The 133,098-nt window shown below is 31.6% G+C and overlaps 7 protein-coding genes, 1 long non-coding RNA gene and 4 pseudogenes across 10 annotated transcripts; 6 read left to right on the top strand and 6 right to left on the bottom strand.

Moving 5' to 3' along the window:
- The first annotated feature begins 9,028 nt into the window (after window positions 1-9,028).
- LOC149881004 (uncharacterized) lies at window positions 9,029-10,172 on the top strand (annotated as a pseudogene).
- A 7,049-nt stretch (window positions 10,173-17,221) lies between these two features.
- On the bottom strand, window positions 17,222-18,230 carry LOC149881003 (uncharacterized; annotated as a pseudogene).
- Window positions 18,231-23,076: 4,846 nt separating this feature from the next.
- LOC149881002 (uncharacterized) lies at window positions 23,077-25,372 on the top strand. Its single transcript, XM_090069338.1, has 2 exons — window positions 23,077-24,073; window positions 24,125-25,372. Exons 1-2 carry the CDS (start codon window positions 23,977-23,979, stop codon window positions 25,234-25,236), a joined length of 1,209 nt encoding a protein of 402 aa, XP_089925464.1. The 5' UTR covers window positions 23,077-23,976; the 3' UTR covers window positions 25,237-25,372.
- Window positions 25,373-30,770: 5,398 nt separating this feature from the next.
- Window positions 30,771-33,791, bottom strand: LOC149881001 (uncharacterized). Its single transcript, XM_090069317.1, has 2 exons — window positions 33,724-33,791; window positions 30,771-32,109 (listed from the first exon to the last, which is right to left on the bottom strand). Exon 2 carries the CDS (start codon window positions 32,095-32,097, stop codon window positions 31,120-31,122), a length of 978 nt encoding a protein of 325 aa, XP_089925443.1. The 5' UTR covers window positions 32,098-32,109; window positions 33,724-33,791; the 3' UTR covers window positions 30,771-31,119.
- A 2,055-nt stretch (window positions 33,792-35,846) lies between these two features.
- LOC149881000 (uncharacterized) lies at window positions 35,847-40,692 on the bottom strand. 2 transcript variants are annotated; one of them, XR_016445789.1, is made up of 3 exons: window positions 40,581-40,692; window positions 36,272-36,421; window positions 35,847-36,089 (listed from the first exon to the last, which is right to left on the bottom strand). It is a non-coding gene; the product is annotated as an uncharacterized LOC149881000 (long non-coding RNA). The 2 variants fall into 2 exon arrangements; XR_016445790.1 differs by lacking the exons at window positions 35,847-36,089; window positions 36,272-36,421 and adding an exon at window positions 38,081-38,286.
- Window positions 40,693-42,563: 1,871 nt separating this feature from the next.
- On the top strand, window positions 42,564-54,997 carry LOC145193705 (guanine nucleotide-binding protein G(o) subunit alpha-like). Its single transcript, XM_090069054.1, has 8 exons — window positions 42,564-42,946; window positions 47,849-47,891; window positions 50,900-51,041; window positions 51,256-51,416; window positions 51,777-51,905; window positions 52,162-52,291; window positions 53,880-54,033; window positions 54,516-54,997. The coding sequence occupies exons 1-8, from the start codon at window positions 42,823-42,825 to the stop codon at window positions 54,701-54,703; spliced, it is 1,071 nt and encodes a 356-aa protein (XP_089925180.1). The 5' UTR covers window positions 42,564-42,822; the 3' UTR covers window positions 54,704-54,997.
- Window positions 54,998-56,577: 1,580 nt separating this feature from the next.
- Window positions 56,578-58,967, top strand: LOC149880999 (uncharacterized; annotated as a pseudogene). The gene is made up of 2 exons (XR_016445834.1): window positions 56,578-58,246; window positions 58,358-58,967. The product of XR_016445834.1 is annotated as an uncharacterized LOC149880999 (transcript).
- A 12,477-nt stretch (window positions 58,968-71,444) lies between these two features.
- On the bottom strand, window positions 71,445-72,904 carry LOC149880998 (zinc finger MYM-type protein 1-like; annotated as a pseudogene).
- A 12,873-nt stretch (window positions 72,905-85,777) lies between these two features.
- LOC149880997 (uncharacterized) lies at window positions 85,778-87,961 on the top strand. The gene is made up of 2 exons (XM_090069731.1): window positions 85,778-87,151; window positions 87,744-87,961. Exon 1 carries the CDS (start codon window positions 85,803-85,805, stop codon window positions 86,325-86,327), a length of 525 nt encoding a protein of 174 aa, XP_089925857.1. The 5' UTR covers window positions 85,778-85,802; the 3' UTR covers window positions 86,328-87,151; window positions 87,744-87,961.
- A 15,030-nt stretch (window positions 87,962-102,991) lies between these two features.
- On the bottom strand, window positions 102,992-103,774 carry LOC149880996 (uncharacterized). The gene has a single exon (XM_090068217.1). It carries the CDS (start codon window positions 103,772-103,774, stop codon window positions 102,992-102,994), a length of 783 nt encoding a protein of 260 aa, XP_089924343.1.
- Window positions 103,775-110,928: 7,154 nt separating this feature from the next.
- On the top strand, window positions 110,929-111,960 carry LOC149880995 (uncharacterized). The gene has a single exon (XM_090067914.1). It carries the CDS (start codon window positions 110,929-110,931, stop codon window positions 111,958-111,960), a length of 1,032 nt encoding a protein of 343 aa, XP_089924040.1.
- Window positions 111,961-122,590: 10,630 nt separating this feature from the next.
- LOC149880994 (uncharacterized) lies at window positions 122,591-123,838 on the bottom strand. Its single transcript, XM_090067913.1, has one exon. The coding sequence runs from the start codon at window positions 123,836-123,838 to the stop codon at window positions 122,591-122,593; it is 1,248 nt and encodes a 415-aa protein (XP_089924039.1).
- Window positions 123,839-133,098: the final 9,260 nt, after the last annotated feature.

The raw sequence follows: 133,098 nt of genomic DNA, 5'->3' as shown, positions 1-133,098 counted from the left end.
TCCGCTATATTACAGACAATTCAATTCCGCTATATTACAGATGATTCAAAACCGTTTTTTTTTTTTTTTGATAAACAGTACACAGGCGGTTTTGTAAAAAGTTAATTTTAGTCGTCAGAACTACAAGAAAAGTTTCCCTAAAAGAAAGCAAGAATTCATGCAAATTGCTTGAAAAAAAACCTCGTCTATCTTAAAGGAATATTTTGGACCGTGTTGTCTTCTGTCAGAAATACATCGACTGGTAAATATTAGAAAAGAGGGATGTAATGTTTAGGGGCGAATCATTAATCGAAGAGTTTGGTTTACGTTTTAGAACTTTTAGACGTTCGCCTTGCGACGATACAATCCCCAATATGTGCTCAAGACTCTAAAAGATACCCAAAAATCATGATTTGGGTGCTATTAAAACCAATCGAGTTTGTAGTTTATGATTTATGTTTCCCAACACCGCAATAAATGGTCGTGTTAACCTTTGAGTACTTTAAGAAAAACCTGAAGCTTTAATGTTTATCTTCAATAACTATAAATTTCAGTCTGTCGTTGTCCCCTGGTATAGGACAAAATTTGTAAAAAGTTTGTTGCATACTAATGAGAATAAGGTTCAGGGCTTTTTAGGTAATTTGTCCTCCTTTGATCCCAATAAAAACTGCTGAGACCATCTAAAAAAGAAAGTCCAGAAATCTGGTAAAACCGGGTAAAACGGGTTAAACTTAATCAGGTAAAACCTGAAATTTGAACAGGTAACCTAAAACCAAAACCGGTTAAACAACTTTTTAGCCCATTTTAAAATATAAGTGAGGCTAGGTTATAAGAGAGTTCTAAGTAATACAAAAAAACTGATGTCAAGCTTTCTCATCTAAAAGTAGATAAGACTTAACTGCATTTGTTTAAAATGTTTTCACAACATTTTTTGTTGCGATATCGCACTTTGAAATACTTTCTTTTACACCTACATTGTAGCTAAAGGTACTCAATAATAAATTTCTTTCTCAACTTAGTTAAGAGTTTAAATTACTACTTTACTAGAAAACTTTAAATATCAGGTAAAAAAGTAAATCAATAAAATAAAACTTTTGCAGATATCAAAAAATATTACTTTACTGCAAGATCAATAGACAAAGTGCAAAATTTTCAGCTTGAACGTTTCTTTGAACTCGATGGGTACTTCTTACTAACTTTTACATAGTTCCAACTGAAAAGACAGTTAACACAAGAAAAACTACCGTAAAGGCAGATTTCCACGGAGCGAATTATTTCGTGCTGCGCGATTTTTTTTGCCGCGAATGTTTCTTAACATGCGCACAAAAATATTTTTATTGCCTGGCGATTTTTTTCGTTTCGCAAAAAAGTTGGATATTTTTCAACTTTATTTGTGACGAATTTATTCGCGTAAATAAAGAACCAATCAGATCCTTTAAAGTATGCAAACTCTGCAATTGTGTTGAAAAACAATAACATCGAAATTGTTGAAAAGAAATTTAATTTTAAAATGGCCAAGAAAGTTATGTAAATATAAATGAATTGCACAAATTCACATTTGAGTCACAATCTAAACGTCTTTTGTTTTTTATTAAGAGTAACAATATTTTTACATTAACTTCAGAAACTTTACAGAAGTAATAATTTAGAAGTTTTTACTTTCTAATTGAAATAGTAACTGATTGGTTGACATTTTTTCAAATTTAATAGTTTCTATTTACTAAATCTAATTGCCCAGTTCTCCTTCTCGTCTCTAACCTGTTTTGCATCTTTTGAGTTGTTAGAATCTGATTGTGTCAGTGATTGGAGTGCAGCGGAACATAAATTATCTTTCCTCCAATCACCTGGTCTAAACCCAGCAGGACCTTCAATATCAGTGTAATTTGTAGGACAGTAGTGATAATTATTTGCTGATCTTTTTTTTTCATAAAAAAGTTGTGCAAAGCTACAATCGCTTGTGTAATTAAAATAACTTTATCGAGATTAGCAATAATTGGCTTGCGAAACATACGAAAGCGTGTTGTTCCAATACCAAAGGTATTTTTCTATAACCTTTCTAGCTCTTGAAAGTCTTTCATTAAATATTCTTTGATCTAAAGGAATATTTTTATTACGATACGGTTTCATCATGTGCTTTTTTTAAACCAAAAGCATCATCAGCAACTAAAATACATGGTAATAATTTTTCAGAATGACCAATATTTTTGGGATCAGGAAAATTTAATTTATTATTTTCAATTGCATAACCAAGACTGCAGTTGTTAAAAACACTACAATCGCTCTGTCTTCCCGAGCCACCAATATCCACCACAGTGAATTCGTATTTAGCAATACAAACTGCTAGAAGGACAATTGTATGCTTTTTTTTATAGTTAAAATATTCTGACCCTCCATTATGTGGAGCTTGCATAATAATGTGCTTGCCATCTATTGCACCTATAGCATACGGGAAATCCCAAATATTTTCAAGTTCTTTTGCAATAGACTTCCATTCATGTTTTTCTGATGGGACGTGTAGAAAAGTTCTCTCTTTCAATGAATTCCAAACGGCTGCATACGTTTCATTAACAATTCTACTGATAGTGGAAGCACTGATTCTATAACTTGCAGCAATAGTACACTGAGCACCTCCTGTTACAAAGAATCTAAGTGTTACGGCCAACCTCTCACTTAGACAGACAGTATCTCTCATTATAGTTTTTTGTTTCACAATTATAGGCGCTACAAACGCAAGCAACTCTTCGTAAGTTGTTGGAGACATACGAAAATACTTTAAAAGGTGTTCCTGGTCGTGTAAACGTAAATCTTGTACTAATAAATGAAACTCTCCTTTTTTGTAGGAGTTCTGCATAGAGTTTCCTAGCCCAAAATCGTTTCTTTAATTTTTCTCGTTTCATTTGCAGTATCTTTAAAATAATTATTTTTCTACTAATCACTAACATTTTTTTTCTTATTAATGACATGTTTCCTAGCAAAAAAAAGCCTGCCAACTTTATGGTGGAATGTAAATTCTGATTCGGCGAAAGACGAGCCGCGAAAAAAATTGCGTCGCACGAAATAATTCGCTTCGTGGAAATCCGCTTTTAAACTCGCACTGTCAATCTAGAAAATGAACTTTTGATACAAGTTTGAAGTTGCAAAGATAAATCCGTATGTAGAACAAATACTAAGTCGCGTAAAGACATGTAGAATAAGAACTGTAAATACAAGTTTGAAGTCGCATAGATAAAACCGAAGGAAATCGCAACATAAAACAGGGTTAAGTGCAATACATGTACAGCATACAACTAAGCTGCCATGTATCATCTTTTAATTGTTGTTCTCTTCTCAATATTAGTTTTCACATAATGTTTATTTAAATATAATTTATATGGTAATGCCCTTCAAGTATCAAATGCAACACTGTTAAAAAATGATATTTTTCAATTATGGAAAATGCTGAAACTATATAAAAAGCTGCAATATTATCAATAGTAAAATATGTGACACCAGCACATGATATGTAAACTATTTGCTCAATAATTTAGTTTTAAAAGTACGCAGCGTAACTACTTTCTTTTATTCCTAAACTTAAAAACACTTAAGATAGCAATTTTGAAAATTGTTGTTATTTTTTCTTTTATCGTTAAGTCAAAAATAAACTTGCAATCGTTGTTTTGACAAAACAATTTGTTTTCAATATGTGCTCTTTGTGTAATTTTACTATACTTCAATCTTTAGAATTTTGTGAAATTACATTTTTCTTTAACTCGAAAAAACAATTTTATTGTTTCTTTTGGTTGAGAAAATTTTTAGAATACTGTCAATCACTAAATTTCCTTCTTGCAACTGTGTGGAGAAATAATCACTAATTTTCCTTCTTTCAACTGTGTGGAGAAATAATCACTAAATTTCCTTCTTGCAACTGTGTGGAGAAATAATCACTAAATTTCCTACTTTCAACTGTGTGGAGAAATAATCACTAAATTTCCTTCTTACAATTGTGTGGAGAAATAATCACTAATTTTCCTTCTTGCAACTGTGTGGAGAAGTAACGTTTTAGAAGTGGCAGGGTCAAACCCCTAGTATCCGTACAGTCACTCTAGACCTTGACAATTTGGAAAAAAGTTTTTCTACCCAAATTTTCTGTTCACAAATCGTCAGGTTAAAATTATTTTGTTCTATCTCCAATTTTAAACGTTGGGAGAAAATGATTGTTGATTTTACTAAGTTGTGATTACTTTTAAAAAATTTTTTTTTCTAAATAATTTCTTTAAATATAAATTATTTAAAGAATAAGTTATTATTTCTTAAAAAAGTAAAAGTAAAATTTTAAGTAATTTTTACTTATAGAAAAATTTAAAAACTCTCTTTCAACGTTTATAATGGAAGATAGAACAAAATAATTCTAACCTGACGAAATGACTACAACTTTGATTGGTATTTTAATCAGAATAGATTTTGTATTTTGCAACTTAAGAAAGATTAATGAGTTTTTATGAGTCTGAACCTAACGCAATTGTTCTTTACGTAAAAGTGTGTTTCGATGCTTTTTTCGATGCAAATCAAAGAATTTTTTAAATGATGATAAAGTTCAAAATGCTGTATTAATTTTTTCAGGATTCTAAGTAAGTCGTTCACTTCCTACAAAAGTATCTTTAGTTTAATTGCTCATAAAACTTTCGGTGAGTTTTTTTTAAAACTAAAACACCATTTAACAAATCCTTTTTTTTTTCTAACTTTTTGTCGAATTCAGCAATTTTTTTAAATTCCTAAGACATCCCTATTTTTTAAGAATGTGTTTCTCCTCGTAGATTTACACCTTAAAAAGCGTTGTCGTTGAGTTTCATTTTAAAGGTATGCATCTTTAGAATCACTTTTGTAAGTTACTATTAAACTTTTATGTTACAAAAGTTGAAAAGCCTCATGGTTAAGATTTTCTTTTATATTTCTATCTTAATTTTAAATTTTAGTAGCTGTTTTACTGATTTTTTCAAATAAATGATCAGTTAAAATTACTTTCTGGATGGTTCTTAGTCAATTTAGCTAAGTCATCACGTAGTTAAGAGTTATTTGATTTTTAAAATTCTAAAAAATCTGAAAATTTGAACATCATATTTCATATTGTTTATTAAAGTTTATCATATAACTGTCTCGACCCCCTCTTCCCGTAAAAAACAATTTTATACTTTTACCAAATAACTTCTCTGATTGGCTGAATGTTGGTATCTGAGCAAGTTTGAGATCGCGGAATCAATTAAAACTGCTTAAATTTTAAAGGAAGAAATCAAAAACGTAGCATATTTAGTTTTAATATTTAAAATTAAATTTTACCAAGCACTTTTTTGATGTTATAAAAGTTAATGATGACATGATGCCATAAAAGTTAGTATTGACTTGATAAGTCAATACTAACTTTTATGGCATCATGTCATCATTAACTTTTAAACAAAATAATTTGCAACTGTCGTTACATACCTATTTATCTATAAAAAAAGATGTTAAATTGTATATTGAATGATAGTCGAAATTTGCTATAAAAGTTAAGAAATGATATAGCTACTCACTTATTAAAGGTTTTCTATTGTTACAATCAATAAAAAATATAAGTTTAAGAAATAAGTTTAAAAAGTAAATTTAACAAGGTGTTCTTTGAAGAATATTTTGCAATCAAAGTTTTTTTATTATTAAATTTTTTTGAATTTATTCAGAAAATATAATGAAAATTGATTTTAAATAATTTCTTTGAGGTGTTCTCACTAAAAGTGTGTACAATTCCATTTACGGTAGTTGGCGTTCTAAGGGAAAATAGTATGTTATTAACAGTTTCCCAACAGTCAGCTGTTGAAGTCAGAAGATGAAGCTGTGGATCTATAAACTTAACTTTTATGTCTTTTACAATAAAGTTAAATATTTTCACCTTCCAATCGAAAAAATTTATCAAAATGGCGTAAAATAAAATAATTGAATTTCAATATTTTGATTTCATTTTTAAATTGCTTTTTTCGAACTTTTAAATAAAAAAGCATCCTGATAGGCTTGCAATCTTGTTTAAAGCTGATAGTATCATTAGATGTTAGCCAAAACTGATGAAAACTTTTGGTACCTGGGTTTGTTTTACCTTTCAGAGAGCGAACCTAAAAATTTCCACGAACGTCATTTGAGCTTACTTTTTTGATTTTTTTTGATTTTAATATGAAATGCTGTTCATATTACATAAAATCCATTGGTTCAAACAGTTCTAAATCTAGAAATACTTTTAAAGCATTTATTCTTGGACAAATTTGGTGTCTATGAATTGTATACTCATTGTATTTACTTTGCAATCAATTCTTTGTATGTTGACTTCATAGTTTTTGAAATCTTTTTCTTCTGCAATATTTCTTTTAAACTCCGTCATCTTGATAAAATTTGGCTACTTTTTTTAATTATTGTTTCGGATAGCATTTTTCTTTTTTGGTATATTGAATTATTAAGTTCCTTTCTTTTTTTTCAACTCTCATACTATAAGAATTTTCGATTCCATGACGTCAAAGTATTCAGTAGCATACTTTACAGACCAAAATTCTGGACTAAGTGCTAGCAAAAGTCTCAATCAATCACTAACACTGTATAGGTTTACAGGGTTTTGTTTGTATACTTTCATACTTTTTACATACGTTTTTTTTTCTTATTTTTTTTTTTCAACAGATAGTCGTAGATGTTTTGAAATCCTGTGAAAGCTTATTGTTGGTAAAATGCTGTGAAAATTTTTCGATGGTAAAGTTTTCAAAAGTGGAGTTTCACTTTTCTTTAAGTTTATTTACTTCAGATTGTTTACAAAAAAAAGTTTATTTCGTTTTAGTATTGCTTTTTTTTTTTTAACGTTTTAACTTACGTTTCATCGCAGTTTCTACATAATTGGTCCCTAACCTTAACCTTATCTCATCTTTTCTTTCTAATTTTTAAAACTATGCTTAAAAAAAAACCCATCAAAACCCACCACTAATCTAACGCTTACATTTATTTGCATTTTCTTTATGCTCGTCATGCTTATGTTTGTTTGTTGTTTTTTTTTTCAAAAATAACGCTAAAATGTTTTCATGATGAAGGCACATTGTTGCAACTTTTGTATCTCGTAACACTCCAGCCCTCCAAATTTTTTTTTTTTTGTTTTCTTGTTGCGGTAATAAATTGGGTTTCTGAAATAAACCAATTTATTACAAGCAACATTTAAAGATTTTCAAAAATTTCTTAAATCCATGTTTTTAAATTCTTATTTCAAACTTAGTCAAGTTATCAGTCAAAAACTTTATTTTCTTTTAACTCTACTTGTTGCGATTTCTCTATAAGCCCAAGTGCCTTCCTTGTGAAATCAATTTAAATACAGACTTGAAACTTATATTGTTTAATTTCAGGTCTGAATTGTGAATTAAAGAAGTTTGTTTTTACGGATTACCTTTTTTAATTTCATCAAGATAATAACAGAGACAATCATGTTAGCAAATATTCTACTTCATAAGTTTTTTAAAATGCGAGATTTTTTCGGCTGCCCTTCAATTTACTATTTAAAATTGTTTTAATTTTTTATAGAAAAACCAGATATGCAATAATATTTGCAAATTATTTTTGTTTTCTCATCAAATCAATACTAACTTTTACAGCGTCTGTACCACTAAATCTGTAAAGAACCTATAAAACTGTACCACTTCTGAAACTTTATAACGAGTTTTGACTTTTCCTTCTATTTAAATTTCCTTCTTTTTTTTATAGATAAATAGATATGTTCATATGCTAATCAAGTCAGCATTGAATTTTAAAGCATCAACAAAGAGCTGGGAAAGATTTAACTTTAAATATTAAAACTAAAAATGTTATGTTTTTTATTTCTTCCTTTACAATTAAAGCAATTTTAATTGATTCCTCGATCTGAAATTTACTCAGATATCAACATTCAGCTAATCACAGAAGTTATTTGATTAAAGTGTAAAATTATTTTTTACGGGAAGAGGGGGTCGAGACAGCAATGTGGCAAACTTTGATGAATAATCTGATGAAAGTATTTTTACTCCCAGGTTTTTTTACTGCCCTGTGTAAATATGGCGATAAGGTAAACAGTTAATGTATTTATAGTTATTTCTACTTCTTATATCTATTTTATGTTTCTTAACGTATTATAAATATAAGTAGTAGAAATAACAGTTGTTTCTACTACTTATGTTACTTATACTACTTATATACACAGTTACCGTGTAACACTTTCAACTGCGGTGCTAGTTTATTTTGAATTTTATTGTGTGGTGCAGTTTTTTACTTAACATGAAAAAATTGCAAAATGCGCGTCTTTTGATGAAAGAAAACCAATTGCAGAAAAGTTTGAAATAGGCTCCAGCGAAGCTTTGAAATTTCGAATCGAAAAAGTGATTCGAGATACGATTCGAAAACTCTCCATATTATCGAATAAAGGTTTCTAAATACACTTTCTAAAAGAACAATTAAATTTAGAAAACGTTCTTTTATAAGTTGACTTAAAAAAACGTTCAACGATTCAAAAAATATTTTTATTCGCTGTACTGTCATTACTTGTAGAGCAATTAAATTTAAAAAAAAGTTCTTTTTAAGTTTGACTTTTGATTTTTCAAACTCTTTCAATTTCTATCTTTCTATTTAAACAATGGCGGCAGTTATTAAGCCATACTTTGATGAAATGATCAACTTTATTTATGTAAAACTTGCAAAACCAATTTTTGTGTACAAAACTCTGGCACAGCATCACATCTCTGGAACCACCTGGAAAGAAAACACAAGACTTTATACACAAGCTGGAGCAGAAAGAAGAAAAAAACGTAAATTGTTGAAACCAGATGTATTGGAAAGCAATTGTTCTAAAAAATTGAAACAAAGCGTCATGTCAAATTTTCTTAACCACCCAATTTCGACTAAAAATGAGAAAAAATTTTACTAAGCTGTTTTGGAATTTATGGTTGCAGATGGACGTTCTTTTGAAACCCGCTGGTAAGGGTTTTATAAAATTGTGTTCAACTCAACAAACTCAATACCTACCACAGCTTCTCCTCTTGGAATTACATGACAACCATGTGCTGTACATGTTCTTCAACAATGCATTAAGAGTGCGTTGTTTGTTCAACAGCAACTTAAAAATATCATTAGTTTGGTACACAAGTTTTTTCAAGAATTCCTCTGTATGTCTGAAATGTTTAAAAAAACATCAACTTGAACAAGGACTTCGAAAATCCACCTCTTGGTATTGAAACCAGGTTTAACAGTACATTTAAACTTCTGAATTGGTCATGTGAAAATTGTACGGCAATTTTAATTGCACTTAAGGAATGAACTTTAAGTGGAAGATGCGTAAAAGATCCTCCTAATGTATTATCGGTGGCGATGAAAGATATTCAAAAAAAGTGGATTTTATTCTTAAAACTAATTTCGCATGCAACAACGCTACATGACACTGATACCACAGTGGCTATCAGTTTGGTTAAACCTTGCATTTATACTTTAAAAATTCAATTAGAATCATTAAATTGTGGCTTAATGAGCTGCTTCAAAAAGAAGTTGCTTTCACAATTCACATGCACCGTTTGATTTAGCGAATGTTACGCTATTTATCTCAACATACTTAGACCTAAGGTTCAAAGCCGTTATTCACACTGAAGACGAGCTTTTAAAAGTAAAAAACCATCTTATTGAAATCTCAGTTGATTTTAAACAATGCGAAACTGCTCCTTATATAAATTCTATAAATACCAACAACATTGAAAATTTACCAATAAATTTACTTGACGCTGTGTTTAATCAAGATAAGGAAAAAGAATCTGAAATATATAGACTTTCCCAACAAATTTCTGTAAAAAAACTGCATTCAAGATTGCTTTGGTAAAGAAATGGGTACCAATGTTTGTCCGCACGCCATAGTGATAATTGCCCGCTATAATACTGGGAAAAAAACAAAAAATATTTTCCTGTCTTTTCACAGGCAGCTCGATCTGTACTAGGTGTACAAGCAACAACTTATTCTTCTGAAAGAGTCAGTTGGTGGAAATATAATAAACTATTCATGTTATTATCTATGTAATCACAATGATAAAACCATGATTTGGCGCAAAAAAAAAAGACATCTCTTTCTAACTTTTTTTAATTCTATCGATGTTATCGATGTTTTTTTCTATCGAAGTTATCGATGTTTTGTTTCGTTTTTACTTTTTACTTAAGGTGGTCCGCCCCAAAATTCAAATGCGAAGTCTGCAAAATTTTACCTCAGCATAAACTATTTTGTGATGATGTTAAAAAAACTTTAAGATAACTTTAAGATAATCGAGATTCGATTCGATGAATAAATTTCTGATTCGTAGGGGCCTAGTTTAAAAGTGTTATGAGATGAAATGTCCCCTTTAGAAGCATAAACCTGACTGTTGGTCAGAGACGGCTGCACAAAGTTAAAGAAAAAGGAAACTGCCTTATTAGGGTAGTTTCTTTTATCATAACTTAAAAAGCAGAAAACTTTAAGTTGGGATGAAAACAAAATGGATGACAACACTAAGCAATTTACGACTTCATAAGTTAAATAAGTATTCTATATTTCTTGACAACTCAACTCGAATACTGCTTTGACAACACCATACCAATCCAATCATCACACATTTTACCTTTCCTCTTTAGCATTAATATATATATATATATATATATATATATATATATATATATATATATATATATATATATATATATATATATATATATATATATATATATATATATATATATATATACCAAATTTTGAATTATGTTAGGGCGTCCCAGCCGCCCCACATAATTCAAAATTTGGTCGTGGATAGCTGTTCAAGTTTTTGGTAAGGCGTTTGGGCCTAAAAACAACGGCTATTAATTTTTTTCTGCAATCTGATCACATATGAGTTAGCACAAGCGACATAAAGTTTGATACTGGGAAAAATATACATTTTTCGTAATAATATCTTATGAATGTTTTAAAAAATTTTATCTTTGTTTTGTATTGTTATTTAACTAACTTTGATTATTTTTCAGATTACTAATGATTAATATACAACATAAATGTATCATAATGGAAACTAGACATAATGATCGATATATAAAAATGATATTAGGGACCACTCCTGGTATCAGCGACAAGGAAATCAAGGGACATAAACTACCAACAAAGAAGCAAGTAATTCTTTGCCTGCTTGCAAACCTTAAGGGTTTAAACTTTAATGATGCATTATCTCTTACAATTGATAATGTCCTGAAGCATTATTTGAAGTCAAATATCCCTCCAGTAAGTGGAAGAAACAACATTGGCAAAATAATTAAAGAAGAATATAATGAATTTATGAAGTTAATGAAATACAATGAAAATCAAAGACATTTGAATAACCCAGGAATCAAGATATTTATGTCAACATTAGATGCTACCATGAAATTTTATAAGAAATCTGTTCTCCAAGATATGGAAGTTCAAAAACGACATAAAATAACAAAGGAAAAAGAATCCATCGATGCAGACATTGCTTTCATGCAAAGCATGATAACTGATAGGAAAGCATCTTATTCAAGAATTGACAAAGCCCATTCAAAAGTTGTTGAGAAAAGCCAGAAAAGAACCTATGATAAAGCTTTTCCGAAAAGAGACCATTTGATAATGTTCAAAGAAACTGATGAGTTTGAGTTAACCAGTAGTTCTTGTGATGAATCGGTTGGGGGGACTGCTGGACCCAGCTCGGCCTGCTCTGAAATTGAACAGCGTCACAAAAGGCAAATTAAATCTGGTGAACACATATTTGTCCCACATGATATTCTCAAGAATTCAAATGTTATTGCCTGGAGTGTGAGGAATAACATTAGTAATACTAAGATGAATTCATTCGTACATTTGATAATATCTGTCTGCGGGGGAGATGTTTCAAAAATAAATCTAAGTTCCAGCTCAGCCCATCAATATCGAACGTCAGTAATGCCCCATATTAGCCAACAAATAAAAGATAAATGGAATCCATCTCCAAAAATGGTGGTACATTGGGACGGAAAACTAATGGCTTCCCTGGACTACAAAGACACCAATGATCGTCTACCTGTTTTAGTATCGGGAGTAAATGGAACTAAACTTCTTGGTGTGCCAGCCCTTCCAAGTTCAACAACAAAAGCTGATCTGAAACATGGTAACGTAGTTTCTGTTGCAACAAAAAATCTGCTTGTAGATTGGAAATGCGACAAAAACATCATAGGCATGGTCTTCGACAAAACATCCTTAACTACAGGTTAGGCTTTATCATAGTAATTATTTATTAAATTTTGTGAAATGTTAATAACTTATTAAATTTCAAATCAACAAATCATTTTTGCACAAACTCTAGGATTACAAGTACTGTGGAGTAAGGCGGGTCATACTTTTTTTTTTTTTTGGCTATAGCATAAAAAGTTGTTCTATTGGTCCAAAACCAAGGGACCATAAGATTTTTTAAATTTTAACCTCAGTAAGTACTTGCAACTTGTAGTTGAAAATTAGGAAATAATGTGAAAACGAATATCAATTTTATAAAGGCATATTCTTATTAGTGTTCACTACGTTTAGTTTATATTACATTCGCTGGTACATGAAATGAGATTAGATAAGTCTAAGTAACCGTAAATTAATCATACATTACCTTAACTCAACCAAAAGTAATCCTAGGATATCGTAAATTTACCCTCATCAAACCCTGTATTACGGTAATATATGTGTTTAACATGTTCTGTTTTATATTTTAGATTGTTTAAAAAAAGTGATAATTTATTCTTGCTACAACAGGGTTTATTACAATCAATTGTTTATAATTAATCTTTTCTAATTGTTATCTGATATTGTTTGGACAAGTTGGTTTCCATTGTATTGAGTATTAATAAATGGCGTCCGTCAGCACAAGACTTTGGACTAAACACTCAGTCCTGGGCCAGCCTGCAGTTATAAAAAAAAACAAATTCCTACATCTAGTGATGTTTACAGACTGTATGACTACTGCTTAAAGTACAATAAATATGATTGTATGCAGAAGAGAGTGACAGCTGTAGCACATGAAGTTGTAAGTATCTACAACACTGCGAGTATCCCAGTAATTGACACAAAGAGTGTAGTCAATCGTATAAAGAAATTGATTGATAAAGTTAAGGGTCTTGCTAAATATCCCAGTTCTAAGAAGACATCCATCAACTACCAAGACTGTTTGAAATCATTACAAACTGTATTTGATATATGTACTTGTAAATGTGTTGACAGTGGTATACAAGAGAATTCGCAATGTATTTGTCCACTGTCGCATAAAATACCTCCAACAGAATGGTCTTTCTGGTTGGACCAAAAAACTGAAAGGAAAATGTATATAGGTGCTATAGATATAAAAGCTAAAGGTAACTTGCAGAAGAAAGAAATGAGAGCAGTCAAACGTTTAAAATTTGAGCGCAACCAGAAAATAAAATGAGACAAAAATAAATTATACCTACAACAACATGAGTGATGATGCTGATAATGATGGTGGTGAGGACGTAGAACTTCAACTAAACATGGGTGATGAAGTTCTTGATTGTGAAATTTCCAGTGGTGAATCTGATGAAACCTAGAAACATGAAACAATATCCGGAGTTGTGCAAAGCTTTGGACAGATGCAAGATTAGTAACAGAGAAGCTTGTCTTGTAGTGAATGCAGTGCTAAAGATATGAAACTATTGTCGGCAGAAACTGCAATAGATCCTGAAAAACTTAGACGTCAGAGAGGTCTTTGGCGGCAGAAACAAGTTTCTAAGCATGCTGCCGAGATGCAAGAATTAATTTGTATTGGATTTGATGGGAAGAAAGACTTAACTTTTGTTGAGAAGTCTGGTATACGTAGAAGCATAAAGGAAGAACATTATGTTATTGTATCATTTCCAAACAATAACTACATTGATCATGTAATGCCAGAAACAGGTAAAGCAGCTGACGTTGCAAATGAGATATTATCGATAATTGCAAATACAAATTCAGCAAGTACGCTACAAGCAGTTGTTTGTGACGGTACAGTAACCAAAACAGGCAAACGAAATGGTGTGATTCGAAAATTAGAGAAAGGCGTTGCAAGACCACTGCAATGGCTTGTTTGCCTGTTGCATACTAATGAACTACCATTTCAGAAATACATTTCTGCTATTGATGGAGGATGTACAAGAGGTCCTAGTAGTTCCAGTGGTGTAATTATGAGTGCGCTAGACTTTGATCCCAAGGATTTACCAATTTCAAAGTTTAAAGCTATGTTAGGAAAAGTGGTTGAGATTAATGATGAGGTTAAGAACAGTCTAAGTACAGATCAAAAATATCTTCTTAGAGCATGCTTAGCAGTACAGCAAGGTTATACAAATAGTGATGAAATTAGGTCTTTACAGAACGCAATGCCAGGAAATTTAAACCATGGTAGGTGGCTGACAAAACCCAACAGAATTTTGAGATTGTATATGTCAAAAGAAGTCTGTTCCCCATCACTATACAAATTTGTACGCTTTATAGTAAATGTTTACGCTCCTTCATGGTTCAATATCAAGAGTCATCCTTCTTGCGCTGATGGTGCAAAGAACTTTTTTTACTTGCTGAAGCAGTGTCATGAGCTTGGAGCAGAAGATTGGAAAATATTAGAGCCTGTGTTGCAGAACAACAACTACTTTGCCCACTCCGAAAACATTCTTCTTTCTGGTGTTTGTGACAATGATGATTCTGTGCGACATTTCTGTTGTGAAAAAATAATTAAATTGAGAAGTACTTTGTGTAGTTCTTCTGTGCGTGTTTTTGATAAGTCAAGTATCAAGTTAAACGCCAATGCTTTGACTTACGTTGATATGATTGACTGGACTACAGCTAACCTCACACCACCACCGTTGCTAGCAGCTATTGAGAATGAAAAACTTCAACACTGTCAGTTTGATTTCATTTTTGGTATATCCTGTCACTCTCAGGCAGTTGAGCGTGCTATCCAAGATATCTCTGCAGCAAGCTCAACCGTTTTTGAGCATGAATCGCGACATGGAATGAGTTTACAGTGTACTGCATCAAGAACAGAACTACCTAGTGTTAGCTGTAAATCAGACTTTTTGTAAATTACGTTTGATTATATTGTTTCATTGAACTAATAATATCTAGAACTTCACCATTTAAGTGAATTTTATGTTTCGACGTCGATAACACCCCCTTATCGTTGACAGGGCCGAAATTAAGGAGGTGCATCTTTTTTTTTACTTTTTTTATAGTAAGCAAAAAATGCTCATACACCCCCAAAAAAATACTTTTTTGCGCTAGCCATGGTTATGGCCTTTGTATCATATTAAGTGCTTGATTAATTTCTTATATTTTTAGCTATAAGCCTTTAAAGGCTAAATCTTTGCGGTAAAGATGCAAGTACAAGACACCTGTTGTTTTAAATGTTTTTGGCCTTTTTACAATAACTAGCACCTAGAGCAACTTTTTAGACCATAGCCAGGTTAGCAACTCTAAAATAAAAAAGTATGACCCGCCCTACTGTGGAGGTTTTAGTAATGGACTAATTGTAAGGCTATTAGGTATAGTTTTATTAAAGAATTAATTAATTCACTCTTTACATCACAGGACAGCATACTGCAGCATGTGTCTGCCTGCAGAAAGAACTAGAGCAAACTTTTACTATCCTGAACTTCCTGGAGCAACTGAAAAGAAACAAGAAAGCTTAACAAATTGCTTCCGTCAATTCCTAGCATTAGATTTCACTCGAGGGGATTACCAAGAACTTATTGAACTAAGCCTGTTATTAGTTACAAAAGGATCCGAACCTCAGAAGTTTAGCATAAAGCACCCTGGAGCTTTGCACAAAGCAAGATGAAAGGCAAAACTTCTGTACACTTTGAAAATAGTATTATTGTCTGGAAAGATAATTGAGCAGTTTCCCAATTCAGAAGTTGCAACCAAAAATCAAATCAAGAAATTAGAACGTTTCTGTGTGTTTGCTGTAAGTGTCTACGTGCAATAGTGGGATTAAATGCCCACTTTCAGCTGATGCCCCAGTCAACGATTTGATTTTAGTCAAGAAACTGAAACAGTTTGCATACCATGATTCTATAATTGCTGGCAAGGGAATAAAAGCTGTTAGCAGACATAGTTGGTATATGAATGAAGAGCTTGTTCCATTGGCTCTTTTCTCACAAATGGTATCTGACAAAGACAAAGAGAGTATGAGGCTCCGGCTCCTCCAATTTGAAAGTGCTGGAAGTACTTCAGATCGTGTTGGAGCATCCTTCGGAAAGCCTAACCTTAAACCAATTTCAGAGGAGATTAAGTCACTGAGTGAATTGATTGGCCCTGGATCAATGAGGTTTTTCCATATTGTGAATGCTCCCTATGAGTTTCTTCAAACACCAGCTAATGAATCGACAAAACTGGACAACTTTCTTAAACTGAAGACAACTGTTCAAAGTCTTCAAGTAGTCAACGAAGCTGCTGAAAGAGGAGTAAAGCTATGTCATGATTTCTTGGGTGTAACAATGGACGAAGAAAGATTTCAAGATGTACTCCAAGTAGTTGAAAGTTCGCGAAAAAAAGTTCCAGATCAGCGGAAACTACCATCTTGTTCTCAAGAGAAGTCGCAGTTCCTAGCACTGGATGATGATTGATGATTAAATAGATAAATGAGGTTTCGATTTTTATAATAAACAATGAACATTGTACACGATATTACATCATTCAATGGAAAATATTGCATTTTTCATCCTTTAATTTGTATTTCAGTCTAAAAAGATGAAAATTCAATAATATAACGTAATCTTCAATTTGATTGTGCTGGCTCAAATTTTTGAAAATCATAAAAACACATATATTTCCGGTGTATATATGATGAAACACAGTTGCAAAGTATTGAACAGCAACTTTGCAAAAAGTTAGGGCGGCTGGGACGCCCTAATATATATATATATATGTGTATATATATATATATATATGTGTATATATATATATGTGTGTGTATATATATATATATATATATATATATATATATATATATACAAGTGAAAAGTTTAATAATTGGATATATACCTCAATTTTCAAATTATTTGCATTCATAAAATGTTTCACACTTATCAACAACTCGACTTTGAAAAGTAAAGCAAAAGTTATTGGTACTTTATACGTGTTTAATATTTCCTTAGATTTTATTGTAATACGCGGTCAATCTTGCGAAAGTCTTCTCGAAGTTATTACCAGGAACAAATCATTTTACGAAGGTTAACATGCAGATGCCAATTTGTTATCGATGCTAGTGTTATGAAGTGGGCTGCTTCTAATGTTAATATTACTTCCAAAATACGAGTTTATCTTTAAAGAATACATTTTAGAAACTTTTCTATTTCTTAGAATATAAATCAATGCATTTATTCCGGAATTAGTTTCTCTGACAACGATGCACCACATAAAAATCCGATGAGCAGGAGGAATCACAAAAATATCATTCTTTGAGAAGCTGAATGACATATAATATTGCATACCTAGGCAAGGAGTGTAAAACAACACGTGTGCAAGGGAGATCATGACAACTGTTTTCGTGATGTAGCTTTCGACTTTTATGTTTTTTTCAATTTGGTGTGTACTTTTTCTTAATTTTCTTATAGTTCCAACTAACATTGATGTATTCGCAACAACTATCAAAGAAAGAGAAGCCAGCGTTATGCTAGCAGTCCCTATATAGAGTAAGAATTGCTGGTACAAATTTGAAGAGGCATGTAACACTCCATAAGATGCAGCAGTACCGAGAGAGAAAACCACAGCAAATATAAAGTATGTAACCAAGTAGGAATATCTTTAGTGATAACTCCACAAAGCATGTTATTGTACATGACAGTAAAAAATCGCTCGCCAGATATCATGACGAAAATAGAGCTGGTTAAACCTAAGAAACAAACGCGAACAAAAGATATGATCGATATTTCTAAACAACCGAACTTATCAATTTGTTTTAGAAGGACGGCTTGAGACAATGGAACTACCAAGGCATTCAATATATCAACAACTGATAGAGCCAACACAAGCTTCTCGTTACGCGTATACTTTTTGTTTCTTATCGTGGTACGTAATCCAAAAACTAAGGCAGAGTTGGACACAAGTGTAAAAACAGCATTGACAGCATAACTTGCTATTATAAGACTGCTATTTAGATACTTTGCAGTGTCTCTGTATTGATATCGACAAACTGTATCATTAAAATTAATCATGGTTCTATAATAAGTTAATGAGTTAACTATTATAACTATTATACTTGATATAACTATAATTATACAAGGATCATATTAAATGATAATGAATTAAAGTTAAACTTTTCAAGTCGTGAAATATCTGCAATATGCCCTTAATTGAATCTAGAATATTTGTAGCCACACGTTATGCGCTTATTTATTATATATAAAATACTTATCACATGTTTTAACAAAACAATTTTTTTTTTAAAAAAGGTTTAATTACATTAATTCATTTGTTTAAAGGTTCGTTAAATTGATAAGTTATATAGTAACAAAGGATAATATATAATAAAATTAATATATAATAAAGGATAGTTAAATTAATTCGTTAAGTAAAGAGAAAAAATGAAACGAAAAAAAAGAAATTTTTATAGATATTTTATTACCATGAATTTAAAAATTTCAAAATCAATCATAAAATATTTAGCGATTTTTATTGGATTTTATTTATTTGTATTGAAAAACATGCAACTGCTGCTTTGAAAAATAAATATAAAACAGAGGATTTCAAAAATGTAAGGTCACTAAGATTTCTTAGCGATTACTTGAATTATTTCAATGATTTTCAAAAAAAAATAAAAAAAAGAGATTTTTTTACATTTTTGTTTGGAATACATTGTATAACCAAAATAAATTTTTTTTTTTTTAAAGTATTGCTTTTGGTACCAAAATCAATTAAAAAAGAGAATCAGGTCAAAAAACTATAATGAAAAAAATGTGACAAAAATATTAGGCCGGGCTTTAATTCAGTATTTTGCATGGTCACCATGTACTTTTACGCAGACTCGAATACCTTTTTGCATAGATACAATCAGATGCATACACAATTCCTTTGGAATTTCGTTCTGAACTTTTTCCAATTCAAGTTTCAATTGCCCAAAGCTTTCCACATTTTCTCTTGATAATTTCTTATCCATCCTTCAATAAATATTTTAGATGGGGTTCAGGTCTGATGATCATGCCTGCCAGAGTAGAGAATTAACATGTTGTCTTTGAAACCACTTTTTCATCGAGTTGCTAGTATGTGCCGTTTCACCGTTCTGTTGGAAAATCCAATTTTTAAACCTTCCAAAAAATGATCTAGTAGTAGGTTAAAGGTTATTTTTCAAACTCTTTTTGTAATTATACTGGTAAATTCTCCCTATATAAACATTTTGAAATTCTATTCCCTTATGAGAAATACATCCCAATATTATACAATCCAATGTTTTTATATATACAATCCAATATATACAATCTATGCAATAATATATGCAATCCAATGTTTTTAAGTAAATGTGTTGACAGTTTAGCTAAACCACTTTGTAGTGAAACATTGCCTACAAGCTGGCTAAAAGTAAATATTACACCAATTTTTAAAAACGGGGATAGGCTTCAAGAAGGTAACTACCGTCCAATTTCACTGAATTTAATCAAAAAATTGTGTGACAAACCTTCTTGAAACATTAGATATAATAACAGAATCGATAAATTGTGGTAAATGTGTTCATGTTGCCTTTTTGGACTTTTCAAAGGCATTCGATTCAGTTCCGCATTCTTGGCTGCTCTTAAAACTGAAATCATTTGGTATTGTTGAAAGATTGTTGCAATGGTGTGAAGCTTTCTTATCAAATCGAAAACAGAGAGTTGTTTTGGGACTATTTTAATCAGAATGGGAAACAGTTCGTAGTGGGGTACCACAAGGATCGGTTTTAGGACCCTTGTTTTTTATAATTTATATAAACGATATAACACAAAAATTGAACAATAAAGCAAGGCTATATGCTGATGGTTTAAAAATAACTGCAGTTATAGAAAAAAATAAAATAAACCACTCTCTACAGTATGATTTCGATATCTTATTTACCTGAAAAATAAAATAAACCAATCTCTACAGTATGATCTTAATATCTTATTTACCTGAAAATGGCTAATCAGTTTTAAGAAAGATAAATGTAAAATCATGCATTTTGGTCGTGATAATCCGAAAAAAGCGTATAGTTTAAAATACGACACTACAGAATCAGATACAACACAATATGAACTAGTAATAACGAAATTGGAAAGAGACCTAGGTGTTTATGTTTCAGACAATTTAAAATGGGAAAACTATGTTGAAAAAATGGTAAGTAAGGCGAATCAAAAATTGGGTATGCTAAAACACGCAATTCTCTATCCAGATGAAACATCAATGAAATTGTTATATAAGTCACTCGTTCGGCCGCACTTGGAATATGCTTTTCAAGTATGGAATCCATATTTTGTTTGCGACATAGACTTAATCGAAAGGGTTCAGCGAAAAGCTACAAAACTTGGCAACAAAAAAAAAAAGGGAGACAGTTACGAGCAAAGGTAAAATAAAATGGATTTACAAAATCTATCGAATAGAAGAGAAAACGGTGATCTTATCCAAATGTATAAATTCCTAAACAAACATGATACTATCAATTGGCATCGTGAACTAGAAGTATTGGTTAGGCTAACCAGAGGGCACAAACAAAGGTTGAGAAGGCAGTATGTTCCAAACTTCTTTCCGAGGCATTATTTCTTCACGAATCGTATTGTTGAAAATTGGAATCGTTTGGAAAGTGATGTTGTCAATTCCATTTCAGTGTTTCCAAACAAATTTTAAAAACAAACTTCATATCTAACATCTAGTTAGATTCTTTCTTGAGACTCTCAAGAACACAGCTTCAATTATTATTTTATTATTATTATACCTAAAGAGTCACCACCTTCTTTTACTCTTGGTACACAAAATCTTTCCTTACATTCCATTGAAGCTAAATCTTTTAACATTAAATCTCCTTTTTTACCAAGATACCTTCTAACTGTGCCGTAACTAATACTAACGTAACCAGCTTTATCACTAAACTCAGCTGACAGTTTCCGGTAGCTCATTTTAGGATCTACCCATGCCCTGGTGTAAGGAAAGACTTCACTGGTTAGTAGAAGGTTGGTCATGAGCTTAATAACAAACTGCTTTTCATATGAGCAGGAAAAGTAAATAAATTTTTCTTTATAAAAAACATTTTTTTGCTTTTTAATATCACAATATTATGTGACATTTAAAGTCTATCGTTTTTTTTCGTTTTGTATTTTTATTTTTGGAACTTCCACCTGAAACTAATGAAGAAGAGAATTTAGCATTTCTGCACCCACAAGATATATAGACTGTTAACCTTTTTTAATAAACAGGTTTTTATTCAAAGCTACTTTGAACCTTTGAAACGCTTAGAACCATTTTATAATAGATCATTCCTTATCTACGCATTAAAATTTAAATTTCATGAGAGAGTTAAAGGAAAAATAAATCTGAGAAATCGTGAAAAATCTTAAAACTTTAATCGTGAAAAATCTTACAATAAACATTTTGTTTAAGGTTTATTTATCTTTTAAAAGTGAGTTTCTTTATCACCAACGTATGGAGGTTTCTGTCACAAATCGCAAACATGTTATTGCAACGTATAAACGTGTGATCGCGAACATAAACATTTTAATGAATCAATTCTTAACTTAACCAAAACCTGAATAGTTATAACAAACATGGCGTCACTCATCGGGAAGTACAATAATAGAGTTCTCTTTTAAGAGCCTCTACATTTCTACCATACATAAATACTAATTGTTTTTTTATTTATACATCTATTCTTGTAATTATATTTCTGTGTCAAATAAAAACTTTCCTGTAATACAAAGTTTTTATTTTCAAACACTAACAGATTACACAGCTGATCAACTTTTACTGATTTTTCTTGATACTTTACCAATTATTTGAATACCTTCACTTTTTCTATTGGATTCTGAAATCAAGATTTTTTCGGTTTTATCATTCGCATCACAAGCCGATATTCAATTAATAATCAGTTACGATTTGGCAATATTCTTACAAAGGGAGACGCCCTAACTTCCTAATTTTGTTTAACTTTTTATGAAAGTGATATGAAAGACACTACGTTGAAGATAGGAAATCCCGATCATTTTTTATTGAAAATAAATTATACTTTTAGGAATCAAGTTAAGTATTACGAAAGCACAGGCGATAACTTTGAAATATCCTAATATTTTTATTCTTTATTGAAAATTTTTTTTTGATTTTACAGTAAATTATTTCTAATAAATTATAAAAAAAGTAGCTGTAACATTATTTACTTTTTGTATTTTTTCAGTAAATGTTAAATGTAAACTGCAGAAACATATTACATAATCAAAAAATAAAAAAACAGCACACTGAAAAAATTATAGCTGCAAAACTTATTTAAAGCTGTAAAACTCATTCTTTATGTAGCCCTGGGTTCACGTGAAGAATAAGTTTCCACTCTGGAAACTGTGCATTTACGCAATCATCAAGAATAATAAGTTAAAAATTAATTAGAAAACTGTACTAAAAAAACTGTAAAACTGTAAAAAAATACTGTTGAATAACAAAAACTCAATTTAAATCAGAGATATGAATTATATATATATATATATATATATATATATATATATATATATATATATAAAGGCCCAGGTTTGTATGTGTATATGTATGTAGGTGTGTTTTACAAATCCACAGTATTGATCCGATCCTAACCAAATTTTGTTTTGACCTCTCATTTTACTAGGGAAGGGTCTAGACTACTTTTCGTCCTAGAATTTTGACCTAAGGGTAACTTATTTACTAGGGTAACCCTGATTTACTACATAGAGTACTCCAAGGAGGCAGAATTTCACCAAGAGTTTTTACCAAAAGTTGTTCACCGCGATCGGTTTGTATAATAAATTTTTCGCGGTATGGTACTCACACTCTAAGATGCCCTAATTTTACCCTGATTCTGCCCTGATTTACTGCACAGGTTAGATTAGGGCTGCTAGCTCGAACATGTTCAAGTTCGAACGTTCGAACTTTACGCCAAAATTTTAATGTTCAGGTTCGAACTTTTTTCGCTTAAAAGTTCGAACTTTCAGAAGAAATGCCTAAAAAATTAAAACAGTTAAAAATAAAACATGGCTACTTTCAAAGACGTTAGCACATCCAGAAGATCTGAGGTTTGGGATTATTTTGAATTTTCCCAAGAACTACAACAAGCTAAATGTAAAATTTGTAAAGTTTTATTAAAAACTCCTGGCTCAACAACAAGCACTATTACAAGACACTTACAAACGAAACATAAAATTGACATTATTAAATGTAATACCTTGGCCTCTGAGGCTTTCGAAATTAGTCATGTTCCTAAAATACCAAGAATTGAAAACTTTTTTAGTTCTGGGATTAAAACTTTACCTGAAATCTTGAGCAGATTGACTGCTATTGATGGAATAAGTTTTACAACCATTGCTAATAGTCAAGTTTTGCGATCAGCATTTCGTGCTCTAGGATATAATTTGCCCAAAAGTCATCAAACTGTTCGTGATTTGGTGATGAAATACTTTGAAACAATCAAGAAACAAGTAATTGCTTCATTACAAAAAGTCATTTTAACTAATGGAAAATTTAGCCTAACATTTGACGAGTACACATCAGTTAAAAACAGGAGATACATGAATTTGAATATTCATTATAACGGAGGATTTCAATCTCTTGGAATGTTAAGGGTGCATGGCACAATGCCAGCATCGAAAGCCATTGAACTAATTAATAAAAAACTTAATTCATTTGGTTTAAACTTAGACAAAGATATTCTTGCCTTTGTTACAGATGGAGCCAGTTTGATGAAAAAAATTGGCTATGACACTAAACCAGAACATCAAATATGTTACAATCATGCTATCCATTATGCGTAATTGATGTGCTTTTTAAAAAAAAAAAGTGCTGCACTACCAAACGATAATTTTGACAATGAACCTGTTGATACCATTGAAGTTGGTGATACCATTGAAGTTGGTAATAACAATGAAGTTAGTGAAACCATTGAAGTTGGTGATACTATTGAAGTTGGTGATACTATTGAAGTTAATGATTCAATTGAAGATGTTAATGAAGATTATGGTGGTGAAAGTGAGGAAGAAGATGAAAATTCGATTGATTATGTTGAAACAATTCAAATATCTACTGAAAATTTGGTGCCCTCATTGAAAACTGAATTTCAAGAGCCGGTGGCCAAAATTCGAATATTGGTACAAATGTTTCGTAGATCACCTGTAAAAAATGATGATGATCTTCAGCCAAATATTGTTAAAGCATTTGGAAAAGAGAAAGCTTTGATTTGTGACTCCAGGACAAGGTGGAGCAGCACAATTGCTATGTTAGAACGGTTTTTGGAAGTCCAAAAAGAAATAAAAATAGCTTTAATTAGCAAAAACACCGATTTTCCTCTTTCTAAGAATGAACTTGATAAAGTTAATAACCTTTGTGTTGCCCTAAAGCCGCTCAAACTAGCTATTGAAGCACTTTCCAAACGTGATGCAGATTTATTGTCTTCTGAAATTATAATTCAATTCATCCGGAAAAAATTGGATGAAGCCAACACGCCAATTAGTCAACTTGTAAAACAGCAATTTGAAAAAAGAATTCTTGAAAAGAGAAACATAAAGTTAATACATCTAATGAAATATTTATCAAACCTAGATGTTTTGAATCAAGATGATCAGTTTGGGAATAAAATAAAAAGAAACTCTATAGCAAATTTTGCTACCAATCTTTTTCAAAGATTATTCCAGTCTAGCGAGGAAGAATCTGATGTTGATGGAGAAGTCAATAACAATGATATAACTGATGATATGAAAAATGCTGACATGAAATTGACTTTAGCTCAAGAACTTAAATGTTTCATTAAAACATCTGATTTTCAAATGACAGTAGACAAAGGTGAACTTGGATCTAACCTCATTAAAAAGGAAATGGCTCTTTTTGAAGCCAGCAAATCAAGACCCAAAAATTTAGAAATGCTTTTTAATGCTCTTAAAACTATTCCTCCGACATCTGTGGAGGCTGAAAGGGCTTTCTCTAGCCTAGGATTATTTGCTACAAAAATAAGGAGCTCATTACGGGATGATACATTAGATGCATTAACATTTTTAAAACAAACACTTAAAAATACTGAGTGATGTTGTTTATTCTAAAATAGACAATTTTTTCAAGTTAAATGTAGTGAAAATGAGAAGCGGGTCTCAATAATAAACAGTTTTGTTTTTATAAATAAACAGTTTTATGAATAGATAAATAAACGGTTTTGTTTTTAACTTGTACTCTTTTATTTTGCATGTTTTAGTACATTAAAAAAAGTTCGAAAATGTTCGAACTTTTTTCCCAAATAGTTCGAACATGTTCAAGTTCGAACTTCTTAAAAAAAGTTCGAATTGGCAGCCCTAGGTTAGATTAAGGAGACAAAATTTTACAAACTATTTTGACCAAAAGTTGTTCCCTGTCGTGGGTTTTTATAACAAAACTTTAAAACTTTACAATATTAATCAGAAATGCATTTGTAGCAATGTAGTCATGTTTTTGGGAACAAGACCATGACTTTTCACAGCAACTTCTCACGCTGGGAAACGGTCTTGCTACAGCTCATCATGAAACTGAAATGGTTCAGCTGCCACCTGATTCCTGCACTGTTGTCAAATCTTCAGTTGAACAAAGAATTAGAATGTTAACAAAGTCAATCTTCATATGTAAAGTTTTTTGCCGGAGAACACAAAAAGTTACAAATCTGTTGATTCAGTCTTAGACACCAATCAAGTTTTATACTATCTCAGTGATATGCCTGAAGGTTCCAAAGAGCTGAGATAAAAGAATATCTCAGCTCTTTGGAACCTTCAGGCATATCACCTCACAATCATGAGCCCCTATCATGCTTTTGAGGAATCTAGATCCACTCAAGTTGTGCAAAGGGACCAGGCTGTGTGTCAAGAATTTTCTGCCAAACCTGATTAAAGAAACTATCCTTTCTGGGAATGCAAAAGGAGAAGATGTTTCTATACCCAGGATTTCTCTAATTCCAAGTAAACTTCCGTTTGAATTAAAACGGCTTCAGTTCCCATTTTGTTTGGCCTTTGCTATATCCATCAACAAATCTCAAGGCCGGTCTTTAAAAGTAGCAGGAGTACACTTGGAGGAACCTTGCTTTGCTCACGGACAACTCTATGTAGCTTACTTTAGGTTTGAATTACCAAATGATTAGTTCATCTTGACTCTAGAGAGAAAAACCAAAAATGTTGTTTACAAAAAAGCAAAGATTCACATATATAATTACAAATATACATTATTATTACAAAAATATTCTTAAATTCATAATGATTCGAAAGAAATACAACCAAGGTTTTGACTCAACAACATGAAATAGATGAAGTTCAATTAAATAATTGAGAACGTATTGGCATTTTAATACACCAAGAAAATAAAAAACAAATTGAATTTTTTCTAGTTGTTGGTTTATAAGATTAGAATGAGTTTGTTATTATCGCAGAGTGAGTCAGAAAGGTGAAAAAACGGCAAAAAATTAAATGAGCATCAAGTATAAATATATATTAGATGCTCATATAATTTTTAATGAATTTATTTGTTTTATGTTGTGTTTGAAGAAAAGGGAAAAAAGAGGCATGGGTTGAAGAGTTGTGTGGAAAGGTTAATGGAAGTTGGGAACGAGATTGATGGGGATTACTTGGTTAGGAAAGGGCGAGGCTTGGAGATTGTTTGGTTAGGAATGGGTTAGGTTTATTCGTTAACGGGCTTAGGTTCTGTTTGCCGTCCTCAGTATATTCTCGTATATAATAAAACTCAATAAATGCTCTGTTAATGTGTAATGGTTAGCACTCTCTTACTCCTAACGTTTATATTCCCTAACGCTTCTTGCAGTGTTCAATATCGTTTATATCAATTACTCCTCTTTTTTTATCTTCTTTTTTTATTACAAATATCTTTTCTTTTGGTTATTCTCCTTTAATCAATATTAAAATCTTCTTCTCTTCTTTTATTCAACTGCTTATTGAGCTGCTTATAAAAAGTGCTTGTTTATTAAAGTATTTTTCATTCAAAAAAAATTCTCTCTCTTTAAAATTTTCTTAATAACTTTCTTAAAACTCTAATTTACTTCTCTTTAAAACTACGTCTTCCTCCTTCTTTTAAAATTCTTCTTCTAACCGTCAGGCTTCTTTTTTTTTTTTTTTTTGAGCTTTTATAGTTTTTGTTTGTTTTCCAGTTGCGATACCTTTTCATTTATTTATATGGCAGGATGATGAGTCTTCGTGTATACGTCTTTTCTCAATTGTTTTTCAATTTTCTTTTTCCGTTTTATCATCTACTTACGTGATAGATAGATTTATATTGTGAGGGCGGCGGTTTTTATTAATTTTATATTTTATTATGTTAAATGTGACTGTGGTGGTTGGTTCTATGTAAATGTAATGGTCGCGCAAATATAGAGAGTGATAGAATGTGAGGTAGAACTGTCAGTGTGTAACGCAGATGTGGTAAAAGCGCGATAGGAGCATCAAACTTTTTAATAACAATTTTTTTTTAACGCATAAAGCAATAATAAAAATATTAATAATAATAGTGTTGCTTACTCAAAATGCAAACAAAAATAAAAATGCTTACGACTGCTTTTTCTTCTCTTACTTATTTTTCTTAATCAATATTCTCAATTATTTCTCATCAATATATATATTCTCTTAATATTAACTCATACAAATAACAATACATTAATACTTATAATAACGCAAATTGAAAGTTAATCATATTTCCTTACCAAATCCTTCTCATAAGTTCATCTTTAAATTGTTCATAAATTCTTTTCATTAAATTCTCTTTAAATCTTCAAAAATCATTTTCTCATAAAAAATCTCTTAAAATCTCTTAAAAACTTTTTCTTTCTCTTTTAAAATCCTTTTTTATAATCTTTCTTAACTCTTTCTTAATACATCTTCAAAAACTCTCTTTAAAACACTTCATCAAAATTTTCCCGAAAAGATCTCTCCAAAGAGAGGCCTCAAGAAAATCTACTAAAATCTCCCAAAAAAAATCTCCCAATAAAATCTCAAAAAAATCTAAAATTAAATCTCAAAAAAATCTAAAAGATTTTCTCAACCGTTCCTTTTCTATCTGTCCGCAGGTGTTATTTTGAATTCTCGTCCAGACAATAGATTTCTTTTTCTTCAAGTTCGTTCAGTACTTTAGTTTCAACTACTGAGTCATGGTATTCTTTAAAACAAGTTTTACTAGTTTTCTTATTATTAGTCTTTATATCAAAGTGGCTACAGAACTTTCTAGAACTTTACTAATTAAAATCATATCAGTGTGTTTCAAGTCGTGTTTGCAAAACAGTTTTAAATATTTATGGTGTGACTTATTCATTTTTCATGTTATTAGACATGTGTGTCCCCCTGGTGCTTTTTGGTTGACTCACTCTTTTCCTCGTTCGAATGTAGCGTGTTTGAGTCGGGTAAAACTTAAAGATAATGTTTACAATTTTCTTCATCTTCCCTCCTCACAATATGAAGAGTGGACGAGTCATCTTGTGTGCGTCTTTTCCGATCATTGTTTTTAATCTAATTCTCCCTCCTCACATTATATATCAAAACTAGAGTTTTTGGAAATTTAAATTTTTTATTCAAAATAAACTTTACCCATACGCGTCTTACTTGCGCGTACGTGTGTTAGTGTCATTTAAGCGCGCACATAATGATTTGAATAAAAAACTTGGATTCCTCTATCTAAAGTACCGTATAATAGAATACTGCGTATTTTTTAAATAAATTATGTGTATGTCTAAAGCGCGTACTACACACACGCCTTAGACATACGCATAATAAAAACAGCTTTATGTTCTTATTACATCATTAACAAAGACAAAACTTCAGGTAGAAGTGGTTTTCAATTTTCAGATTTAAGTTTTTTGAAACTAATGTTGGATATTACAGGATCACTTCTGATCAAGAGGTATTGCTACTGGTTCATCGTAATGCTCTTTTTAGATATCTACGATGTATGGTTCGATAAAGCTTTGCAAATTTCCTTATTCAGAGCCTCTTGTCAATCCATATAGAGTTTTGGCATTCAGCAAAAGTTATCATCCTTAGCAGAGCGTGATTAAGTTGATAATCTGAGTGATTACTCTCTAGAGGAGTTGAAGAAGATGTTTCTGTCACAACTACATCCTCAGTATAGCATTTCTGTCTTTCATTCTTAACTTCATGAAGTGAAGAATTAATATCTGCATTCTGTATAACGGATGAAAGTCTGATATTTTGAACAATTTTCCTCAGAAAGATCACACTGAAGTTTTAAGCCCAAGCATCATTAATCTTCATTTTTATTGGAGAACGAACCTCCATCCTTTTGACTTTGCCAGGATCTATAGCATTTTTATGACAACAACAAAATCTTTCTCGGTAGGATAACCAGAGGCGTTTCTTATTGAAGCTAATGTCAGTTCTTCAGTAGTATGTTCAGCTAACTTGGCAATCTTAAACAGTATGATATTTAATACTTAAGCGAGTAAACTACATTTTAAATTGCTTTGAATTCAATTGATTTATTTGTACCTTAGACCTTTTGCTTCTCTCACTTAGATCTCCCTAGTCATTGTTCTTTCTACCTGGACCTGCTGCAACGTCATTTCTGTTAACTCTAATTTATTTATTTAACTAGGTTCGCTCTTGTACCAGAAATCTTGAGAAGGTTCTTGAATGTTTCTGCAATTTAGGTTTGAATTTGCATTTAAATATTCATAGAGTTTTCTGGAGATTTATCATTTCAGGTTCATCAATACTTCCATGGTCTAGATCATCCAATCTACGAAACTCAAGTAGAAGAGCCTTATGTAAATTATCATGATTAAATCCTAATTCTTGAACGATGTATTCTTTTCATGATGAACGTAAGCAATGAAGTATTATGCGTTACTTCGTATGAAAGTTTAACTTTTAAACGTTTAACTCAGGTAGTAGGCCGTCAAATCATGAAAGTTTTTGTTTTTTAAGTTTAGAAATTAGTATGATTTATTTGAGCATGAGTTTTTGAATGTTAGTTTTTGAGTAATGACAAATTATCTCTGTAGTGCTAATGTATTATGAAAAATGTGAGTGAATAGTAATTAATTTTAAATGTTACATTTGATATTTTTTAAAAAGGTTGTATATTGAATTGGGGCAATTTCAGGCAAATGATTTTTTTCTTCTGCTTTTCATATATACATATCATTGGGAAAATGTTAAAACTAACATGGAATCTAGTAGAATCTCTAGTTTTTCAGCTGTACTCATGACTGATTAAATAAGTTTGTGCACGAGTTTCGCAGTAAGAAAAAAAAAAATAAGTCTCAAGAAAAGGTGTAAAAGTTGGTGAATCCCTAAAAATTAACCAAAAAGTAATTCATTTTAGTCTTCTGATGGTATTAGTTACATTATAACTCAATTTATTAGTTCCTAGAAAATTGTTTTATTTTGTTTGTTTTTTTTTTGCCAGTTCTTTTAGATTTTGACTGACTGAGTGCGTCGCGTCGAGAAAACAATTTTTTTAAAAATATAAACAAATGGGTTTTTACCAGATTTTCTGTTCTTAAATGACTTTGACTTTGAATGATTTTTTTTATCACAATTTATTCAACTTTATCACTTAAGAGAGATTTATGAATTTTTGTGTCAACTCGCCGGGTATAAGGTCACTGTACGAGTAGTTTGAGTCTGACCCTAAAGCAAACATTCTTTAAAATAGTGTATCAATGCTTCAGAATTAATTAAATAATTTTCTAAATAATTTATTATCACGTTAAGTAATTTAGATTTACATTCAAAAAGAATTTTTAAGATTTTCAGAATTTTAAATAAGTCCTTCAACTCCTCTAAATGTGTTTTTAGTTTTAAAAAAGGTAAAAGAAAGTAAATGGTATTTTTTTACATGTTTCACATTTTCTTAAATATTCTTGTAATACGTGGTCAAACTTGCAAAAGTCTGCTCACAGCTATTACCAGAAAAAAATCATTTTACGTCGGCTAACATGCAGATGTCGATTTGTCATCGGTGTTATTGCTATGAAGTGGACTGCTTCTAACGCCAGCATTACTTCCAAAATACGAGTTTATCTTTAATGAATACATTTTAGAAACTTTTCTATTTCTTAGAATATAAATCAATGCATTTATTCCAGAATTAGTTTCTCTGACAACGACGCACCACATAAAAATCCGATGAGCAGGAGGAATCACAAAAATATCATTCTTTGAGAAGCTGAATGACATATAATACTGTGAAATAAGTCCAGGAGTGTAAAACAACACGTGTGCAAGGGAGATCATAACAACTGTTTTCGTGATGTGGCTTTCAACTTTTTCATTTTTTTTAACTCGGTGTGTACTTTTTCTTAATTTTCTTATAGTTCCAATCAACATGGAAATATTTGCAATAACTATCAAGGAAAGGAAAACCAAAGTTAAACTTGCAGTGCCCATGTAGAGTAAGAAATGCAGATACAAGTTTGAAGATGCATAGAAAACTCCATAAGAAGCGGCTGTACCAAGGGAGAAAAAAACAATGAATATAAAGTATGTAACCAAGTAGGAATCTTTAATGATAACTCCACACAGCATGTTATTGTACATGACAGTAAAAAATCGCTCGCCAGATATCATGACATAAATAGAGCTGTTTAAAGCCAAGAACCAAACGCGAAAAAAGGTTAGGATAGATATTTCTAAACAACCGAACTTATCAATTTGTTTTAGAAGGACGGCTTGAGACAATGGAACTACCAAGGCATTCAATATATCAACAACTGATAGAGCCAACACAAGCTTCTCGTTACGCGTATACTTTTTGTTTCTTATCGTGGTACGTAATCCAAAAACTAAGGCAGAGTTGGACGCAAGTGTAAAAACAGCATTGACAGCATAACTTGCTATTATAAGACTGCTGTTTAGATACTTTGCAGTGTCTCTGTATTGATAGCGACAAACTGTATCATTGAAATTCATCGTGTCTTTTTTCTAGAACAAGTTGATATTACAAATGTTATTAGCAACAATTAGCATCCTTAAATGCACTTCTTTTGTAATAGATAGTTAATCATAAAAAAAAAAAAGTTAATGATGAGAAATGAAAAGCCAAGTTACAAAAACTGTTTATTAATTATTGTTGTTTTTTCATTAATTAAAATAAAAGCAGCTAACACAAATGATGTCAAAGCCAAAGAAGGTTCCTTTTATTTTTCTCTCTCTCTCTCTCTCTTTTTCTTTTATCTGAACATGGTAGTTATAAATACACACACACACAAAAAAAAAAATGTTTTTATCAAATGTTTAACATTTCAAGAAACTGGTTGAGTATTTCAACAAACAAGTTTTGAGTATTAAAGATGATCCGAAAGTAAAATCTCTTACAAAGTTAAGATATGCAAGATGCTGAAGATATTTTAGGTATACAAGAAAAATGAAAAATAGTTTAATAAAAGTAAAAGTGTTCATGATGGTTAAAGAGGTTATAAGTTTAGTTGCATCTGGCTTTTTTAAATTCTACATTGATTTGAAACCATCTGAGAAATTCCGCCTTAAAATATGATCTTTGCAGAGTGCTGTCTTTTGGCAATTGTTTTGTTCTTCACCTGAAATGAATTCTTTGCATTTACCGAAATGCCCGTCATAAAACTTTTCTTTACTAAATCTTCATGAATCACTGAATTGTCTTTTTGGATACTTCAGGGTCTCTAACAAGTTCTAAAATAGTTTTGTAAGTTTTTATAGTTCCTCAATTTTTAGTCCCGACAGATCTCTTCCTGATCATCTTCTTATAGAAAATCAGCTTTTGTTATGTTTGCTTAGTTCAATTCATCACTTATAAATTGGACATTGCTGTTTTTTGTATATTTTTTTTTTTTTACCGACTTTTCGCAAGTTTTTTATTGTCTTATATTGCTAAGACTTCTTGCTTTAGTACTTTCGTCTTTCATTTTTGAACAAATAGTTAAGTGAAAACCTTAGCAAAAAAAGTAACAAATAAAACGAGGCGACTCACTTAGGTTCGTTTTTACAGAAGTTTGTACGGTGATGGCAAACTTGGTTTGTGTACCAAGTCTCAAACTTATGAGTGCCCACTAGAATGTATTTTTTGCTTTTTTAATCAGTTTAATAAAAATATAAAAGTATGGGTTGAATTTGAATTTACAACAACCTTAAAAATAATTTTATCTATTGATAAGTACACCCAATACACCAAATGCACCCAATGACAATGTTTTTTTAAGTATGTTTCACAATATGTTTTATGAAATATAAATAACTCACAAGATCTAAGCACCAAGTTAAGGATTTATCAAAATAACTCACAAGATCTAAGCACTAAGTTCAGGATTTATCAAAATAACTCACAAGATCTAAGCACTAAGTTAAGGATTTATCAAAATAACTCACAAGATCTAAGCACTAAGTTAAGGATTTATCAAAATAACTCACAAGATCTAAGCACTAAGTTCAGGATTTATCAAACTTAAAGTAAAGATTTTGGTTTTAAGTTTATGCAAAAGAAATTACAACAAAAGTTTTTATGCAAATAAAACTTTTTAGTTTTTATATAGCAAAGTAAAGTTTTTACATACAACTTCTTACCACCTCCAAAAGATTTTAACAGACAATGCTTTAGAGGTCTCTAGAACATTTGTTCAAGAATGAACAAATGTTCTAGAATCTTTCGGAGGCCAATTTTTTTAAACTGTCATTAATTTTTTATGTTCCATAAAACGAAACAGTTCAAAAAGATAATGGATGGAAAATCGCTTGATTTAAAGTAGCTTTCAAAAAAGAAAAAAAGGGAAATATCTTGCTGTCGTTAATATATAATTTTTTAAATATATTTTTCTTTTTAGCTCCGATGTTTCAATGAAAAATTAATTTTAGTGGAGCAGTTCTTTACAACTAATTGTCACTCTCGTTCAGGAGTTTGTACATTTATTCATGAGTTCTATTGCACAAAGCCGTTTGCAGTAAAATCACCTGGTAAAAAAATTGGTAATAAAAAGAACTACTATTACCAGCTCATACATTTTGAACTTTAAACTTTCAAATAAAATAAAAAACTCGAACTTAACTTTTGACAGGATCCATAAATATTTATTCATATTTTATCTAAATTAGAAACTTTAGCTTCGGATGTTTTAAGTAAGTTTCATAAATGTTTCTAACCCATTACTATGACAATTTTTTCTTACGTTATAAAGAAGTCTCTTGCTGTAAATTAGGTACTATCTATGCGAATGATTTATTTGCTTATTCGTTTTTCTCACATAAATAATATAAAGCAAGTGTGCTGAGTGACTGGCAGGGTTTTTATCATGCGTTAACTTCGACAAGTTTTTAATGAAACGGAATACAAGTTGAACGCTATTAAATATATATTTTTAATAAAACCATCAATTGCACCGGTCAGCAAAAAAAGAACTTTTTCATTTCATCATAAACTAAAACATTTTTTCTAAATCAGTTTTTTATGCTGATTCAAAATATGTCATTAGTTTTCTTTTAGCACGTCTCGTTCAAATAGTGGACATCCAAAATGCAATTTGTGGATTTTTGTTCGTTCATTCGTAATTTTACGTCGTTGTCCCGAAGCTGTTAATGATCCGCACACATAACAAAATGTGTCTGGATGATTTTTACGCAATGATATATTATATATACTAGATGTTTAACTTGCTGGATTTTATTAGACAAAAATAAAATTAGAAATGGCTTCCACGGCTTCACTTTTCGGATCGAAGTTAGACATCTAGTATATATAATATATCATTGTTTTTACGTGTTCTAGACATACTGATAATTCAATTTATAGTCAGCAAAAAAAATCTGAAATGAGAAATAATATTATCTAAATTGTAACAAAATAACTATAATAGTGTGAAACATAATTTATTTTATCATAAAAGCTAGATGTGCTACAGAAAAAGTAAAAGCAGATTTGAAATCAGCGTTAAAAATTCTATCTAGCCAACATAAAATTATATCAGATGAACAAAGCTTGTTAATCAGTGTTATTATTAGTTATTTTCATTTAAAGAGAATTAATTAAATTATGCATTATAGCAATATTAATTCAATGTGAAACGCGTAAGACAGGGTCTGATGTTTTAATAAGTTTTTTCATAGTTGTTCGTTGCTAATGAGAGTAATCTATCAGTTTTGCTGGCAAGATACTTTTTGTTCTTACTTCAGCTTGTTTTTAATCAGAGGCGGGTGCTAGTTTAGCATTCACTCCCTTTTTTTCCTTAAATTCATTTAATCTTTTAAAGTTCAAGTTCCTTAACCATTTAGCGTCTCATAATAATTTACAGGTTTATACTAATTTTGATAAACAGACAATAAAAAAGGGAATTGAAAAAAGTTTCTTTTCTTTTTTGATTTGAAACCTCACAGCATTGAGGAAATTAAAGTTTCTACTCTCTAAATACTCTTTATTTGTGTTTGAATTATTTTGATAATGAAAGTCTCTTTCATCTCCAAATATTCTACATGCTAATTCACATAAATATATATTTTCATAAACGCTATCTAGCTAAGATTTTTCTTTAATTGATTGCACCTTCGCTATCTTAAAAGCATTTTGTTTATTAAATTTTTTTGAAACTTTTTTTAATGAAACTTTTAAAGTATGTTTTTGTATACAAGTAAAATAAGTAGTGACAAAGGAAAAATAACTCGAAGATTTTTTCATAAATTTTTATAGCGTAGCATGAAAATCATCTTGATTAATTATCATAGAATGAAAGTAAAAAAAAAGGACTGGGTACAAAAGTATATTCTCATAAATACTCAAATCTGTTACTCAACACTCCTCCATTTTTTTAAGCTCTTTTGTGGAACCTAGTCATCACTTACAGCACGTAGATTTTCGTGAAATTAGTTAAGATGCCATTCAGAAAATAAAGTTTTACACTCGTGTTACATTCGATTCTAAAAAAGTTAGGTTTCTTTCATGAGATCTGAAAAGAAAAAAAAAAAAAGTATCATTCTTTAAAAAACCAATAAAACGTAAATTTCGTATTAACTAGAACATCCTACTGAAAATTAACTCTAGATTTGAAATCAGCGCTGAAAAACACATTAAAAACATTTAAAACAACTTACCCAACAGAAAACAAAACAAGTAAAAGAATAGGTTTACCTGATTAATCAACGATATAACTGATAAAACTAAATCACAAGCATGATTTTTAGATCTGTTTACATAGCTGATGTAGTTAACAAACACAATAATTGAAACTTTTATTATAAACTTGTTTTTCAGAACGCTGTTTCCATATATCATTTGTATCTAAAAAAAAAGCATTGACCAATTGTAGTGGCTCAAAAAAAGTTTCGAACAAACACTTTTCGTTTAGTGTAGCGCAGGCTTTCTTCTAAATTGTTTAGCTTCTCAATACTCTTTAGGGAATAGGGGTGGTTTCACCTTCCATGGTTGTAATAAGAATGCTGTAAATACTGAACAGGAGCGTTTGGCTACTGAATCTTTTTTCTTGATTCAGACAAAGTGTACTACATTTGTTACTTAAAATAATGTTGTTGTTTTTTTCGATAATCTTTTTTTTTTTGGCATGATTTTCAACTTTCCATTTTTTCAAAAGAATTTTGTTGTGGCTCCCTAAAACTATGAACAGAAAACGTTAAGCCTTTAGAATTTTTTTTATATACAAAAGAGTTCAATGATTCACAAAAAAAAACTTTTTTTCAAAAATATTTTGTTCAAACGTCGTGTAGTAACTCACGTCGCATTGAACTCAAAAATTAAATGTTGAAAAATAAACTCAAAAATGAAATGTTGAAAAATAAACTCAAAAATGAAATGTTGAAAAATAAACTCAAAAATGAAATGTTGAAAAATAATCTAAAAAATTTAAAATTTACTTTTAGTTTAATAATGTTAAAGCATAAAAATTTATGGTCTATAAAGTGGAAAGAATATTGATAAAAGTTATTTTTTGTTTTTTACAGTTAGAAAAAGATTTATCCCCATAACAAAGGTATAAAATTTTGTGGTATTGGAAGCTAGACGCGCTACCCTCTTATTAGATCCAAAGCTCTTAATTTGATATAATTCATAAATACCTAGTAGTTAGGATTTTTTCTTTATCGTTTTCCTTCTTAGCTACTATCAGCAATCACCTGTATGTAGCTTTCGGTGTGCATCCTATTGGTTACATGAAATAAATAGAAGGCTTACTAAAGCCATTAGGGTTTTAGTACCAAAGCCTTTTATTCATTTCATGCAACTAATCCTGATCAAATTTTTCTTCATCAAATGTGAAAGCTGTACTTTTTTTTAGATTAACTGCTGTTAAATAAAAACTTAAAAGTTTTAATTGTTTAAGCGTCATTAACAAGAAGTAGAAAAAAAGATTTTCAAGAGATTTTTTTTTTCGAGGTTTTTATGGCAGAAAATGCATCAATAATTTAAGTTTGTATTTATAAATATTGCTAAATCACTTTATTGACTTTTACCAATGAAGAGCCATTAGATGCCTGCCGTTCTAAAATCAAAACAGTTCGAGTTGAAATGCATTCGCCTCAGGTGTCCCATCCAGAAAGTACAGTGAAAAGAAGGTTGCTCGGCTTAAATTCAAAGAGCCAAATGAAAATGTTGCTTTATCAACACCATAGATTTATTGTGAAATATCCTGGGCATTATTCCAAACAGACATCTCAAAGTAAATATGTACAAGTTTGCCATTAAAGCTATGATCTTGAAAGGAAGTTTTTTTTTAGAAATCACCTTGATTTATCTACTTATAAATCTCAAAAAGATTTTCTCTCTCGAGAAGATTTCTTTATAGAAAAGTAAATGACTTTGAGATCAACGGTTGATACTCAGCTTTAATTAAAAGGAAATCGAACAACTAATTTTGGGACCCTCTCATCAAACAAATACTTTTGAAATAAGTTTTAGCAAGTAACTTTATAGCAAATAAAACTTCTATTTCCTTTCTAAAAAAGATATACACAATACACAAATGTTATGAAAACAGGACTTGAGGCTGTTAAAACAGTTTTTGCATGGATAGACTAAATCATCTTCTCAAACTTCTTGCTGTTTTTTTCCTGGGTTGCATATGAGTCCTTGAATTAGCTGAAAGAATCTTAAAATCGCTTCTTAACACAATCAACTCTTCCATTGATGGTGTTCTAGAAATAAATTTGATTAATAAAATATAAATTATTTTTTAAAGGATTTTATTTTCATCAGTTGCCTGTTGTTTTACCTTTGGAAAGTTTCTAAAGTGAATTTCTAAATTTAATAACTCAACCTTTCTTAAATTTGTTTGAAAAAAATCCGAGCTTGAGGTTCGCGCTTTAAATGCTATCAGTACATTATTAATAAGTTTTTCTCAGCAAAATGTGGAAGAATATAAATGTGCCGAGAACATAAATGTGCCAAGAACAACTGAGACTTAAATAAACACCTATACACTCCTAACTCTCATACAATAACAGTTAACTAAACGAAATTCAGATTTTTGAATAAAATAACAAAAATATTTTGACCTTCCGTGATCATTGATTTTGTCAAAAATACTTGAGCTCACATAACAATAAATTTAACATCAGATTTTTGTTCAAATTTTAAGAAAACGTATTAACTATTAATATCAAATGCAAAAATATGCACACGTGATATTCTCCTCTGATATCATAAGTATTATATAAGTTTTAACATATCTAATCTTAACTAAGAATGTAACAATTTATCTTTAGAATTTATTACTTTGGTTCTAACAAGTGTCACATCTTCGAATGACTCCTCACACACTGTGATCAAATCCATCCGGCATAAGACATTTATAGGACATCTGCATGACATTGCGAGTAGATCAGACATCCGCATTATGTCTTTAAGATATCTGTGCTCGTTGGCTAGTGACTCTTTTTATTCTAAGGTTATATAGTGCACGTAATTCGCTGCTTACATAAAGAAATTGGTAGCTTTTATGATTATTACTAATAAACTATCGAGACAATGTTAATCCACTAGTTATAAAGTTAACAAATGCAATTTTGAAATATAAAACATGATATTTCCTTTATATTTGTAAGATTTATTATTTCATTAGCTTTACCAAGGTTTTAGTTATAAAAACGATGTTTTAGCTATAAAAATTGTTAATGTTTTAAGTGTTAAAAATCTCTGAACATTTTTTAATTTAAATATATCTTCCCGTCTGCTGACATGATTTTTTGGAGCGATATAACAGCTTGATGCTACCCTTTTATCGAGAAATCAAAATTCTTATCTAAAGAATTCCAAAAACAGAACTACAAAAAAACTTTTAACTTGCTGAATAAATGTTATTGCGTTCAGTATTGTATAAATAAGAATAAATTAATTTTTTATGTCCTTAAAAAAAAGAAATCCATTAAAAAGCCACATGTCTCAAACTGAATTTAACAAGAAATCGATGAAGATCGGAAATCGGTAACCAAAATGTGACGTGCATGACTGAACGCTCACTGAAAAACTTAATTAGTAATTTTTTCTAAATCATATTAGTAGCGTTACTAGAATAGCGTGGTAACTGCAGAACAAACCGGGTCCTACATTGGGGCTAACACCAAAATGCAACGTACGATTGTACCTCTCACTAGTGCTAACTGGTGCCTCAATCGTTGCAAAGAAGATTATTTCTCCCGTTCTAATGAAGTTTAAAGCTAATTATTCGTTAGTTTAATAGAATTTTTAATGGAACGTTTAAAATAATAAACGTTTTAATAAATATCTTTTTTGTGTTCAAATAAAGAAGTAAACGAAGGTAAAAACATCATCAATACAGTCAAATAGATTGTTGATTGTTAAGAAAAAGTTTTTTTTGGCGTTAAGTTCTATTATAAAAAGTTGCCTAAAAAGAACCTTTCCCCAACAAATTATCTTCGATTATCCTATGCATGGACCATCTTCGATAATCCTATGCATGATTTTGACAGCATTTTCATAAGAAACATTTGTCTAAGTCTTATAATTGTTAAAATGTAAATTTTTTCGATAAAGTTTATGCAGATGAATTATCTCAGTATGATAGTGCCATGAGCATATTTAAACCCATAGTTTGTAGCAACCTCCTATAAGTAAAACTTTGAAGAAGTTTTAAATTTATTTTGTGATTTCTTTTACTTTATTTTAAAGGTTTGTATATGTTATGCAATTAAACATTGTTTGGCTCACTGGCCAGGAAAGTAATCTTTGCTACAACTATTGAATATTTGAAATGTTTTATTAAACTTATTTCTAATAACGAGCAAAACTTTTATCTCATGTCGAGTGAAATCTTTTCCTAACATCAAGCAAAACTTATTCCTAACATCGAGCAAAGCTTACTTCTCATATCGATATTTATTTGTTAATGATCGATGTGATTACCTCGAAATGTTTTTTTTACTACAAACGTTTTTGATAAAAGCCGGACAAATAAAATTGAAAAACTAACCTTCTCAATAATGAGCATTATGGTGGATAAATCTTTACATTACTAATATTTTTTAAAAGAATGAATAAACTAGACTCGATTATGTCTCTTGCATAAAAAAGTATATGCGGAAATATGTTCACAAAGTTTCACTTGTAAACATTGGCAGATTTTCTTTTCAAACTTAAACGCCAAATATGCATTTAAAAAACGGGGGTGTTAAAATACTTACCTTTTCCTCAATGTTTGGATTAACTAAAAACATATCAATACTATTTTAACGCTCACTTGAACGTTTACTGACTTACTATTTAATGCTATTTTTCAATCAAGTTTACTTAAAAATACAAAAAAAAAAGCTTCTTATCATTACATCTCTGGGTTAAACTGTGTAGGAAGGCGCTATGTTGTTAACGGGCAGTGATCGTTACAACCAGAAAGTGTTATTAAAGATAAACTGCTTATTTCATATAGTCATAGTGATCTAAAAATAGAACTGATTAATTTTATGTAAATGAAATTTTATGTAAATGATCCTATGATTAAAGATAATCATAGGAAATCTTCAAGCATGACTATGAAAATCTTGATTATGAATTCAAAAATATATATTATTTATTTTTATAACATTAGGTAAAAAAAAATTTGGTAGTAAGATACATATATTTTATATATGTGTGTGCGTGCGTGTCACATTCAGTTACATGTTTGGCAAATCTTGTTTTTGGTCGTGCGGAATGAAATGTGCTATCAGAAAAACATCGGATCTTCATACTAATGGATTTTATAACTTTTAATTTAGTAATTTATATTCGGATGTAAAAATAAGATTCCGCTGCGTTCAGCAGTTATATACCCCCAAAAAGAGGTTATAAAAGCGTGTTTTTGTACACCCGGTTTTTTGCTTTTTCTGGAAGTGCCCAGATGCGAAAAAAACATTTTGGTATGAGATTTTTACCAGTGTTATTAAAATGATATTTCAAAAACAGAACATTTAAATTTCAAAAAGTTAAAATCCATGGTATTTCAAAAACAGAACATTTTAACAACAAATAAAAACAAAAAAAGTAAACGAATAAAATGGTTATTAAGAAAAAACACGAAGCATTTATGCTTTATTAATTTCAAATTTTGACCGAATAATTTCTATTTTGATTCAACTTCATGTTCTCTTTAAGATAATTTATGCTATAGTCATAAAAGACTAGCAATGCAAACAAATACTGATTAAGCTTTTTGCAAATTAAACTGAAACGAATGCTTTTAGTATCCAAACCAAAAAATTTTTCTTTTCACGTCGAATGCTTGGTCACACCTGTTCACTTCCACGACTGTTTCTAGACAGTTCAGTTTCTGTTCAAAACTTTCGTTTCAAATTTTTACTTTATTATTTTTTTTTTTTTAAAGTTAAAGTTCTTTCAAACCGGGTTACAAATTATGTACTTGTATTTTTGTCATTTTTGTGTCACTGTTCTCTCCCATGAAAACTTTCTTTTTTGCTACTTTATTTAAATTTAACTTATTCTTCTTAGAATATTGTGATACCTTCGAGAGTGTTAAGGTTTTTTATCGAAGATAAATTTAGTCAGATAACAATCTTTGTTATCTGGCTAATTTATTTTTCAATGAGAATTTACAGTGTTTTTTTTTTCCCACTCTAAAATTCAAAACATTTTGCGCGACCGTTTTATAATTGCTCCGTAGAAACAAAGTTAAAAAGAATTCGTGAAGATATTTAAAAGTATTCGTGGTGAAAGAAAAAATGCAGAGCAGAAAATTTAAAATTTTTCCCGATATAAAGATTCCTTAAGGATTTTGTTATTTTTTTAAATATGCCACCGAATTGTAAATTGGTCCAAGAGTCAACGGTTTATTGCGTTTCTAAAATAGTGTAATTGTTAATTTTTTAATTCAACGATAAATTAGAAAACAAAAACTAAAAAATCTTTTTGTAGCCTCGTAAAAGATAAAATTTCAAATCAGTGGCCATCAACTTTTTTTACTACGTGCCCATGTTGTTATATCCGTGAAAGGGTGGCGCGTCCAGCGATTTGATAAACTGAAAAGGGCTGCCAACATCTAATACTTAAAAAAACAAATTTGTTTAAAAACCGTAGAGAAAAAGAGTTATATAATTTGTAATTTATCTTGTTGTATTATTTGAGTATCATAATGGAAAACTTGTGTATATGAAACTTGCGTTCCCAGCTGGAAAATAAAAAAATTATCAATTTCATAAGATTTCTATATAAATGATTGGCATATGCGAATGGGTTGTAGCTACAGTGTAGAAGAAAGAGAAGCTCTTTCTCGAAGCAGAGCTATAGAGAAGAGTCTTAAGCATGATGGAGATAAATCATTCAAAGAAGTCAAGTTGCTTTTGCTAGGTATACATATTAAAGAAAAAACAAACACAAAAACCTCACCCATGCATACAAATACACACAATTTTTAGCTTAGCTTGTTTCCTATGTAGTTATTAATTGTTTTTTGTAACAAATTTGATGAGTAAATTTTCACTGAAATGTTGAAATTATATCAGTGAGTGGTATATACAAAAAGCTAAATATATTCATATACACAGACATACACACTCGTGTGCACACACACACACACACACACACACACACACACACACACACACACACACACACACACACACACACACACACACACACACACACACACACACATACACACTGGGGACTAATACACACTAGGGACTAACAAAGAAAATGAAAATCAAATTTGAACCTTGGTAACTTACTACCTTGCAAACTTTTATTGTGAATTTAGGTGCTAGTATATTGTTAGGGATCAGGAAAAAAAAAGTCAAATACCATATCTAAAAATAGCATTCTTTATCAAGAATTTAGGTGCTAATAAGACCCACAAGGAAGCTTCAGATTTATAAGTTAAGAAAAAAAGCATAATTTAGATTAAGTTGTAAATATTTGTAAATATACAATAATATATATTATTGATATCAAAGTATAAAATTTCTTTATATAATATAATTTTGGTAACCAAAAGTAATGTGATCTTTAAACTATATTTATTTTGTTATTTTTGTTTTTTGACTATTGCATGCAAAAATTTGAAAATTCCAGGAAACTATGCAAGATTAATTCCTCTTTCTGGACAATCATATACTACAAGTAGAAATTTCTAAAATTCATTAAAGAGATTTTAAAGGATTGGTTTATTTAAATTTGAAGGATTTTTTTAAGCCTATATATAAAATGTTAGGTAAATATAAAATTTTAAGTATATATATTTTAAAATGTTGTTAAGTGCATTGATGTAAAGTTTACATATATTGTTTCTTGATGCAAACTATCTCATAGCTTTCTTCCTATACTTATCTAGTTGTGTGCAAATATTATTTAATCATCCAGTGTTGCTGTTGCATTAAATGATATGAATCCTACTATTGAAATGTTTACCATACCAAAAAGTTTCCATTTATATATTTCTTAAATTGCTTTTGCTGTGTATTATAAGCTATTAGTAAAGACACTGTTTTTAAAAAATCTAAATCAAAATGGAGAGCTTAGGCAGTGCACCTATGATGCCAAATTTCAATGATCTTATTATCATCAAAATTCTTGTTATAAAACAAAATGGAGTTTTTAAAAATGGTTTGGGTTTTTTCTTTTTTTTTTTTTTTTTTTTTAACAAGTGTTTTTCTTTTTAAATCTTGAAAATAATAAAAATGATTTTCATTCTTAGTAATTAAAATGTGCATTTATCTTTAAAACCTAAACTTTTTCAGTATAGGTTTTTTTTACCAAATTTTCTATGATGATCTATTACTTGAAATATAAGTTCCCACTGCTTTTCATCTTGAGTAACAGACATTAAAATTAGATGCCAATTTCACTGCATATTTAGTGCAATCATTAACAACATGAAACTATTTTTGCAGGAAAAAGTGCCATACCAATGTGATCTTTACTTAGGTACCAGAGGTATCCTTTCATTTTTCTCAATGGTTATTTCCACTGTTAATGGCAATTCTTATTTTGCAATCAACTTTTTCAAAGGACCCTAGTTTTTGAGAAAAAAAAAAAGTTGCCTTTAACCATCCAACATCAACACTTTGATATGCACCTGGAAAAGTAATATGTACAAGAATTAGTTCTGGTTTTAAAGCCTCAAGTTTGATGGGGAAAAGCTTTATCAACTGCAAATAATTATTGAGAGGTTTTTTTTTTGGTAATCACTGTGTAGTTTTTTGATTAATAAATGACAATTGATCTTTAAGTCTACTGGAAATGGCAATTTGATGTCTATGCAAAGTGAAAAACAAATCAAACACAGCCCCTTTAACAATTTATTACAATTTGATACCAGAGATTCTAGGTAAAATATCTTTGATATTGTTATTTAAATGACTTATTGCTTTTACAACTCCATATAAGAAACTGGTTAAAAGAGGTTATTTATGTTAATCCTAACTGCACTTAGAGGCTGGGGCAATCATGTGATTGCTTCTATAGGTGTTACTTTTGAACAATCTAAATAATGGGTTATCAATTAATCACTGTTTCTCAAAATACTTATATAATTTTCAATGAAGCCAACATGTTTCAACTCAGTTGCTGTTTAAAGTCTAGAAGACATTGTTGATGGTAATTGTTAATATGAAGAACTTCATTCGATTCATTATTTGAGTCTTCTGTTGATTCATCATTGTCTTCATCCCAAGTTTTTAGTGAAGAAGAAGCCATAGACTATCACCTCATCTCTTATATATCATATCTTCTCTTTATCATCATATACTATCTCCATATCTTTTCTTTATTTTGTTCTCACCTGCCTCTGAATCTCTGTGTTTTTGTTTGTTCTCGCCTGCCTCTGAATCTTTGTGTTTTTATTTTTGTCTTCTTTTATATTTAATTAAATGTCTCCCACCATTATCATTTTTGTAGCATTTTGTTGATCTTGAAGAAATTGATAGTTTGCTGGAATTTAACTAAAACTTTATGACACATCATGTAACCATGTGACACATCAAACAGTTTTTTCCTAATATCCAGAATTGTGTTTTCAAGTTCAGTTTGTTTATCTGTTCACCTTGTTTTGTTTTTTCCAACTTTCTCATACAGTCTTTTTAAATTTATTTAGTTTCTGAATCATTACCATGTTAGCTGCATGCCAAATTTAGGAAAAATTTGTTGATAGTATTTGAACATCTTAATGACTAAATCAATTTGTTTGATTTTAAATTATAAGTCAGCCAATGCAGAACTTGTTCATTAGTTGGTAACTGGTTATAATTACCATCATTACCAAGAAAATGAATTTGTTGTCCAAGTAATCAAATATTTTTTGAAGATTGTGTTAGAGTAGTTACAAAAATGTTGTCAAATTTGTAAAAACAAAAAACTATTTAATTGTTATATTGTTTTAAGTACCACTCACAAAACTGTATTCTTCTATCTTGATCATTTTCACTTTGACCACACACTATTCTTGGAATGAAACTTTTCCATTTACAACATTTCATGATGCAGTTGACAAGTTTTGTTTTCAATAATAATAAGCACCTGATTTTCAAATATTTAAAGTATTTATACATCTTTTTGGGACATCCTGTATATATATGTAGAGAGTAAGAGAATTTAGACCTAAAAAAAGCAATTTAGAATTTTTTTTATACATTTATTATTAAGTTACTTATTTCTTTCCTGCAAATCATTTAGTCAATAAAATAAAATGACCTTAAAGTTTGAGGTGAATTTTTAAACATTGTACAGTAACTGTTGCCACTGTCAAAATGTGATATATTTTATTTTTTCTTTTTTTTTTTTTTTCATTTTTCCAATGGTATAGGATTACATGGCAGTTCAGGACATTTAAAAGTGGTTTACGTATTATTCTCACATATGTATAATTTATTTTTATTTGAGTCTTAGTTATATGAGAATAAGACCAATTGTTTTTAAAAATGCCAAATAATTTTTTTAGCATAAAATTTGGTAAATGGATTTTAAAAGGGAACCTTTAAGCAAAATAAAAAACTGTTTTAAATTTCAGCAAGGTTGTTTAGTATCTAATTTTTGATTATGAGATTAAAGTTTCTGGAGGTGCAGATATTAAAGATAGTTACACATTTAAGCCAATCAGATTCTAAATTTTAGACTAGCTTGATTTTATTTCCTTTTTTGAATGTAAATGAAATAAGCCTAATACAGCTTCCTCCGTTCAGTCAGAAAATATTTCTTTAAAGATTATGGATATACTTAAAAATCATTATTTTCTAAAGGATTGTTTTGTCTGAATTAATTAAAAATCAGTTAACTTTGTTTAATTTAATTTTAAATGCATGCACTGTGTTTATTCTATTTATTTATTTTTTTGAATCTCATGTTATCTTTTAATGAATTTTTTTGAATCTCATGTTATCTTTTAATGATTTAAAGATTAAATAATTTGTTTGTTTTAATGAAAGAAGTAAAAGAATAAAAAGAGTTAGGAAAACAAGAGTGTGGGGTCCATTTGAAATGAAATTTAATCTCCCATATTTATTAGCTAGTGCGTAATAACAGTACATTACCTGGCTTTTATTTCCTTGCTTCCAGAGAAAGGAGAAGAATGAAGATCAACAATTAATAGAGCTTAGAAGAGTGAAAAGATTATGAGTGAAGAAAGAAATCAGAGGGAAATAGATTTCAGTCTAATTTTTCTAATGTTAGTTTTTAACAAAAGTTTTATGAAAATTAAAAGTTTATAAAGAGTCTTTTAAGTAAGGTAAACTGTTTTTTTTTTTTTTAAACATCAGTTCTTAGAAGATTTCTCTGAAGTACTCTAAATTATTTTTCTGTGCATATTTAATGCATGTATGTATTATAGATATTGTATGAACAAGAAAGTAATGTCTAATTAAATATAAAAAAGTTCTAAAGCCTTATACATTTATGTTTAACAGTATCTTTAGCTAAACTAATATCGTTTTTTTAAAGACTGTAGTATTCAAAATTTTATTTTAAAGTTGTTACATAAGAAATGTGTTAAAAAAAAGTTCAAGCAAGTTTTTAGTGTAGTTCGTAAGGAAAAGTTCTTCAGCTTGTTGAAGTGTGTCAAATTATTTAGCATAACTTAAAGTTATAATAAATATACAATAAAAGTTCACTACTATGTCCAACCATAAATTAATACTTTATGTACATATAAGCAAGCAATACTTTATACTTTGAATGCAATTGTTTTTGAGAATGCTACTTAAAAAAAATAGTCAACTTTAAAAAATAATAGGTTATGGAAATCAAAACATTTTCTTGTAGGTGCAGGAGAATCTGGTAAAAGCACAATCGTCAAACAAATGAAGTAGGTAGATTTAAATTGTTTTTTATCTTTTGTTCATAGTAGCAATAAATTTTTGATATGAGTTATATATATGTATGTGTGTATATACACACACATAGAAATACATTTATGTTAGGGTTGTCATAAAACTATACTGAAAAGTTTAAGTTTGTAGAATTATTGCTTCACATAACTTGTTTTTGTCAATTGGGTATAAGGTATATGGCCTGCAAAATTCCAGGCTGATTGAGCAGCATTTACAGGTTAAACTATTATCAATATTACTTATCTGGCATCTGTGTTTGCAGTTTCATTCTGACTTTAATGCGTTAAAATTTAATTTTTTTGTGAATTCTATTGTGCATTTTGTTTTTTTAACTTAAAAGGTGTTACTAAATTAATATGAAATTGACATTTAACTAATATTGAACTATTTAACTGTTCGTGTGATAAGTTATAAAATAGCTTCATCTAGTTTAAGATCTGTCCCAGAGCACTGGTTAGTTTAAAAGCCAATATGTAAGTTATCTACAGCAAGATTACCATATATGTTGGATCATTTGTGAAGGATGAGCCCTTCTGAAAAGTTATATGTCTTATACAGGCCTTCATAACAGCGCATGCTTTAGAATTGAAGAAGCTATGGGAAATGAAATGATCTGGATTTCTTGTTGTTCTTTTAAATGTTTTTATGTTTCTGTTTGGTCTAACTAAAGGTCCATCAATTGCACTATTCAAGCCATTTTAGAAACAATAGCCATCAATGGACCAAAATCTTAATGTACAATAGCTGATGAACTGTTTCAGGATCCAATTTTGAAGAACATGTAACAGGAAATGCTTGTCCATTTACCAGTTACTATCAGGAATATAAAGTTTATTCTTCTGGTTTCTTAGCAGCAAGAAATTCAAACTCAGTCCAACACATCATGTAAGATGGGTGGCAAAAGCCATTTACTCACTAAAAAATCTTTCATTTTAAGACTCAGTTCAAGTTGACTGCTCATAAATCAAAGAATTTCACAGATCAGGTTCTCTTTCTCAGTCTTCTTTATGTCAACCAGTGGAACAATTCACCATTTGGATCTGAGCCCCTTTCAATGACATTGAAGTTTTGTCAAATTTAAAGACCTATCTGAAGCATTTTTAGGGCACTTTTGATTTCTTTTTAAACATCTATTTGGCATAGCCCTTTTAGATAACAGAATTTTAGCATCAATCAAAGAAAAGATAATACAAAATCTACAGCAACCAGCATTGGTAGACACCTCTCAGTGTGTTAAAGTGAACAGTTGAAATTGGAGGATCTGATAGAAAGGAGGACATCTTTCTTTGATGTCCTCATAGAAGAAGCCAAAGAAAAGTCTGTTCTTAAAAACATTCCTTAAGAAACCACTAGGATAGTGTGCATATGACTTCGAGTTTTAAGAGCTGGCTGTACATATGACAATTGTACAGCTAGCACAAAAATGTATTTATAACACATGCTAATATTTTTAGTTTCTGTCAATATTAGCATGGATTTTAAGATTATTGTGTGTCTGGTAGTTGTACACTGGTGTTTTAAACACAAAGGTAATATTAATTATTTCAGTGTCTAATGAGAATTTAGAAAATAGAAAATTTACAATACAAGGTAAAGAATAAACAAACATGGAAAAAGTTCAAAAAGTTCCTTTAACCAATTGAAGTCCAAAACATTTTTTCTTAAAAATAAATGTTAATGGAACATTTGCACCAATTATATTGGTAAAAAAAACTCAAGTTGTATTTTTGCCGCACCATTTTTTTAAAATTTTCTTTTGTTTTTACCTTTTTGTCCAACTATCTTACCATTAGACTGGTACTTTCAATTATTTTCAACTACTTTCAACACACTTTCATAATGTATCTTTCCTCTGGCTGCAGGCAGAAAACTTGCTCCAATTTATACCATACTTAGTGCTGTTATTGATGAAGTTGAGAGCTTGCAGATATTCTGACACCTTATTGCTCCAAAGCCCAAGTGGAACTCTGGAGTCATGTACTTTAGATTTAACTTTAAAGCTTGCATAGCACCTTTATAACTTCTGGATGAACACTTTTGTGCCTAAGGATAGATTGGAATATTCTCAAGTCATTCTGGGGAACCTGCTCTAGCTGTTGTAGATCAGTGTAAAGAAGTTCACAATCTCTTGCTTTTTTTAACTTCATGTAGATTTGTGATTTTTCTGTGTGGTAAATGATAAATTTGTTGCTCAAGCAGATATTTTAAGTAAATAAACAAGCTTTACCAGCTAGTTAACTTTGTGACAAGTTCACTTGAATATAACAACGTAATTCTGCTTCTATCTATCCACTATGTCTAGTTACATCATGTACATTTATTTCAAATTTGAAATCTGTATTTGTTGTTTAAAACTAAATTTTTTATTGTTTTTGGTGTTAAGAATGCTCTTATATTACTATCATTGATATCATGTATAAAAACAGCATTAAATAAAAAATGACTCCTTTTATGGCTGACTTCTAGAGGACCAAAGATGATAACTAATTTTTATGTTGAAATTTAAAGTTAAAACATTTTGCAAGAATAATATATATATAGATGTTAAATAAATAAACTTTTTTTGTTTTGGAGTTGCAGAAAAAGTTGTCTGTTTGTTATCAATGAGAAAAAAGATCCATGTGCTGCTGAAAAAGCTGTATTAAAATATTTGAGTAGATTTAGGTTCATGATAAATACTATTAATTTACTTTATGGACTGTTCCATTATTTGTGGTTTACTTATGTTTACTCTCAGTTAAATTTTTTTTAATACCTATGAGTAATAATTTTAATTAGTTAAAGGATTTTAAGGTGCTTTATTAAATTAATTGACTCAAATATGATGATAAACTGACAAAAAACGAGGTATAAACATATTCACATTGTTTGTTGTAACATCAACAGTGTTTTCATATTTTCTTTATGCTTTTTAGTTCAATTTCTTGTTTGTTTTTGTATTTACAATGTTATTGTTACCATAATTTTTTTTCTCTTTATTTAGAATTATTCATGATAATGGTTTTTCAGAGGAAGATCTTCTTCGGTTTAAACCTATCATTTTTAGTAATACTGTTATGTCACTGATCTCAATTCTTAGAGCTATGGAAAAGTTGCATATTAATTTTGGAGAAGAAGCTAGGCAGGTTGGCATCAGTACTTTGTATTTATTAGCAAAGTTTAGATTTTAAATATTTGTTTAGGAATTTTATTGTTGGCCTTGTTTTTAATTAATTTTTTTTTAAACTTAATTCATAAAAGGTGAAGTTGTTGGTAATTCATTGACTTTTTAGTTTTTATTTTACAATTTTATTCTTCAAACTCTATTTGACATTTTTTATATATATTCTTGTTCCATAGAATGACTCAAAATTGTTGTTCCAAGTTGCACTACGTAATGAAGAGGCTTTACCATTTTCACCAGAACTTCTTAAAGCTATGAAGAATTTGTGGGCAGATGAGGGTGTTATAAAATGTTTTAGGAGAAGTAGAGAATATCAACTCAATGATTCAACTCAATAGTTAGTTATTGGGAACTTTATTGGAATGAATATTTTTGTTTTGTTTTTCTATAAATACTTTAAAGTATTATAGGGAACTTGTTTTAGAAAATTATTCAATAACCCAGTTTTTTATAAATTATTTAACAAGTGAGCATATCACTTGTTTAATTTTTTTTAATGGTTAAATTTTTCATTCAATAATCTTTGGAAACCAATTTGTTACTATATTTTGTGTTGCCATTAATTTAAATTATGTTGATACTAAATGAATTATTTAACTATATGATTAAACTATGCTAATATATATATATAAAAAGTCCATATTTTCAATAAATCAAATGGAATATAATTTGATGTTTGCGGTTTATAAACCTTTAGCTACTTGGATTCAATTGATAGACTTGGAGAACCTAATTACAGACCAACAGAGCAGGATATTTTACGTACCAGAGTAAGGACTGCTGGCATTGTGGAGATTCAATTCACTTTTAGAAAATTAAATTTTAGGTAGGCAAAACTTTTTTTTTTATTATTTGTATTTTTACATTTATTTTGATAATAGAAGAAAAATATTTTAAAAAAGCTTTTTTTTTTTTTTTTATTACAACAAAAAAAAAAAAAAAGATTTTATCACACTGAAATGAAACATTTAGGATTAAGATTGCATTAAATAAATTGACACAAAATATATTTGCAACATAAAGCAATTTTATGTAGTTTTTTCTAATGTAATGAGAGTTATTAACTTTTGCATTATTCATAGGCTCCTTGATGTAGGAGGCCAAAGAACAGAGCGCCGAAAATGGATTCACTGTTTTCAAGATGTAACAGCAATTATATTTTGCGCTGCCCTCAGTTGTTATGATTTGCGTCTTGCTGAGGATGATATAACAGTAAGTGATGCTGTTTTGTTGTTCAATTATTTTCAGTTTAGATGCTTTTAGAATGATAAAGTTAAATATTTTCTATCAAAAGATTTTTTTTATTAAAGTTAATAATTTAACAATTTAAAAATCATGAACCATTTTTAACCTTCCTGATTTGTTGTCAATGACTTCAAATCCTCTAAATTTTTTGCAAGTAAATTGATTGTAGGTTTTAACAATCCCCATCCTATCCCCTTCAGGGGATGGGGATGGGGACAGACCTGATGGGGACAAGTTTGAATTCAATTGAAACTTTGTCAATCATAATAGATTTTTGAAAAAGAATCAACCAATCAAGTTTAAATTATACCATAAATGAATCAACCAATCAAGTTTGAATTTAACCATAATCTTATGTTTCAGGGTATTATTTTGATTTTTTTTTCTCCGTAGTTTTTACGTCTGTGTAATTGGTAATTTCCATTATTCATTTTTCTGTCTAACATATTGAATAACACATGGTCACTTAAAGTTTAAGTGGAGAGCCCAGATATTTGTGTTTAGTTTTAGTTTTAGGCCAGATAATTGTGTTTAGATTAAGTTGAGGGTCCAGATAAAAAAGAACATGCTGTATTGTATATAAGCATTTTTTTTTATTATTTTTTTTTATTATTTTAATTTATTTATGTAAAGGTATGTATATACATTTTAGAACAGTTATATAATAAAAGAACAGTATAAAAGAACATGCTAAATTGTAACTTCTGAGTATGCTAATGTTGCGCTACCTTTTTATAAGAATAGTTTTAGTTAAAGGAATGTGATATTTCTACATATTACAAAAAAATATATACAATCATAATTTTAACACTTGATTTACAAAACTCTTAAATGTCATTCATAAACATGATTTTGGCTTTGAAAATTTTGTTTGATTCTGTCGGTCTAATATATTACTTGCAACTGCATTTATACGCAGCAAATGTTTGTTTCTTGCTCAATTTCCATTTCGGCAATTCTTATTTTCGTAAGCATTTTTTTTCATTATCTGTGATTTTTAACTTTTAAATGCTCAAACTTCAAAGTTTTAAAAAATATCAAAATTATGTTCATTAAAAATACAAAAAAGTTATCATTTTCTTAACAACTTGAAATGGTTAATAAATTCTGAGCACATGTTTGAAATCAACTTTAGATAATTCTATAAAAATCACGTACAAAAATAATATAAGAATATTAAGTTAAAAGAAGCAAAAATCTTATTCTCTTTTGACCTTGCTTTAAAGCACATAAATATTCAACATTGTCACAACGCTGCAAGCTTTTTAAATTTAGACTAATTTATGCTAGCAAATACCTTAATTTGCTCTCAATGATAAAGTAATATTCGCGAGAGAAAATTGGGATAGTTTCGCGAGTTTCATTTTTGCATTTGAACAAATTTTTTATGTTTTTACAAGTTTTTGAAAAATTTATAAGAATCTACGCAAAATTTGCAATAATTAAATTGATATATTTTTACAGAATGTAAACCCTTAGCAAACACATGTGACAGGTTTACAATCCGAGTTAACTCTCATTGTGGTTTAATGTGTCTTTTTTTATTTCAATCCAGAATCGAATGGTTGAAAGTTTGAAGTTGTTTGATTCAATTGTAAATAACGATCATTTTATAAGTACTTCGGTTATTCTCTTTCTTAATAAGAAAGACTTGTTTAAACTTAAAATTCCACATTCCCCGTTGACGCTATGCTTTCCAGAGTACACAGGTGAATTTTTTTTTTTTTTTTTTTTTTTTTTTTTTTTTTTTTTTTTTTTTTTTTTTTAAAGTTCCATTTATACTGCTGTAAATGTTACGTGTGTTGTATATGAATGGTTAGTTTTTTGTAATTTAATTTTTTTTTTTTTTTTTGTTTATTCAAACTTTTCAAGATAGGAAAATACTTTTTCGATGAATTTCTCCCCATTTCTTTGACAATCTTGTTGTTCTGCACTTTAATTGCATCAATTCATTTCGTTGACAACGTTGGTGTTTCGCACCTTATTTGCATAAATTCATTTCATTTGATTACGTTGTTGTTATGCACTTTCATTGAATAAATTAGTTTCGTTGACAACGTTGGTGTTTTGCACTTTAGTTGCATAAATATACTTTTGCTTTAATCTGTTTCTTTTTCCTTAATCATTCAGCGCACGTTTACCTGCGTACGAATTTTTTAAAAATAACATTTAGTTCGTTTTTATTTTGCAGGAGAAAATGAATACGAAGAGGCGTGTAGCTATATTAGGCAAAAATACTTAGACAGAAATCGCAATGAAGCTAAAGAAATCTATGTGCACTTAACTTGTGCAACGGACACTGCAAACATTGATTTTGTCTTTAAAGCAGTTACAAATATGATAATTGCTGCTAATTTAAAGAAAAGTGGTTTAACGTAAATCCCTCTGTCAAAATTGAAAATAGAAATTTATTAAAGTTTTGCTGGAGATAAATGGTCTAAATAAAATATCTACGAAAGTGGACCGAGCGGACGTAAAGTGATGCGGAAGGTGGCATTCTATTAGGAATTCCCGCAAAATGGAGAAAAATAGCAACTAAGACTAGACCACTCCGTTTGAAAAGAATTGCCGTGCAAGAAAACATGCGCTTTTCTTCCTTTAACTTGCAAGAAAACATGCGCTTTTCTTCCTTTAACTTGCAAGAAAACACGCGCTTTTCTTCCTTTAACTTGCGAACTTTTTAGCCGTTGGCAAAATTTTATTTTTTCTAATGAATAACAAGCAATTTTACCCCAAATTTTCATTTTCGCTTTTTTTGTATTATAAAAAGATTGGTTTAGAGGATTTTGAATTTCCAAATGATCTGCTCAAATGGTAGTGACGTACTGAGGCATTTGGGTTGTTTTTCTATTTTGTTCTGTATTTTGTTGTTCTGTAATTTTATTCCAAAGAATTGTTTGTCTTGTATATATTTTCAACTGAAACTATTGCGTATTGTTTGTGTGAATGCGCCTTAAATGTGAATAAGGATATCATGATTTAAGTCTGTATTTTGAAAAGATTTCTTTTGTTTATTTGCAACCAATCGTTTTTTTTTTGCAGCTTAGAAACTAACACTGAGTCTTCTGCTACTTATCAGCTACGCACGAGTTAAGTTTCTAAATTCAAGAGTTTCTAAATTGAAATTTTTATATAAAGCGCGTTACATTTGAGTTTCTTTCTGTGATTGCGTGTGTTTTATAATATATGTGATTTTAAAAATTAACTAATAATAGTTTATACGAATAATTAAGTCGTTTTTATTCCTTTTAGTAACAAAACACTTCTGTTGTGTAAAAGTCTATAATTATGCATTAAGTTTTGCAGGGCTGCCGATGTTTATGGACGAAGATAAACAAAGGTCAATGTGATAACTACGTTAATGTCATTTAAGTGTGATGATTATGCCGTACGGTTATCAAAAGGAACTGCCTCTGCCTATTAAAAAAGTGTGGGTTTTAATAATTCATTATAATGCAGTTTACTTGGATTTCATTTTATTCGATGGTAATTGTTAGTGTTCCCATCAAGTTTCTATTATTTTTTCCATCTATTTCTATTATTTTTAATGATATTTCTATTATTTTTAATGATATTTTTATTTCTATATATTCCCATCTAGTTCTAATACTAATTTTTGTATGAAATCAGAAGCTGTTTCATTATCCAATGTTTAAACACTAGAACAAATATTTGCTGATATTTTGATATTTTGCATGTGTCATCAATTAATCAAGATGTAATCGTACCTAACTCAGGAATATTATAAAAAGGGGGCCTCTTAAAAGTTAATTGCTAACACCCCTGTTAAGACTTCAAGTATAAATCTTTTCATCTTCCACTATCTAACAAACTTTTACTTTCTTCATAAATAGCAGAGATTTTTTAAGCAAAAAAAGAAAATTTTAACTTAAAAGTATATAAAATTAAAAAATGTCCATGAATTAAAAAACCTACACTAATTTTAAAAACAGAAATTAATATGGACATCAAAATCACCTGATAAATAAAACGAAGATATTTAAAAAATTTAAATCACTTTTATTGTTTCATGTTTAATTCTCATCTATTGTTTGGTTATTGACGTTTTGGAATTCAAAAGTGAAAATAAATAGAGTAAAATGGGGTCAAATGAAATAGTTAAGAATTTTAATTAATTTTTTTTTAAGGGAAAAAGGTTTTTAACTTTTTTTTGTTTTAAAGTTGTAGAGAATTTTGAGCTGTATTTAAATATATACAAATCAAGTAAAAGAAGTTTACAGTTTTTTAAGAAACTTTATTTAATTGAAAAAAAAAGTTATTTCATTCGACCCTCACATTCGGGGAGAATGAAATACGTAAATCTATGTGTAATTAAAACAACACTTAACTAAAGAAAACAAAAAGCAACCAATAATAACAATTAAAAAAACAACCCAATAAAAAAAACCTTATTCTTGTGATGATGTTGAGTCGTAAAGAGGTACTAGAGGTTAAGCTGAGTTGTCACTTGTGTGGCACTTTTTGGTGCAATAAAACTCAGCGCCTTTTACATATCGCTTTGGTATGCATGTTTGACAAAACCAAACCTTGCATTTTAAATTTTCACACTGGTACCATTCCATATTTTGACTTGTTGAAGTTTCGCCTAAAACTTTACGGCACTTTTTACACTTGACTTGGTTTGTAGCTGTTAATGTTGTTGGAGTCGCTGTTATTGCTTGGTTTATTTGCTGCTCGTCATTAAAGCTAAGCTTGCGTTATTTTTTAGCTTGCTTTGCTGCTTTTTTGCTCACAGCATCTTTCAATCTCTCGAGTATTTCAGGTTTATTGAGACTCTCCCCTTCGAACCTTGGTACGTCTACATTTTTTCGTTTTTTTGTGTCAACGTGTTGAATGCGAAACATTTGTCTGGACCACTAGACACCAATCTCTATACAGAGTGTAAAATCTCGAGGATTATAAAAAAAAACTGAACGTTTGGAAAGACAATATATTTAAACTAGTACAAATGCCAAAGTGTCTATGCTTCTCTACCAACAGAATATATAATAAAAAAGAGGTCTGTGGAGAGCACGCACCAATAAATTGACCATTAAAAATAATAACAATAATTAAGTTACAAATACCACATTTAACAACACCCACATGCAATAATAAAATATCACTTTCAACATGCTTCTTTACAATAATTAATTTTTTACATTCACTTTTAACACACTCCCCCCTGTTGACTTGTCAACAATATTTTTCTTTTAATTGTCTTAAGGTGAGTTTCCACTCATCCGTTTAGCTACGGGAACGGGAAAGGGATGGGAAAATTAATCACGTGAGCATGCGCAGTTTGTAATTTGATTTTCCCGCAGCTAAGTTTTTCCCATCATATCTGTCTCGGGAAAAGGTTAATCTCAAATCAACTTTTTCCCGTAAATAAGCAAATAGCGAAACGAGCAGCCAATCACCTTGCTAGAATTTTCGAAAAATAAAAACAAAAAAGTGTAAAAGTTTCCAAGAATTTTTCCATTTTCGTAATTTTGTCAAAAACATTTATTTTCCTATAATTATGTATGTAATTACTTAAAGCTATTTACGCGTATATTTTCATTTTCCTACTATGAAGCAAAATGGAAATCATTAAGATATTTAGTTACTCACAATTACAACTTTGTTAGTTTTACTGCTAATTTTAAATTGTATAAATACCTGAATAAAATGTTAAAATATTAAACTTTGAAGTGAACTGTCCGATTTACGATATTGATTATTATAAATTTAATTTAATAATGAATGAATTAAATGTGGATTTTTCAAGAATACAAAATGTTCCAACAAACTTGGATGCTCATTTAATAGAAGAAGTGAGAAAATTTCCATGTTTATAGGACACAACAACTCGCGCATATAAGGAAACACCTTTAAAAGTTGAAGCATGGAGGCAGATATCTACTTTATTAAAAGTAGAAGGTAGCTACTTATTTTTTTAAGTAAATTTAAACAAAAATTTCTAAATAATAAAATAACGTAACCTATTTTACATAACGTAACCTATTTTTTTTTTTTTTTTTTTGTGTGTAGAAAAAACTTTGACTTCAGCATGGACGAAATTGAGAGAAAATTTTCGTAGATGCTTGAATTGTCAAAAAAAGGCTACCATGTCTGGAGCTGGTGGGGAACAATTACCATCATGCCAATTCTTCACAGAATTAATGTTTTTGAAAGATGTAATTGGGGTAAAATCGACTAGTTCAAACATAAAATGCGATATTTTTGCAATACAACATTTAGTTGAACACAGAGGACTTGAAAATATAGACAATTCCATTAGAGCATCAAGTTCAAGAGATAATTTGACTTTAGTAGAAAATGAAACAGTTATAAATTCAATTACATCACCTTAGATGATTATCTCATCACCAAATCATATGAAAAGAAAAATGAAAATTGACCCATTACAAGTTGCTCTTGAAAAAGCGATAATGAATGATGTGGAGCAAAATAAACTGATGAAAATAAATGAAAATGATCCAGATGAGTTATTCTGTAAAAGCTTAGTAAGCTCTTTTCATAATCTTTCAAAAAAGAAAAACAAATTAGCAAAAATAAAAGTTATGGAAATCCTCCTTGAAATGGAAAGTGACAATGAATGAAAATGTAAAATTTAATTTTCAAATAAAATATATTTCATATACGAAGATGTTAGTTATTTTTACATTCAATATATACATTTAAGGTAAACAATAAAATACTTCAAAAATAAAAACAAATAAAGTAACTAAAAAAACTATATATATTTATATATAACACACACACACACACATATATATATATATATATATATATATATATATATATATATATATATATATATATATATATATATATATATATATATATATATATATATATATATATATATATATATATATATATATATATATATATATATAAAGGAAGAGGAATTTCATCTTTGATCAAATGTGTTTTGAGTATGAGTAACCATATCATATTGCCATGGAACCTGTCCTTGGGGAGAATTAAAGAAGTCTCGAAATGATTCCCTCACTGCCTTTGCATCACGAGTATAGTTATTTGAGCCTAATTGTTTTTTTAAAAGTGTTATTCCTTGGTAATCAGAAACATCACTTCGCCATTCACCAGCTTGCAAACCAGATGGTGTTTCATAATCAACAAATTTTGAAGGGCAATATTGATTTAATGGTTCAAACTGACGACCATGCATAAGGTAGTTATGCAGAGCAGTGGCAGCTTTAGTCAAGTTAATTACAATATTTTCTTTTGCAATAATTGGTTTGCGAAAAATTCTGCATCTTGCTGCCAAAATACCAAAAGTATTTTCTATTGTTCTGCGTGCACGTGCCAATCTATAGTTATATATTCTTTCCTTCAAAGATAATATTTCTTTAGGGTATGGCTTCATTAAATAGTTTTTGAGGGGAAATGCCTCATCTCCAATTAGAACATATGACAGTTTTAAGTTTGAGCCTATTGGTTCATAAGGTTCTGGGATATTTAATAACTTTGATTCAAAAGCAATTCCCATTTTACTATTTCTGAATACACCACCATCACTGTTTCTACCAGTATCACCAATATCAACAAGTGTGAATTCATAGTTTGCATTACAAATAGCCATCAGAACAATAGATTGAGATTTTTTATAATTAAAGTAGAACGAGCCTGATCTTGAAGGGGCTTGCATAACTATATGTTTCCCATCTATAGCCCCTATGCAATTGGAGAAGTTCCATTTCTTCTCAAATTCGTTTGCTATAGATCTCCATTCATTTTTGTTTTTTGGATAGCTAATATATTCCATAGCCAACAAAATAGTCCATATAGCAGTAGAAGTTTCGTTTATTATTCTTCCTATGGAAGTCGGACTTATTCGAAACATACCAGATAGGTCTATTTGTGAAGTGCCTCCAAAAATATATCTCAAAGTGACCATTAAACGTTCACTCGCTCCAATTGTCTCGCGTCTGAGGGAAGATTTTGTAATCGCCGGTGCAATTAGACTTAACAAATGTTCATACTTTGTAGGTGTCATTCGAAAAAACTTAAAAAAGAATTCGTGATCGAAAAGTTGCATATCTTTTATAAATAAATTGAATGCTCCTTTTGTTTTTCTTTCTCTAAATAATTTTCTGACCCAAAACCTTTTTTTATACTTTTGCCTTCTTTTGATTTTTAAATAATTCAGTAATAACAAATGTAAAGTTCTTCTGCTAAGAATCGATAACACCGCCATTTTTATTATTTAGCTATCATTACTTAAAAGTGAAAGTTAAAGTAAAGCAAGTTTGACCAGTGCAAGTGGATATGAATATATCCCATCCGATCTGTCCAAATTGGTTTTTTTTCCCATCCCTTTCCCTTTCCCGTAGCAAAAAAGGATGAGTGGAAACTCACCTTTAGATATTGTCCATCAAGTGCTGCCTGTCGGGTTGGACGTTTGTTATTTGACCTGAGCGCCGCATCATTCTGCCCAATCTCGGTTTCAACTGCACAGACATTTTTTTTCGAATTATCTTTATCTTTGCTATCTTGTTCAATATTGCATGAAACTGTTTTCAGTTCTTTATAAGTAACGAGGAATTTTCCCATAACCTTTAACAGTGGTATCTTAACTGATCGTACCAATCTTTCATAAAATCCTCCCCACCAAGGGAAAGCAGGTAGGATGAATTTTTGAATAATCTTATTATTTAAATAAAACTTCTTTACTTCAATCGACTTAAATGTTTTAAAATTGTCACAAGTAATGCTATCAGGTATGCCCCTGCGTGCAATAAAGCGTTTGAGTGCTCGGAGGAAAGCAGGGATCTTCATGTCAGGAGTTAATTCCAGATGAGCAGCACGACTAGACGCACAGGTCAAAACTAAAACGTAAACCTTAGATACAGCATCAGTTTTTAAATAACTTTTTACATATAAGGGTCCAGCAAAATCTATGCCAACAGCTTGAAACGAAAACATAGAAACATTAACACAATAATCGGGTAAGTCAGGAGTTGGGTGAGGTAGCATTGTTCTTCCATTAATCTTCTTGCAAATAACACACTTACGCAAAACATTCTTGACAGTTTTTCTTCCTTTAATAATCCAAAACCTTGCTCTAAATTGACTTAATGTCATTTCAATGCCATGATGCATAACACGTTCATGGGCGTCACGAATAATTAACGCTGTAAAATAGCTGTGTATTCCATCACGTAAAATAATCGGATATTTTTCATTATAACTTAGTATCGAATTTCCAAATCGTCCTTTTAATCGCAATATATTTTGTTCGTCAGTGAACAACTTCAGGGATGAACTTAGCTTCTTGTAGTTATCTTAATAAACTGTAAATAAAACTGTTCAACTAATAACCATAAATTAAATGCCATATCATATTCATCAAGTGTCAATATGTTTTCTTTAATTATTCCATTGTTCTTCTTAATTGTTTTTATCAAATTACTTGCAAATCTATTCACATATCCAGTTACCATTATAAGTCTGTTCAATGTGCTATACTTCTTAATGTCTATCAGAACACCAATATTACCGCTACTCGCAGCCTCAACCATATCTACTCTACTCTTATTTATCCTATCTACACCCTTCAACTCAATCAGAACTTCATCCTCATTCAAACTGTTCTCACCATCAAACAATCCATCTTCAACCTCCTCCTCACATAAAAATTTAGGTCCAGATAACCAACTATCACTCAATAGCTTAAAACAAAACATACGAGTTGGAATATCTGTTGGATTCTCCAATCCTGCTACATGCCTCCATTTCTTCCTCTCAACCTCTTTCCTAATTACAACTACACAATTTTCCACCCAAGGTTTCCAAGTTTTCTCCTTCCCTTTAATCCAATGCAAAGCCACTTCAGAATCTGTCCAACAACTACATTACTCCTCAACATTTCTCAACAATTCTTTCCACTTAAACTCAATCTCTCCACTCACACTCGCATCCCACTCCTTTTTATCTCTACACAAAATTTGAAAAATTGTTTTTAGTCTGGCTGTTATAGGCGAAACAATGCCTAATGGATTGTAAATTGATGCCGAAATTTTCAAGATATTCCTTTTTGTTGTTTTAAGTTCCCGTGACATTTTTATAAAGTCATTAAATTGGAAAATAAATTCCTCATTTTTCGAGTCCCATTCAATTCCTAAAACTCTTTTATACTCATAATCGCTTTTACCCAATTCTGTTTCTAAATAAGTACTATCATCAAGATTGCTTATTGAATTTTTTATTTCCTTATTTCTTATCATTTTCTCATTAAAATCAAAATAGTTTTGTAGTTCTTGGCTGTTTGTTTTCCATTTCCTTAAATTGAAACCACCTTCAGACACAATTGTTTTAGACTTTGTATAAAATTCTTTACCCTTCGTTACACTTTCCGTTCCAGATGTGACATCATCTTTTTACAAACTTACCATTAGATTTTTCATATTTTTTGATGTGATGTCTTCTTGTTCCGTTTAATAAAAAGGGGCTACCAGTCAGACCAAATACTACTCTTAAAAACCTATAAACAATCAATTCTGAGTCCTGTTCTACACCCACATTTTTATACCAGAGAAATCTTAAATAATCTTTATGCTCACTAGAAATTTCTACATTTAAGAAAGGTTGTTTAATGTCTGCTAATATGGCAATATAATTTAATCGGAATCGCAGTAGTACATCAAATATTTTGGGCTACTTAACACCCATCCTAGAACAGAGGAAGAAGCCACAGGACAGCCCTCAAACCCTCTAATAACTTTACCTGTCATAAATTTATGGTACAAATCACACCCTACCAATAAGTCAATAGGAAAATCTTTGGAACCATCATCATAATCAGCTAGAATTAACTTTGAAATATGCGGATAATTTTTACACGCTCGAGGCTCTGTGTGTGCCAGTTATTTGTAGCCCTCTTGCCTCTGCAAAGGGCTACAAATAACTGGCACACACAGAGCCTCGAGCGTGTAATATATGTAAAACAATAATAATTGTTTTACATATATTACAAGTGGCAGATTTTCAACAAGTGGTCTTCTTCGTCATTCTTCGTCATTCAAATCTTCACAAGGAAGTCGAAATTGAAGTAACGAAAGAAAAACAAATTTTGAAGTTAGAAATGCTCAACCTAAAATTACGTCATCTATAAAAGATTGATCTCAAGATTCTCTACTTCGATGGACGAATCCACATCTTTAAAAATCGTCGCTACTTGAATTTAAATGTGCATTCATTAATTAGGCTTTAGAACTTGGGCATGATTCGAATAGTTGGGTCGCTTCCAGCTAAAAAAATTATTGATATGGTTGAAGATAAGTTATCCGAATTTAATTTATCTACAAAGAAGCATATAATTTCCAGAGTAACTGACGGTGCATCAGTTATGAAAAAAATATGGAAGATTAAGCGGGATGGAACATCAACTTTGTTATGCACATGGGCTACATTTAGCAGTTTGTGATGTTCTCTACAAAAAATCAGCGAATTTAAATTCATCAGGCAGTGAGTGTAATGCATCATGATGCATTACATGATGCATTACATGATGCATTACATGATGCATTACATGATGCATTACACGATGCATTACATGATGCATTACATGATGCATTACATGATGCATTACACGATGCATTACATGATGCATTACATGATGCATTACATGATGCATCGATTTCTTCAGTTACAAACAATTTAATTGGGAATTGAAAGACTCGGCCGACGCAACACATCCCTACTTGATGTAGTGGGTGTATTAGTGTTTATATTAGATGTTTTGCGCAAAAATAAAGATTGTTTTCGGCTAAAATGCTGCATTATGTGCAACAGAGAATTGTTGAAAGACGGGATAAAAATTTAGTTGGCTTGCTAAAATATTTAAATGATCCATCGAATTATAAACACGAATCGGACATAGATTCTGTATTATTATTGCCTTCCAAATCAGTCCTTTAAGCTACGGCTAAAAAATTATTTTCGAAGCTGTTTTTTGAGGATATTGATGGTGGTGGAAATTCCGCTGAAATTGAGGAATTAGAATGCAGTAATAATGGGACTGAAATGTCGTTTATGGCCAAACCAAATTTGAAGACAACATCTGAATTAACACTTCATCAAAAATTGGATGCTGCATTTACGAATGTTAGTGGAATTGAGAGTCCAGAAGATGTATTATATGACGTTAAAAATATTACAAAAGAAATGGATATTTTTGATGCAACGAAAAAGCGTACAAATAATTTAGAAAAATTATATAATACTCTGTTATCTATCCCACCTACATCAATCGATTCAGAAAGAGCATTTTCGGCGACAGGTTTTTTTGTTACGAAAATTCGGTCATCGTTAAGTGATAGCGCTATTGACAAATTATGTTTTTTAAAAAATTATTTTAAAAATTGATTTATATAAAAAATATGTTATTGAAGTTTATATTTGTTTTGTTTTAAGAGTCTTAAAAAGGCGTTTTTTTTTTGTATTTGTTTGAATTTAGATATTTCCCCCACCTAATTGGACAAATCCTTTCTTGTTACCTAATCCCGGGAATTAGATTTTTTACGGGAAATGAGAAGCCCTAATTGAAATGGTTGTTAAGGAAATAGTGAAGAAATTAACAACTCAATAATTTTTATTTCTTTACATTAAGTTAGAGTAAATAAATTTTCCTTTTCATAAATGTATTATATTTATAAGTATTTCTTGCTGTTATCAAACAACATAATCATGTGAAACCTGATCCTAAAAATGAAAGTAAGAGTGACGAACTCTTAATAACAATCTGGTATTATGTCATGACCCTGTTGCTGGATCAACGAAGTTGTAAGTATGGTTTATTGTTCTGTGTTAGAAACCTTGTGCAGCTAAACCTCTATATGCTCCCTACATATCGCTCCAAATATCTGTTTCTGGGCATACCCATTACGTTATAATGGGCAATAGGGTTACTGCATCACGGTTAGCAACAGGAATGAGTAGCCTCTCTCTAGTTGCTGGCTCATACGCACCAAATATCCACAAATGTTCTTCCACAATTCTCCCTCGGTTATATTTTCGTTTAGAAAAAAGTGACTCGTCTATTTCAACTATTGAGCCTAGACCTCCTAATTGTATATGGTTGCTGAAAAAGTAGTTAACAGCAATGTCTCTATAGAACTGGTTTCAGTCCACCACTGTATTGCAGGCTCCGATTTCTAAACCTTTTTGAATGTCTTTTACCGAAAACCTACAACTTTTTCTTGCACTTTCCGTCCAAATATACGTAATTCCAAGTATCTGCCATAATTCAAGTTTGGATTGTTCAAAGAAACTTCCAACTCGAATGTTTATTATTTTTTTGCATTGCTTTCTCGTTCAACGCCAAATCTTTCCATCAATACTACGACTATAGCTTTGTTAGTTGCATTGAATATTGCATCGAGGGCAGGTCATGGCTGTAGAAAGTAACACGAATTCTCTGCACCAATTTATGCACTCGTTAGTGTTGCCTTTAAATCTACGGCCAATTTTAGTTATTGTAATTATATCAAACTCAAGCATGGTAGGTCTTCTAGCAAGTGCCATTTTATATTTAATAGTAAAAAGATTTTAATCAAAGTTAAGATTTAGATCAAAAAACAAAAGAAATCTATTTGGGTAGTTTTGAATGCTTCTTTTTAACGCTGATGGTTGTGGAAATTATGATGTAACAACCAAACCATAAAAATAAAGTCTATAACTGTAATATTTATGTGGTTTTTTTAAAATTTACCATCGCGTTGAAAAAATGGCGAATATCAGCGTTTTCGTATGATTTTTTAATTTTTTCAGATTGAAATTAGAGTACCTTAAAGTTGGTCTAAAAGTATAGTTTCTTATACGTTTTCTTAGTTTTAAACGACGATCTTTCATAATCTGCAAAAAAAGTAGGGGTGGGGGTGGGATGGGGGTGGTGCGAAAGTAAAATAGTGCCGTTACCCAAATAAATCTCCAATAAAAAGTTTGCCGGCATTTTCCACTATTAATACTGTTAAAAAAATTTGTTAGCACTTTAGGAATATACGGAAACAAGAAGAATAAGTACCAAGTATCATTATCATTTTATACATATTTCGATTGAGGAATTATCATATCGTTATTAATTGTATTAAATTTTTGTTGTTAAGTCTTACGTAAGTCAAATCTTACCCGAACGTTACGCGGGTTCATACGTGCAGCTTTTATTGTTTACCTCAGAGTTGATAACGCCTCCTGGCGGCAAAGTAACTTTCTGCCGAAAGGCCGACTTTTTTTGGAGGCGGAAGCCACTGGGGGCCGCCGTCAGAAGACATTTTGGAGGCAAGTTAATTTGGAGACCACCTTCAGTGGTTTCCGCCTCCCAATTGGCAGCAGCAGCCAGAACTTATTTTTGGAGGCAGAATGTTTTGGAGGCCGCCGCCAATCGGGAGGCAGAAGCCTCTGGCGGCCCCCGTCAGAAGATGTTTTGGAGGCATGATGATTTGGAAACCGCCCCCATAGGCTTCTGCCTCCCAACTAGCGCCGAAAGCCATACTGAAGTTGGTATTTTAGTCTCTCGCCGTTAGAAGAAATGAAAACAAAAGGTGTTGCCATGTTTGTCAATAAAGGGAAAGGAGCAGGAGTTTTTGATTGCTCATAAACTCTTGACTTTTAAAAGTGATAAAGAATTTGTTAAAACAATCGATAGCAAGGGAAAAAACTGCTCAGTTTTCGTTTGAGGCTGTCGTAAAAAACTCTCTTGGAAATAAAAAAGAAGAAAACTCTGCTGTTTAATTGTTAGAAAGTTGAAAGTCTTTTATGCTCTTCGATGCGAAATAAGTATAAAACTTCGTTTTATAAATAGGCATCTTAAACAGTTTCTTGGTCAAGATGATTATCTAAAGGAGAGCAGTTCCACCAAGATCTTAAGAAGATGGATGATCGTTATCAAGGACATTTGGAAAAACGCATGATGACAGACAACTGTCCAACAGTACTGTCCAACTTTCTTTTGTCCACTTGCATCAAGCAAGTGGACAAAAGAAAGAGCTACGAGCAAAAGTTTCTTCCCGATTGAATATTTATGAGTAAACAATTTGTTCGAAATCCTTTTCAAAATTAAAATTTACGTTAATTTTTTATAAATTTATAAAAAGTTTGACTTTGGTAGGATGATGTTTATGCTATAAATTGTTTATTTTAAACGTGTTATTGACTTTTTTTTTCATCTTTTAATTTTATAAAAAATAAAATCTTTCAAAATATACCCTAGAATTTCCAAATGAGTTTCAATTCAAAAAAACTTCGGAAAAAATGTGCTAACTACCTAAAATTTGCAAAAATTAAAAAATTCTATGCAAAAAATCTGATGTCAGATTTGAATTCAGCTTATCAAAATAACAAGTGTCAAAATTAATGCAATAAAGTTTTTGTTTGCCTGTGTTATAACAAAAGTTAATTTTTTTTCTGCACGTTTTAAGACAAGATTTAGAATTTAGGCTTTCTCTTATATTCCATTTCAAAGCAAGTGACATTAAATGGAATCCTTTTTTTTATTGCTTGTATTATAATATAATTCAAGCTTATTGGAAGACTAATATTATTTTGTCAATTTAAAACTTAAGAACTTTTTTTCGATACTCTCCAATTAGATACTTTAGACTTGATAAGTTTTTCCACCATCCTGACGATACTATACAATTTAGAAACGATAAAAAATGACGTTCTTCAAGAAAAAAAAAAAGTATAAAAAGTATTTATTAATGACCTCAAACACCACAACACTGTGAGTGTTTTCATTGCGGTTTTTTAATTATAACTTGTTAAGGACAAAATATTTTTTTATTAATCAAGGACATGCCTTGTCATTATTTTCGAATGTTTCAGTTAGCAACGTTAATGCAAGTTGAATATAGTTATTTAGCTATCAGCAGAGTTTATAAAAGACGGAAAAAACACTTTTCTTTCGCAGCCATTGGCGTCCGCCTCCCCAAAATACGGAAATCTTGAAAATCGTTTTATAATATTAATTAAGGGTCCAACTTTGAAAACGATAACGAAACGATACGAAACGAAACGATATTTTCATTCAAAATCGTTTTAACGAAAACGATAACAAAATTTTTCAATATTTTTAACGAAAAAAACGATAAAAAACGATGAAAAACGACAAAAATGATCAAACAACAAAAAAATTTTTGTTCAACATTATTTTGACAAAATTTTAATGAAACTTTCAACATTCAGATAGTTGTTATCATTGTAAAAGTTGAAAACATAACAAAAAACGACCAAAAAAATGACAAAATTAAAAAGATTCACTTTTATTAACAATTTTAACACAAATTTATATAAAGAAAAATACAACATAAAAAATGGTATTTTTATACCTTGAAGAATATTGCATTGCTGGCAAAAAGTAAGTTTTACCAACTTTAGACACTATACATTTCTTAGTAAACATTTACCCTAACAAATCTGACAAGAAATGAAATTTTTTTCACGCACCAATAATATTCAAGTTTTTTTTAAAAAACTCTGTTTAATTTTCATCACCAGAATGTGAGTCACTAGCTGTTATCCATTTTTTGATCTTTACTCTGGCATAATTTTGTTGAATGTAGAGAAGTTTGTCTACTTGTTCAGGTTGAATTTTCGTTCTTTTGTATGATACAAGGTTTCCTGCGGAGCTGAATAGTCTTTCACATGAACAAGAGGTTGCAGGAATGCATAGAATTTTTTTTGCTTCGGTGGACAGATTAGGCAACATTTTTTCATTACATTTCCACCATTGCAGAATATTAACCTGCTTTGGAGGTGCTGGAAGATTGAAATAATAATTAAATTCTTTTTCAATGGGCGAAATATCTTGCAATTTCTTGTGTACTTTTAAGTTTTGGGATTGGAAAAGCTGCTCTATTGGATCCTCATCAGTACCAGTTTCTGAAATATTATTCAGTATAGGTTGTGGATCTTGATGATCCAAATAAGTTGGGTGATCTTTGATAATCATGTTGCATGTATTGTCAAATTGGTTGAATGCTTTCAGAACACTGCCTCTGTAGTAAGGATGAAACAGTGATGCAATGGCCCAGTATTTGTTGTCAGTCCCGGAATTGGGAAATCTCTTTTCAATAGCTGAAAAAAAATAATGTACGTACAAATCTCTTTAAAAATTTGATGATTTTGCTTATGAAAATCCCCAAAAAAACAAGAACAAAACTAACAAAAGCAAGTAGAATATTTCATAAAAATTGTTCTAAAATATATTTATGCACTGTAATATAAGTATAAACAAGTTGTTTGTATAATAATTTACTTAATATAAAGTAATGTTTGTTCAAAGATATAAATCAAATATTTTATTATTGCCAACCTAAAATATTCTTTAAGAAATTAAAGATTAAAAAGTAATAAAAAATTGTTACCTTGAATAAACTCCATCTGAAAGGACTTGACACATTCAATTTCAGATTTAATTTTCTTTGTTCTCTCCAGAAGGTTGTAAATTACTTTGGTTTGACCGGAACTTTTGTTGTTCAAGGTTTTCTAATAGGACTGGGTCAGGCTTACACCCAAGCTCGCATGTCGGGCTCGGGCTTTTACTAAATAAAGCAAAAGCCCGAGCCCACGCGGGCCTGAGTTTTGGGCAAAGCCCAACGGGCCTGATTTTTAGCTAAGGCTTAAAAAAACCGAAAAAAATGAAACTTACAAGGGAAAAAAAACAAAAAAATATATTGTTTTTTTTGGTTTAGAAAAGCCCAACTTAGGCCCCACCGAGGCCCCACCAAGACCCCACCAAGTCCCCACCAAGACCCCACCAAGGCCCACCGAGGCCCCACCGAGGCCCGAGTGAGGCCTCAAAAGCCCGCAAAAACCAAGCCCGCAGTCTTCAGTCCGAGCCCGCAGTCTTCAGCCCAAGCCCGAACCGAGCCTGCAAATTGTAGGCCCGACCCAGGCCTATAATTTCTAATGAAATACCTTGGTTAAATTTGCACCAATGTCAAATCTGCCATAATCATTAGGTAGTAAGAGTTTGGATAGTTTTAGCATTTTTATCCATTTCCGATGATATTAAATTCCCAAAAAATACCAAAAAAAGTCAAACTTTTTTGTGTTGTTGTTGAAACTTAACTTATTTAAACAATGAAATGAAAATAGTCGTTTTTGATCGCGAAAACGAAAAAAACGATCAAAAACGAAATGATGCTTAGTCGTTTTTGCGATAATAGTAGCGACTAAATTCTCGACAATGTCGTTCAAACGAAAAAAACGATATAGACGTTTTTGATCGCTAAAACGAAAAAAACGATCAAAAACGAAACGATTGTTGGACCCTTAATATTAATTGCCAAATTTTGAGTATTTTAACAAAATTATGACTTTGTCTGAGATTGGTTTTTTTCAAAAGCTATCGAATAAAATATTTTGATACGATAAATTTTTTAAATTTTTTAAATTTTACAACCATTTTTCATTCGTAATTTTTTTTTGTTTTTTATTACATAAACTTAAATAAAAATCGATTTAATCATCGAAACAAGTCAATTTTACTGAGTCTTTAAAGATTTAAGAATTAAAGTTTGGGTTGTGTTTTATATTCCATTTTAAAACAACTAACATTAAGTAAAATCTTTTTTTACATATGATTAACGTGATAAAGAGAATTTGACTTTGTCAAGCAAATCCAAATTTTGTCTAACTACTAAAATCGCGTTTAATGTTTCATCCGAAAGCCGAGTTCTCAAATGGTTGTAGACCATTGCAAAGCTACTAAAATCTAGTTCAACTTTGACCTGAGAAAATGCAGCACCAAAAACAACTTGAGAAATATTGTAAAGTTCCTTCCTGTTAGGATCATCACGTTTTAAATGCCAATATTCAAGAATATTAAAATTTTCATTCACACCAATACGTGGCTCACTATATATACAATATTTGTTATTTGCTGATGAATTCTTGTGTTTTGTATAATATCTATGCTTTGACGTTGACCTCCTCCTGAAAGAAGAGATATCAATTATTTGTTTATCAAACAACAAGTGCATAGGCGTAGAGTTTTAGTTTTCCCGGATGGGGCATAAACTACTTTGTAGGAGTTGAAAATCTATAATAAGAAATAAAAATTTTTTTTTAATGGGCATAAAAATGTTATTTATTTTCTCAAGTAAAATGTGTTCATGCGTATGGAGGCACGCATTAAAAACTCATCGATCAAATGATCAAGATCAAGAGTGTAGGCAATATCGCGATGGCAATTTAAAATAGCGAGATGATTCAATCGCTGAGACATTGTAGAACGCAAATAAGTCTTTAGCCTACGAAGACAAGAAAAAAAGCGCTCACACGTACATGAGGTGACAGCCATATATAGTAAAATTTTTACCAGCTTCACAAACTCGGGAATCAGTGGAATTAATTGAGAACGGAGACCATCATGGTCTACAAGCTCATTCAAAACTGATTCAAAATCAATTAGTTGAATATTCTTGAATTTTGCATGATCCACAAATATGTCGCGGTGGAGTTGTAGCCTTCTATAATCTTCAAAGTCATCTTTGTAAAAAGCCTCAATGAATCCAACTTCCAAGCACTGACCAATGAGAAATTTTTCTACATTTGCTAAATGGTCAGTGGTCTCAGTCGGTTCAAAACGGGTCGCAAGTCCAGTTATAACACAATCCAGAGATGCATAGAAAAGCTGGCGGTAGTGGTCCTCTGGAGTCGTAGCAAAGTATGGAACTCCACTTCCAGTAAATTTTGATGTAATTTTACGTTTCCGTGGCATCTCTGGTTTGTCAAGTAAACTACATTCTGCTGCTACAATAGTTGCATCCCATAAGACTTTGAAGCGAGTATCACCCCGGGCTTCTTTTAACACCTCTTTAAGCGTGTTGATAGTATTTCTTGCTTTGCAAAAATTAAGGTGCATGCCTAAAATGATTTTCAATAAACGTTTAACATTATAATTTGCTTAAAATAATATATTAAAAAAAAAACACTATGAGATAAAACAATATTTACCTTGGAGTGCTGTATTAGCATCCTCGATTATCGTGAAGATAATGCGCAATCTGTGTCAAACTTACAAAAAGATTCTAGATAACCCGCTGCTTCTGACTTAATTTTTGCTGAATTATCAGAATGATTTTCAAAATCCTCTAACCAGTTGATAATGGCGGAATAGTTACTCGTAATAGATATAATGGACGGTTTTCTAAGGATCCATCGAGTGGGGCAAAATGGCCGCAGTGATGTTCCGCTTTCTACATCCTCTACATTTCGAAATTTATTGAAACATGCCAATCGTTTCGGAGATCCACGGGCAAATGCGATGAATGATTGCACTAAATTCATAATGTTCCTGATCTCTATTTGGTTTTCAACAGAATCTTGTGCTACCAAGTTGAGATTATGAGCGCGGCAGTGCACGTAAATTGCCCGCTCTTCTTTCCGCCTCATTAAAGTCTGCAATCCATAAATACTTCCAGACATGTTAGACGATCCGTCAAAACATTGGCCCCGACAATTTTGAATCAGCAGGCTAAATCGACACAAAACGTCCATCAAACAGTTTAACAAAGTTGCGCTCTTGATGTTCTCGGTTTGGTAAAATCCCATAAAAAGCTCCTCAATTTTAAATTTTTCATTAACACGCCGAATGCAGATCGAAGCTGGTTTTTTCGCGGACATATCCGTTGTTTCATCGGCCATCAAACTATAGAATTGTGATTCTTTTATACTTTCGCATAGCTTACGAAGCGTTGCATGAGCAACGTCTTGTAGGATTTCGTTTTCAATTTCAGGCGAGAGCCACTTTTGCTTTTCAGGACGATTCGACCATTTCTTCAGTTCTAGAGAATCGTCTGCTCGTAGTTTGAGTAGCATGCGAGAGTTTGAATTATTTTCAACCTTTCCACGAATGGCAAGGCCTTGCGTTCCCTAATACATTAAGAAGAAACATTTAGTTATCCAGTAAATAAATTTAATGATTAATAGTTAATCTAAGTTTTTCTTAAACGAAATTGAAGAATTACCAAATAAAGAAGTGTTGTAAATATTTTTGATAAAGCCGTACGATTATCCATCATTACTTTATTTTGGTGATGATTAAGCTGTTGGATAACGGTCGATTCCAGTGTTGCTGAGGCGATCATACTAACAGACGCCCTATGGAGTTCAGATCGCTCGTGAGAACTAAAAATTTGTAAGGCTTTCTTCCAATTAGAAAATTCGTTTAAAATAAAAGCTTCGTACGAATCTTTTTCTCTTGAACTACGAGGTAAAGGCATTTTCATGTGGGAAGCTTTAATGCAGGTAGAACAAAAAACTTTTTCTTTCTCGCAGTCATATAAAACCCATTTATATTTTTCATTCCAGCTTTGTTTAAATTTTCTTCCCTTTTTTGATGGAAAAGATGACTGTCTTGAACAACAAGGTCTAGGCTCCTCTGTAAAAGACGGCGACTCAACAAAGCGGTTGAATCAGTTGCATCATCTGACTGAACAAATAATAAACTTTCATGAGTATTATCTTGAAAGTTATTAGCATTTTGAGATTCAGAAAAGAATACAACTGTTTCAATTTGATTTTCTTTTTTTGAAAAGTATTCACTAATCTTCTTCATTCTACAACATCGTAGAACTTATTACTTAAAAGTCAATGTACTGTTGAACAATTTAAAAAATTTCTTCAAAAACTTAGGTTTTATTAATTCAAATGATTTTTAATTCAAAACTTTTAAATAATTAATACAAATAATACTGCCAAAGTTATCAAAGAAAAAAAATATCAATTACTGAATGATAGTAAAATCTCTACCTGAAAGTTGAGTCAAACGTTCTTCATCTTCATCTCGTAAATTTTCAGGCTGTCAAGCAATTTCAGCAAGTTGTCTTTGTGAGTTTACAAAGTGATGAATCTTCAGTAGATGATCTACTCCACGGCTTCTCAACAAATCGTTGAAAACTTCATGACTAGCACTATTCCATGCAAAACGAGGATCCAGTAAGAGAACAGCGATGAAAGCATCACATTCGAAAAACCTTTGTGAACTTAAATTTAAAGCTTCCAGAAGTTTAGATGTTAAATTATTTTGTCCATCGGCAATCTTTTCTAAATTCATCACCATTCTCATCCATCGTAAAAAGAAGTCCGACATGGTATAGTCTGACCTTTGAAAATCCTTCATTGCATAAAATATCGGCTCGAATGTTCTTGCATATTCCTCAATAAATTTCCAGGTTTCATCATTTACTCTTAGCTCGCGGTTATTTCGATTAGTCCCGATTTGTTCATATATCACGAGTTTTTCAAACATGTCTGATACCATGATGTAAGTACTACTCCATCTCGGAGCAATATCTTTGCGTGGTCTCTTGAGATCAGCGAAAATTGCATCATATTTAGGCGCTTGTGTATTTCTTATAAATTTTCTTATTTCGGCAAGAGTGGCTTCAAACGGCTCTGTTATGTCTTTTGCAGCTAATTGGCAAACATGCGCTCCACAAAATATTTTGGTACAGATTGCACCAATATTGTTTTCTAACACATTTACTTTTCTCTCTTGTTCTTGAGTATGTGATAGTCTTTCGATCCCATCGTCTGTATCTTCAGAATTTTCTACAAGTTCTTCTTCAAAATTGACTCGGTCAAGCAGATCGAAATCTTCAAAATCAAACTGCTGTGCTTCCTCAACAAATTCATTACAAACGATCATTTGGTTTTGCATTTCTCTGATAGCATCAGAAGCTTTGATCATGTTTTTACCTTGATCCGAACAAGTTGAGTAAATATCATCTGCCCCTTTCCCTACTTTCGCAATCAGAGTAATTAGCTGATCAGCTAAAACCGCACCAAGTTGCCGTCCGTGCTGAGTGAGCATTCCCAAAGTTCGATCGTGCAATTTTCCATCTTTAGTATACCGAATACTTGCAGAAAAAACATTTGTATTGAAACGAGAAGCTGAATCAAACATTAATGACGGATATACATTTTCTATATCCTTTGCAATAAATTCATAAATTTGGTCAGCAGCTTTAAGAATAAATTCTTTTGCTTTTTGACGATTCCATTTCACACCAAAATCTTGAAGAGCCTTTCTAATCATCTTATTCTTTCCCATGTCATCAGCGACTGTCATAGGCAAATTTCTCATCAGAATCGATTTTATGAAGTCTCTTACTGTATCGTTGATATCGAAGTCAAATTTAACTTTTTTACGCGAAACGAAAATAGCATTTTCTTCACCGCTACCCTCATAATGATTACTATTTCGAATTCTCCTCCTTTCCGAAATTCCTAGTTCTATAGCAATATCCTTGTGTTTTGAATGCAAATGGTTTTTGAGATGAGAAACATTTCCGGCAAGAATTGCTGGCTTTTGTTCTGCGCACACTTTGCATTTCCATCTGTTATTTTCAGTCAAAAAATATTCTTTTACTCGTGTGTTTTGCATTTTACTCTACATAAAGCTTAAATCATCTTAATCAATCTCTCAGAAAAAAAGGTTAACTAAAAAAAAAATAATAAAAAATACCATTGCTTATTACTCGAATCTTAATGAATAAGAGATTCGAACAATTAAAATTCCATCGTCTAGAGACGCTTTTCAAAAAAAACTTTATCATACCGGTAAAGTACGAGATTTTTACTCCCACCTTTTTTTTATTTAGTAAAAATCTCATACTAAATTTTTACTGTATTTTTATGTAGAAATTTATTTTGCAACCACGTATTTTGTCAATACTTTTAAACGTTGCATCGTGTGGGGAAATCTATAGGGTAAATAATTAGTAAGAAAGCGACAAGGTAAACAGTTTATATATTTATAGTTGTTTAAAATAACTGCATTGAGTCTCCAATTATGTGATTTTAAAAGTACATGCCAAACTAAGCTAGTATTGCACCACTTTTATAGTGGTGCGATACTATATTAGTTTGGGATGTACTTTTGTATGGTGCAGTTTTCAACTCAAAAAAATTAAAAATTTTTAAAGAATCTTTTTTTAAATTTTTGTTCAGAGAAAAGTTATTTGGTGTAAAGAAGAGCAACACCACATAATTTAGTTTTTGAATGATGCTTATGATATTCCCAATGAGACAAATTCATTATCTGGCCGCATAGGCATCAATTCAACCACAGAACCCAATAAGAAAAAGACGTCGCGCCTAGGGCTTCTCATTTCCCGTAAAAAATCTAATTCCCGGGATTAGGTAACAAGAAAGGATTTGTCCAATTAGGTGGGGGAAATATCTAAATTCAAACAAATACAAAAAAAAACGCCTTTTTAAGACTCTTAAAACAAAACAAATATAAACTTCAATAACATATTTTTTATATAAATCAATTTTTAAAATAATTTTTTAAAAAACATAATTTGTCAATAGCGCTATCACTTAACGATGACCGAATTTTCGTAACAAAAAAACCTGTCGCCGAAAATGCTCTTTCTGAATCGATTGATGTAGGTGGGATAGATAACAGAGTATTATATAATTTTTCTAAATTATTTGTACGCTTTTTCGTTGCATCAAAAATATCCATTTCTTTTGTAATATTTTTAACGTCATATAATACATCTTCTGGACTCTCAATTCCACTAACATTCGTAAATGCAGCATCCAATTTTTGATGAAGTGTTAATTCAGATGTTGTCTTCAAATTTGGTTTGGCCATAAACGACATTTCAGTCCCATTATTACTGCATTCTAATTCCTCAATTTCAGCGGAATTTCCACCACCATCAATATCCTCAAAAAACAGCTTCGAAAATAATTTTTTAGCCGTAGCTTAAAGGACTGATTTGGAAGGCAATAATAATACAGAATCTATGTCCGATTCGTGTTTATAATTCGATGGATCATTTAAATATTTTAGCAAGCCAACTAAATTTTTATCCCGTCTTTCAACAATTCTCTGTTGCACATAATGCAGCATTTTAGCCGAAAACAATCTTTATTTTTGCGCAAAACATCTAATATAAACACTAATACACCCACTACATCAAGTAGGGATGTGTTGCGTCGGCCGAGTCTTTCAATTCCCAATTAAATTGTTTGTAACTGAAGAAATCGATGCATCATGTAATGCATCATGTAATGCATCATGTAATGCATCGTGTAATGCATCATGTAATGCATCATGTAATGCATCATGTAATGCATCATGTAATGCATCATGATGCATTACACTCACTGCCTGATGAATTTAAATTCGCTGATTTTTTGTAGAGAACATCACAAACTGCTAAATGTAGCCCATGTGCATAACAAAGTTGATGTTCCATCCCGCTTAATCTTCCATATTTTTTTCATAACTGATGCACCGTCAGTTACTCTGGAAATTATATGCTTCTTTGTAGATAAATTAAATTCGGATAACTTATCTTCAACCATATCAATAATTTTTTTAGCTGGAAGCGACCCAACTATTCGAATCGTGCCCAAGTTCTAAAGCCTAATTAATGAATGCACATTTAAATTCAAGTAGCGACGATTTTTAAAGATGTGTATTCGTCCATCGAAATAGGGAATCTTGAGATCAATCTTTTATAGATGACGTAATTTTAGGTTGAGCATTTCTAACTTCAAAATTTGTTTTTCTTTCGTTACTTCAATTTCGACTTCCTTGTGAAGATTTGAATGACGAAGAATGACGAAGAAGACCACTCGTTGAAAATCTGCCACTTGTAATTAGCAACCAGACAATCTCTAATGGCCTTATTATAAAAGGACAAAGATAGACTTCGACAAAGCACTAATTGCAACAATTTTAATTACAACTATCAAAAATGAATTGTCTATAAAAAATGTTTGTCTTTCTAGACAATCATTTTAAAAACGGACACTAAATGAACAATCTCGATTTTTTAATGAGGTATAGAAGATCTATTTCATATATAATTTGGACTTATAACGAGTAATTAAATTTTCACTGCAGCATCGTTTCAAAAACTGAAAACGAGCACAAAATTAAAAATACAATTTTTCTAACAGAAGTTCATTTTTTAATTTTTTGTCCAGCGTGTGCTGTTGATTAAAAAGTTAATGTCTATTTAAAAACCTCAAAATGGACTATTTTGTGCTCAATTGAAGTTCATTAATTACTCAGTTCAGTTGTTTTTCAATTCTCAGTGAATGTGCGTGAAAATTTATTTTTAAAATGCCCTCTCCAGTTTGGGATTTTTCTTAACATTCTATCCTCAGACTGTGAATCTGACTATGATTGGATCTAAATTTTGGAAAATCAACTATTTGTGTAAACATTATTGTCATATTCCGTCCTAAAATTTGTCACCACTTTAAATTTGTCACCATAAAAGTCATTTTTACCATGAAATAAAATTCAAATATAATGTATCGTATATTTTCTTTTTTGTTTCTAAGGGATTTTTTGGGTAATTTAGATTTTATTGGCAAAAATCAATATTTCTGGTTTTATGAAATCAAGTAAATTTAGACAAAATCATAGACACCAAATAGACAAGAGATTATGCTTTGTAGACTTATGAAGTGAAAATTATTTTTTAACTGAGCAATCTTAGGACACCATCAAAAATTTGATAGACACAACAAGGACAAAAAATTAAACATTTGTTGTGTCCATTACAACATACAGAATTGTCTATGTCTGTGTTGTAAGTCTATCCATAGACTAGTCTGGTTACTAGTTGTATTAAAACTCATTCATTCAAAGTAATTAACAAAAGTAATTTAAAAAATTTTTTGTTTTTTTCAAACCCCTTGGGAGTTGCGATGAAAAACGTTTTTTTTTATGTTAAAAAACTTTACGAAAAAAGCGCTAAAACTTTTGTAAATAAATGTAGTTTTAACTTACGTTACACAAATTCAAAATGAAAATGTGCCTTAACTAAGCATCGTTATTCAAAAATCTTAATGTATAAATATAAGATTTAATATTCTTTCACATATAATATTACAAAGTTTAAGTTTTCAAATTAAATTTTAGAAAAAACAAGACGTGATCATGTTTTTGCTAACTTACGTAACATGAAAATTGCAAAAGTTATTTTATTATTTTTTTTGAAATATATTTATATTTTAAAGAAAAAAATCTGACCAACAAGAAATTGAACATCTTAGCTCCGTTATCACTATAAAATATTTCGGAATATACAAAAAAAATCATGGGTAAAATAACATTTTGCAGTGGTACTTTTTTAACATGCATCAATGAGAAAAACCGTAACTTTCGGAACCATAAAAATGACTTAAATACATTTATTTTAGAACTAAAGGTATATTTTAAATAAACTTTCATGTGTCTACATCAATATTCATTTGTTATAAACTGACAAAAAAGAGTTTAAAATTTGACTACTTTTTCAGTTTCCGCTGTGGAATTGCCCATTTGTACTTGTCAAGTAAATCTCTGCAAGGTCAAAAAAGCATTACATGCATATGGTTGGTTAAGTTGTATGTTAAGCAGTAGTTTAATAAAAGTAAAAATTGCAATTGAAATTTTTAGTAAACTCCATTTGAAAATATTCTTCTAAAATTAAACGTTCAACTGAATATATATATATATATATATATATATATATATATATATATATATATATATATATATATATATATATATATATATATATATATATATATATATATATATATATATATATATATATATATATATATATATATATATATATATATATATATATATAGGGGAAACTGTTGTACCTTTGACCACGTTGTACCTTTAGTCACTCTGTCCTTTTGGCCGACTATTATCGTTTTGCAAAAACGTGAAGTGCCACTTGAAATATTAGTCCATGACGACTCTCTTAACCTTAAAATATTATGGTTGGGGAAGATTGTGTTGATCCACAAGAAATTATAAGTTTTAGCTCTTAAAAAGTAAATATTTATGTTTATCTTATTTTGATAACAAAACTGTCATAAATAGTTGTTTGGTTAATGTATGATATTATTAACATTAACCAACATCTTTTTTTTATTATGGAAAAGTTTAGATGATTATTTCTAACCCTAAATGGGGTTTGAGATGATAATTGTTGAAGAAACCCATCTCGTGTACCTTTGACCAGAGCACTATGCATCGCTTAGCGGAAATAGGATTTTGTACATATTTTTTTAGTGATTTTTCATATTTAAATTTTTTAAGTTTTTTTTTTTTGCATTCAGTTTTTAATTCTTTATAAAAAAAAAATTATTTTTAGTTTTTTTAAACTTTTGACATTTTAAGGGTTTTTTTAAGGTTTTAAAAAACTCGCATTTTTGTTAAAATCCTTTCAAAGTATATGATAAGTGTTAAATTTCTATATTATTTTTATGCGAAATTAAAATAATAATGTATTTCATTGAATGTAAAACAAGAAATAGAAAAAAAAGGTTTTCGAATAGCATTTTTTTGCTGATTTTTTGATTTCTTAAACATTGATTGATTTAAGCATGTGGTCACAGAGGTCGCCTCGTTTTTTTTGAATAAAATATAGCTACTGCGAATAAGCATCTGCGTATCGTTATCGAAATATCGAAACTAACCGATATTTTTTACGATAATGGGTTTCGATATGAATTGGTATATCCGATATGTTACGATATGATTCCGATAAAATATCGTTTGGGTTCCGATATGCACGATATCATTATCGCTTTTAGCGATAAATATCGCATAATTTGTCGATAAAAATTGTATAACGATATTTTTGAGTTTCGATATGTACGATACGTTCCGATAAAATATCGTTTGGTTTTCAAAACTTTTCAATATTTTACAAAATTTTGTATTAGATATAACTAAATGTTAAGTTGTTTTATATTAGATATTTTACAATATTTTGTATTAGATTTAACTAAATGTTAAGTTAAAATATTTTGCAATATATTTTCTCAATTTATTGATTAAAATATTGATAAAAAATAATAATCGCCTATTTTTTAACGCCGTTTTTTAGATTAAGTTGTTAAAAACGGCTCAGGCAGTTAGGAGAACAATCCAACTGTTTATTTTTTTAAATAAAAACATACCGTGGTGTGACCTAACAAAGTCCTATGCTTTAAGAAAGTCCTAAATTAAAAATTGACAAATTTCGTATATATAAAAGAATCATTTGCGGAAAATAACTCTGTTGTTTAAACTAGATATCTAGTTAGATAAAATAACTAAATTTTTTTCTTTAAATGTTTATTTTATGTATACGAAACTTGTCATTTCTTAAATTAGGACTTTCTTAAAGCTCCAAAATATTTTTATTTTTTTAAAAAAGAAAAAGTTATTCTTTAAATATTCGTAACAATTGTGGTTTATTCGATTAAAACTCATTATTAAAGTCCGCTTCTAGCTGAAATGTTGCCGCTAATTGTAGCGAATGGAAACTTTCGCTACCGGTTTCGGCCGAAACCGAATTCAAAATTTCTGCTTCGACAACCTTTTACTTATTCTGTTTCGGGCAAAATTACGGTTCAAACTACTACTGTAATGAACCAAAACTTTTTATAGGGAGTTTTTTTCTTTAAGTTTAGAAAACTTGTTTTTATTTAGTGTGGGATCATGATGATTTCCTAATTATATTGATGTTTTAATCGTTTGTGGGTAAATCAATTATCAATTACAAAAATTGAAGTAATTATTAATTGAAATCACGTGACAATTGAATCAAGTTACTATTCTCAAATCATTCTTTAAGCGATCATCAAATATTAAAATATTTTCACATGTTCTATTTTTTATCAAATCATGTTACATACTGATCGTTTAAATGCCTTATGTCCCATAAACCATTACAAAAACAAATCTATTTTGTTTTTTCAAATATTTATTTATTCAAACAAATTTGAATGATAAAAAAATGTCATAGTTATGGAGTTTTTGAAGATTTTTGTTATTATTATCAATATATATATATATATATATATATATATATATATATATATATATATATATATATATATATATATATATATATATACATATATATATGCATATATATATACATATATATATATATATATATATATATATATATATATATATATATATATATATATATATATATATATATATATATATATATATATATATATATATATATATATATATATATATATATTTGATAATAATAACAAAAATCTTCAAAATTTGTCAATTTTTAATTTAGGACTTTCTTAAAGCATAGAACTTTGTTAGGTCACACAACGGTATGTTTTTATTTAAAAAAATAAACAGTTGGATTGTTCTATAGAGATATACATAGAGATAAGTTGTTCCGTTGCGAAATTTGTTAGAACGTTATGTTAATAATTTTAATAGTTGTTTGTAACAACTATCAAAATTATTAATTCCGTAATCTTGTTGGTTTTTATGACGTTTTTGAGGGATATTGTCTGGTATAAAAGAAGGACTAAATTTGTAAAGATAGGTTTTTGTTTGAAGAGAATATTGTTGTCATCTCATCGATATGTTGCGAGAAAACTACAATATCGATCAATAGATAGATGCATTTGAATAATATATAAGTTTTTGTAATGAGTTATGAGACACTGTTAAGTAAAATAGTTATTTCATGTTATTTTGATATTGATTTGGCTTTCATGTTTCAGATTGTTTCGATTTCGGCTTCACTCAAACTTCGGTTTCGGTTTTGGTTACGGTTTTAATTACGGTTCTACTGAACCGAATTTAACTAGCTAATTGTAATAAAAACGTTTTTAAAAACTCTCTGGGAAAAGGTTTTTGGGATACTCTTTAAATTACTTAGATGTACATAATTAGGCTCTTAAAATAAATTTTTTTTATAAGGAAAGATATTAAAATTTTAGTTTGAATTAGTATTAAATTTGTAATTGAACAACATTTTGAAGAATGCCAAGGTCAAGGAGCGAAATTTGGGATCACTTTGATGAAGAGGTCAGTACTACACCAGATGAAGAGCGACTTGTTACTGCAAAATGCAAGTATTGTTTTGCAATTTGCAAGTTGGCGGACAGGAACACATCTGGCATGAGATCACATTTGACAAGGAAGCATCCTGTTCAGTTTGCAGCCCTGGAGGAAAATCGCCATGTTGCTTTTGATGAGTTAAAACAGGTGCAATAAAGTTTACAAACGTTTTTACTTTTTTAATTTAAATATTAACTTTTATTTTCATATGTGTTAGTTATTATAACTATTACAATACCAAGATTTAACAAGATTTAACGATAAATATCAATAACTTTTGATAAATTCTGATGAATGTTTCAATATTAGGTATTTTAATGGGTTTCATATTTTTTTTAGACCTACAATGAAGACGAGGCTTATGAGCAGGTCAGAGATGATAAGACACCATTAATGTTGAGCAGTAGAGTTAAACGAGGAAGACTTTCCGGACCATCAGCAGAAAAGGTCCAAAATCTAAAGCATTGGGTCAAATACAAGCCACAAGACAACGAGCAGCTCAGAGGAGACATTGAAATTGTCAAGTTTTTGGCCCGTTTAAATTTGCCATTCTCTTTGGTTGAGCATGAAGCTTTTAAAGATTTTGTTCACTACTGCAACCCAAAAATGAATGTGAAGGCTGCAACAACATACTCCCGGTTCAAGTACGAAAAATTTTAATTGTTTTAAATAAAATTTTATTGTGGGGAGTCAATTCAATGGGAGTTCCAAGAGAACTAAATTTTTTAAAAAGCTACTTTTTTAAGACCAATCCACACCAATTTTTTTTTGGGTTATCTTAGTTGGTAACCAAATTGATATGTAACGAGAAATACCAATAATTTTTTATTTTAACTTTAGGTTGCCGTTGTTGAACAAAAATGTGAAAATCTGTGTGGATGACATTCTAAAGGAGGAATTGCCAAAGACCGCTGGATTTGCAATCTCAACTGACCTCTGGCAAAGTAGAAACAATGATGCATACCAAGCCAGTACATTGCACTATGTGAGTGAAGGCTTCCGATTAAGGATGTTTGTGATTGGAGTTTCTCCGTTTTCCGGACGACATACGGCTGAAGCCATTGCTCTTCGTCTGGATAAGTATGTTTTAGTATTTAATTTTTATTAGGTTAAAATTTCTGTAAATTAAGTTAATCGTTTGAATTATTTAGATAAGCAAAATCCGCCATTTAGTTTAAAGTTAATGTCACAAATTAATACTTTTATTTATATCTAAAATAACAACAAAATCTAATGCTTATCAGGAATGGATTGCTGCAACAACATTATTTAATGAACGGTTACATGCTGAAGTCCAAGGTCATGTTTCGGAAGATGATCCTTTCTATAATGTTGGAATGGAAGAAGCTCCTGCACTTATGACTTCCTATTCTGGTCCGGCTCCACCTCCAAAGTCGGACATTGTCACTGAATGGGAAATATTTCAAAAACTTCCAGGGGTTGTTGGTGTGGACGTGCTGGAATTTTGGAGAGCAAATAAATACAAATTTCCTCTCCTTGCTCAAGCTGCTAAAAAATGGCTATGTGTACCTGCTTCCTCAGCATCTTCAGAAAGAGCTTTTAGTGCCGGTGGTGGAATTGTCTCTTATAAAAGAACAAAATTGCAGCCTGAACAAGTTGAAAAATTGTTGTACATTCAGCAAAACTACCCTAAGGTCCAGATCAAAAGATGGCTTCTAACCAGTCGGGATGAAAAAGAGGAATTGTTTGAAGAGGCTTCTACCAATAACTCTCAGAATTCAGCTGCTTCAAGTCAGGGACTTCCTACTTCAACTCTTACATCAGCAGTTGAAATGGATGACTAACTTAAATTGGTTCATTGCCTTAGTGGCGTCATTGGTTTATTTTACTGCTTAAAGTTTATAAAATTTGCCATATAGTGATTTAGTGATTTCAATAAACCTTGACTTTGAGATTAAATTTTAATCTTTTTCTTATATTAAGTCACAGGCACAAACCTTAACGTGTTAAACATGTCACGTCAACAATTTATCAAGTAAAAAATTATTTTTTGTTTTTAGCTGTTTTTTGCTTCAACTTAAGTCTTGAATAAATTAAAAAATCAAAATTACAAATAAAGTTTTGTTTATTTCTTTTTTTTACATTAAATAGTGCACTTGTCAGCAATTTTATGACAGTATTTAGGTTTTTAAAAAAATTATTTTTTTAGTCGGAAAAAATAATATCGAAATGAATCGATAAGTATCGTTATCGTTTGAGTTACGATTTGAGTTACGATATTTAGGTAATTGACCGATAAATATCGTAATGAATCGATAAATATCGAAACTTTATCGTGCAAACTTTTTGGGTACGATATTATCGTAATATAAAAAAACTTACGATATGCACATTCCGATACCTTATCGTATCGTATCATAATACGATATGTTTCGATACGCAGACCCTTAACTGCGAATCGACTTCCATGCAAAAAAATCGAGGCGACCTCTGTGACCTCATGCTTTAAAATCATTTTTACACTGTGAGTTTTAATAAAAACCGACTTAATTCTGTGAAGTGAATGAAAATTCCGTAGTTCAATAACGTACGGTAAGTTTTTATTTGATTCAGTTTTACCTTGCGATGGTTTTTATAAATTATCAAAATGGCTACATTCACTCTTCGATCAAACATTCAGTTTCTAGAGAGTTTGAGCATCTTTTAGAGGATGAAGATAATTCTATTAAAGTTTTAGCACAGGAGGAACGTGATAACATATATGTTATTTGCAAAGTGGGTGGTGATGGTCAGAGTGACCAATCTGAGTTTCAGAATGCAGCAACTATGAAGAAGGGTGTGGATGATTACACTGTGTATAGTAAAGTGTTTGTACTGTTGGAGATTCGAAGTGGAAAAAAGATACTATGGAAAAATTGTAATCCAAATAGTCCAGATGCAACCTGTCATCTTATGTTTTGTTTTTCCAAAGAGACTGCTAGTTTTATTCAAGAGAAGTTTGAACATTTACAAAATGAAATTTTGTCTTTAGAGAATATTAACTTTACATTTCATGACAATACTATTGTTATAAATTCAAGTTTGTCAACCATTTATACCACAATGAATGATGGTAAAACACTTAATGCTGTGGTATCAAAAATGCTTTAAAAAAATATAGCATCTCAGTACTGTCATGTATGTCAAGCAAGTCCTAAGGAGTTTAATTTGGAAACCTTTTGGGATAAAGATATAAATGTAGACAAGAATAAATTGAAATTTGGAATTTGCAGTCTTCATTTGTGGATATGCAGCATGGAGTGGGTTTTTTTTAGTACTGCTTGCAAACTTCCAGCAGTGAAACAAGGAAGAAAAATTCCAGCAAAAAACAGCCAAGAATTTATTGAAAACAAAAAAAATTCCAGCACTTATTCAAAATACAATTAAAAATAAGGGTATCTTTTGTCAGGAAGGGAAGTGGTACATCCAACACTGGTAATGTTGCACGAAAATTCTTTAATAATCCATCTGTGACTGGAAGAATTTTAAATTTGAATACCACTATGATCAAACCATTTAGGGACCTGCTCATTGATATGAATAGTACAACCGCAAGACCGGATGTGAAAATTTTTAAGCAGAAATCTAAACGTCTGTTTTGGTCATAGTTTGGTTTCATTTCTAATTATCAGTTTTTAAAAACCATTCCAATGTCACAGTGTTTGCATAGAATGGTAGTTCATGGTGTTTCTTTTATTAAATATTTTAAGTATCCAATAGGTTCTTTGTCTGAGAGTGCCATTGAAACCAGTAACAAAGCCAACAAAACTGCACGAGTAGGTCATGCACATTTAACTTCTTTTGCTGAAAATACTAGGGATACAGCTAGTTATCTATTTATGACATCTGACATGTACCTATACTGTAAGAAGAACAAAATGCAAGAGGTATAAAAGCTATACTGCAAGAAGATTAAGCTGATAACTGTTCTTAAGGTAAATATTGGAGAAAATTTAGATATTTAATGTTATTGTTTAATTTTATTAATGATACATTTTAGGTGCTGGTGCTTGCCAATCTGATATTTCTGAGGTCTTTTAACATAATCAACACAGTATGTTCTTTTTATGCTAGTAAAAAAAAAAAACTAATTGTTAGAAAAGATGAAACATAAGAATCCCAAACTTTTATGTTTGAAGAAAAATTGCATCAATTGGCCTCAAGTTGACTCAATTTTGCCATGTTTTTGTTTTCCTCAAAAATGTGTCTAAAGTCCTTTTTCTACTAAGTGATGCATAATGCGATTCTTGAAGGCTTGTTGTAAATATTAAATGTTGCTCCACATTTAATATTTACAACAAAAATTTTAATTATATTTCAATTTATTTATTTATATTATATTTAATCATATTTCAATTTATCTATTTATTACAGTGAATAGAGTATTTTCTTGAATGTATAATTATTAGAATTAGAGTTTGATAATAGATAATTTCTTATAATAAATAGTTTATATCTTAAACTATACTATTTATTACAATAACAAAACTTTTTAAAATTTTAATGTTTGTTATTAAATAATTTTAGGAAGTCAAAGAGAAATAATTCATGTTAAGAAAAGAAATCAAGGAAGCATCATTAAACCATGCAGCTGTAATTGATAAGCAACTTTTAAAAAACGGCTATTTTCATAGCCACATATTGTTAAAAACCTATTATAGCATCAGAACCTTTATTCTGCATTTGAGGGGAATGGAACTTCTGGAGTATTTATTTTACTTTTATTTATAATAAAATGCTTATGTTATTTCCTTTTTTATTTAACATGAAAATATAAGTTGGAGACTAAAAATGCCTGTAACCCCTAAAAAAGATAAACTGATATATCAGACTTAGAGTTTTAAATATCAAAAACTATCGGTTTTATATCTTTTTAATCAATAATCGAATTAGTCCGGATAAACCAACTAAAAAACCGGAATGAAACCGGTTTTAAAAAAGACCGGACTTTTTTTTATAAATATATGTATAAACAAGCAATATCTCATAATTGATACTTATTTTAAAAAATTACTTCAAAATGTTAAACAGTTCTCTAGTTATAAGGCTATCTAGTTATAATTTCCTTTTTTTCTATCAGCGCGACTGGTTCGTACTGCGCTTTAATTTTTTGCGAACTGTAAGACGGCTGTACGGTATTGCTCTTGCATTTAAAATTCAGGGAAAAGCGTGTTATTACTTTCTTGCTGGTATTTTGAAAGTTTTAAATGTGATATAAGTGATACAGTATTAACAAATTACTTTTTATTTACAAACTATCTTTTATATATTTCTATATCTTATGCATTGTGTTTTATTTAATTTATTGATAAATAAGAGTAAATTTTACACTTGACACAATCCATTATTGGCATGTATATTTTTTATGTATTTATAATGCTTAGCAATAAGGAATTAAGAGCAAATAAATATATAATCATTTCTGTTAATATGTTTTAATCTTAAAATGCCAAGGAATAAAGTTGGTGTTTTTTGGTAAAAAGATTTGCGAAAAGAATATGTTTGATGCAGTGAATTTTGTTCTTCAACAAAAAATGAGTTTAAGTAAAGCAGCAAGACATTGCAGCATTAAAAAATCAACTTTGATATATCAGTTAAAGCAGTTTAAAAAATCTGGAAGAACCCAGTATTCATATTCACATAAGAAACCAAAAAAAGTATTCTCAAAAAAAGAAGAATTAATTTTGGTAAAATACTTGGCATTCTTTGCATATGAGTATGCTTTAGCAAACCATAAAAAAATTGAAACTTCATGGATAATGAATAAATGTGCTGGTGAACAATGGCTACGAGATTTTTGGAAAAGATATAATGATAAGTTATCCCTACGTATACCGCAGCCAACAAGTCTTGGTAGATCTTCTGCATTCAATAAAGAAACTGTAAGAATTGCGTTTAAAAATTATAAAAATGTTTTAGAACGTTATCATTTTGAGCCATCAAACATTTGGAATTGTGATGAAACAGGAATTACCACAGTTCATGTACCACCAAAAATCCTAGCCCCAAAGGGCAAAAAGCAAATAGGGAGTATGACTAGTGCAGAAAGAGGCAATAATGTAACAATGATTGCAGCCATTAATGCTACTGGAAGTAGCATTCCACCAATACTTGTATTTTCGCGTGCAAAATTTAAGCACTACATGTTGAATGGTGCTCCTCCTGGAAGTGTAGAAGCAGCTAATATGTCTGGATGGTCAAATGAAGTCATTTTTCTGCAATTTCTTGAGGATTTTATTAGTAATGTACGACCTTCAGTAAAAAAACCAGTTCTTTTATTAATGGATAACCATGAAAGTTGTGTTAAGATTTCTATTATTGAATTAGCTAAAAGATCGGGCATAATTTTAATGAAATTTCATCCTCACACAACCCATAAAATGCAACCCCTTGATCGTGGTTTTTTTGGTCCATTTAAAATATTTTATAATAATGCCATGAATAATTGGATGATATCACCAGGAAATGCTGGTAAACCAGTTACAATTTATGATATATCTTACCTTGTTGGTCAAGCTTATCCTCGTGCTTTTGTACCAAATAATATTGTTAACAGTTTTAAATGTACTGGGTTTTTTCCCTTTAATGAAAATATTTTTACTGAAATTGACTTCTTAGCTGCAACTGTTACTGATAGGCCAATAGTGGATACTGAAACTTGCATTTCTAATGATAGCAATGAGGTTGAAACCACTCCTGACAATTTACCATCAACATTGGAAATTGTTTCACCTGAAATAATACGACCTCACCCAAAAGCCAAATTAAGAAAGGCAGCTATTACAAAAAGGCGTAAGGGAAAATCACGCATTTTAACTGATAAACCTGAAATGGAAGTTATTTTACATTCAAAATCTAATAATGAACAATGTCAAAAACCTTTTTCAAGACAAATAAAATCCATGGCAAAACAGATTATTTTTAATCAACATTCTGACACAAGTTTAAATAATGAAAGTTTTGATGAAATTGATTTTGGAATAAATATACTTGACAATGAATCAGAAAATAGTGAAATTGTTTCAGGAAGTTTCTTACTTGTCAAGTTAAGTGGAAAGAAATACTCTAGACATGTGGCAGAAGTTCTTGAAGTTGTTGGTTTAGTTTACAAAGTTAAGTATCTTAAGAAATCAGGAGACAATAAATTTATACGAGAAGATGACAATATTTATGATGTAGAACTTGAAGATATTATAATGAAAGTTCCACCACCAAGTGTTGGTCATGGATCATCTAGACTTCAGTATCTTATGTTTGATGTTGATCTGACATCTTTTACTGTACAGTAATGTTAATAAACATAATATATTTTATTTTCGTATTTTTTATTGTCTGCATTAAAAGGTTTGCTCTAAAAAGCATTATGGTCAAATCTAAATGAACCTAACAATTAAAAATAGTTTTAGTTGAGTTCAAAACCTATTTAGGGGATATTAATTTACTTAGGCCAGATTTTTTTTATGATCATATCATATCAATTACTTCCTATTGATATCGACATAATAACTTAAAATATAAAACTCCGCCAAGTAAAAGGGTTTTAAAATCAGTAACCTTAGGTACAATGAGTTCATTTCTAATTGTACCTAGGCCACCAGCTAGTATAGCAAATTATAGAAATATATTTTTGCTCTTAAATTATCTAAAAGATAGTAGCAACTTAATTAAAAACATTTTGTACAATTCAATCACATTTGAAGTTTCCAATCTTAACCCTAACCGTCCCATGTAAATAGCATCCAACTGAAAAAAATTTGACTAAGTCGAAATAGTACCGGTAATTGATGTCATTTTCTTTTATTTACTACAAAAAAACAAATAAAACAAAATCATAAGGAATATAACCGTAGATGTTACTTTAAAACACGACCCTAAGTACAAGGACAATGAATGGCCCTTTGTACAAGACTAGACACAAAACAAGATCTATCAAAAAATCCAAACTAAGCGAGACTTATGTAATGCTGCAATTAGTAGTTATTGTTCAAAACAAAATTACTTGAATCACTTGAATTACAAAAACACGTTTTACTTGGGATTGTAATATAAAAGTGACAAAAAAACAAAATTTTACTTTAGACCATTAAAAAATATTTTCTGGTTATAACTTGCTGCGGCAACGTCTTTAATTGCTTACAAAATGATTATATAAGCTTATATTGACATCTGGTTGTCCAGAAATTTCTTTATAACATATAGCAAAGGTGTAATATCTCCTGATTAATTATTAAAAGTCCAAATTATTCATGATTACTTATTAATAACATTTTGTTCAAAGGAACAACATACCTCGGTCAAAGGTACAACGTACATGTTGTACTATTGACCATTTGAGTACTTTTTTAAAAACGCTCAAAAATGATACTTTTTGGTTGAGTGAGAAAAAAGTCAAAAGTATAATTTTCGCGCAAAATATAAGAGAATAACATAAACTTTGAATGGTATAAATTGATTCAATAGTCAAGAAAAAAAACGCCCGGAAACAAAAAGTGGTCAGAGGTACAACAGGTTCCCCTATGTGTGTGTGTGTATATAAACGGTAGGTCAACGCCCGCTGTTCCTTATTGAACGTTTGATATGAACATTCAAGGGCTGTCAAAATAACGTTTGCAGTGAACGTCAAAACAACGTTCGCTGTCTGTTAATTGAACGTTCGCATCGAACATTCAAAAACTGTAAACCGGAGTTGGTTCACGTAACGTTTGCAGCGAACGATAAACGAACCTAAACGAACGTTATGAAAATTTTTCTTGAACGTTAATTGTTAGCTGGGAATGGGAATATGTGTACTATAATCCCTCCAAGGGGTTTCTTCGGAAGCTCATATAGTAGTTTTGACCCCTTTTTTTCATATGTGCCACATTCTAAAATTTAGAATATTAGATACAACCCATTTAGAAGATGCAGAACTGGTGAGTTTTTTGGTTTTTTTGTAAAATATCAAGGTATATCTAAAAACGCCAAAAGGCGTACTTCGGATTTAGCGAGAACGCCAAAAAGCATACTTCGGAGCGAAAAGGTTAATAAGCAAATACTGACATACGCCAGAAAGATTTTACTTTCCGGAAACACCTGTTTCGAATTTTTTTGTCTTTGTTTACAAAAAAAAGTTCTTAAAACAAGTTATATTCTTTAAAAAGGTGATCAACATAAGTTTTAGTAAAACCATAATATTTTTCGAACCCGTTGTTTAAGAAGTTGCATTCTGTTACGTTGTTTATGTCAGAAAAGATTCTAGCTCTAGTTATGTTAAATTCTCCTGTCAGAAATCCTTTTTCTAAATGTTCATTGCACTTAAAAGTTACTTCCATCAACTTTTTAAGGAAGTCCAATATCTTTTCTTGTTCATTTTCAATGAAATCTGTTTTATCAATTATGCCATCTTTTCCTCTGCTTCTTTCTTTTGCTGAGGCGTTGATTTTTTGTTTATCCAAACAACATAAAGCTTATCAAACAGGTAGAGGTGTTGTCTAAAAGCATCACTTATAGCAAAATTAACTGACCTCACTATAGTTTCATAACTATTGCAAAATACATCTTTTAAATCAACAAAGATCACTGGATGTTTTCCTAAGTGTTCATCAATAATCTCACGCTCATTTGATATTTTTAAAGATGTCAACAGCTTCTTTTTTCTGTTGAGTTGGTTTGTAAATAACTTATAATTTTTTTAACTATTTTTTGTCAGGATAACTATCAATTTCAATTTCTAAGAACATTTTCCTATTTAGAAAAGTTGTAAGTAATATTTTTGCAGCATGTTGCATAAGGTCTTTAATAAGGTATAAGACCTCTCAGAAATCTTAAAAAAAATTTTTTTTTTTTATGTAATTTTGGCACAAAATTTATCGCTGAACGCAAATTTGAAAACCATTTTTAAATATTTGATTTAGTTCTTGAGATATCCAATGTTTCCTTTGACTGGGTAAATTTTGTCTGCATAGCAACACGCATAGCAACGAGTTTTTAAAGAGAATTGCGAGCTTTTTCATTATATTTCTTTTTATCTAATAAACTTTGTAAACAATGGGTAAACGTCATGCAGAGTAAAACAAAGTACTAAAAGTAAAAAATCAAGAAGATTTCATGGAAATTGATTTTACCAGAAATTTGCTAAATGATTCAACTTTGCCAGTAGCTTCTTTTATTAGTAATGAAAAAGACAATCTTTCTTCTAGCACTTTGTTAAATTTATCTGTATCTTCAAAAAAAATTGAAAAAATTGAGACACCACAGCTAAATGAAAACAGTTCTGTTGGTTATCGTATTGTTGACATGGAAATTTTATCTAGTGTGATTTATCAATTATGTTGTAAAAAATGTCTACAATCTGGTTTAAATCTTTCAGAATGTTTTTCTAAGAAAAAGGGATTGAGCTCAATCTTATACATTTGGTGCTCTAACTGCAATGAAAAAATTGAATTCTATACTTCAAAGAAATGCTCTGGAAGAAAAACTTTTGATGTAAATAATAGAATAATTTATTCAATGCGTGCATGTGGTCAAGGTTTTTCAGGATTACAAAAGTTTACATCTTTAATGAACATCCCTAAACCAATGACTAAAAACAATTACAACAAAACAATTAAAACTGTCTCTGAATGTGCTAAAGTTGTTGCAAAAGAAATAATGATTGATGCTGCCAAAGATATCTCTCAGTCTTCTTTAAATATTGTTGATACTGCAGTATCAGTTGATGGTAGCTGGCAACGACGTGGATTCTCTTCATTAAATGGAGTTGTTACAGCAATATCAATGAAAACAGGTAAAATTCTTGATTGCGAACCAATGAGTCGATCATGCAGAGCATGCAGCCTGAAATTTAAACTGAAAGAAAGCAATCCTACTGCATTTGAAACATGGAAATCATCACATGTATGTAAATTAAATTATCGTGGCTCTGCTCCTGGTATGGAAGTGATTGGTGCACAAAGAATTTTTAGTCGTTCAATCTCTCAAAATAGACTAAGATATGTAGAGTATTATGGGGATGGTGATTGTAAAAGCTATTCTTATGTTAAGGATACTTATCCTGGTATTACAGTGTGTAAGTTGGAGTGTGTTGGACATGTACAAAAACGTGTTGGTAGTAGATTGAGAAAGTTGAAAAAAAACTATTAAAGGACTTGGAGGGGAAGGAAAATTAACAAATGCTACAATTAACCGTCTACAAGACTACTATGGAATTGCTGTTAGGCAAAATGTAAATGATTTAGAAGGTATGAAAAAGGCCATACTTGCAACATTGTTTCATGTATCTTCATCAGCTGAAAATAATTGGCATGATCATTGCCCTGATGGTATTAATAGCTGGTGTCGTTATAAACAGGAAAAAGCTAATAAAACCTCTACCTACAAACCAGGCACAGGGCTTCCACTCTCAGTTGTTAGCCATTTAAAACCAATTTATATTGATCTATCTAAAGAAGAACTTTTAAAAAAATGCTTTCATGGTAAGACTCAAAACCAAAATGAAAGTTTTAATGGGATGATATGGCAGCGTATACCCAAAGCAAAGTATGTTTCTTTAACACAGTTGGAGTTTGGAGTTTACGACGCTGTTTCAAATTTTAATATTGGAAGAAAAGCAAGTGTTCTTTTATTTGAAAAGTTGAATATGATTCCAGGAATATACACTCTTCAAGGTTGTTCAATCATGAACAAAAAGCGTCTAATTTTTGCAGAGTATCAAAATCGAACAACATCAAAAAAGCAATGAAAAGTAATTCGTGGATGCAAAAAAAAAAAAGAAGATGCAGATAATGACCAAGAAAGTAGACTATATGATCCTGGTTCATGTTCTTATAAGTAACTGTTTTTGAACTAGCATTATCATTGAAAATTTTTGGTACAATTATGAATGTTATATTTAAATGCGTTTTTCTCAATATGTAAATTTTTGACCTCCCGGCCATCCTATTTCACTAACGGTATGTTCAATTTGCATGAAACTTTATTAAATGTTTATTGCATCTAGTTTTACAATTGGAACTAAAAGTTTTGCAATATTACAAAAACTTTTTTATTTATACTAGCTTGATCTTAAAAAACTTTGTTTTTTTCAATACACCATTTTAAAAATTTCAGTGTAACTCAAATATTTATTTATTTTTAATAGTTTTAGTTCAGTTTGTAGATCAACATGTTATAAACCTTTTGCCAAAATTTTATACCCTAAAAGCTTTCAGTTACTGAGATAGTATGGCCGGGGTGGCACAAACATTTTTGAATGTTGACTATTTTAATTGGTAACCATGACAACTAATAAAATTATTTTTTTTATTTTTTTAAATGTTGTTACCTAGTTCTTTCTCAGAAAATAGTTGGTTTTTTGTTAAAACAGTTATTTTAATTTAAAAATTTTTGAGGGGTCTTATACCGCCCTAGGCTTGAGCCAGTGATCAAAAAGGGGTCTTAAGGTCTTAAGCAAACTTTTATCTATAATTGTAATTATAGTACTTTTTTTCACTAATTTCTTGAACGAAGAAGTACCTATGTCTGTGTAAGTGACATCTTTAGATTTTTTGTTTGGAATCGGTTCTTTTTTGAAAGAACTTTTTCATGAACAAATGCATATTTAGAATGTAAAACAATTATTATGCAGTTTATTACGCAGAATCCATTACAGCTATATACAGGGTGCGGCAGCGATTCGCGAACTTTTTAGAACATTTTTCAAAATGAGTTTTGAAAGTACTAAAAAACTGCATTCATGGAATATTAGTAGGAGAAAAGTTGAAGATAAATATTTTTTTCCCACCTTAACATTCAATTAGGTTTCCTTTTTTTTGATCACTGACTCAAGCCTAGGGCGGAAGGACTGGCAGGTGCATATTATGCAGTCCCTTGACATTGATTACCTAGCACGGGTAATTGATGAATTTAGTGACTTGACACTTGAATGGGCCTTTTGCAAGCCTTACTCTCAACTACGCTCCACACACTGTAGTCATGAGGATTCAGGTCAGGGCTGGATGGTGGCCAAAAGTGTTTGGGCCAGAAATTAGCCATATTGTCCTTAAGATTTTGTTGAGTTTTTCTAGACCAATGACAAAGTGCATTGTCTTGTTAAAAGATGTAATTGTTTTCTGGGAATGTCCTCTTTAGCCATGGGACCACATAACGTATTAGTAAGTTAATATACACATCAGAAGTCACTTTTTCTTTCTCTTTGATGTTGATTGTTGGACATTTCTCTCCATTAGAAGCGATGATTCCTAGCATCATGATGGACTAAGGGTGCTTGGTGTGATACACAGGTGGTGCTTTTTCACTCTTCTGCACAATCAATCTGTCATTACACCTATCTATCACACGGTCAACACTAAAAAGTTTTTTATCTGAGAAAACATTAACTGCTGACGAAGCATGGCTTTTTAGCTGATTCAGAAGTTTCTTTGATCGCTCCAATCGTAAAGTTTTTAGTCTTTCTGTCAAAAGTTGACAAGAAGGTTGGGCCAGACTGACTTTTCTAAGTGTTTTTAAAGTTCTTCTGACTGTCCTCTCATCAATATTTAACGATTCTTTTCAAGATGCTTTTTAAGCTTTTCTGTAATTTTTCTATAAACTTTTTTGTTCACTGTCACGTTTTTTCACTTTGTAAAATGTAGTTTTAGACACTCCAGAAACACTAATCACTTCAAGTGCAGGCAAACCCGCGTGAATCAAATTTAAAGTTTTGATTCTTTTAGCTTCCATTGTAAAACTTTTAACTAAAATGTTTTTTATTCACAATTTTATTAAATTCTAAGATGGTTATTGAACATTAATCAACAAAACCAAGTTGCGGAAGTATTTTATTTACATCACAAAACCTAGCCAAAAATTAGTTCGCGAATCGCTGCCGCACCCTGTAATAAAAGTATGGATTATCACACAGAATTCATTACAAATATGTAATAAAAATATTGAACAACACAGATGCAAGGTTATCGAATATCACAGGGTGATATTTGAATGTCAAATATTACAGTTATCAATTATCACTGGGTAATCAAGTCTTGGCAATAGAAGGTAATGGAAAGGTGATGCGTTAATAATTTAAAAAAAATAGCAAAATACCTTTTACTTCAGCTGACTGTTGAAGAAGAAAAAATTTTTACTTTTATTTTAACTAAGCTTTATTTAAAGAACTCATTTTTGTGTAATGAATTCTGTTAAAAAACTTCTTTTAAAATAAATTAATGCCTCATGAAAACTCAAAACAGTACTTTCATCTAGTACCTACAAATTGATTTTAATGTTACTTACCTGAATAATGTTCATTAATTCAGTGCATCTTTTAAATACTCGAGTATGGTATGATAAATTGGCATTTTTGAAGAAGCGAATCAATGTTTTTTTTAAGCCTTATTTTCATGAAAATAGTAGTATTCATGCAACTAAGATTTTTTTTTTTGCTAGAGAAAGTTCTTGAAACAACATTAGATACTATATACGTCATGTTTGGGAGAAGTAAAAAACTGGAGGCGTGAAGACTATTTAAAAATCCAACGTTGTGCTTTCTGCGAGAAAGCTATATAATATACAGTGGGTTGCATAAATATAGAGTCACTTAATTTTTAAAATGATTTTTTTTATGTTTTTTAAAATTTAAAGCAAACAAAAAAGTTAACAATTTAAATTTTTTGAAATTTTATTAACAGTGGTATTATAAACAAAATAAGAAAAAAAAATTTTTCAAAAAGAAAAATTAAGATTTTTTTATGAGAAACATATACAATTGTTAAAAAAAAAAAAAAAAAAAAAACGGAGCAAAAATATAGAGTCAGGGTGCATTTTAGTATTTTGTATGCGCACCGCGAACTTTTACACATGCACAAATACGTCTAGGCATAGATTCAACTAGTCCGATGCATAGTTCTCTTGGAAATTCTTTCCAAAGCTTTTTTAAGGCCTGCTGTAATTGTACAACACTGGCCAAGCTCTCTTTGAACAATCTCTTGTCAAGCTCAAATGTTCTCAATGGGATTGAGATCTGGAGAACGAGCTGGGCAAGGCATGACCGTAATGTTTTTCCGATCAAGCCACTCTTTAACCAAGATTGAAGTGTGAGCCGTTGCGCCATTGTGCTGAAAAATCCATTGTTGTCGTCTTCCGTAAAAAGCTCTGGTTGTTGGCAAAAGTTTCGAGGGTCTCTTTGTAGTTGTACTGGTTAATTCTGCTGGTATAAATGTTGTATGGCCCTGTTCCTTTATGGGAGAAGCATCCCCATATTCCAACTGATCCTCCTCCGCCTTGTATCCTTGGTACACAAAAACGCTCTTTGAACTTTTCACCAGCCAGCCTCCTGATGGTTAATCTTGACTTGAATTTATCACCTCAAAATTGGATTCGCCGCGAATTAGCTTAAAATCCAGAAGACCTTTTTTAGCAGATTTTATTACGCTTTTTTATTTAACACTGTAAAGTTAAAATTGTATTTAGCGTCAAAGGTAGTTTCCATAAAAAAATTTATCCTTGACGTCAAACAAAATCTAATTTAATTTTAATTGCTGAACTCGATGTCTTACTCTCCCCTTTTTTGGTGGTTAAAGTTGCCTTCTTTAATGATAAGTCAAAAAAGTTCTTCTTTTTTTAAAAATTCATTAAAAGTATGCATGCAAATTGAGCTATAAATAAATGATAAATAAAAAACTATGAAATAGTTAAAAACAGATAAATAACTGAGTCTTTACCATCTCGATTTCCCAATAATTTACAAAAAATCCCTTTTTCTTAAGTTACCAAATTAACTTCCATTTTTATGCTTTTTCTTTATTGGTATTATCGGCTATATTTGTAGAAATGGAAAACAAAAGAACACAAATTAAAAATGGAGTGCAAAATAGAAAATCGAATCAGTAAAAGGCTAAACTTGATAAAAATTCATTAAAAATAAAACTAAAATTGAGCTAAATAAATATAAAATAAACTATAAAATTTTCTGGTGTAAACTTTATATTAAAATTTAAGTATGCTCTTATATTTCTTTATTTCCAAAAATTTAAAAATATTTTAAAGGAAATTATACTTTGTTTTTTTTTAAAAAAGATTAATGTTAAAACTACTATGACTTGCCGATTCTGGCGCATTGACATTTTTTTATATGCATTGACAGTTTTCAAGACACAATATCGATTCTGGCGCATTGACATTTTTTTAATACCACATTAACATTTTTTATAATTCCGCATTGATACTTTTCTATACTTAAGGATTCAGGCGCATTGACATTTTTTTTAATACTTAATGAATTCAAGATGGCGTCGTGTTTTTAATTTTCTGCAATCATTTTTGTTGACTTACCTTTTTGTGTCTCTGCCTCGTGTTCTGAGTTTATATTTAATCATCATGTCCGAAGAGTTGATCATAGTCCATAAATGTAAAGCACGGTTTTAGTTTGTAATGTCCAAGGGCTAGCGTGTGAATTCCGTCTTGCAAGATGTGTCACTACTATGAATTGCGGATTCTGGCGCATTGATACTTTTTCCATACTTAATGAATTCAAGATGGCGTCGTGTTTTTAATTTTCTGCAATCATGAATTGTGTATTCTGTCACATTGTGATTTATAAAAATACCGCATTAGTATTTTTATAATATAGTGATTTGCTATAGTTAATGAATTCAAGAAGGCGTCGTGTTTTTAATTTTTTAATTTCTGCAATCATTTTTGTTGACTTACCTTTTTTTTGTGTCCTCGTGTTCTAGACCAAAGAGTTGATCATAGTCCATAAATGTAAAGCACGGTTTTATAATTAAAAGGTCGGGGTAAAATTCCATCCGAGTTTTGCAAACAGATGGGAGCAAATGTCGTCGTAAAATCTTTTCTTATCAATGGTTTTTAAAACTGAAAAATCTTCTGCACGACAAGGATGACCTCTATTTTGGAGCAGTTGAAACAAAATGTACTGGACATTCATAAAACTTTTTCTTTTTAATTCTTTCGGTTTGTCTTTTCCGTACACCAGATCGTATAAGAAAGACAAATCCTTGAAATCTTTGATGAGCTGTTCTTCGAGGTATTCTATATCGTCTCGCTTACCGACAAGCACGTAATAGATATAGTTGGCATTTTCATAATGGTTTGTATAATTGAGTTGTTTTAAAAAGATTAAAATGTGTTCTTTGGTAATGCGAGAATATTTCACATGCGTATTTTCAGAATGAACTAATAAGTTTAACGCCTTGAATTTTTTCTCTAATTTTTCAAAGACTTCTTCAGGAATCTTACAGTTTTGTTTGCCTTGATATTGTTTGATGCACTCTTGAAAATGAATGATGCGTGAGTAAGTGTATTTGTTCATCGAGTTGGATCGATCGCTGTCTTTATACGGGACAGCCGTTTCTAACATTTCTTGCTGACCTGAACACACGAGACAGAATTTTTTATTGCTGTCGTCCATCTCAAACTGGCTGGGATCGTTGTTGATGCAAAACTTGCATTTGGTGCGCGAGACAAGTGTCTGAGTGATTTTAATATCGTTCCACTGTCGTTGAGAAAGCGTTTCTTCCGCGATGGTAAAATATTGACGTTGAAGCTGGTTTTTTTCCTCGTCAAATTTAGCACGATCTTCAAACGAAAGCTGTGTTTGTAAAATGTCTTGGTATCGCTGGATGAGGTGATTTGTCTTAGCGATAAACGTTATTTTCTCGGTCTTGCGTTTATCCAATTCTTCTTTAGCCTCCAACAGATGCTTAATAGCTTCATCTGACAGGTCGTGTTTGTTTTCCAAAAGAAGAGATATGGATTTCAAGTGTGCTATATCGTCAAGATTATCCTTGTCAAACTTGTCCATAATTTTTGTGTTTAATAAGACAATGCTCATTTTTTAATGAGAGATAGTTCATTCTTTTAATTCGTCATCGTATTTTCTATTCTACAGTAAACTATAGTGAAAAAAAAATTTTTTAAAAATGACTTAAATAAAATTCTTTTTATATAAAATGAATGCGATATATAAAGATGATCTTATTAATATGCTTAGTGGTGAAGAAGTCAAATGTTCTACTGATAAATCTAGTCAATATATTAAATTCGAAAAAAACGTTCGAAAGCTTCCAAAGTGTGTTAAAATATCGTTTATAGAAATGATTAAAACAATACCATTAGAAGAAATTTTAATACTCTTAAAAAATTCTTTTGATACACATAATCGTATTGAAATGAGAAAAACAAAGGTTAAAGGGTTATCGAATGCTTTCTCGGTAAAAAGAATTTATCGGCATTATAATGGAGAAATTGTTGGTAATGCGAAAGCAAATTTAGATACAAGTAAAGAATAATTTTATATATCTTTATATATAAAATTTACATTTTTCATAGAATAGCACCTAAAAAGGGAATGCTATTAAAGGGTGAGTTCGGTCCGAGCAATAATCCAGATCCAATAGATTGATAGTCTTTTCCATTTTTAACAAAAAGTCCTTCACCCATAGTAGGTTTCACCCAAGGTCTTAAAAAGACTCCTGATCCTGCAGCAGTCATTTTCATTCCACTTCCATTCTTTTTCAAGTAAACGATTCCTCTTCCTGCAATTTTATCAACCATAGCAGAGCCAGCAGAAGAGCCTACTCCTGCTAACAATCCAGTGGCGAGAGCAGGAACTACTCTTGTTGCAAGTGTGCTACCTAACATACCTAGTAACGGTAGAAGAGCACCGATGAATCCACCTTCAATGGTTGAGTTGTGTGCAAGTTGTCTTTTGCTCAGTTTGAGTGTAACACCTTTACCAGCTTCATACGCTTTTGTAATTTTTTTCAATTGCGCATGAGTGATAGCGAGAATATGTTCACCGTTCAAGTCTTGATGAGATAGTCTTATATTGACATCAGTCTTGTCTTGAATCGCTTTTTTAATTTTATCAGATTGACTTTGTGAAATGTTTAATTTTACTTTTTGGTAACTCATTTTTTAAATAAAAGAAAAAAAATTATCGTTGAACAGCGCTGCTCGTAAAAAGATCTTGAAGCACAGAGGTTATTCTTTCTCTCACGTGAAATCGGAGGATAATGTCTTCACCTCTAAAGTCGATCAAATTACCGTTTTGATCTAAAATTCTTGTTTCCATTCTTGAAATTCTACCCACCATGATAGGCAAGTATATCAAGTGGAAAGGTTTTTCGCTAATTTTGTAGCCTGGAGGAGTGTCAGGATGAAAAGAGTAAATGTCAGATGTTCTTTTTCCGTTATCATAAGATGCTCCGATCGCATCGTTTGTGATTCTGATGATGGTCACATCGTCTATTCTCGAAAGTGCTTCAGACTCGTAATAGTCAATATAACTTGTGACTTTATCTGGATTAGCTGGATCTTCTTTTTTCTCTACATAGGTATATTCTGCTTTATTAAATCCAAGAACAGGAGCTAAACTGTTGTTCACGTTGAAATCCACCCAATATTTTGTTGTAGCTCCAGGTTTTCCAAATTTCAGAGTAGATCTTAAAGTCATTAGGTTTGCACCGATAACAACACCATCCTTTCTATACAAGTTTCCAAGTTGTTTTTCCATTTCCTTCTGAAGATAATCATTAATCTCGTTAATTTCATACGCTCCTTCTTCGATGTAAATGGTGTAGCTGTTTGAACCAGCGTTAGGACTGTATCTGAAAACATTATTTGTCGAATTGATGTTGGTATAGCTGTGAATAGTGTCAAAGCCGACAAGGGCCATTTCATACTTTTTATTAGGTTCAAATTCAATGGGGTTGTCAAACTCGGTTTGGATGACGCTGTTTCTTATGGTTGGAGTTTCTTTTTTTGCTTTTGCAAGGAGATAAAATCCGCTCATCTTTTTATATAGAGTTGGGAAAATAAAAATTGTCAAATCCGCTTCGATATTTTCCACAATCCTTTTTAGAGGATAAATCAATGACGGCAAATCCGTGAGGTTGAGACCAGCAATATTTACAAAACTTTTTAAACTCTTCTTTTTCCATATCACTAGAAACGTGATCTTGATAAATGTGGTTTATGTTTTTAAAGTCTTGAGGAAACAAGCAAATGAAATTAGCATTTTCTCGAATGGTTTGTCTAGGCAGCATAAAATAGTTTTGAGCGAGGTAAAAGCAGTCAACGTTAGAATGTCTTCCTCGGATGTAATATTTTTCACATTTGTTTTGTTTGGTCAATTGCAAATCGTCAAAGATCATTAAATTGTTTTTGGATGAATCAAGATCTTCAGGATTAGGCACATCGTCAGCCGTTTCGAAAAATTGGCATTCCATATCCTCTGTGTTATCCCATTTTTTTGAAATTTCATTAATAACGCATTCAGGGCTTACGTTTAATTCCTCAATTTTGCTTTGAATGTTAAACAAATCAAGAATAACTTCCTTTGGCAATTTCTTCTCGAACGAGTTTTTGAGTATTTTATATTCCGGTTGAAAAAGAGATTTTCCAAACACTTGCAAATGATTATAGTCTAACCACCCAGGTCTTAAAAGTAAATTGAGTAGCAACGTTGTTTTTCCACATCCTGATTTCCCAATAATGATTCCACGTATACTTCTAGGTAAAAGCTTGTTATTTTTCCTTTTGTTTTTATTTACATTCCATGACAAATCAATCACTTCCATTTTTTATTATGTTGAATATAAAAAATGTATTGTGTCAAATGCAAAAGAATAACAGAAACGAACAACTTGTACCATTCTATAAGCAAGAGCAATAGAAATATGCTTAAAGGAACTTGTACCGTCTGCGGAAGAGGCAAATGCAAGTTTGTTTCTGCGAATGAAGTCAATGGAGGAGACTTGGTGGAGTCGATCAACAATTTTTCAAAAAAAATAAAGCTTCCATGGGCAAAATTTCCAGGAGAAATGCACATTCCAGGAATGAATTTTGCAGGACCTGGCACAAACTTGGACAAAAGACTCACATCCACAGACATGTATCAAGATTGGAGTAAACCGGTGGATAGAGTAGACAATGCAGCATACCACCACGATTTAGCTTACAAATATTTAAACGATGTTAAAAGCAGAAATGTAGCAGATCAAATGATGCTTGAAGAAATGAACTCCATTCCAAACCCCACTCAAAAAGAGATAAACGAAAGAAAACTGATCACTCCCATCATCAAAGCCAAAGCTAAATTCGGTCTAGGTGTATCTGTTAAAAATTCGAAGAATTTCCATGGATCCGAAGGATCTAAAAAAAAAGCACCGGAGAACCTGAAATGGATGGATCTAAAAAAATCGTAGATTTTCATTATTCCAAAAAACGAGTTAAATAATTTTCTTTTCTATATAAAAGAAATGAGTTTTATTACAATTGAAAATTTTGATGAGAGTAAATTATCAGTTGGAGAAATTTACGCAGCAACCAAACCAGTAGTCTATCAAAAAGTGCCAGTAAAATATTCTTATCCAAGTGGAGATGGTCCTCTTGTATTACGATCTCCCATCTTATTTTCGTATGGTGTGTGTGAGAATAAAGATCCAGCAACACAAAAATTGACTGGGTATTCCATGTCCTTTGTTTGCTTTGATGCTAAAAAAGGAAAGACAGAACAAGAAGCAAAGTTTATTAGCACAATGGAAAAGATTACTTTGTTCATTAGAGGTGAAGTAGATAAATTGTCAGCCAAACTTAAAAAAGGAGGAAGAAAAAAGCAAATTAATTCAGAAGAATTGAGTATTTTAAAATATAAAGCTGATAATGTTGAATCTACACCAGTCTTTTATGCAAAGACGTTTACTAAAAATGTGAAAGATGAAATACTCATTACTTCTGTATTTCATAGAAAGAAAACAGATCTTGATATAAAAAATGGAGTCAAAGGAGAACGTGGTAATAAAAATTTGGTTAGATCTTCTGGACACGATTTTATCAACCAACGATGTTATGCTATTGGAGGACTTAGAATTGAGGGGGTGTATATTGGTCCTTCGATTGTGTCTATTCAAGTTAAACTGGTCGAAGCCGTCATCGTAAAAAATGCATCTTTACCTCATAGCATCATGATGTGTGAAGACATGAATTTAGAGGTGAAAGAAGATGAAATAGAGCAGGATGATGAAATGTAAATCACTTGTGAATCCATGAAAAATCGTAGATTTTTTAAAATTTTTCTGAATTTTAAAAAAAATGATCAACGTTGAAGGAATTGTACTACCGAACAAACCTCTCACCAACTTTCAATTAATAGATGCTGTGAAAAAGCTCAAAATTAAAAACTTTAGAGGTGTTTTTGTGAGGGATGAATTACCTAAAAAGCCAAGAAAAAAAGAATGTGGAATTGTTAACACGGGGGATTCTAGCACAGATGGGTTTCATTGGGTGTGTTGGTATAAAGACGGTGATAAGAAATACAGTTTTGACTCTTATGCCCAGCCACCTCTTGTCGAGCTAGTTCATTATTTGAAAAGTCCTGTCTTTTACAACAGTGAAAGGGTTCAATTTGGTGATACGTCTTATTGTGGACACTTGTGTCTTTACGTCTTGAAAAAATTACAGGAAGGAGATGACTTTCAAAGCGTTGTTAACACACTTTGGTGAAAAAATTTTTTCCATCATTAAAAAATGATTGACAAATTTGGAAGAACTGAATTAGGGAGGTATTTTTATGATCCTTATTCAGCAACAACTATAACAGGTGATCTCTATGTCAGAACAGATGGAAACAGCACCATCACTGCAGATTTGGATTACAACTCTCATAAAATCATCAATTTGGGTGAACCGACTAACGCACACGATGCAGCTACGAAGAATTATGTAGATACGCATGCGTCAGGAGGAGGATCATCGATTGGAACTGCAGACTTGGATTTGAATTTTCACAAAGCCATCAATTTGAATGAGCCAACTAATTTGCATGACGCTGCCACAAAAAATTACGTTGATGTGAGTTCGAGCCAGTGTGTTAAAACAGACGGATCCAGCACCATCACAGGGATCATCGACATGAACTCTCACAAGTTGATCAATGTGAGCGATCCTACCGCTTTAAAAGACGCAGCGACAAAAGGGTATGTAGACACCAAAGTCTCTTACAACACTATTTCATACACTGACATTAACATGACAGCTCATAAACTAACTAATTTAGCAGAACCCACATCAGCTTCGGATTCGGCTACGAAAAATTATGTGGACACGCATGCTTCAAGTGGAACGACTGTTGGAAATGCAGATTTGGATTTGAACTCACACAAATTAATCAATGTGACTGATCCAGTCAACGCGCAAGATGGAGCAACAAAGAATTATGTAGACTTGTTGTTACAAAAATCGAGTTTGACCAGTGTCGTTCCAGGATCTAGTTTTACCAGTTTAGGATTCAAGTCTCAGACAGTTGCAGCATTAACCACTTCGCCAGTGTTTACGTTTTCTGGAAAATCTGGAGTACTGAGAAGATTGTGGCTGGCTTTATACAGCACCTCTGGCACTAATATTCCCGGTCAAGTTTTTATTCGAATCTTTACTGACGGAGAAATCAATGTAGGAAATTATGCAGAAACCACGGAAGGAGTTGGAGTGGATCAAACAGGACTTGCTACCGATTTGCTTTTCTCACCATTGGGAGGAGCCTTTTACGCCAACTCTTTACAGGGATGCAACATGTTTAACACCACTTCCTTGGGAGGATATTTCACATTGGACATGCCTTTCAGAAACGACGTCTCCATTCAACTGGTCAACAAAAATGCTACAGCCATCACGTACTGGATTCAACCGTTCATTTCCACACTTGCTTCCATTCCTGCGACCATCCCTCTTTACAAGCTGTACTGCAGGACGTTTCGATATTTGAATACCACTTACGGCAGCGAATACGTTTTGATGAACACCAACGGAAAAGGAAATGGTGTGTCGTTGAAATACATCAGGATGCACGTCATTGGCGCCTCTGGAAACTGGTGGGAATCTAGAGTCAGAATGTACGATGGGAATTTACCACCAGGTAACGGTACTGTACTCACTCCTTGGACACCGTACAACACCAACAATTACACGTATTTTCCAGGATATGACGGTGACAGCACATGCATCTTTTCATCCTCTGGACTGGAAGATTTTTATTTGTCGTCATGGAACGGCTCAAATGTGACTTCCTTCAACAACAAATCGACTGGACTTTTGTATCAATCCACATCCTCCATCGGTTCCACCACCACCATCTCTTTTTACAGAAATTTTGGAGAAGCAGATTCTATGCCTACTGTTGCAGCTGGAAGAAGACTCGTTGTCACGCTCAACTCTGGTGATGCTCAAGTTGGTCAATCCGGAAGCTTTTACCTTCTTCTAGGACAAGCCTATTATTACGCTTAAAAAATCGCAGATTTTCCACGGTTTCAAAGAAACTAAAAATCACTAGTGATTTCCATGAGTCTAATGTACAGATAAAAGAAAAAAAATTGAAAATGAGTTAAATAAATTTCTTTTCATATAAAAAATAACAATGAGTATGTCAGATAATGAATTTTTAGAAGACGATGATAGTTTTGTTGCTGAGGATAGACCTAGCAATTGGTATATGTTGGTTGACCCTGAAGATGATGATCCAGAGGATAGACCTAACAATAATATTGAAGCGAGTGCAAACAGACTTATATTTGTTGACGCTGAAGATGATGATGAGTCTATGTTGGATGACCCTGTAGTTTTAGATTACAATTCGATGAGTGTTGAAGAACAAAATGAATATGATGATTATATATATAATGAATTTTTACAAGATATGCGTAATGAAACGAGAGCAAACAACTTCACCATTTACAATGGAGATGATGATGATGATGATGATGAGAGAGAATATATTGTTGGACCACGTGAAATAATTATTAGACGACTCAGAACTACAGATGAGGATAGAATAAATAGATTAAAGACTGAAGCGTTGATTGAAGGTTTTCAAAAGGATGAATATAGAGTGTGTGCTTCTGCTGCTTAAAAACAATAATCATTTTATTCCTCACATACAAAGAATAAAATGGTGTATTAAAAATTAATTTTTTTGTGATAATAAAAATGGAGAATCATGTGCATAAAAAATTATTTATTAACGACCGAAAGGCTCGTCATAAATCATATCTTTTTTTCGACAAGTATTTGAAGCATCCTCCTGTAAAAGTGGGAAGTAAGTATGAAATATTTGCTCAAAAAGACATCACACTACTTCGTCTGAGTTATCAGAAATTAGATTTTATGTTTGGAATAAAACTTAAAAGCGGATTAGCTTTAGTGAATTTGAAAGAAAGCATAAAATCTAAATTGGATTATTTCAATAACATCAGGATGCTATCAGAGCCGGTGGATAATGTGATTATGGATATTTATAGTAACAGCAAGTCGGATGTTATTATTAAAAAAGGAGAAAGTTTAGGCTTTGTCAATTTCATTAATGAGTGAAAAAAAATATTTTTTTTGTAATAAAAATGGAATACAATTACGATGCTAAATCTAAACTTTATCCAGGTCTTCCAACAGCTCCTGCAGATGATGGACACATTTACCGTCTTCAAAAAATAAGCGAAGTCCAAAAAGAGATGGACAACGAGAGGAAAAAGAGAGTGCATCTCAGCAAAAAGTATCATCGCGCTTTCAGAATCATTTCTTTTGTAGACTCTACGTTGCAAGCAGGTGGCGTTGCACTTGGAGTTGTTGGAATTGGAACTTTGAGCACCATCGCTGCTGCTCCTATTGCGATTGCGTGTGAAGGTGTGGCTATTGGAATGGGGTTTTTATCCATTGTAGGAGGACAAGTCAACAAAAAACTAGCACTAAAAGCGGAGAAGCATGAAAAGATTAAAGTGTTGGCCGAGTCGAAATTGAACACCATCAACAGTCACATTTCAAAGGCATTAGTAGACAACATTGTGAGCGATTCAGAGTATGAATTGATTTTAGACGAGCTTCAAAAGTTTAAGAGTCTGATGAAAGAAATAAGAACTAAAACAAAAATCAACATTGACGAGATAACCAAAGAGTCGTTGATCCAAAAAGGAAGAGAAGACGCGATAAAAGCGTTTAACAATTTGTTTAAAAAATCGTAGATTTCCACGGATTCAAAGAATCTAAAAAAAACTAATTTAAAAAAACACAGATAAGTTTGTGTTTTACGTTTTTTTTTCTTGTATTTTAAAAAATGTCCTTTTTTAAAATACTAGACCCTAACAAGAGGGATGAAATTGTGAAAGAACTTGTTGAAAGAAGAAAAAGAATCTATCAAGATAGTTTGAATGAAAATATTTATGATGCTAATCTTCAGACTGATTTGAGCAAGCTTTACAAGCCTCTAATTGAAAGCAATGAAAAGATGCAAAACGAACTAAAGAGCATCGCATACAAAGAGGTTGAAAACACTCCACTGGCTTTGACTTATCCAGAAAGCGAGCCGTCGTCAATTAAAAGAATGAATTTAGGAGGTATTGCGAGTTACTACATGGCTAAATATGCATCGAAAAAAGAATTATGCGATAGAGTTTTTGGAATTCATGCAGAAGGTGGAAAATTGTATATCGGTAAAGAAGAAGTAACCATCGATGAAAACGATGTCATTATTGATGGAGAAAAGTATAATGGAACAATAGGACTTTGGGAGCTGATCTCAAGATCCAAGCCTGATAAAACCAAGTACACTGATGACGACCTTGAAAATTATGAAGATATACTTATTAAAACTAAAGCTATTGAATCTGATGTAAATCCAAACAAACCAAGAGCTTCGAGAGCTGAAAAATACGGCACGATTATAAAGCCTATTTGGGAAAAATTTAAAAGTGAAACCAAAGTCAAAAAAGGTAATGGCGTGATTATTCTTCCGAGCGATCCAAATGCTCTTGTGGAAAAGCTCAACTTGAGCATCGCTGCATGGCATGCTGGAAATAAAGGGTCAAGAAATGTAGCTGTTTCCATTTGCGATGAGCTGTTGAGACAGAATAGGATTAATAAAGACGAGTACAAGGCTATGATGGCGTATATCGATATGAAATAAAAAAATCTTTGGAAATAAAAAAATGATCGTTTATAGAAATAGATATGTTAAGAAGCATATTGTAGGCGGAAGTGGAATCATGGACACGCTTAAGAATTTCTTGAGAAGAGCAGCATCTTCAAGCGCTTCAAGAGCGGCATCTACTTTGGCTAATAAAATTGCAAAAACTGAACTTGGAAGAGAAGCCATCATGGCTACTAAATCTGCAGGAAAAGAGCTGGCTTCTGCAGCTATTTCCACTGCTAAAGACGTAGCTATTGATAAAGGTAAAAAGACCATTGAGAAATTGTATGCCAAGACTGGAACTCCAAAGCCAGCTGCAAAGAATGATCTCAGTCTTAAAAGCAAGGAAATTATTTCAAGCATTGTTAACAAAGCAGCGGTAGCAGCACCACCAGTTATAGATGAATATTCTATGTTTGGATCAGGATTGTCGAAGAACAACGCGATTAGAATACAAGACTTGGTAAAAAGAGGAAATGGGCTTTTGATTGCATGAGGATGTAAAAATTTTTTTTCTTTGATGTATAAAAAATGGCAAATTCCGATGTTTTAAATTTTACAGAAGAGATTATTGTGGATGAAGAAATTGAGAGATTCGAGTTTCACGAATACGAGCCAGTGAATAAGAATCTAAACGTGGATGGAGAAATAAGAATCAATATTGAGCAGCAAGATTTGTTCACGCTTCCATCTGAGGCATACATTTTGGTTGAAGGAAGACTTTTAAAAGCGGATGGAACTTCCTACGCTGATGCAGATGTCGTTACTCTTGTTAACAACGGTATCATGTTTATGTTCAGTCAGATTTCTTATCAGTTGTCGAATCAAGAGGTGGAGACCGTTTACGAACCTGGACAAGCTACCACCATGATTGGATACCTTAAATATCCAGTAGAGTTCCCAGTGTCTGAAGGAATGAATCAGCTGTGGCAAAGAGACACAACAGCTTTAGCAGATCTTGTCAACAACTCTGGATTTAAAGCTAGACAAGACTACATCATCAAGCAAACTGAAGAAAAAGGAACGTTTTCGTTTTGCATCCCTTTAAAACACATTTTTGGATTTTGCGACGATTACGATAAAGTGCTCTATGGATTTAAGCATACACTTGCTCTTGTGAGAAAAAGCGATAGTGATGTTATTTTTAGAACAGAAGCAACAGCTGCAGGAAAAGTAGATCTAACTAAATTATCTTTGTTTATGCCTCATGTCACACCCTCTGTGGCAGCTAGCAACAATCTTTACAAAATCATTGAATCAAAAGTAGATGTTCCATTTTCGTTCAGATCTAGACAATGCGACACCATCGCTGTTCCTGTATCCAACAACTTTAGTTGGAGGCTAAGCGCAAGATCTGCTAGTGAAAGGCCTAGGTATGTTGTTGTCGGATTTCAAACCAATAAATCTGGAAGTCAAACAGAGAATCCTGCAGTCTTTAATCACTGCGACTTGAAGAACATATATGTCACTTTAAACAGTGAAAGGTATCCCGCTGTGGATTACAATTTAGACTTTAATAACAACAAATACTCAAGAGCTTATAGAGATGCTTCTAAGTTTGACAATAGACTTTATGGAACAAACGAAATTATAGCTCAACCCAATATATCTGCTATGAATTATAGATACATTTGTCCTCTTTTTGTTTTTGACGTAAGCAAGCAAGCTGAGAGGTTAAAAACTTCAGTGATAGATGTACAAATAAAAGCGACATTCAATGCAAACGTTCCTGCAAACACTCAAGCCTTTGCCGTTCTCATTTCCGATAAATTGCTCAGACTTAAATCAGATGGAAGCAGAATGAATGTTGTTTATTGAAATGTTTTCAAAATAATATTTTTTTTTAAATAAAAAATGAGATATACGAAAAAGGATTTGAAAAAATTGCTGAAAGAAAACGGAATTTCCAAAACGTCAAACAATAAAATGTCTCTCATGATGCTTGCGATTGAAAACAACTTGATTGATAAAAACATATTGATTAAAGACGTGAAGGAAGATCGACCTGTGGGTAGACCGAAAAAGGATCTAAATCTGTTAAAAGAAGAATAAAATGATACAGTTTTTTCCATTTTTTCTAGAATGTAGTATCAAAGAGACTGACATAAATAAAAAAAGACATCTTGAGCTTCTTGCATTTGGAAAAACAGGTGTGTTTCGCGAATCTGTTTACGTCACTGAAAACGGAGATTTTAATATTCCAAAAGAGTACAGTGATGGAGAGAGAGACAAGCTTTACCGACTTGTATGGAGTGGTGAGACTGAATATTCACGAATGGAAAAGAAAATCAAAGATCATCTCAGTACTTGGAAAGGCTTGCCTAAAGAAGAAAAGTTAAGAATGATTGACAAGTATGTGCTTGGTTTGGATTGTGATTTCGAGGAGAAGAAAAAGATTTCTGGAAATCTAAAAAGCGCAATTTTAAATCATTCGCTTGGTTCCAATGACATTGTGTATGAAAACTTTAGAATAATTTTCATCAATGACATAAATTTTAAAAAATCGAATTTGATTTAAAAAAAATCTTTACAAATAAAAAAGATGACATACACAAGAAAACTTTTGAAAAAATTGCTGAAAGAAAATGGGGTTTCCAAAACGTCAAACAATAAAATGTCGCTCATGATGATTGCTGTTGAGAACAACTTGATTGATAAAGATGTCATTTTGGAAAACTCAAAAGAGGTGAGACCAGTGGGAAGACCTAGAATACATGAGAAAAAAGAAAAGAAACCTCTCGATCCAAAATATGCTAGACTTGGTTTAATTAGAAATAATCCTTTACATTTGAAAATAACTCATGTGGATACTGGTGAGGTGGCTGAGTACAAGTCTGCTTACGAGACTCATAAAAAGACAGGACATAGCTGGCAGTACTTTGAATGCAGAAATGGAAAAGTGATAGATGGTTACAAATATGAGATTTCTGGAGGTAGAAAATTTTAAATTTGATATATGTCAAATTTAAAAATTGAAAATGGCTTAAATAAAAATCTTGCACTATTAAAAAATGGAAAACAAAACGTTGAAAGAATTAAAAGAAATTGCTAAAGAGCAAAAAATAAGAGGGTATTCTAAAATGAGAAAGGGTGATCTTTTAATGGTTTTACAACCTCCTGCTGCTTTTCGTAGACCTACTGTGGTGAGGTTTGTTCAGCCAGCTGTAAAAGTTTCTGTAAAACCTACAAAAGTTTCAATAAAGCCAACAAAAGTAAGGATTGTTCCTTCCGCAGTGCAAAAGCCTCCTATTGCTCCGAAACCAGCAATCATTCCACCAAGACCTGTGGTAAAGCCTCCTATTGCTCCAAAACCAGCTCATTTGCAAAGACCTATCCTTGACGAACCTGTTTCAGATTTAACACCTGCTATAACACCAAAACCAGTCATTCCACCTAGACCTTCATTTTTTTCAAGTCTGACGTCGGCTGTAAAAAGTGTGGCGTCGTATGTTAAAACTAAGTTTAATGATGTTAAAGAATGGGTGGAGCCTTACGTTCCTGAAGTAGTCAAGAATCAGGTAAGCAAAGCAGCGGCCAAAATCGATGAAAAAATAAAGTCTATCAAATCGCTTGTATTAAAAACAGAGTATAAACAGCCCTTGCCAAAACCAATTAAAGTAAAGTTTAAAATGACTGAACATTCAGCAGAGGGTTCTGTAAGACAATTTTCTTATAGACCTTCTTCTCAATACCAAGACCTCGCATCCTTTTTTAATTTGGTGAGAGAGTCTGCCATTCAAACCATGGAGGGGGAAAGAAACACCAGAGTAAGAATTATTTTAACGTGTGAAATGAAATCTGTAAGCATGATGACTGGTGAAGAAGTGACTCGAGAAGCGAGCTTTTCATCAAGATCAGAGATTGTTCTAGCGACTACGGATGTAAGAGAGCTCATGGGTGAAATGGAAGGAAAAGTCTTGGAAAATAGTGTTAAATACAATGCTTTAGGATCTAATAGTATCCTGTCTAAGATTATAAGGATGGACATTAACTTTACTGATTACGAACCTATCAGCGGTTCTTCCTATATGGAGCTGCCTAAAGAGCTGAAAGACAAAAAGGCGATCATCAACATGGAAAACAAGGATGATCAATGCTTTAAATGGTCAGTCACTCGAGCGTTGAATTTAAAAAATAGAGACAACGAAAGAATTGATGAAGACTTGGTTCTAAAATCAGAAGAGCTGAATTGGGATGGAATAGAGTTTCCTGTTAAGCTTAATAAAATCGATAAGTTTGAGAAAAATAATCCTGACATTAGCGTGAACGTCTTTGGGTATGAAAATGAAAAACTTTACCCTTTGCGAGTATCTGATTTTACAGATCGAAAGCACTGTGTTGATTTGTTGTTTATTTCAAACGAAGACACTGACCATTACTGTCTCATTAAAAGTTTGAGTCGGTTATTGTCTACGCAAACATCAAAAGGTAAAAGAAAACAACATTATTGCCGAAATTGTCTGCAAGGTTATGACCAGGAAGAAAAGCTCCAAAAACATCGAGAAGACTGCTATAATAACGCTCCAGTAAGAATCGAACTTCCTAAAGAAGGAGCAACTGTTGAATTTAAAAACTATAGCAAGTCTATGAGGGTTCCGTACATCGTATACGCAGACTTTGAAAGTTTCACAAAGCCTATCAGCACTTGCACCCCAAATTCGAAAGAGTCATACACCAATCAATATCAAAAGCACGTTCCAAGCTCCTTCTGCTATTACATCAAATGCTTTGACGACAGCCTTTACAAAGAAAAACCAGTTATGTACACAGCAGAAAGCGATGACGATGACGTAGCTCAAAAATTTGTAACCATGCTTGAATCAGACCTTATAAAGATTTTCGACAAGATTGATATAGTAAAAAAGAAAGTGGTAACGGATGAGGATGAAAAGAATTTTGAGACTGCAACTCTATGTCATATTTGTGAATCAGATCTTAACAGTGACAAAGTGTGGGATCACTGTCATTTAACTGGAAAGTATCGAGGAGCTGCTCATAACAAATGCAACTTGAATTATAAACTTCCAAAATTCATTCCTGTTGTCTTTCATAATTTGTCAGGTTATGACGCTCATTTGTTCATCAAGAAATTAGGTGGAAAGCTCAATTGTATACCCAACAATGAAGAAAAATATATCAGCTTCTCGAAAAAAATCAAAGTGAGAGAATTCACTGATAAGAAAGGTAAACTAAAGGAAGTAATGAAAGAGCTAAGGTTTATTGACAGCATCAGATTCTTACCCTTCGGTTTAGAAAAACTAGCTAAAAATCTAACTGACGAACAGTGCAAAAACGTAGCTGAACATTATAAAGAAAAAAAACAGTTTAATTTGATAAGGAAAAAAGGTATTTACCCTTATGACTGGGTGAACTCCATTGAGAAATTCACTGAAACGCAATTACCTCCTATTGAAGCATTCTATTCCAAGCTAAAAGATGAATCAGCAACAGTGAAAGACTATGCACATGCTCAAAACGTTTATAGCGAATTTGGATGTAAAACCTTTAAAGACTATCACGAATTATATAATATTTCAGACGTCTTGATACTTGCAGATGCATTTGAAGATTTCAGAAACACATGTCTCAGTCATTACGGTCTTGATCCTGCTTGGTATTACACATCCCCTGGTTTGGCTTGGGACGCTATGTTAAAGAAAACTAAAATTAAATTGGAATTGTTAACTGATATTAATATGCTCAACATGATACAAAAAGGTATACGTGGTGGAATTAGCATGATCTCCAATCGATATGGAACTGCTAATAACAAATACATGAACAATTCCTACAATCCTTCAAAACCATCTACATTCCTACAATATTTAGACGCTAACAATTTGTATGGATGGGCTATGTGTAAGCCTCTTCCTTTTAGAGGATTCAGATGGATGACTGAAGAGGAACTCTCCAATTGGAAATCCATACCTTGCATTCTCGAAGTCGATTTAACCTATCCTGAAAGTCTACACGATTTACACAACGACTATCCTTTAGCTCCTGAAAGATTAACTATTGGAAAAGTGGAAAAGCTGGTCCCTACTTTAAACAACAAGGAGAAATATGTCATTCATCATGAAAACCTAAAACTCTATGAACGGATGGGATTAGTTATTACAAAAATTCATCGTGGTATCACCTTTGAAGAAGAAACTTTTATGAAACAATATATTGACCTCAACACTAGATTAAGAACCGAGGCTAAAAATGAATCTGATAAAGAATTTTTTAAACTCATGAATAACTCTGTCTTTGGCAAGACCATGGAGAATATTCTAAAACGCGTTGATGTTAGGCTTGTTACCACGAGAAAAGAAGTCTTAAAATTATCTAAAAGCCCTCGATATGAACGAAACAGAATTTTTGATGAAAACCTTGCTGCGGTTCACATGAAAAGAACAATTGTCTACTACGACAAGCCTGTTTACTTGGGAATGAGCATCCTCGATTTGAGCAAAACACTCATGTTTCAACACCACTACGACTACATGAAACCTAAATACGGGGATAAGCTGAAATTACTCATGACTGATACTGACTCTCTGTTTTACGAAATAGAAACAGAAGATTTTTATCAGGACATTGCTAACGATGTACTTGAAAAATTTGACACGAGCAACTTTTCTAAAGACCATCCTGCTATTGAAAACGCTGGGTTTAAAGTAGGGTTAAATAATAAGATTATCGGTATGTTCAAAGACGAGGCTGGTGGAAAACTAATTAAAGAGTTTGTAGGACTTCGTCCTAAGCTCTACTCCTATGAGGTCTTTAATGAAAAAAAAGAAGAGAAAAAATGCAAAGGTATTCAGAAATGCGTAGTTGAAAAGAAAATCACTCATCAAGATTATAAAGACTGCTTATTAAGTGGAAATGAAAAGCTTGCAGCTATGAACGTTATCCGATCTCATCAGCATAACATTTACACCGAAGAGATCAACAAAGTCGCACTCAGCGCTAACGATGACAAAAGACACATCTTGCAAGACGGAATTCACACCTTGGCTATTGGGCATTACAAACTAAAACCGTGCTTTACATTTATGGACTATGATCAACTCTTTGGTCTAGAACACGAGGACACAAAAAAGGTAAGTCAACAAAAATGATTGCAGAAATTAAAAAATTAAAAACACGACGCCATCTTGAATTCATTAACTATAGCAAATCACTATATTATAAAAATACTAATGCGGTATTTTTATAAATCACAATGTGACAGAATACACAATTCATGATTGCAGAAAATTAAAAACACGACGCCATCTTGAATTCCTTAAGTATGGAAAAAGTATCAATGTCCCAGAATCCGCAATTCATAGTAGTTGTGTCTTTTGTCATCGTTAGCGCTGAGTGCGACTTTGTTGATTTCTTCGGTGTAAATGTTATGCTGATGTGATCGGATAACGTTCATGGATGCAAGCTTTTCATTTCCACTGAATAAGCAGTCTTTATAATCTTGATGAGTGATGTGTTTTTGAACGACTTTATTTTTAACCCCTTTGCATCTTTTCTCTTCTTTTTCATAGGTTTTGTAAGAGTAGAGCTTAGGACGAAGTCCAACAAACTCTTTAATTATTTTTCCACCAGCCTCGTCTTTGAACATACCGATAATCTTATTATTTAACCCTACTTTAAACCCAGCGTTTTCAATAGCAGGATGGTCTTTAGAAAAGTTGCTCGTGTCAAATTTGGTTTCAAGATCGCCAGAAATGTCTTGATAAAAATCTTTCGTTTCGATTTCATAGATGAGTGAGTCAGTGTCAGTCATGAGTAGTTTCGCGCGATCTCCGTATTTAGGTTTGATATAGTTGTAATGGAAATCAAACATCAAAGTTTTGCTTATGTCTAGAACGCTTAGTCCTAAGTAAACAGGCTTGTTGTAAAAGAGTTTTGTTCTTTTCATATGAACTGCAGTAAGGTTTTCATCAAAAATGGTATTTCTATCATAATTAGACTTTCTTGACAATTTCAAGACTTCTTTTCTTGTGGTGATTAGTTTAATATCAACATGCTTTCGAATATTCTCCATGGTTTTTCCAAAGACAGAGTTATTCATGAGTTTAAAAAATTCTTTTTCAAACTCGTTTTTAGCTTTTGCTCTTAATCCAGTGTTGAGATCGATGTATTGTTTCATGAAGGGTTCTTCTTCAAAGGTGACACCTCGATGAATTTTAGTAGTGATCAATCCAAGTCGTTCATAGAGTTTTAGGTTTTCATGATGAATGACGTATTTTTCTTTGTTGTTTAAATTAGGAACGAGCTTGTCCACTTTATTAATTTTTAGTCTTTCAGGAGCTAAAGGATAGTCGTTGTGTAAATCGTGTAGGCTTTCGGGATAGGTTAAATCGACTTCGAGAATACAAGGCATGGATTTCCAATTAGCGAGCTCCTCTTCAGTCATCCATCTGAATCCTCTAAAAGGAAGAGGCTTACACATAGCCCATCCATATAAATTATTTGCGTCTAAATACTGAATGAATTTCGAAGGTTGTGAAGGATCATAATCACTCATGTATTTGTTATTAGCAGTTCCATGTCGTTTGCTGATCATGCAAATTCCACCGCGTATCCCTTTTTCTATCATATTAAGCATATCAATATCAGACAGAAGCTCTAAACGAATTCCAGTTAGTTTTAACATGGCATCCCAACCCAAACCAGGTGAGGTGTAATACCAAGCAGGATCAAGCTTGTAATAGGTACGGCACACGTCTCTGAAATTTTCAAAGATATCAGCAAGTATCAGAACGTCTGACTTGTTGTACAGTTCTTGATAATCTTTAAACGTTTTACATCCAAATACATCCCAAACGTTTTTTGCATGCGCATAGTCTTCACAGCTTATTCCCTCATCATTCAGTTTGGAATAGAATGCTTCAATAGGAGGTAATTGCGTTTCGGAGAACTTTTCAATCGAGTCCACCCAGTCATAAGGGTAAATACCTTTTTTTCTTAATAAATCAAACTTTTCTCCAGAGTAATATTGAGCAACGTTTTTGCATTGGTCGTTGTTTAGATTTTTAGCTAGATCTTCTAACTTGAAACTCATGAATCTGTAGCTGTCGATAAACCTTAGCTCTTTCCATACTTCCTGAAGTTTACCTTTCTTATTAATAAATTCTCTTACTTTGATTTTTTTCGAGAAACTGATATATTTTTCTTCATTGTTGGGTATGCAATTGAGCTTTCCACCTAATTTCTTGATGAACAAATGACTGTCATAACCGGACAAATTATGGAAAATGATGGGTATGAATTTTGGAAGTTTATAATTCAAGTTGCATTTGTTATGAGCAGCTCCTCGATACTTTCCAGTTAAATGGCAGTGATCCCACACTTTGTCACTGTTAAGATCTGATCCACAAATATGACATAGAGTTGCAGTCTCAAAATTCTTTTCATCCTCATCCGTTACCACTTTCTTTTTTACTATATCAATCTTGTCGAGAATCTTTATAAGGTCAGCTTCAAGCATGGTTATAAACTTTTGAGCTACGTCATCCTCTTCGCTTTCAGCTGTGTACATGACTGGTTCTCCTTTGTAAAGGCTATCGTCAAAGCATTTGATATAATAGCAGAAGGAGCTTGGAACGTGCTTTTGATATTGTCTGGTGTACGACTCTTTCGAATTCGGTGTGCAAGTGTTAAGAGGTTGGATGAAACTTTCAAAGTCTGCATAGACAACGTATGGAACTCTCATAGACTTGTTATAGTTTTTAAAATGAACGGTCGTTCTTTCTTTAGGAAGTTCGATTCTTACTGCATCGTTGTCATAGCAATAAGGTTGATGCTGTTGAAGCTTTTCTTCCTGGTCATAACCTTGTAAGCAATTTCTGCAATAATACATTTTGTGCTGATGATTTGATGTTTGTGTTGACAATAAGCGACTCAAACTTTTAATGAGACAGTAATGGTCAGTGTCTTCGTTTGAAATAAACAACAAATCAACACAGTGCTTTCGATCTACAAAGTCAGATATTTGCAAAGGGTAAAGTTTTTTATTTTCGTATCCAAAGACGTTAATGCTAATCGCTGGGTTATTCTTTTCAAACTTGTTGATTTTATTAAGCTTGACAGGAAACTCCATTCCTTCCCAATTCAGTTCTTCTGATTTTAGAACCAAGTCTTTATCAATTCTTTCGTTGTCTCTATTTTTTAAATTCAACGCTCGAGTGACTGACCATTTAAAGCATTGATCGTCCTTGTTTTCCATGTTGATGATTGCCTTTTTGTCTTTCAGCTCTTTAGACAGCTCAATATAGGAAGAACCGCTGATAGGCTCGTAATCAGTAAAGTTAATGTCCATTCTTAAAATCTTAGATATAGTGCAATTAGATCCTAAAGCATTGTATTTGACACTACTTTCCAAGACTTTTCCTTCCATTTCACCCATGAGCTCTCTTACATTTGTAGTTGCTAGAACAATCTCTGATCTTGATGAAAAGCTTGCTTCTCGAGTCACTTCTTCACCAGTCATCATGCTTACAGATTTCATTTTACACGTTAAAATAATTCTTACTCTGGTGTTTCTTTCCCCTTCCATGGTTTGAATGACAGACTCTCTCACCAAATTAAAAAAGGATGCAAGGTCTTGGTATCGAGAAGAAGGTCTATAAGAAAATTGTCTTACAGAACCCTCTGCCGAATGTTCAGTCATTTTAAACTTTACTTTAATTGGTTTTACCACAGGTTGTTTTACAGCAGGTTGTTTATACTCTGTTTTTGATACAAGCGATTTGATAGACTTTATCTTTTCATCGATTTTGTTCACTGCTTTGCTTACCTGATTCTTGACTACTTCGGGAACGTAAGGCTCCACCCATTCTTTAACATCATTTAACTTAGTTTTAACATAGGACGCCACACTTTTTGTAGTTGCCTTCAGACTTGAAAAAAATGAAGGTCTAGGTGGAATGACTGGTTTTGGTGTTATAGCAGGTGTTAAATCTGAAACAGGTTCGTCAAGGATAGGTCTTTGCAAATGAATTGGTTTTGGAGCAATAGGAGGCTTTTGCACTGCGGAAGGAACAATCCTTACTTTTGTTGGCTTTATTGAAACTTTTGTAGGTTTTATAGAAACTTTTACAGCTGGCCGAACAAACCTAACCACAGTAGGTCTACGAAAAGCAGCAGGAGCAGAGACTACTCTAGGAGGTTGTAAAACCATTATAAGTTCTCTTTTTCTCATTTTAGAGTATCCTCTTATTTTTTGCTCTTTAGCAATTTCTTTTAATTCTTTCACCGTTTTGTTTTCCATTTTATTAACAAAAGATTTTTTTATTTATATCATTTTTCAATTTTTTTAAATTCTTATATTGAATTTAAAAACTTCTTCCTCCAGAAATCTCATATTTGTAACCATCTATTACTTTTCCATTTCTGCATTCAAAGTACTGCCAGCTATGTCCTGTCTTTTTATGAGTCTCGTAAGCAGACTTGTACTCAGTCACCTCACCAGTATCCACATGAGTTATTTTTAAATGTAAAGGATTATTTCTAATTAAACCAAGTCTAGCATATTTTGGATCAAGAGGTTTCTTTTCTTTTTTCTCATGTATTCTAGGTCTGCCAACAGGTTTCTTGTCTTTCGAGTTTTCCAAAATGACATCTTTATCAATCAGATTGTTTTCAACTGCAAGCATCATGAGAGACATTTTATTGTCTGACGTTTTGGAAACACCGTTTTCTTTTAACAAATTTTTCAAAAGTTTTCTTGTATATTTCATCTTTTTTATTTGTAAAGATTTTTTTTAAATCAAATTCGATTTTTTTAAATTTATGTCATTGATGAAAATTATTCTAAAGTTTTTATATACAATATCATTAGGATCAAGTGAATGATTTAAAATTGCGCTTTTTAGATTTCCAGAAATCTTTTTCTTCTCCTCGAAATCACAATCCAAACCAAGCACATAATTGTCAATCATTCTTAGTTTTTCTTTTTTAGGCAAGACTTTCCAAGTACTGAGATTCTCTTTGATTTTCTTTTCCATTCGTGAATATTCTGTCTCACCACTCCATACAAGTAGGTAAAGCTTGTCTCTCTCTTCGTCGTTGTACTCTTTTGGAATATTAAAATCTCCGTTTTCAGTGATGTAAACAGATTCGCGAAACACACCTGCTCTTTCAAATGCAAGAAGCTCAAGATGTCTTTTTTTATTTATATCAGTCTCTTTGATACTACATTCTAGAAAAAATGGAAAAAACTGTTTCATTTTATTCTTCTTTTAACAGATTTAAATCCTTTTTAGGTCTACCCACGGGTCGATCTTCCTTCACGTCTTTAATCAATATGTTTTTATCAATCAAGTTGTTTTCAATCGCAAGCATTAATAATGACATTTTATTGTTTGACGTTTTGGAAATTCCGTTTTCTTTCAGCAATTTTTTCAAATCCTTTTTCGTATATCTCATTTTTTATTTTAAAAATATTATTTTTTGAGTCCTTTCAATAAACAAAATTAAATCTGCTTCCATCTGTTTCAAATCTAAGCAATTTATCAGAAATGAGAACAGCAAAAGCCTGGGTGTTTGCAGGAACGTTCGCATTAAATGTAGCTTTTATTTGCACATCTACCACTGAAGTTTTTAGTCTCTCAGCCTGTTTGCTCACATCAAAAACAAACAGAGGGCAAATGTATCTATAGTTTAAGGCAGATATATTAGGTTGACTTATGATATCGCTTACTCCATAAAGTCTATTGTCAAATTTAGAAGCGTCCTTATAAGCTCTTGAGTATTTTTGGTTGTTAAAGTCCAAATTGTAATCAACAGCAGGATATCTTTCACTGTTTAAAGTGACATATATGTTTTTCAAGTCGCAGTGATCAAAGACTGCAGGATTTAGTTCTTGACTTCCAGATTTATTGGTTTGGAATCCAACAATGACATACCTTGGTCTTTCGCTAGCTGATCTTGCGCTTAATCTCCAACTAAAGTTATTGGATACAGGAACAGCGATGGTGTCGCATTGTCTAGATCTGAACGAAATTGGAACATTTACTTTTGATTCAATGATTTTGTAAAGATTGTTGCTAGCCGCTACAGATGGTGTGACATGAGGCATAAACAAAGACAGTTTAGTCAAATCCAGTTTTCCTGCAGCTGTTGCAGCTGTTCTAAAAATAGCATCACTATCGCTCTTTCTCACAAGAGCAATTGTATGCTTAAATCCATAGAGCACTTTATCGTAATCATCACAAAATCCAAAAATGTGCTTTAAAGGAACGCAAAACGAAAACGTTCCTTTTTCTTCACTTTTTGCAATGATGTAGTCTTGTCTTTGCTTAAATCCAGTGTTGTTGACAAGATCTGCTAAAGCTGTCGTGTCTCTTTGCCACAGCTGATTCATTCCTTCAGACACTTGGAACTCTACTGGATATTTGAGGTATCCAATCATGGTGGTAGCTTGTCCAGGTTCGTAAATGGTCTCCACCTCGTTATTCGACAAATGATAAGAAATCTGGCTGAACATGTACATGAAACCATTGTTAACCAAAGTAACAACATCTGTATCAGCGTAAGAAGTTCCATCCGCTTTTAAAAGTCTTCCTTCAACCAAAATGTATGCCTCAGATGGAAGCGTGAACAAATCTTGCTGCTCAATATTGATCCTTATTTCTCCATCCACATTTATATTTTTATTCACGGGCTCGTATTCGTGAAACTCAAATCTCTCAATTTCTTCATCCACCATAATCTCTTCTGTAAAATTTAAAACATCGGAATTTGCCATTTTTATACATCAAAGAAAAAAATTTTTGCATCCTCATGCAATCAAAAGTCCATTTCCCTTTTTTACCAAGTCTTGTATTCTAATCGCGTTGTTCTTCGACAATCCTGATCCAAACATAGAATATTCGTTCATAACCGGTGCTGCTGCTGCTGCTGCTTTGTTAACAATGCTCGAAATAATTTCTTTGCTTTTAAGACTGAGATCATTCTTTGCAGCTGGCTTTGGAGTTCCAGTCTTGGCATACAATTTTTCAATGGTCTTTTTACCTTTATCAATAGCTACGTCTTTAGCAGTGGAAATAGCTGCAGAAGCCAGCTCTTTTCCTGCAGATTTAGTAGCCATGATGGCTTCTCTTCCCAGTTCAGTTTTTGCAATTTTATTAGCCAAAGTAGATGCCGCTCTTGAAGCGCTTGAAGATGCCGCTCTTCTCAAGAAATTCTTAAGCGTGTCTATTATTCCACTTCCACCTACAATATGCTTCTTAACATATCTATTTCTATAAACGATCATTTTTTTATTTCCAAAGATTTTTTTTATTTCATATCGATATACGCCATCATAGCCTTGTACTCGTCTTTATTAATCCTATTCTGCCTCAACAGCTCATCGCAAATGGAAACAGCTACATTTCTCGACTCTTTATTTCCAGCATGCCATGCAGCGATACTCAAGTTGAGATTTTCTACAAGAGCATTTGGATCGCTTGGAAGAATAATCACACCATTGCCTTTTTTGACTTTAGTTTCACTTTTAAATTTATCCCAAAAAGGACCTATAATTTTCCGATATTTTTCGCTTCTGGAGGCTTTTGGCTTGTTTGGATTTGCATTAGAAAAAATAGCACCAGAGTTGAAAATAATTTTTTCATAATTTTCCAAATCTTCATCGGTAACATTGCTCATTAATTCGTTTGGAGCTTTAGATTCTGTCATAAGCTCCCAAAGGCCTTTTGTTCCTTTATACCTTTCTCCTCCAACAATGATATCATTTCCATCCACCTCCACCTCCATTTTTCCAAAGTATAATTTATCACTAATTTTACTAAGTTCGAAATTTCTTTTAACATCGTTTACGAATCGCTTATTATACTTATTTAAATAGACGGATGAAATGTCTCCTAAATGATTTGTCTCATCAAAACTTGGAGGTGCTTGTTCATTGCGTCTTTCTTCGATGCTCTTGATCATCTTTTCATTGCTTTTAATCAGAGGCTTGTAAAGCTTGCTCAAATCAGTCTGAAGATTAGCATCATAAATATTCTCATTCAAACTATCTTGATAGATTCTTTTTCTTCTTTCAACAAATTCTTTCACCAGTTCATCCCTCTTGTTAGGGTCTAGTATTTTAAAAAAGGACATTTTTTAAAACGCAAGAAAAAACTTAAACGTAAACTTATCCATGTTTTTTAAATTAATTTTTCTTAGATCCGTGGAAAATCTATGATTTTTTAAACATGTTGTTGAACGCTTTTATTGCATCTTCTCTTCCTTTTTGGATCAACGACTCTTTAGTTATCTCGTCAATGTTGATTTTTGTTTTAGTTCTTATTTCTTTCATCAGACTCTTAAACTTTTGAAGCTCGTCTAAAATCAATTCATACTCTGAATCGCTCACAATGTTGTCTACTAATGCCTTTGAAATGTGACTGTTGATGGTGTTCAATTTCGACTCGGCCAACACTTTAATCTTTTCATGCTTCTCCGCTTTTAATGTCAGTTTTTTGTTGACTTGTCCTCCTACAATGGATAAAAACCCCATTCCAATAGCCGCACCTTCACACGCAATCGCAATAGGAGCAGCAGCGATGGTGCTCAAAGTTCCAATTCCAACAACTCCAAGTGCAAGACCACCTGCTTGCAACGTAGAGTCTACAAAAGAAATGATTCTGAAAGCGCGATGATACTTTTTGCTGAGATGCACTCTCTTTTTCCTCTCGTTGTCCATCTCTTTTTGGACTTCGCTTATTTTTTGAAGCCTATAAACATGTCCTCCTTCATCTACAGGAGCTGATGGAAGAACTGGATAAAGTCCATGCGCTTTTGCGTTAGATTTAGCATCGTGATTGTATTCCATTTTATATTAAACGAAAAAAATTTTTTTTTTCACTCATTAATGAAATTGACAAAGCATAAACTTTCCCCTTTTTTAATAATGACATCTGACTTGCTGTTATTGTAAATTTCCATGATCACATTATCCACCGACTCTGATAGTATGATGCTGTGACTGAAATAATCCAGTTTTGATTTTAGGCTTTCCCTCAAATTCACTAAAGCTAATCCGCTTTTAAGCTTTATTCCAAACATAAAAGTTATTTTCTGATGACTCAGTTTATTTAATGTGATGTCTTTTTGAGTAAATATTTCATACTTACTTCCCACTTTTACAGGAGGATGCTTCAAATACTTGTCGAAAAAAAGATATGATTTATGACGAGCCTTTCGATCGTTATTAAAAAAATTTTTTTTATGCACATGATTCTCCATTTTTATTATCACAAAAAAATTAATTTTTATAATACATCATTTTATTCCTCACATATAAAGAATAAAATGATTATTGTCTGCGTCCATTAAATATTATTGTTGGTCCTCTTTCAATTATTTCATATCGTTTTTGTTTTTTAAGAGTTAATTTTTCTTCTAATGTAATTTCAACTACAGACGGTCTCCTTATAATAAGTTTAACTTTAATTTTTCCACCAGGTTCAGTAGGCTCTGTTATAATTATTTCAGACGGAGGACGTTCAATTCTTCGTCGTCGTTCGATAATATCATGTTCTTGATTTCTTTCTCTCTCATCACGTATTCTGTTTGCTCTCGTTTCATAATTTTCTCGTCGGTTTAAAAGCTCATATTGCCGTTCTATCATTTCATCGTAATAATAAAAATAACGTAAATCTTCAGGATCGCTTTCTACAATTTCAACATCTTCAGTTACACGGGTTCTTGTAATTATTGTTTCTCGTCTCTCTTCCCTCGGTAATTCATTGTAAGGTATATCCTCTGGATCATCATCTTCAGGGTCAACTAATATAAGTCTGTTTGCACTCGCTTCAATATTATTGTTAGGTATATCCTCTGGATCATCATCTTCAGGGTCAACCAACATATGCCAATTGTAAGGCCTATCCTCAGCATCAGAATCGTCTTCTAAAAATTCATTATCTGACATACTCATTGTTATTTTTTATATGAAAAGAAATTTATTTAAGTCATTTTCAATTTTTTCTTTCATCTGTACATTATATCCATTTGCGGATTCATGGAAATCACTAGTGATTTTTATGCGTAATAATAGGCTTGTCCTAGAAGAAGGTAAAAGCTTCCGGATTGACCGACTTGAGCATCACCAGAGTTGAGCGTGACAACGAGTCTTCTACCAGCTGCAACCGTAGGCATAGAATCTGCTTCTCCGAAATTTCTGTAAAAAGAGATGGTGGTGGTCGATCCGATGGATGAAGTGGATTGGTACAAAAGTCCAGTCGATTTGTTGTTGAAGGAAGTTAAATTTGAGCCGTTCCATGACGACAAATAAAAATCTTCTAATCCAGAAGAGGAAAAGATGCATGTGCTGTCACCGTCATATCCTGGAAAATACGTGTAATTGTTGGTGTTGTACGGTGTCCAAGGAGTGAGTACAGTACCGTTACCTGGAGGTAAATTCCCATCGTACATTCGGACTCTTGATTCCCACCAGTTTCCAGAAGAGCCGATGACGTGCATCCTGATGTATTTCAACGAGACACCATTTCCTTTCCCGCTGGTGTTCAACAAAACGTATTCGCTACCATAAGTGGTGTTCAAATATCGAAACGTTCTGCAGTACAGCTTGTAAAGAGGGATGGTTGCAGGAATGGAGGCAAGTGTGGAAATGAACGGTTGAATCCAGTAAGTGATGGCAGTAGCATTTCTGTTGACGAGTTGAATGGAGACGTCGTTTCTGAAAGGCATGTCCAATGTGAAATATCCTCCCAAGGAAGTGGTGTTATACATGTTGCATCCCTGCAAAGAATTGGCGTAAAAAGCTCCTCCCAAAGGAGAAAAAAGCAAATCAGTGGCAAGTCCTGTTTGATCCACTCCAATTCCTTCTGTTGTTTCTGCATAATTCCCTACATTGATTTCTCCGTCAGTAAAGATTCGAATGAAAACTTGACCTGGAATATTCGTGCCAGAGGAGCTGTATAAAGCCAACCACAATCTTCTCAGCACTCCGGATTTTCCGGAAAACGCAAACACAGGAGAAGTGGTTAGCGCCGCAACCGTCTGAGACTTAAACCCCAAACTGGTAAAACTGGATCCTGGAACGACACTGGTCAAACTCGATTTTTGCAACAACAAGTCTACATAATTCTTTGTTGATCCATCCTGTGAGTTGGTTGGATCAGTCACGTTGATCAATTTGTGTGAATTCAAATCCAAATCTGCTACACCTACAGTTGTTCCACCTGAAGCATGCGTGTCTACATAATTTTTCGTAGCTGAATCTGAAGCTGATGTAGGTTCTGCTAAATTGGTTAATTTGTGCGACGTCATGTTAATGTCGGTGTATGAAATAGCGTTGTAAGAGACTTTGGTGTCTACATACCCTTTTGTTGCAGCGTCTTTTAAAGCGGTAGGATCGGAAACGTTGATCAATTTGTGGCTATTTAAATCCAAGGCTCCAGTGATCGTGCTTGATCCATCTACTTTCACATTCATGCTCGAGCTGACGTCAACATAATTTTTTGTCGCGGCGTCATGCGAATTAGTAGGTTCGTTCAAATTGATCGCCTTGTGAAAATTCAAATCCAAGTCTGCAGTTCCAATCGATGATCCTCCTCCTGACGAATGCGTATCTACAAAGTTTTTCGTAGCAGCATCGTGTGCGTTAGTCGGTTCACCTAAATTGATGATTTTATGAGAGTTGTAATCCAAATCTGCAGTGATGGTGCTGTTTCCATCTGTCCTGACATAGAGATCACCTGTTATGGTTGTTGATGAGGAAGGATCATAAAAATACCTTCCTAATTCAGTTCTTCCAAATTTGTCAATCATTTTATATAGTCACGACTTTTTTTTCACCAAAGTGTGTTAACAACACTTTGAAAGTCATCTCCTTCCTGTAATTTTTTCAAGACGTAAAGACACAAGTGTCCACAATAAGACGTGTTACCAAACTGCACTCTTTCGCTGTTGTAAAAGACAGGGCTTTTCAAATAGTCAACGAGCTCGACGAGAGGAGGCTGGGCATAAGAGTCAAAGCTGTATTTTTTGTCTCCATCTTTATACCAACAGACCCAATGAAATCCATCTGTGCTGGAATCTCCCGTGTTGGTAATTCCACATTCTTTTACTCTTGGCTTTTTAGACAATTCATCCCTCACAAAAACACCTCTAAAGTTTTTAATTTTGAGCTTTTTCACAGCATCTATTAATTGAAAGTTGGTGAGAGGTTTATTCGGTAGTACAATTCCTTCAACGTTGATCATTTTTTTAAAATTCAGAAAAATTTTAAAAAGGGTTTTTTTACATTTCATCATCCTGCTCTATTTCATCTTCTTTCACCTCTAAATTCATGTCTTCACACATCATGATGCTATGAGGTAAAGATGCATTTTTTACGATGACGGCTTCGACCAGTTTAACTTGAATAGACACAATCGAAGGACCGATATACACCCCCTCAATTCTAAGCCCTCCAATAGCATAACATCTTTGATTGATAAAATCATGTCCAGAAGATCTAACCAAATTTTTATTACCACGTTCCCCTTTGACTCTATTTTGTGTATCAAGATCTGTTTTCTTTCTATGAAATACAGAAGTAATGAATATTTCGTCTTCATTTTTAGATCCTTTAGTTATATACATTTTAGCATAAAACACTGGTGCTGCATCAGCATGTTCAGCTTTATATTTTAAAATAGTCAATTCGTCTGAATTAATTTGCTTTTTTCTTCCTCCCTTTTTAAGTTTGGCTGACAATTTATCTACTTCACTTCTAATGAACAAAGTAATCTTTTCCATTGTGCTAATAAACTTTTCTTCTTGTTCTGTCTTTCCTTTCTTAGCATCAAAGCAAACGAAGGACATGGAATAGCCAGTCAATTTTTGTGTTGCTGGATCTTTATTCTCGCATACACCATACGAAAATAATATAGGTGTTCGTAATACAAGAGGACCGTCTCCATTTGAATAAGAATATTTTATCGGTAATTTTTGATAGGCTACTGGTTTGGTTGCTGCGTAAATTTCTCCAACTGATAATTTACTCTCATCAAAATTTTCAATTGTAATAAAACTCATTTCTTTTATATAGAAAAGAAAATTATTTAACTCGTTTTTCAGAATAATGAAAATCTACGATTTTTTAGATCATTTTTTTCATAGAAATCACTTCTTCATTATTCACCCATGAGTTGAAAGAGTCTGGATATCCTAGCCATTTGACTAGTGATCTGTTCTTTTGCTTTCGAATGACTTTTTCAATTCTGAATATGTCTTGTTGCGTCTTTTGCATTTCTTGTTCATAAAATGTACCTTGTATTTCTTCATTGTTAGCATCAGCGATTTTATACGTGGGTGGATTCGTATGCTGAACATTTAACACGGTAAAAACCTCTTCAGTCCATCTCGGTGTATACCCCTTTTCAAAATGAGACTTCTTTTTTACGATCCTCACTTTGTCTCCCATTGAAAATTTTGGTTTTGCTGGTAATGTTTGATCCTTTCCATACAGGTTCCACCATACCCTACCTTTATTCTTTTCATCGCTAGCTTCCATTGGAGTCATTTTGATGGAAGAGTGCTTGGTGTTGTTATAATTTTTCACCATTTCATCTAATACGTCAATGTATTTATTGGTGTTGTTGGCTGAAAAATATTTAAACATTCTCTCTTTCATCGTTCTGTTCCATCGTTCAACAACAGAACTTTTTTCTTCATTTTCAGTGGAGTATAATTGCACACCTAGAGCTTGTACATGCTTGTTGTAAAACTCTTTTCCTTTATCCACCCACATCTTTGTACACTTTCTCTCCTCAAATATTTTGCTTAGAGCGCTAGCTACATCAACTCCAGTTTTACTCTTTAACGGAACGATCCATCCATACTTTGAAAACACATCGATCACCATGAGCAAGTATTTTACACCGTTGTTGAATTTTGAAAACGAATGCATGTCAACCAAATCAGCAGCCCATATTTCATCGATGTCGTTCACAAACACTTTTCTTCTTTTAAAATGATGAATGACTGGTTTATGAAGCTCCTCTGCAAGCTGATCCGTCCATTTCAGGTTCTCCGGTGCTTTTTTTTAAAACCTAATCCGAATTTAGCTTTGGCTTTGATGATGGGAGTGATCAGTTTTCTTTCGTTAATCTCTTTTTGAGTGGGGTTTGGAATGGAGTTCATTTCTTCAAGCATCATTTGATCTGCTACATTTCTGCTTTTAACATCGTTTAAATATTTGTAAGCTAAATCGTGGTGGTATGCTGCATTGTCTACTCTATCCACCGGTTTACTCCAATCTTGATACATGTCTGTGGATGTGAGTCTTTTGTCCAAGTTTGTGCCAGGTCCTGCAAAATTCATTCCTGGAATGTGCATTTCTCCTGGAAATTTTGCCCATGGAAGCTTTATTTTTTTTGAAAAATTGTTGATCGATTCCACCAAGTCTCCTCCATTGACTTCATTCGCAGAAACAAACTTGCATTTGCCTCTTCCGCAGACGGCACAAGTTCCTTTAAGCATATTTCTATTGCTTTTGCTTATAGAATGGTACAAGTTGTTCGTTTCTGTTATTCTTTTGCATTTGACACAATACATTTTTTTATATTCAACATAATAAAAAAATGGAAGTGATTGATTTGTCATGGAATGTAAATAAAAGCAAAAGGAAAAACAACAAGCTTTTGCCTAAAAGTATACGTGGAATCATTATTGGGAAATCAGGATGTGGAAAAACAACGTTGCTACTCAATTTACTTTTAAGACCTGGGTGGTTAGACTATAATCATTTGCAAGTGTTTGGAAAATCCCTTTTTCAGCCAGAATATAAAATACTCAAAAACTCGTTCGAGAAGAAATTGCCAAAGGAAGTTATTCTTAATTTGTTTAACATTCAAAACAAAATTGATGAATTAAACGTAAGCCCTGAATGCGTTATTAATGAAATTTCAAAAAAATGGGATAACACAGAAGATATGGAATGCCAATTTTTCGAAACGGCTGACGATGTGCCTAATCCTGAAGATCTTGATTCATCCAAAAACAATTTAATGATCTTTGACGATTTGCAATTGACTAAACAAAACAAATGTGAAAAATACTATATCCGAGGAAGACATTCTAACGTTGACTGCTTTTACCTTGCTCAAAACTATTTTATGCTGCCTAGGCAAACCATCAGAGAAAATGCCAATTTCATTTGCTTGTTTCCTCAAGACTTTAAAAACATAAACCACATTTATCAAGATCATGTTTCAAGCGATATGAAGATAGAAGAGTTTAAAAAGTTTTGTAAATATTGTTGGTCACAACCTCACGGATTCGCCGTCATTGATTTATCCTCTAAAAAGGATTGTGGGAAATATCGAAGCGGATTCGACAATTTTTATTTTCCCAACTCTATATAAAAAGATGAGCGGATTTTATCTCCTTACAAAAGCAAAAAAAGAAACTCCAACCATAAGAAACAGCGTCATCCAAACCGAGTTTGACAACCCCATTGAATTTGATCCTAATAAAAAGTATGAAATGGCTCTTGTTGGCTTTGACACTATTCACAGCTATACCAACATCAATTCGACAAATAATGTTTTCAGATACAGTCCTAACGCCGGTTCAAACAGCTACACCATTTACATCGAAGAAGGAGCGTATGAAATTAGCGAGATTAATGATTATCTTCAGAAGGAAATGGAAAAACAAGTTGGAACCTTGTATAGAAAGGATGGTGTTGTTATCGGTGCAAACCTAATGACTTTAAGATCTACACTGAAATTTGGAAAACCTGGATCTACAACAAAATATTGGGTGGATTTCAACGTGAATAACAGTTTAGCTCCTGTTCTCGGATTTAATAAAGCGGAATATACCTATGTAGAGAAAAAAGAAGATCCGACTAATCCGGATAAAGTCACAAGTTATATTGACTATTACGAGTCTGAAGCAATTTCGAGAATAGACGACGTGACCATCATCAGAATCACAAACGATGTTATCGGAGCATCTTATGAT

The sequence above is a fragment of the Hydra viridissima genome, unplaced genomic scaffold, assembly GCF_058129835.1.
Source record: "Hydra viridissima isolate aposymbiotic clone 2 unplaced genomic scaffold, HvirCarnegie_v1 scaffold_12, whole genome shotgun sequence".
Lineage (NCBI taxonomy): Eukaryota > Metazoa > Cnidaria > Hydrozoa > Anthoathecata > Hydridae > Hydra > Hydra viridissima.
This window is presented reverse-complemented; position numbering and strand designations above follow the sequence as displayed.

Coding starts and splice junctions, on each gene's coding strand:
- LOC149881002 (XM_090069338.1), top strand. CDS start 23,977: ATGTGCTTTTTAAAAAAAAAAAGTGCTGCACTACCAAACGATAATTTT. Junction 24,074..24,124: donor TGGTGATACCATTGAAGTTG/GTAATAACAATG, acceptor ATACTATTGAAG/TTGGTGATACTATTGAAGTT.
- LOC149881001 (XM_090069317.1), bottom strand. CDS start 32,097: ATGAATTTCAATGATACAGTTTGTCGCTATCAATACAGAGACACTGCA.
- LOC145193705 (XM_090069054.1), top strand. CDS start 42,823: ATGCGAATGGGTTGTAGCTACAGTGTAGAAGAAAGAGAAGCTCTTTCT. Junction 42,947..47,848: donor AGTCAAGTTGCTTTTGCTAG/GTATACATATTA, acceptor ATTTTCTTGTAG/GTGCAGGAGAATCTGGTAAA. Junction 51,042..51,255: donor TTGGAGAAGAAGCTAGGCAG/GTTGGCATCAGT, acceptor CTTGTTCCATAG/AATGACTCAAAATTGTTGTT.
- LOC149880997 (XM_090069731.1), top strand. CDS start 85,803: ATGGTTTTTATAAATTATCAAAATGGCTACATTCACTCTTCGATCAAA.
- LOC149880996 (XM_090068217.1), bottom strand. CDS start 103,774: ATGGAAGTGATTGATTTGTCATGGAATGTAAATAAAAACAAAAGGAAA.
- LOC149880995 (XM_090067914.1), top strand. CDS start 110,929: ATGTTTATGTTCAGTCAGATTTCTTATCAGTTGTCGAATCAAGAGGTG.
- LOC149880994 (XM_090067913.1), bottom strand. CDS start 123,838: ATGGTGGATGAAGAAATTGAGAGATTTGAGTTTCACGAATACGAGCCC.